Raw genomic sequence first — 142011 nt, 5'->3', positions numbered from 1 at the left:
TTTGTAAATATGGTCTCTAGTAGAATTATTTGGTGGCGCGGTGCTTAAAATTTGATCCGCCGTGCCGGAAAACAGTTATAATTTTTGCAGTATGGATTCCACGTTTGCAACGAGATCAATGAGTCGTAGGATTTTTCTTAATCAATCAATATCAACGAACAAATTGTGATCTTAGAAAGATTTGGTTCTGGCTGTTGTATTTTGATTTAATTTGACCCCATAAATGGAGTTAGAAGAATTATCCTTTTGTGGTGGAACTGAGCATAGGAGTCACACATTGACAGGGATGAAATAGAAAGAGTCCCCCAAACATTGGCATTGAACTCAAGTGGAAGCTGGTACAGACATGTAGTAAATATTTTTTAGTTGATTACTTGAGTGTATTACAGTAATAAAGAAAAAGTTAGTTAGGCCACCGTATGAAGAATTGGATTAGATCCTGAACAAGTGAATATAAAAAAGAAGGGTGAAATAGAAATAGTGGGAGGGTAGAAGTGGTGGGGGACCCAGGACCCAGGACCCAGGACCCAGGACCCAGGACCCAGGACCCAGGGAGCAGTGAGTGTAGAGATGGCGTGGAGTGTCGACCCGAAAAAGACAGAGCCGGTAATATAACAGTCAATGATTTTAGCAAAACGGGGTGGGGGCTGTGACGTGAGCAATGACAGAATGAGGTCGGGAGTGGGTCACTGAGACTCGTCCCTCCACTGAGGTTCGGCCACGTGCTGGCTGCGGTCACCTTTTGTGAGCCTAGGAGGTCGTGAGACTTCAGTGCCCACTGCCCACATACCACCTTCCTCCACCGGGCCACGTGTCCAAATCGCCCTATAAAGCCTAACCTAAACCCTCTCTCCCCAACTTCCAACTTTCAACTTTCAAGTCGCAAGCAAACCGAACGAATGCAAGGTGAATTGCAGTTACCACCCGGCTTCAGATTCCACCCCACCGATGATGAGCTCGTCCATCACTACTTGTGCAGGAAGTGTGCTGCACAACCCATTGCTGTGCCCATCATCAAAGAAATTGATTTGTACAAGTTTGATCCATGGCACCTTCCAGGTACCTTAAATTATTTCTTTTCTTTTTTTAAATAAAAGAAACTCATAAAGGAAAAGGACTATCACTCAATGCTTAAAATATATTATGTACAGAAATGGCTCTTTACGGTGAGAAGGAGTGGTACTTTTTCTCTCCAAGGGACAGAAAATACCCAAACGGCTCACGACCCAACCGGGCTGCCGGAACCGGATACTGGAAAGCCACCGGAGCCGACAAACCCATCGGAAAACCCAAAGCCCTTGGAATCAAGAAGGCCCTTGTCTTCTACGCGGGCAAAGCCCCTAAAGGAGTCAAAACCAATTGGATCATGCACGAATATCGCTTAGCCAACGTCGACAGATCCGCATCCAAGAAAAACAACAACAACAACAACAACTTAAGGGTAGGCGATAATAATTAATTAAATTCCAAACTTTGGTTAAGTACCAAATAGTAATATGTCATGTCATTTTTGGTCTTTTAATTGTTGTGTGTTTATTGAAATGGCAGCTTGACGATTGGGTGCTGTGCCGAATTTACAACAAGAAAGGGAAGATCGAGAGGTACAATGGCGTTGCGGTGGTGGATCAGAAAGTAGAAAAATTTTCAGATGAAGAGGTTCAGTTCCACCACGAGACCAAGCCTGAGATTAACCATGATTTCAGGAGCCACCAATTGTACACGGACACGTCGGATTCGGTGCCCCGCTTGCACACGGACTCCAGCTGCTCCGAGCACGTGGTTTCGCCGGATGCCACGTGCGACAAGGAGGTGCAGAGCGAGCCCAAGTGGAACGACCTCTTCTTGGGCCCCGACCCAGTTTCGGCCTTCGATTTTCAGTTCAATTTCATGGACCTCTCGTCGGATGACCCTTTTGCCCCGCAGGCCCAGTACCAAATGAACCACCTCTCGCCGTGGCCGGAGATGTTCTCGTACCTACCCAAGACATTCTGATTTATAGGGTGGGACCCAAGGGTCTCTCATATTTATTTTTAAAATTCGTTCTAAGACAAAAAAAGAAAATCACATTATTCTAGCGCACGTACCTAACTAGTGCCGGAAAAATGGGATCACGTGTAACTAAAAATAAGAAAAAAGATCTCGACATGTGAAGAAAATTCTTGTTCCAGTTGTAGGGATTTTTTTGTATGTCTGTTATATATATTATTATATTTATTTATTTTTCAAAGTAAGCAGTTAGCAATTGAAATGTAAGGTTTCATGTTCGTGAAACGAGGCTTTTGTCTGCTTTTTTGAATTGGACTTCACTTTATCAACTTCTCACGTGTATTTTGGAACCATGCCTAGGAGTAGTCTCGTCTTCATGTTTGGTACCTTCAAGTATGAAAATTACTTGTGAACGAACCAAATGACATTGTTAGATGTTGAAAGAAAATAACTAACCATGAAAACGCTCAAAACACAAAACAGGTGCTGCTAACTTATATTGTATTGCACCCACAACAAAATACATGGATGTTATAAAGCAGCGGTTCTTATTCTTATTTTATGAGGCAGGGCAACTTTTCTTTATAAACAAAGCTTTTGGAATTGTTATATTATTTTTTGTTCCCGTTTTTATGGCGTGGGGATTTGTATCTTTAGGAAACCTGAGATATAGCAACAACCAGTTTATGCAAAAGGGCTTTGATTTCCATGAAGTGAGTTGCTCACTTTTGAAGATAAAGTAAATAAATTCCATTAACAACGAGAAAGTTAACGATGAATATTACATGTACATGCAAATGTTAAAATATCAACAGTTGATTTTTGTTATTCACCATTGAAATTGGGTGATGACTTTTTTGACACCCAAACAAAAATTGGAACACACCATTGACACTCTTAATTTGTGTCAATCTCTCTCTTTTAGTTATATATGTCATCATTCATACTAATCACTTATCTTTTATCTCTTTTTATTTCTCTAAGTGTAGACATCTATTGTGTGTTTGAAAAAAATTCCATTAAAATAACTTATTTCAGTAAAGTCAAAATCCTTAATGTTCTATTTAATAGGGCAAAAGAAGAGTAGAGAAAAAAAAATCACACAAGTTGTATTTTACTTTACAATTTGGTGAGTTAAAAATGATTTGAAAGTGTACAAAATTCGATGTTCCAAAAATATGAAAAATGAAACATTATAATCAATTATGTTTTTTGTTTTTTTTTTAACTTTTGCACGTTCAAAAGCAACATAATCATTTATGTTGTGTTTTTTTTCTTCAAACTACATAATCCCTGATAGATTAGTGTCTATCACCTTCAATATTAGTACTCTTTGTTAGAATACTTAGTCTATGATGTACATAGCTTTTTTTTTTTTTTTTTTTTTTTGTTGTAAGTAGCATAGGTGCATGCTCTTACTATAGAGTCTAATACTGCTTTTATTTTTTCTTGTTTTAATTCTGTTAGAATTCGATTGTATCTGAACTATGTAATCTTTTGTATAAATACTTGTTATCAAGTATTATATATTCATATCAGAAGTATATCAGCTTCTTTTTAAAGTTTTCTCTTTCTTTCTCTTTATTTTCTGATATTCTTGATGGCGTTCTTCAATTAATTAGAATGGAAACTCCACCTCCATAATCTATATATACTAATCTCTAATTTAAACTTTTATTATGCAAAATACTCGAGTGAAATTTCATTTTGAATTAGACAACAGTGCTAAAATCACCAAAAAAAAAAAACTTCATCTTACTTATCTCTTTTTCTGCAGTCAAACTTGGATAGCTCTGAGATCATTGAAAACTAAAAAGAAAGATGCATGATATATGCCAGCTAATACAGAATAATTGAAGTATATCCATACTGCCTCAACTTGTCAAACTAATGCTAATATAACTAATTACTTCGGTAATCTGAATGTAGCACATACAATTAATCAATTATACAACACTGAATATTCTCATCATGATGATAGACTTTATACCCTGCTCCAATGTACTGATATAATATACACAAGGCTATATTCACAAATCACAATCAAACATACATTTGTATTTAGTAGTAGTAGCAGTAGTGCAATCACCCTGCTGTATAAACTTCAGGACTACATCATTCTCTAATGATACCATCCCTATGCATGCCTTTATGATCAAATACTGAAATCTCTCGATTTTGGAACACGGCTGCAATCTGCAGCTCCCCAACCAATCAACTGCTTCTCATTTTCGAATACCATCACTTTGTCTTGCATGGATATGTCTGCATAAGCAATAATGTGAAGAATTGTAATAAAAGTGATAATATCTATTATCCAAAACAGAGGAACCAGAATAAAAAAAAGGAGATTGTAACAGCTCAACAAAGTTCCTACCTCCAATTAGGTTTAGTTCCTCCAACCCTACTTCAGAGCCATTTAGAATTCCCAGACAAACATTTCCCAAGTTCTGGCAGAACAATGTTAGCATTCACACATGAAATGCATCAATTACTTGTGATAGTAGTATTTTTTTTTATCAACAGGAATTGAACTCAGTACTAAAAGGCTACAAAAACTCACGTACGCAGCTCAACCGAGTTAACCTTCTTCGTATTTATGATAACATGTAAAAAAAACATAGAAGTTAATGATAGGGTAGAATTCAGAACTCACTGATATTATCAGATAGGCTTCAGGAGGGATCTCAAATTGAGCTTTGACTCTTCCACCATTGGTGAAACTAAGTGCCACAGGCTTGAAGTATCTTCTGACATCACGTATGCTTTTGAAAGGTCTTTTACCGTGCCAGCAGAGAGGTAAAGTCTGATCATCAGGTGCTGCTTTTATGGGCTTTCCACTTAATTCCTTCTTCAGCTACATTTGGAAATTGGAACATCTTAAGTAACCAACCATCATTTTCTCGCACAGAAGTATAAAAATATAATAAATGTTTTCTTTTCTGATAAAAACTTTTCACTTTTTTGTTGCTTAAAATCAGCCTTAAGGGCTTATGTTAACAAAACCGTTACTTAAAGTACTTTATTTATTTATTTTTTCTTCATACAATTTGAATCTTCATGATGAAATTAAATAAGGACAGACAGAGAAAGGGGAACACTCGAAACAAGATTTTTACTTGATTTGGCTCACTGTGAAAAATGAACTATACATAAGAATTTATACTACAGAGGACCTGTTGATACATGAGATACAATGAGCCATGACTCCTGAAAAATTTATCTTCTTGAATCTAAGATACAAGCATAAGAAAACTGAAAAATACTATGAAAATTGAATATTCATGAATAAGAATGAAATAAGTTTATTATATAATCGCTCCATTTTCCAACAAAACCTGTATGATCTTATAGAAGAAATTCCTCAAGCTTATTGAAATACTTCAATTTGGGAAACATTGCAAAAAATGTTTTAACTCACCCAAGCATCTAGTGCTTGGTAAGCATGAGAATTGAAGTAAGTGTAAGAACTCCCAGTGTCAAAAACAGCAGACAGACTTCCAACCCCAGTTTTCCTTCCTCCTAAAACAAGTTCAGCTGGCCCTGCTGCATAATGTTTGCTAATGCAAAGCACACAGAGGATTCAAATCAGAACATAGAATTATGAATCATTAAGAACATGTGGAAAATGTAAAATGAGGACCTGACTTCTGAAGGTTTACTTACGAATCTATAGATGAAATTGGAGTCCAACTCACTCGAGCAGAATCATATACATTTCCAAAGAAAATATATCCTCCTCCTTGTGAACTTAAACAGTGTCCAATCACATTTCTCACCAAGCCCTGACTATTCAGCTGGGATATCAAGCTGGCCTTTCCCCTTCCAAGGCCTAGTATTCCATCTAAAGGATGATAAGAAGAAGGTGAAAAGACTTGATCATATCCACACCTGTAGAAAGGAATCAGAAAAGAAGTGAATTATATAACTATTAAGAGTTTTTTAACAAAACTACATACAACATAAATTACAATCATCAGGCAATGTCAAGCTGACATGATCAAGTATATTCTGATCATGCAACCATGGAGTGATTTTCCAAATTCTTTTTCCTCAATACTTAAAATGTATTATCAACAGAGAATATATTCAAATTCTCAGGATTTTTGTACTTCATAAGAAATTTGTTAGACAATAAAAAGAAAACAGTTTAAGTCATCCCTGAATGAAAAATATATACTATGAATAAACATAATCGTTTTGATATTAATTAATTCCAATCTCTCAATTGTTAATAAATTGTGTTCTATATAGTATGGAATATGGATAACAAATAACATCCATATTGTACATGTTTGGTTCTGCATTTTAGGAAACAGGAAGTTCAACAGAAGCTACAGTTTGTAGCCTCTGCATCAAATCCTCTTATTTGACATGACTTAGGAAATGGGATGTGCATATGTGATATACATCCAAACATGCTGATTATCCAGCTTCATAGACTTTTGAGTAAGCTGCCACAAGGATCCACTCTAAGGTTCTTCTCACTTTTCAATGCACATGTTCAACCTAATTCACTAGTATAAATCATTCTAGTCTCTATTGGTACTAACTATTGCAGTTAAGATGCACAAACAATTTTGCTGAGTATTGTATCTCAAGGCCTTTTCTAAATGCAAGCTTTCAAAAGAGAACAATCATAGACAAAGAAAGTAAAAACGGTTGTGAGGGGGTGAAACAAACGTTGCAATGTAAACTTACCCAAGTCCCATTCGAACTTTAAGTTGGACTCCATTGGTAAAGTTGAGAAGGTAGACATCGTTGAGTAGCACACCAAAGGTTGAGTACTGATCTGCATAACTAACTTCATAGTCACATTGATCAGGGTGTTCACAATTGTAGTCCTCAGTGGGCTGCAAGGATGCACATAGGGGATCCTTGCATGGTACAAAGTCATTGCTGGGTTTGTACAGTGGATGGGGCGTCTGAAAAATAAGCAACAAATTAAATTCAACCGTACAAACATCACATTACACGTATCTACCTACATCTATAAGCAAGGCTGAGCTTTTCATTTTTCAACTCAAGATTTTGCACTTCACATTGGCCTATTAAGATTCACAAGGGAAATAATTGTTGAGGGGTTTTCTTTTCATATAGGTAGTGTAACAATACCTCAGAGCAATGAGTACAAGGGGCATCACATTGGAGCCATGTGAGGTCACTACCCGTGTCCACATCAAGAAAATAAGGCCTTGGTGGCTGACCGATATTGAGAGTAACATTATAGAACCTGAAAACATTGAAATCAAGGGTGAATCATATCAGAGTATCAATTTCCTTCTCACCATCAATATCAAAAGATGTTTCATTTCAATTAAAATATAAATGTCCACAAAAGTCTACTTACTTTTGTTGGGAAAAAACAACTAAAGTTTTTGTTCTGCTATATTCTTATGGAAATGTTTTGAAGGAGAAAACAATGTCAAGTTAAGTCCAAAACATAAAACATTAGGAACCATAAAGAAGACTTGTTATGAAGCTACCTACCCAACAGGGTAAACATTGCCATGAAGGGGGAACACAACAGAGGAGCCAGAAGGATTGAATAGCCTTGGCCATGATGACGTGGCTTCACCTGGGAGAATTGAGTTCCTTCCACTTTTGTGTTTGTTACCAAACCAAGCTGAACAAGAAGACAAGTTGAACAACACCATAAGTGCAAGCACCATCACCACTTTTCCCATTTTCATCTTCTCTCTCTCTATCCAACCAAGAACTTGTTTCTTATTATTTTATTTTTAAAATGTATGGATGAAATAAGTTGAATATTGGCGGTGGGGCTGAGTTTAAATCAAAATTCTTGATTCTTGTTGAAAGAATTGATTTTGTCCCTGTCCATGAAGGATGGGACTCATGGGTATTGGCTTTGCTTCAATTGTTGGATTTAGTTAGTGGGAATATAAGTGACAACCTTGGATGGGGTTTAGGAAGGAGGAGAGGACAGAACAACCTCGGCATTGGAAGTGGGATTGCTTCTCATCATGCTTTAGCTTCTAGTTCCTTCCTTCCTCATAAAGCATTAATCAACAATCTGCAAGATTATCACAACCCTCGTGGAAGAAAAATTGGGAAGGGATACGAAGGAAGAGTGGAAGTGGAAGCACTCAACAAGTGTTCAGTTTTTGAGACACTTCCTCAGTTTCTTGGAAACTTCTTCCTTGTCTCCATTCAATGCTACTGCAACAACATTTTTATTAAAAAAATGTACATTTTATTTTTTACACGTTTTTCTTGGATCGCAAGTTGTTCTTTCTTTATTATTTTTATTTACTTATCATATTATATTATATGTACCATATATCCATATATATATATATATATATCTGATCTGTCCATCTCAAATTTATGTTGTTTCATAGTCACTGAATAAAATAGTACGTTACAAGAAAAAAGGACTGTAAATTTGGAGGCCCAAAATTGAGTCAAGCGATGAGGTTGGGCTAGAGACAAGATAGGAATTAGAGTATATTTAGGCCAGCTTTTTTTTTTTTTTTTTTTTTTTTTTTTTTTTTTAAAGTAACTTTTGAGTTAATGTTAAAAATTAACATTTTAAAAGATTAAGTAAAAATTATTTATTAAATTTTATTTTTTTAACTTAAAATTTTTTTAAGCTGTAATTTATTTAATTTTTTTAAAATAAATTCTACATTATTTTAATATAATAATTAAAAATATTGAAAAAAATAATTAAAAATATTAATTTAAAAATTAATTAAGTAATAAAGATGTTAATGATGATTTACAAAAGAACATTTAAGTCATATATTTCAAATATTTTGAATTTAAATATAAGGAAATATTTCAAAATTATAATATAAGAACATTTAAATTTAAATTATAAATGACAAAATATTTAAGTGATATATTTTTCATCAATATTTTTAAATAAAAAATATTTAAGGAAAATTCAGTAATATTAAATTATATTAAAAGTATTATATATGTTGAAACAATCAATAAAATAATTAACGTCAATATGTTAACATATATTATCTTTTCCGAAAAAAGAAATCTAATTAACAATCAAAAGAAGTGGGAAAAAAATTGTAAAAGGAAAAATAGCTAAGGAGAGATTTTAGAGAACATGAGTTTCAGCAAAATAAAATAGAGAGTAAGAGAAACTCACATCAAATTAAAAAATAATAATAATAATAATAATAATAAAGAGCAAAAATAACCCACAATAAAATAAAATAAAATAGAGAAAAAAATATCACAATAAAATAAAATATCTGCAAATAGTAACTGTTTGAACTCAAAATGAAATACTAATAGAGTACCACTTAAGCTTTACTTAAGAGTTAACTTTTTGCAAAAAAAAAAATTGTTATTTTTTCATAAGTTTTAAAACTTAGTTTTTTTAAGAACTTTTATATAAATAATTTTGGTCCGTCTTTGAATTATAAACAAAAATTTAAGTTATAAATAATCAAAGTAAAAATACTCTTAAAACAATTTTTAGTAGTTAATTTTGATTTGATTGATCTTCCTTTTAGAATAATGACTCGTCACTTATGATTAACTTAATTTTCTTTAAGTGGAGTAGAATACATAATTTTATGTTCAAATTATGGTTCCGTCATTATAACTAGTTTAAAAAATAAAATAAAAAACTTTCTTTTAAATTTATTCTTCTTATCTCTTATCTTTGACTAGCTTCGATATTTTAAACTCTTATAATTATTCTTTTGTTGATGGCTTGTGTGAGCATCCAGACCCTTTATTTTAGAACATACTAACAAATAATCACCATAAAAAATTAGGGATCGAAGGTCCTACCTCCATTGTATAAAAAATAAATAAATAATTTTAGTTTAGCCTGTATTTATTGGATAATTAATATTATGAGTCATGTTCGTAGATTGAAAAAATTATTTTTTTAATTTTTTAAATAGTATCATTAAATATAATTACCACCTACACTATTTAATTTTATTCTTACTCATAAAAAAAAAAAAAAAAAAAGAACTTACACTATTTAATTTTATAAGTATTTTTCAAATTAAAATTTTAAATTATATTATTAATTACAATTAATTAATTTAATTATTTTTATTGGACTTAAAAAATTAAATATCTGTTTTATATATAAGAAGGTAAGATGTGAGGAATTAGTATATTCCTTACTTACTACAGTTTTTTTTAAGACAGTTGACATTGAGTTTTTTTATTATTAAAATAATAAATTAAAAAAAGAAAAACATTTTCGTAATCAGACCAAAAATCAATAATAAAATTAAGTGTTATTGTTCATTTTTTGCACAAATATTCAAATATAAAAAATAATTAATTATTTCTTGATAGACATTAATTAGTTTTATATCAACAGAAAATCGAAGTACCATAACAAATGAGTTGATCTCATGAGGTTTTCTTATTCATAATATTTTATTTATTTATTTCTTATGTGATTTTGTTTAATATGTGAGAATTAAACACAACATGGAAAATATTTATAACAACTTATAGACAATACTTAATCAACCGAGGTAGTAGACCGTAGTCATGTTTCCGTACCTTAAGAACAAAGACACTAAAAATATAAATGATTGCAACAACCTTAATTTCTATATCTTTTTCTGTGATGACCAATCAGTTTTCACTTATAATATTACAACAACAACAACAAAATCTTCCAAAAATTCATTTTCTAGTTAGCAACTCTCTCTTGTCTCTACTTTATAGTTTATGATAATGTTAGTATATTAAAAAATTGATAATACAAAACGACTTAGAATTCGGTTTTCTTTTAATTTCACCGTTTTTTTAATGTAAATTAAAAAAAATTATCCATCACACACGTGCTTTTATTGAGGATTTATAAATTCACTTAATTATAAATCGTTGTCTTTAATAAAAATTACTGTTAAAAGGGGAAAATTTTACTAAAGATGTCTAATTAATTTTTTTATAGATATTAATTATCAATAAAATTAATAAATATTTTATATTAATAACATTATAAAAAAAAAATTTGACAATAAAAATAACTAATTTTGGCCTTTTTTTTCTGAAGCCCCTTAACTTATTATAATAGTATTGTTTGATTTATGTGACTAATCTAATTTTATAAAAAGATTACGTTGATCCATATTATACTTAATTTTCTTTTTCTTGTAAGTTTTATATTTGAATTTTATAGTTCAAATAAGAATAGAAAATAATAACTTACTAAATCAGATTTTTTAACAATATAAAGTACTTTATATCAATAAAATAGTAAAAAAGAAATTTCATAAAGCTTATGGTATCATTTACTTGAAAAAAATGTTGTTTTAAAATATTATTTATTTTCAATAAATTATTCTTATATTAGTATAAACTATTACATCCGTCTCTAATTATAAAATCTTTTTAACTAAGTTACATTCTTTAAAAAATTAATTAATTTAGTTTAACATATTATATTTGTCAATAATTTAAAATATTTTTTTAAAATTATCTTTATTATATCTCAAATTAACATTTTATCTTTCTATTTAATTATTTTTCACCTAATTAATTAATTAAGAGAAAGAGAGAGTATTTATCCAATTAATTTGAAGTATTTATTATTTTTATCTAAAAAATTGTTAACTAAATAAAGATATTTTAGAGAATATATAATTAATACATCCAATAATTAGAAGAGAACTTTATAATAAGGGATAACAAAAAAAAATGGAAAGGGTCTTATATGTAAAGACAAAAATAGTATATTTTTTCTAATTTTTAGGAATTGTACTAACAACATGATTTAAACTTAGGATCATGTGCATACTAGAATCAAAGCGATAAAGAAATACTTATAAATTAAAGATGTTAAATTGACATATACTAAATTGAATATTTTATATTTAGGCTTAAAATAGATCAAGTAGGTTAGATTAGTCTAATAAAATATGGCTCAAAAAGCATCAAACTCATTTGACTTAATTTTTTCTGTTTTTGGGTAAAATAATGCAACTCTCATATTTAGTGAATATGTAGGTTAGACAGTTGATCTGATCGAAAATAACAAGAGATTCTATAACTGCGCATATTTCTTTCTGTCTTAGAAAAAGAAAACGGAATGTAATGCTGCTCTCACGAGATTTCTTTACAACTGCTACGAGTAAGTTGAATTAATTAGATGACAATTTATTAGTTTATAAAAATTGAATTTGAATCAATTTATATATGCCTAGCTCTGTGTGCATAGTTGCATTGCTATTATGATCTTGGATATGCATTTGATTTCGTATCATGTTAGGGTATAAAATAACCAAGAATCAAAAAGGTGAAAAGTATCCAAAATTATTTTTTGGTAAAGATTCGCCAACTTACTTTTAACAGTGATCTTTGATATGATTACCAAAATAAAACTTCAATGTTAATAGAAGAATAACAAAAAAAAAAAAACTGTTACAGTTATGTTATGTTCAAACATAACTCCATATCAATAATAGTTTCAACTAAAAATTGGAAATAATTATCCCATGAAGCATATTCATAGTTGTCACATTAATTTTCTATACAGAAAATTTGGTTAAATAATTCAACACTTATATTTTTTAACTAAATATTGAGTTCAAAATAAATAAATAGTAATAATAATAATAAAAGCACTGCGTTTCTATCAAGCATCGAAATTTCATCCTTGAAATCCCATTTAATGATTTAGAGCGGAACAGCAATCAAAAGAACAAATTCATGTGATTGAAAACCAATGGGGAAAATTAATAATTAAATTTTGACACTTTGATCAAAGTGTAAGCCACAAGTTACTGCCCTAGCACATTGTTTTAGTACTTTCTAACTCGAGATCATTTAAAAAAAAATACCATATCATGCTTAAGACCATCCAAAAAGAGTAAGAATTATTTGAACAATATTGCCACTAATTAAGGCCTTCAATAATTTTTCCTTCTGAGGTGTATACGGAGGGTACCTTACGGATGAATCTGCATCAAAACTTCTGTAGAGAACTGCCTTCTTGTGGCTGAAACTATCAAAAGAGAATTTTCCATGGTAACAACCCATTCCACTCTCTTCAACTCCTCCAAAAGGCAAACCACGAGTAGCAACCTGCATTCATAGATAAGTGTTTACATATTAACACATTTATGTGCATGTATAAACTAGCTTAAATTTTTCAAGTCTTCATTTCACTTGACGAATATATGTGCTCTGGATTTTCAGGTTTCACTTCATTGCATGCTCATGCAAAATTTAGGTTGAAAAAGTCTTAAGCATCTAAAGATATAGGTTTATTTTCATCTAGTGCTTAATTATTTCCTCATTTTTTTTAGAACAAAAACATGTTGATGATCAATCTAAAAGTACAAAACATGCAGACAAACATGAAGTTCAAAGGTGAATTATTGCCTTTGATGAAATTAAGGGATTATTTGTATTTTGTGCTAGTAGAATAAGAAAATAAATGTCTTTCCTCAATTATTGATTAAAGTCAACTCATATCAGCTAACCACCAGAAATTCTCTCCAGCTAAGTTGAATCATTTAATGTATGCCACTGCCAGTGAAAGATGCCAAATAAAGAGAACATAACTTTTCTTTTTTCCTTCTAGAGATGGAAACTATTATGAAAAAAATGATTTATGAAAATATGGTCATAATTAAAGAAAATTATGTTAGCATACAACAATTTTTCATGTTTAAGATTTAGGAAGAGAATAACTACATGGATGACAGCGTCATTGATGAGCATCCCTCCAGAAGATATCTTTTCCACATAATCCTTCTTCAGCTGCTCATTGTTTGTGAAGAGATATGCAGCAAGAGGTTTTGGCTTTGATTTGATTATACTGTAGCAGTCTTCTATGTTATCTACCTGCAAAAATAAGGGAGAAATATAACAACTTTAGGTTAAATATGAAGAAACATATCAAGTACTTCTCAAGATAATTTCTGTAAGAGTTAAATTGGCTGGAAAATGGAAATAACTAGGAGATGCAAAAGGGAGTAAGGAAGATAGACAGTACATGGTAACAAATTGGTTTTATATTTGAAGGGTAAAATCTTTCTGGACAAAACAATTGAAGCCTTGAAGTTAGAAATTATCTTTTTAATATGCTCTCATTCACAAATACAACAAGAAAAGAGAGGCGAGTTTCAGAACTAGTGTTTTGGAGTCTGTGTCAGTTATAACAGGGAATAGGAAACTGGTCAATAAGAACCGAATGTGGTTTTAAAAGGTTTTTTTTTTTTTTTTGTAATCATAGTATTGGTAAGAAATATCCACAGATGGAATGAGTGACTAATCTCGTCGGACACTATGAACGCACACAAGGTGAATGTATTTTCCTTTTAATATAGTTTATTCCATACTCAAAACTAGGATTTGAATCCTAGACAATTTGGTTAACGAATACAAGTCTCTACCATTTGTGTCAACCAATGTTGATTGTTTTAAAGGAGTTGGAACCAAGGAATGGCCACTAGCAGATGGAAAACAAAATTAATGTCATAAGTGAGACAAGAACAGAGTTATTTTGTTGACAAAACCATACTCCTCGCCAAAAATTCTTTTGTTGTGGTGTAGTACTCACAGTGATGATTGGCAATATTGGCCCAAATATCTCTTCCTGCATTACCATAGCATCTTCAGGAACATCCAATACGATAGTTGGGGCAATCCTTCTGCAATACAAAGGAAGAATAGATGTTATGGTATTGTATAAGTAATATTTCCAATCTTAAAGATTGAAAGGGAATGCAACTCACAATTTCTTCTCATCCCTCTGACCTCCTAACACAATTTTGTCAGACACCTTATCCTCATCCAAGAGATTCACAAGCCGTGCAAACTGGTTTGGAGACACAATTCGTGACATGTCTTTTGACTCCATAGGATCTTTCCCAAAAAATTGTTCCAGTTCTTCTTTCAAGGCACTTATCTGTCGAGTGAGAATTTATCGAGAGCAATATATTTTAATAGCACACTGAATTCTGTATTATTGAGACAACCTTACCAGCTTTGGAGCAAATTCTTTTCTTGTGATGATATAATCAACAGAAATGCATGCTTGTCCACTATTGGATGCCCACTTGCCAGCTATAATCCTCCTAGCAGTAACCTGAAAAAATTCAATGATTATTACATAAACATGAAAATATTTTACTCAATGTGTAAATAAGGTGCTCCATAATAGATGATGTTACTTGTAAGTTGACATCTGATTCAACAACAGCTGGGCACTTTCCTCCAAGTTCCAGAATCACTGGTGTAAGATGCTTTGCAGCAGCAGCCATGACAATGCGACCTACTCTAGCACTACCTGCAAAAAGCTGGTCTATTATGCATGGAACCTTGCAATGAAATTAGCATGAAAAATACATGTGACTTTTTATTATAAAGTGAAAGCTTCTACAGTGTTTACTCAAATTTCAAGATGCAACTTGTGATAAATTAGCCAATTTCCACCTTAGAAAGAAATAAGGCTATACAACAATTTGACCATACCATTGACACCAATGTTTTGCTATGAACATTTCATACAGTCTTTGAAACTGATGATTCAGTTTCATAATAATATAATCTTGTAGGATAGTGATACAACATAAGAAGGCAATTACCTGTGTAAAGTATCTTATCCCACTTCTGGTCCAGGAGTGCAGTTGTTTCAGGAATAGCCCCTTCAACAACTCTTATGGCAGAGCTGTCTAGATATTGTTCAATCAAATTTGCAAGCAGTGATGATGTTGCTGGAGCAATTTCTGATGGTTTTAGGACCACTGCATTACCCGCAGAAATGGCTCCAATGACTGGATCCATTGATAACACTGAAGATAGGAGGTAAGAACTAATCAATGGAAAGGAAAGGACATGAAGAAGATGCAAAGTCAACATTAGAAAGTGTAAGCAAGTGACCACAAAACTTTAGCCAAATTCATACACAGAGAACAGAAAGAATTTTAGAGCTTGAAATAACCGGTGAAATTTGAATTTTGACAAAAAAGAAAAAAGAAACAGTGCAATAAAGGGCTTGCAAGGTTTTACAAAACGTTTTGTGTTAAGATTTTGAGAGTTTTTGCAACTGCAATGTGACCACAATTTGGTCACATGATCTGTATTCACATGCAATTTCTCACAATGTCAAGAAATGTTACAAAACCACCATTGGGACCAGGGTTTAAGACGTTTTACAGGGTGTGAAAGTGTTGTAAACCCTCTTGATATCCAGTTTGATTCTTATGGATAAAAAAAAAAGTTGAAGACTTGTATTTACAGAGCAAATATATTCCACCACAAGACCTCCACAGATACAGTGATGAAAACGATTGAGATGAAGAGAAGCTGTTCTCCATTATAACCAAATGCAGTTTAGAAATGTGAATTGAGTGAAAAGGGAACATCTTCTACGTACAGAAAGGAAAGTTCCATGTTGAGATGACCAACACAACCCCCAGTGGTTCTGGCACAATCTCGGCAGATGATGGAAATGTTGTGATTGAAGTATTCACCTACAAGGGAAAAGGACAAAGTTGGATGTTAATTAATTAAATAAAGTCAAGTTGAAAGTTGTTGCTTTTGTTGAAAAAAAATTTCACCTTTTCAGGCTTCATCCAGTGCTTCAGCTCTTGAAGTGCTTCACTACATGCGGATTTTACCTGGGCAACCTGCATATAAGACACACGTGAATCAAATCTGATGTGACCATGATGATGGTGAAGCTGAGGAGATTACTGGACAAATGGAAACATCCAATGTCTTCATGAAAGGGTAAAAAGGAAGAATTCTATAAAGTAATGGCTAACAGAAACATATGAAGCATAAAAACAAAAGCCGCAAATTGAAGACCTCGGCTATAAATGCTTCAAATTGAGGTTTAGAAAGGTCCTCATAAAGAGCTTCAGTAATTTCCTTCTCTTTCTCTTCTAACATCCTAGCTATGGCCTCCAACTGGGAAACCCTCCATTCATAGCTCTTTGTCCTGCCTGAATCAAAGCTCTTTCTGAGCTCTCTAACGAGCAAATTAGCCTCCTCACCATCAAATACTTGCTTCTCTTCTACTTCTGGCACCACTGATAGAGTTGCAGAACATCTTCACAAGATAAACCATATATATATACATGCCAGCAAACCACATAAAAAAAAAATCTTATTCAAGCCAATACAATTAAAACACCCTCATGAACATGTTTAAATACAAGCTTAAATGAGTTTTCCAGAGTTCCTCAACCAAAAAATATATATATTTATTTTTGCTTGAGAAACTCTGAAAAACTCTTTTAAACTTATATCTAATCACAGCTCAATGACCAAAAAGTGGAGAGAGACAGAGAGACAGCAGGATTTACGAGTATGAAGAGAAAACAACACAACTTGATCGGAAGTGAAGTTGGTTTTGAAAGCACTTTCTGGTTAAATGACCTCCAAATGCTCTTCTATCAACCGGAGCACTGTTATTATGAAGAACTGGAGTTAGAGGCACACCAATTACAATGAAATTGTAGTTGTTATTAAATTTTCAACATGCTTTAGGCAATTCTATTATTCTTTTGGGTGTTTATGGTTTGCATAGAGTTGCATTGGTCATCTTTATTTTGATATCACAGAATGAAAAAATATATGAACAATCATTGGCTTAGTGATTCATAAAGTAGAAGGAAAGCAGGTGAAAAATTTGGAGACATGTACCTAGCAGCAAGGAACGGCCCAAGACAGAGGCTTTTCATGGTGGTGATGTCTGAAATTAGAAATCTAAAAACTGCATTGATTATTAACTTGCGTTTATATATAAGCAGAAGTGGAGTGACTTCTCACTTCTCAGCCATGAAAAACACGGAGATAATGTTGTACACGTTTGCTCACTTGGCATTCATCATGGTATTTGAAAAATGATAGATCCTCCAAAATTTGTCCGAATATATAAAATAATAATTTAAATTCTAAAATATTAAATTAAATAATTATTTTATAATAAATTTATTAAAAAAATGAAAGAAAAATATTATATGAGATTTTATGCGGTACGCGAACCCACGTGGGTCTCTTAAATCCTAACCCTTCATGCATGTACCTCTCCTATGTCACAGCCCTTGGATCAAACCCAGTAAAATGATTGATGGAGATAAAGATTAAAGAACACATCATGCATATAATTTATACTTAATCGTGACTTTATCTCTGAATCAAAATATCAAATTTCGATCATTATTGATTAATTTTAAAGTTTAAATGTTATTTTTTTTAATGCAACTTATGTATTTTTGTTGTAATATTTATAGTAAAAAAATATTTCATTTTACTCTTTATGGTAAAAAAAAAATAGTATTTATGATTAATAATTTTTTAATAGTTAAAAACATGCATGTGTTATTAATAAAAGGTAAAGTTTATAACATTATATTGTTTTAGTTATTATTTCCTTTTTAATTTTTAAAAGTAATTAAATATTGCCCATAATATACCCAAAAAAGTATTGCCAGTCATTACTTTTTTATCATGAAAGGTGAAAAAAAAATGATATTATCAACATTAAATATTTTTAAAATTAAGAATTAAATTAATTTTTTAATAATAAAGATCAAATTAAATAATTAAAAAAATAGGGGGGGAATAATTGAACTTAAAAATATCTCTGTACTCAGTAGTCAGTACTGTGTTGGTTGAAGACAAAAGTGCACGAAAGTGACAGTCACGAAACAGCAGAGTGTTTTGTCAACGACACGATGTATGTGAAAATTGGTCCCATTGCAACGCATCATTCAAATTCAATCAAATCGGAGCTGTGTAATTATTATTTTTAGTTAATTATTTATATATTATTTTTTATATTTACAACCAATCATATATTTTTAATAATATTATATTATTTATTTATTTAATTAAATAAAAATAAAATAAAATAATTTAAAAAATATGATTAATTTTTAGTATAAAATTTTTTATATTAATAATATATGAATGATTAACTCTTATTTTTTATCTGTTTTATAATGGGAATGGAGGTACTTTTTATCTTTATTAAAAATAAAATTAAGTAAAAAAATATATCATTTTAATTGATATTGTAGTTTGTCTTTACGCTTTAAAATTTTAAATTTAAATATTGAATTTAATAAAAAATATTAATTTTTAAATTTTTCTATTAATAAAATGATATAATAATCTATTAAATATAAAGATTAAGATAATTATTAAAAAAAATCCTCTTTATAAATTAATATAAATGCTTACATCTTAAAATTCATAATTAAAGATTGATTTTAACTAGTAAAATATATTTTTATTGGTTAAAAAATATTTAAATAAAAAAATTAAATTTAAAAATGCGAAGTGGATCTTCCGTCTAATATATACAGAGGATAAGAAGTTTGGTTATAATTGAATAAAATTGAGTAAAGGTTCCACTTTAGTTAATTGTTGTTGTTGATAAATCTGCCACTTATTTCACATCCATAAAGGACAACATAAATTCCGATCCCACTAAATCATTCACATTCACACAACACAATATTTCTAGAAGACAAGAACATAAATGATATCAAGCCCATTAACTTGTAAATCTACTGTTTCAACTTTCGTAATACACTTTTGTATTAATAATTTAATTTATCACTGTTAATTTGAATCACACACTTCTCATATGATATTTTCGTAAGGAATGTAAGTATTACAATATTCAATTTATATATATTAAAATATTAATTAAATTACACTTTTATCTTTTAGAGATATAAATGTTGTACTATTACTTTTTTATCATTTTTTTAATATTTTTTTATCATATTAATTTAGAATATTTAACTTAATATCATTAAAGAATAATAATTATGAGATCTGAAAATATACTGTCAATTTAATTATTCATAAAAAATTATATTTTTAATTTAATTATTCATAAAAATATACTTTTAATTAATTAAAAAATTAATTATTCATATATATTTTAACTTATTTTTAGTTCATTTTCATTCATTTAATTCATTAAAAAATTGTAAAATATATAATTATATTTAAATTAGTTTATTAAAATAATAAATAAATAGATGTTATAAAGTAAATAATATATATGTATACTTTTTATATACGAGGAGAGATCCATTTAGACTTACTCCGTTCAATAACTCATATTTTATATCAAATTTCAACAACCCAGCTGTTAAATTTAAAGTTCTTAATACATAAATCAAATCTACAAATTTTAGAAAAAATAAAAATTATTTGATATTTCGTTTCATTAATTCAAATCAATGTATAAATTGATTTTATGATTATCTGTCAATTTGAATTAATGAAATGAAGTATCAAATAATTTTTAAAGTTTTTTAAAATTTACAGATTTGATCTATGTATTGAGAATTTTAAATTCAACGGTTGGATCGTTAAAATTTGATGTAGAACATGAGTTATTGAATGAAATAAATCTAGATAGACTTACTCCTTGAATAAACAGATCCCTTCTCATATATATATATATATATATATATATATATATATATATATATATATATGAGGAGGGTTCAAACGACACCAGTGTAACTTTTACTAAGTGTTACACCGCTCAATAACTTTATATTAAATGTGAATTTTAAAAATCTAACCGTTAGATAGAAAGTTCATATCTCTTAGATCATATATGTCAAATTTTGTTAAAATTTATCAACAACCTGAAGGTAATCAAAGTGTTCATATTTTAGTATATTATTTATCTATATATATACATTATTTTGTTATATAAATTTAAAAATATTTTTTAAGATATATGATAAATTTTAACAAAATTCATAATAACTTTTAAAATAATAATTAAATATATAAATCTAGAGATAAACTATCAAAGTGTAACATAATTAAATTTGTTAAGGAAGAAAATATTTATTTGAATACAAGAAGAGAGTGGTGTAATATTTACATCTTAAAGAGGATATTAGTATAAAAAATATTTTGATAATAAGCCTTTTTATAATGAAAGTCAATGATAAATTAAAAAAAAATAGATAAAGTGTCATGTATTAGAATCTATTTTAGGAGAGGATTGTAATTTTTAATATAAGAGAAAAAATAATGTAATATTCATATATTTTAAAGGAGGAAAGTGTAATTTAGTAAAAAAATTATAATGAGAGGACTGAGTTTAAATTACTATTTTTTTAAGTTAATGTAAATATATTATTTTAAATTATATAATTAAATTAATTAAGAAATATACATAATTAAGGTAATTAATAAGTATAGTAGTTCAGTATCCTAAACTTGCATGTTATGAAAACAATTTATATAACAAAAATTTTACGTTTAATTTTTGCCATGAGTAACAAACCTTCTAGGCAACAATGATCACATTATCACTGACTTGATTAGTTTTTTACCTAATAGGTTAGGACAAACTTATGAAAGGGCAAAAAAAAAAATCCGAATTATCCACGGTTATAAATTATGGACCAAGTTATTTAATTATATTTAATATTTTTTAAACACATTAATTATATTTAATATTAATTATGATAACTTACACGTTTGAATAAAAAAGTATAAATCTCATTTATTGGATTAATAAATAAAACATAATTTATTTACTTTAATGCCAAAATTCATAACGCAAAAAATAAGATTGGAAACTTTTTTTTAATAGACATAATCTATGCACTATTTCGCTAACAATTAAATACTAATATTCATTCTCGTGATATAACTATGTTAATCAAGAATTATTTTAATACTAACAAAAATTATTATGAGAAGTCGATCCAATGTCTCATGTATACTTGCTCTGTACCTATATATATAAGTAAATAAAACAAATTTCACATATATTAAAAAGTTTATTAAATGTGTTTAATTTTTATAATTTTAAATAAAATATATATATTTAATCATATTCATGGTATATAGTGCTCTCATTTATTATCATAGGAGTATTTTTGGATTAAGAACATTAAATAAAATTGATTTCAATAAAATTTTCTTATATTTTAGTCCAAATTTTTTTATCTATTTTTATTTATAAATAAGTCCAGAAAGAATACAAGATTGCAATTAAAGTAATTCATTATATATTAAATATATATCACAAAAATAATTTGAGTAATTACAATAATTTATTAGGAATTAAATGTAATTGTTAAATATTTATCAAAATTCTATTTTAGTTTTAAAAATACACGATTTTACTACTTTAATTACAACCGATGAATAATTTGGTATGAATTAATTAAGGTAATGAAAATTAATTTAATAATATTAATATATAGTACATAATAATTAAGTTAATGAAAAATAATTTAATAAAGTAATTAAAAATTACAAAGAAAAAATTGATATACATTATAATAATTAAAGATGGTGAAAGTTACTTAAATGAAGGTGATAAATCTCAAAATAAAAATTATACCGATGTTATTATAACACTCTTCATAATATAAATAAATGTGAATATAATATCATTCATACCAAATTGTTCAAAAGGAAAATAACTGCCTTGTAATTTATTTACATATTTTGGTCAAGGGAGTATCTGCCTAAACTAGACCTTGGGAGCCTTGTGTATCAAATATCATCCAATGCCATCAAAACTATCACTCTCTAATTGGTGAGAGCAGTGTTTAAAAACCCGGATCGAACCGGCTGGTCAGACTGGTTGGATCAGGAACTGGTGGTCTAGCCGGTCCGAATCTCAAGTTGGATCGGTTATGCAGTCAACTCATTTCAAACCGGATTAAACCAATCAATTTTCCGGTTCAACCGGTGAACCGATGAGTCAAACCGATTCAACCATTTTTTTTCTTATTTTTTAAAAAAAATTTAAGGGACCATAAACTACAAAAATAATTATGAAAATTGAATATCTTAATGAAAGAACAAAGATTCTTATTAAATATAAAAATGACTACTTGTTCTAATGTATTTATTTATAATATATACAACTTAAATAACTTTTATAGTATATTATTAATTTTAAATTATATATTTAATAATATAATATCTATGTAGATATTACATATATTATTTTGTGATATCAATTGCAAGCATATTATATATGTACATATTATTTATATTTTTAATTTGTATTAACATACAGTTTAACATGTAACTTTTTATATATTTTTTAGAAAATAAAAATAAAAATAATTTTAAATAAGATAGAAAATTTGAAATTTAAAATAAGATATGAATTTATTAAAATTTATAAGTATAAAATATATTTAATATGAATAATTTTTAATAAAAATTGAGTCATGCAGTTCAACTAGTGATCTACTAACCCAGTACCTTAACCAGTTCGATGACCAGTCCGATTTTTAAAATTATAGGTGAAAGTACCTGACACTCACAGCAATATCATTACGACTTTATTTTTTTAATTATCCAACATAATTTATATAATTTCTCAAAACTAAGAATTAAGAACTAATTTATATTTATAAGATATGAATTATACTAACCAAATATTATTTTAATTATGTGAAAGTCAATCTTAAAAACATTAAATCCATTTTTTATGTTACAAAACAGAACTCACAATTATTAGATTAAGACACTTAGTGCATGTTTGTTTTATCATTTGAAAAAGTCAAACGTACGTTCAACTCAACCCAACCACACTCATGCTTTTCCGTGCATGGAAATATGTGTGGATGAGTATTCAAACCCTTAGTCTTGGTTTGTCTGCCCCTGTTACATATGGAGCCCACATACGTGCGTACACGTGTTGTGCGTATTTAAAATCTGAAAACAACCGGCATTCAGCAATCTATCTTGAAAACATCATGATTGTTATTTTACATTTAACACTTAACAGATATGAGAATCGACCAAATAGACTTATAAGTCGTATTCTATTCAAAATTCAAGATGGCAAGGAAATGAAACACCTCAAGAAGAGATGGGAAGAGAACTTCTGTTTTTGTCCAAGAGGGATTGGAGAAAAAACTTAACAAAATCTATAGAGCTGTACTAAGGGATCATGTTGTATGGGCACCATGGGTCCTTGAAGCCCATATTCCAAAGACAAGAAACCAGAAAACAAACAATATTGCCCAATAACGTGCAGGTCCATACTTGATTCTCGTAAGCACGAACTGCAAAAACCACAAGTATACAAAAGAAACAATTAGACACTGATTGGCATCAGGCTTTAGATAAGACGTTGTTATGTACATGCCACTAAGATCAAGCATCTTCTGAATTTTTTCTTAGTTCCAGCCATCATAATTTTGGAAATAATTCATTAAAGGTTTTATTATCCATTTTATCTCTATATTTTCATTAACTTTACCTTTTAGTCTCTATAACTAAAAATATTTCATTTTAGTTTCTATACATAGTGTTTTTATTCCATTTTAGTCTTTATAATTTCATAAATTTTTACTTTTTAATTCTTATAAAAATAGATGACAGACTAAAGAGATAAAAATGGTATGTATAAAAATTAAAATTGAGCATTTTTAACTAAAAAACTACAAGATAAAGGTGATGAAACTATAGCATCCAAAACATAATTAAACCTTTCAATTATTCAAATTCCCATGCTAATCGAGAACAAATCAATTAATACAGGCAGGGTCTTCTTTCACATTTCAATTATTTTTAAAAGCATAGTCTAAGTTTTAATCCTGCCAAACATAATCTGAATAAAATTTCTTTCACAAAATACACCGAAGGGGAGCAAAGGAACACCAGATACTTACAAAGCGGAAGAAAACCACCACGGCTAAAGCACAAACACCTCCTAGTAAGATATGAAGACCACTTTTAGCAGTTTTCTGGACAACAAACATAAGCTGTATTATGCATATGCTTCTAACCACAATCAATGGGTAATAAGCAAGAGAGAGAGAGAGAGAGAGAGAGATAACACACACAAACACCCATAAGGAAGTGTAACAAAAGGCAAGAATGCAGTAATGCTGTTTAATCACTTTACCCATCCAAAATAGTTCCTCTCCTGAAGTAGCCATGAGTAGACCACCAAATCAAGTTTTAGGGCCAGAAGCACCCTTGAAAATACAAGCATTATGTTTTAATCACACAAACTGAAGGATAGTTAAAAAAGGACCACATTAGATTTTAGTCTCTATGCTTTTACAAGAGTTTTTATAGTTAACAAGACATACTTTATAGTTCACCATCAAAAACTGTTTTAGCCTGCCAACAGCCCGAAAAAATTGTTTAAAAGGAAAATAACCACCTTGTAATGCAAAAATAGGTGAAATTTTTTCTTAGGGTTTCTTAGGTTCTGTTTAGGTAACTTCTTCGAAAGCATTTTTAAGAGAAAAAATTAGGGAGAAAAAATGAAATAAGCATCTCCATAAACCAAAATTAGTTTATGCATAAGTTAATTTGTAAAACCTCTCCCTTATTAGTTTCTCCAAAATCTTATCTTTAACTTATGCATGAGCTAAATTTCAATTTTTCTTCCTATTTTTTTCCTTCTATAAGTATTTCTGGAGAGATTTATTCAAACAGACCCTTAGCTAAGTGTACACACATCACACATATCGAGAGAAAGTGGGACGGGAGGCCTATGAAATGGCAACAAGTGATTTGTATTAATCCTGTTTAAGCACCATCAACCAAACAAAAGACTTGAATTGCAGGAAGCTTTAGGCTTCCAAATAGGTTAGTTGAGGCTCAAAAGGAATCTTGAAAACTTAAAGTATGTCTTAGAAACAGAAATGAAGATATGAGAGAGAACTCTCTAGAAATTCAAACAACTACTTTCCTATCATAAGTAGCTGAGAGACGTACAAAAAATCAAGCAGGAACAGAAATGATTGTAGTTCACAAGTTTCACTGTCATTTAAATCTACACAAATATGTGAGTCCCAATATAGAGAATGACCCTGAATAGATTAAAAGCAACTAATGGTGAGTTGAGAAAACTAGAGTGATGAAACTGGAACGGAAAGGCCTCTAAAGTAGAAACATTCTCCACCTAAATGTTCTCTTAAAGTTTGATCCAGTACCATCAAGCAAACTGAAAGAAACAAGTTGTCAAAATAAAAGTAATATATCGAAATAAACTTTTAAGAACTAAAGTAAGTTAAAATGATTGCTAGTATGTCATTCCTTCCATTCTAATATAAATTGTACTCGCTAGTTACAATATAAAATAGAAACTTAGGCCCATTTAACTAGATATCATACGGACTGAATACGATTGAATATATTATAGTAGCGACCATAAAAATGAACACACTTCGCAGTATACACCACAAACAGAGTCTGACCATTCACATTTAGCATAACAAACAATTTCTTCTTTCTATTTCTATTGCCTCAAATTGCAGTTTACCTATTATTACTGTTTGCAAACATATATGAGATTCTCAATAATAAATTTCAAGGGTGTGTTTAAATGGAGGAAAAGGTTTTGAGTAAACCTAGCCCTTGTTTGGGAGTTTACTGAAACGGGTAGAAAAATGAAGGATTATCATGTAAGCCCCAAAACTCAACTTGGATTTTGGAGGACTATAATCATCCAAATAAGGGAGAGGAAGATAGGAAACTTATGACTTGCCTCCCATTCTTTTTCCCTCCCTTCCCCTTTATTTTCTTTTTGATTCTTGCCCCTCCTTTCTCCTCCCAACTGCCAAATATAACCAAGAAATCTTCAAAACTTCCCATGAAAACAGACTAATGTCAACCAAATGACTTATGGAGCAGACCACAAAGTTTTCCATCATCTAGAGGTTTCAGCTTCTGGCATATATATTAAACATTGACTATATGTTTGGCGCTCAAAACCAAGACATTTTCCTTTACCACATCTTAGTAGCAGAAAAGTGGTGGCATTAGACCCATGTAGGTCATCATTATACAAAATGTCACACTAAATTTCAACACAGTGGTTAAACTAAAGTCCATTATTAATCTCGTGTGCCATATAATACCCATCATTCTTTCTAGTTATTGACTCTTCACCAAGTATCTTTAAGTAATATCAGTATGTGGTCTAGCAGATGCAGAAACAGGTGACAAAAATGGTGGAATTTATAGATTATGCAGAGCAATGAATTGGTGGAGAGCCAAACTAGTATATGTGCTCCATGCATAAGTAACACATTAAGACTGACTCCATGCATGCATCACATCATAACCTCAAAATTTAAGCCTACAATTTTGTAAATTCACTAGTTAAAGGTAAATTAAAATGGTTATAAAGAAACATGGTATGGATCCATTTATGTATATACACACATTCAGGCAAAGAAAGGACATCTAAGCAAGAACTTCCACATAAACATAGGTACTAATCATCATTGATATTCAATTTTATTTACCTTTCCAACACGAGGAGCTATAAGCCATGCAAGGGTGATGGTAAGCAAACCCGTAGCAAGCAGGATCCCCGTACCCTCTACAGCCCACTTAGTTGCAGGATTCTGTATGGGGCCAGCATCTTCAGTAACAATACTCAAAGGCTGGTCAGCAACAACCTGTGAAACTGTGTCCACATTGCTATTGTTGTTATTGTTACTGATATTATTATGAGGACAAAACCATAGTGCAATCTCACTTAGCCTTTGCCTCCGGATAGCAGCCACAGCATCAGGATCCACAGCAGCACTTGCCTGAACTTGTGCAGGACCAGGATCCCCACTCGCAGTTCTTTCCCTCAATACTTCATACTCCTTCAAAGCACCAACAACCTTATTGAAGTCAGAGATTCTGATATTATTTGCTATATGTCCACATATTTCACAAATGGTAGATCCATGGTTGACAAACCACTTGAGTGCACATGCATAATGTACTAAAGCAAGGTCATTTTTACAACAACATCCAAGTTCAACTAATTTATCTTGATGAGACAAACCAAGTTCCAAATCGCTTTTACAAATGAAAACCTCCCCATCAGGGCTTACAAACTCCACCATCCCAGTATTTTTTTCAACATTTCTGTTAAGAGACACATTTTTGGGGATTCCATTTCCATCAGACCCTACTTCCCCTTTGCTTTTACACATTTCTGAATCTGGAGTGATGCCCAAAAATTCTAGTGCAGCATCTGCCCTTTTATCTGATTCAGTACATTGGCACACACGACAACCTCCCAAACCCGTCTCCTTGTCCAAACTAAGTCGAGCATGAGATTCTAAATCCCCATTCGCAACACTCGAGGAACTATCATCACTGACTTGTTCCTTTGCCATTGGTGATGCATTTTCTCGGCCCATCTGACGAGTTCAGTCTTCAGATTCAAAGACACACTTCGAGCTTTCAGATTAATGGACCATTCTACTTCAATAACATTAACTTAATTGAGTTCATAAAACTTTCTTCTGCATTGAGAATCACTGCCAAGAAAAAGACTAAACACCAGCATTCCAACAAATAAAAAAAAATAAAAAACAACCAAACACAGAAAATATACTTTTGCTTCAATTTTAAACCAGAGGCCCTTGGCCTAAGAGCAAGTCTTCATCTGGGACTATATGTCCTCCGGAAGAATATAAAATTTTCAATGCTGCAGATCCAGTTCTTGTATAACCTGAAGCACGTGTATGTATGTTAATCGCAATTTAGTGTAATCCCTTGTTGAATGATCAAAGCAATAAATGAATATTAAGAGAGGAGAGGTCTAAAATTCCAAGAAAAATTCAAAATTCAATTCTTATGCAGTCACCCAAAGGCCAAGAAGAGTGAATGAGAATGTCAGTTGAGGGGGCAATTAAAAGGATAAAAATTGAGAATTATGAAAAACAAATAGTTTGGTTTTAGAGAGGCAAAGGGAAAAGCCCATAATGATAGGAGAAGAATTATGAAATGAAATGAAGTTACTTACAGAGAGAGTGTGGAATTGGTTTGAGTTATTGTTAGAGAAGTGAGTCTGATTTACTTATGAATTGCAACTGTTGAGATAAGTGTTTGCTTAATACATTTCATCTCTCTTTCTCTGCAACTGCACACAAACGTATTAATCGGTACCCATTTTATCCTTTTTCCTTACCAACATAAACATACATTTCCTCCTTCTTACCATTTTCGCTGGATTCCTCAAATCGCACGTCATTTTTTTTATATATTTATAATAATTCATTTTAAATTTAAATAAATACTTTAATCTTCCAATTTTAGAAAATAAGTTAATTTATACCCTCTCAAACTTAATATTAATCTTTTTGGCTTATGTATAATTTTAAAATTATTTGATTTTAAATAAAAATAATTAAAACCATAAAAATTTTAATATTTGATGGACTAAAATATTTTAATTAAAACTTTGGAATTAAAATTAAACAATTATAATGTTACATGGATAAAAAACATAATTAAGTCATATGTGCATGTGAGATTTTAACATGTAAATATTGTGCGATAGGTTTCTTAATGACATATAATCAAATAGACTTATTTTTTTTTCTTCAAATTTTATGACTAAAATTATTAAATTTAAATGTGAAGGATCAAAAATAAATTCCTCTCATATTTAGGAAACTAAAAAAATATTTAAACATTTAATTTTTATCTACATTTTTGCATTTGACTAATTAATTTTTTTTGTTAAGTATAATTGTTAAAGTAATTAATTTAGAGGTATAAGCGGGTTGATTTGATCCACAAATTCAATTAACTTAATTAAATCCAACTATATTTCAACAAATTAGGTTGAGGTTAACTTTTTTTTAATGGACTAGATATAATTAAGTTAGGTATTTGCTTAAAATTTTTTTAATATGATGAATCTGACTCAATTCAATCTTAATATAATATTAATAATAAAATAATAAGAAAAAAAAATATATATATATATACTTTCCAATTTTAATAAATACACTTCTCTTCTTTCTGTTTTTATAAAAAATATTCCTTAAATACCTTTTCAATTGATTTTTAAAAAAATCTATTTTATAAAAAAAAAATCATTTTCATTCATCTCCTCTTCCTCTATTACTTTATCACTTTCTAATTGTAACACTATTATATGTATATTTCATGTTTAAGATGTAAGTGTAGTGTTGGATTAGCTCAATAAGAATATATAAGTTTTCTTAAAATTAGAACTTCATAAATTCCAATTTTAAAAAACTTAGAGAGAGGAGTTAGAGAGAGTTTCTTTGAATGTGAGGTGATCTCCTCTTCCCTTTTTTCACTAAGATCATTTTTATCTTTTTGCTTGTAGCTGATCAAGCTTAATTGAGTGGAGTTTTGAGGTTACGAGACTAAGAATCTAAGTCAACGTCGTACGAAGCTATTTTCTCTTGACCTCTTCTTGGTTTGGCACAACGAGAGATGAGGGAAGTTGCAATTTCAAATCCTCATGTGCATTGTGTGGTTTTGTTGTTGAAATTAGTTGATTGTTATGAAAAATTGAATGATCAAAATGATTAATTGGAAAGGGTTTTAGAATTTTGAAGTTGAGTACGAGGAAAAATGTTGCTTCTTGATTGATTTTAGTTGCATGTGGTGTTTCAAGCTGTTATCAAGTTATACATGATGTTAATGTGTTGTATATAATGTTGCGTGTTAGTTTTGGACTAGATTTTAGGTAAATTAGACAAAAATCAATTTCTACTTAAGTGCAAAAATTATATCGGGTTAGACGCACTTTTAAGGCACCAAGCATGACTCTAAAGAGGAGTCTATATCTTAATCACGTCGGTTGCAAGATCAGTGGCATCGAGCGTGAGAAGAGAAAATCATCTCAGGTTGAAATCATGTGCAAGCATGGGTTGAATTGCATCGGGTGTAAAGAAAGAGACTTATCTATGTCTAGATTCGCATCGGGCGCTAATGTGTGTAACATCGAACGTGAGTCAGGCAGAGGCCATTTGCCTAATTGGGACCAAACTTGGGTTTTGCCACACTAGACACAAGAGAATGAGAGACTCTCTACCTCAACCATGTCATGTGCAAGTATTTTGGTGCCACGTGTGAGTGAGATGGGAAGCCTCTATCTCAATGGCGTTGAACATCCTATGAGTGACATCGGGCACAAGTTGAATGATGAAAGTAGTTGTTTTAAGTGGTTTGAATAGTTGAATGATGATGAATAAATTATATGGATGATAATGTATAATGAGAATCTATATGTTGTAAGTTGATAGATAATTGATGATTCATGTTGTAATGTTAGGAGTTGATAGATGATTGAGTTGTAAGGTTGCATGTTGTTAAGTTGTTCAAATTGTTAAGTTATTAAGCTATTAGGCAGGAGATACATATCCTATTTAAGATACATAAAAATTAGAGAAGAGTAAATGATGACTTTGAAAACTAAATATCTCATTGTGTGAATATGAGATGTGATGTTCTTAGAGCACAAGTGTTAAAAAAATCATCAATATGTTAGTTGACTATTGAATGGTGAGTTGCATGTTGTCTCCTCTAGAATTTATGTGGAATTCGTATTTGGCTAATGTCGAAACATATACGTATAAAACAACCAACTAAGTAAAGTTCAAAGTTGGAGACTTAGTCCCTAACCGAGTATTTGAGAGACATAATACTTGGAGAGTAGTCGATGGGTTGATCTCACAGATGACTTAATGATGCAAGTTAATGTTGTGATAGACTCATACCCAAACTATTGTACCCTAACAGTAGTATTAGACTTTCTAATTTAAGTGACGGACGTAAGAAATCAAATTAAGTTGTTAGTTGACTTAGTTAAGATAGATCACATGTTGTGATTTGGTACGATCTAATTACTTAAACTGTTCAACCTTGTTGTAAGAGATCTCCTTAGTCAATATGTGTGACGATGCATTAATAGTTTAAAGTTGTTTGTGTTGATATTGTTGTGACGTTGTAAGTTGTGGTGTTATGATGTAGTGGTGTTATTAATGAATTGTTTGTTGATTATGTTGTATAGTTGAAATGTGCTTAGTTTTGATTTTATGATGATTTCTTTTCACAAACTTGTATTTTTCTTATAGTTGAAAATATAATGATCATACTTAGTATAGAAACAGAATAAGATTAGTAGGTTAACTCATCTAGTTGTTGAAGGTCATGTTGGAAATGACCAATTCTCTTTTGTGGTAGCTGCTCTAATGCAATTTTGATTTTGTATAGACACCTACCAATGCTTACGTTATCTTGCACATGTCCTATATTTTGTATATAACACATATGTACAAGAACTATCATGGTTCTTTTTATTTCTCATATATAACTGTATACATGAATTTATTACTTATTACATGATAATCCTAAGTCAAATGTATGCTGTTTAATTTTTCATTGTGTAGTAGTTGAACTATAATAAATATAATAAATTATCAAATTGTTATTCTAATCATTTTTATTAATTTCTTTTATTTTTTTCTTTTTAGTTATCATCTTTAACAGTTAACACTTACACTTATCTTTATTATTCTTTAAAATTATTTTTTCACTCTCAACTTCATTATACTTTAAACCAATTTTTTCACTCCATTTTCATTATTTCCTACATTGAATATAATATCTGAATTTAATGTGTGAAATCACATTTTCTGTCAATAATTTTTGTAATATATTTAATACTCTCTACTCTCTACAATCACCACATAAGACATATGATATCCGTCATCTCCGCTAAATCTTACTTGACACACGGACTTGTGTTTATCAGATTATGGACACGTCATAGTTTCATACAATACATTAATTTGTCGGAGAGAAAGAGAGGACTATTTTGAAAGATACTTTCTGTAGATAAATAAACAGGAATATTTTGAAATTATCATAAAATAATTTAATTTTAAAAATAAATTTATGAATGAATAATCTATTCATAAAAATAATTTAATAATAACTTATTTTATGTGCAAAATCAAAATTTAAATGCTGAACAATTCAATTAAAAGATATAACTCATTATCATTTGTGTTAATCATCATTGTTCATGTATTTGAAAGTTAATCAATTAGCCCTTGTTTTCTTCACTTGAAGAAGACCTTTTAGTTTTGTTTTTCTAAAGTTGTGAATACATAGAAATGATCTGATTTGATATAATTCCTGCCTAGAAAAATATATCCTATTCATGTTATATTTTTCTTCAACATGTTCTGAATTATTACAGAAATATAAAATTCAAGGCTTCACTTTGATTGATTCCAGTCCAAGTGATGCTATCTTCAACTTGATGAACCATGGGTTTTAGTCTCACCAAAACCAAGATTACCCTTTCTGGCATCCATCTTCTTGCCCCACTCATGTAGCCTCAGGTGCAACTCTGCAGCAGCAATCAAGAAGTGAATGGCCTGTTTTGGAGCCAAAACACAAACAATTGCCTTCAGTGTTCTCAACCTCAGCTCGTCAGCTTTCTGCAGGATCATCTCCAAACCTTCCTCCTTTGGCACCAAAGCTGACTCAACCCTGTCCTCAATTTCCTTCTTCTCATCAACCTCTCCTGTTTCATTGGCTCTGATCATCTCAGAAACCACATGAGACAACTCCACCATTGAGGCATCAGCCACTGACTCCTGGTGCCTTGCCATCAAATCACTGATCTCCCTCTCCTCCAAGATGGTCCTCCTTTGCATCTCATCAAACTGAGCAAGTTGTGATGCTGATAAGTCTCCCAAATCATGTGTTCTTAGACCCTGGATCAGTTCACCAAGCCTGGCCTCAAATTGCAAACCAGACTTGGAATATAGTAGGTGAAAGGCCATGCTTGGTCTCCATCCACCAATCCAAAGAAAAGCCTCCTCCAAGGAACTTGTCCATGTTGGGGACAACATGCTCAACACATCTTGCTTTGCACTCCTTGACTTGGCCTTGTAGTAGCACTCATAATGCTCCATCACCCTATCATTCACTGCCTCAAGTTGCTCATCTGTTAGCTGAGTTGATTCAGCAGTTAAAAGTTCCTTCAGATGTTGGTTTTGCTCAAAAATCCAGCACTCAAAAAACTTGTGAAAGCTTTCACCTTCACCCTCAGAGGTATGTTTTTCAGTGGTGTGGCTACAATTGCAAGGAACCACGGACATAGCTGAGAAGTGAGTAGAAGAATGCACTAGCACAACAAAAGTGCACAATTGCAATGTGGTTTTTATAGGGAGAGACATGTTACATGTATGCACTTGCAAGTGGGGGTATGGAGGCTTTCAGTTTCAGGGGACTATAATGCCATTGGATGATGGGATTGGCATTAGATTCTCCGTATCTATCTCATCTGGGAAAAGTGAAAGGAAACAATGGTTTGACAGAGGTGGTGTGAATAAAATAAAATTGAATTGAATGCTGCTACGTAATGTAGTGAAGATATTTGATTATATGTGTGTGCAATGCGTGTGTGAAGGTCATTTGAGGAAACGTAGATGAATGATATTATATGATATAATAATAGTGGATGAGATCATGCATGTGACTGAAAAATAAAATAAATGGCAGAACTAGGAGCTGCCAGTTGAAGGGTGCCATGCTTCCCGGAAGGAAAACAACAAAAAGCTTGTTTGTAGTTTTGCATGGCAGGCTACGGTTATATATTTCATGATATCTCAACTGATTATATGTACTGCATATTTAATGCGTTCCACTTGAGAGTTTCTTGCAAGCTAAGTCTGTCCGAATATAAATTATTATTTACCAAATTTTGTCGACATAAGATTTTTTAATAATCTAAATAAGTATTTTGAAGGTAAATTATTCAGAGTTTTATAAAAGAAAATACTAAGTAGGGATAGCAATTACAAATGTTTGGGTACGGTATTGTATTAATCTTCATACCTACCTTTTAAAAAATGCTCTTTTTTTTTACTCAACTGCATACATATTAAAAAATAATTATTATTATATTGTTTATCACCGTATTACATGTGAATAACCGAAATCATTTAAGATTGAATGATTGGAATAAAAATAGATGCACGAAAACTTGATTCGATTTTCCTTATTGTTAATTTGTCATCGTAATATTTTCTATTTGTCGAAGGAAATATCTGCATAACCAACATAAATATTTGGATCTTTATTTATATATTTATAATTACTAATCATTGTAAGATGTTTTCATATACATTTACGTAGTTTTGTTTCCGCACTTCAATTAAAACAATTTAATAACTTAATCTTTATTGTATCTTTGAATAACTTTAATATTTAAGAGACAAAGTAATGACATTTTTAGTTGTTTATGAACGAGTAGAGAGCTTCTCGCCATTGATATAAAATACTTGACACTGGCTAAAAATGACAGTTTCAAAAGTATGTTCAGATAATTGTCCCAATTGCTGTTTTTCATACACGCCTCCGAACAAAGTATACTTCTTACTCGCAGTTCAATCATTACATACATAGAAAATGCTGCCCGTAAGTGATCACAGAAAAAATAGTCGAGGCAATCTGATTCCGGTGATCACAGAAAAATTCAAAACGGAAATTACCCAAGGCAAGTGCCATTCGAAGTTTGAACTATCTTCCAATTATGTGAGACAATATTCTACAAATACAAAATAGTAATGTAAAGATTTAATCATGAAAAGTTCCATCATGAAAATATAAAGCATGTGTAACATTTGGTTTACTAACAGTGATCTTGCCTAAAAGCTGAGAAAATACAATAGAATTGCAGAGTGACAATCATGATATACATTTGCGTAGTTGTTTAACCCTTTCATACGTTTATTCCTTTCCATGGCTTCATTGTTAGATTTAGCATTTTAGCATCAGAATTCCAGTGAATGCGCCCAATCTTTGATTGCAATGATGCGAGGTCTACAAGTATTGAAGGCAAACTCTGTCCAAAAATGTCCCGCATGAGTTTGATACTGAAGTATCGACCCCAAATCTATCTTCACTTTGTCTCTCTTCCAGCAGAAACCTAGCCATGAGACAGTGTATTACATCTCACTAACAATTTGCAAGTAAATTTTTTAGTATTGCAACAAGTGAAACAATGTTGGCTGGAATTATTAAAAGAAATGAATAATATGTAGAGGTTAATGCTTGCCACAAACTGCAAAACATGTCGCTAGTAAAGAGATGGATCAAGTGACATTTCACTTTGAGATTCCCATATAATTTTCAAGAACCTTAGCACCGGAATCAAATTTCAAGCTAAATTTAAATTTTCTTCATTACCTTATAATCGTCTCGACTTCTGTTGTGCAGGGTATCCTGGCATCCCCATTTGATCTTTCCTTCTCAACTGTTCAACATTGTAAATTTCAATATCACTTCAAAAGAAAAAATACAGCAAAAAAAACAGAAAAGAAAGTTTAACCCCTGCCCCTCTTTCCTAATTCCTATGAAACACTAAACCTGTTGCGGTTGATGGGCCTGTGGAACACCTCGTTGCTTTGAGATACCCCCAGGATTCATTCCATCTCCCATGGCTGCCTGAGATGTGAGATTATAAGCTGCCATTGCCTGAGGTGGCATTCTTTGCATTCCAACAACATTCATTGGCCGAGGGACAGATCTATTTGACCCGTGAGCACCAGGCATGCCAGAAACTGCAGTTACCTGAATCAGAAATAAAAATTTACACAAATAAAAACTCTGGCGTAAAGCATGTTTACACAAATATGCTTGTGCACAAGCTAGTATAAAACCATATTTTACCATGAATCAGTATTTTTTAAAACCAAGCAACTTAAATTTCAATAAGGAACAATGATATCAATGCACAAATTCCACTCAGCATATTATTCACACACACACACATACACACACACATATATATATATATAGGATGACCCACAGCACAAGGCTCCCACCTAGTGATATCTGAGGAGGGCAAATGTATGCAGTCTTACCCCCCACAAATCTTACCCATAGCATAAACAAAAAGAATCTTTCCAGGATTTCAACCTCTTGGTCACAATGCTACCGTATCATTGCACCAAGGCTCGCTTCATATTATTCACACTCACACACGCATATATATTACAGTTCAGCAAGGAACCAGACAAACAAATGCACAAAAGGCACTTATCATATATTATTAATAAATAGTTAAGTAATTATATCCGGCTTTTAAATATACTAGAACAATAATACGTGTCCAATTTTACAAAACTAGTGCAACTTCGGACTTTATGATTAACCTATTACCCTACCATCTATGAATTTTGTAAAATGGTTTTGTTGATTAACCAAGTCTTACAAAATCAAAATTAAATTAAAAAAGTTATATACATGAAAAACAAAAGCTTAATTTTATTTTATCACAAGTCGTGTCCATAATATACGTCTCTCAAGTTATTTGTTAAAATAAATAACAAGTTTTTAAATTGAAAGAAATCTAAATAAAAAGTTACAAAATCATATGTGGCATATACAACCTACATAATTTTTAAGTCAGTCACATATGTCATATATGCGTTGCATAATTTCTAAAATTATGTAGAGTGCGTTTGGTAAAACTAGCTTGTAAGTTAATCAAAAGCTTTTAAGTTGGCTAAAGCTTATAAATCATAAGCTAAGAGCTGAAAAAATTATAAGTTATGGTTGAATTGAAGTGATTGATAAGATTAGCTAATAAGCTAGCTGATAAATGTAAAATGACATAAAAGGGCATATTTAGTTATTTGAGGTAAAATGAGATTTCAAATAAATTAGTAAGGATAAACAAGGTAGTCAAACTTGAAATTCTATTCAGACGGGAAAAGGACAAGAAATCATAAATCATGAAACTGTAACATGAAGCCTAAGATTCTACAGGATTTATAAAATTCATATATATGTGCCTATAAATTCTTAAATATGCATATAACATAGCATAAATAAGAGAGAGAAAAAACATTATAACACAACGTCATAATCATAAGAAACTTAGAAACTAAGGTTGGGTTTGACATCTTCAATCGGACAATAACAGAAACAGGGAAACTGCGAAAAGAGAACCAGAATCAGAAAAATAACCTGCAGCAGCAGTAGCACTGAACCAGAATAAATGAAAAATAGACCGAAGAAGTGAGAAAACAGAGCAAGAGAACCGGTGAACCACAAACAGAGCCGCATAGGCAAAGGAACAAAACAGACAGTAGGGTCAGAGATGACCTAAGATGAGGCAGAGAAGAGCTCCAGGCACGAAAGAGGAGAGCTCTGGTTGCAGTGTTCATGCAGCAGTTTTGGGGGAGGTTGAAGAAGACACAGCAATGCCAACAAAGGTGTTTTTTTAATTCTTGTGCTAGGTTATAGTAAACTTGGTTTTGGGGCTTGGATTTTACAGGATTAAGTTTACAAAAGCCAAAACAAATAAATAAAAAAAAGTGAAACCTGACTCATAACATGAAAGTTGATGCATAAAAAAAACTGGCACAGCAAATGAAAAATAAAAAATTGACAATTCCATCTTATTGTGATCCTGTGAAGTGAGTTAACAATTTTGCTTATTCTAACCATAGCACTCACCCAGGCATGGCAGAAGCGTAGAGTCATGTGATACAAGTCAACAAATAACTCTGACTACCATGAGAACAAAAATGAAAAAACAAAAAAGCTAATAGCTCATAAGCTAGCATATTTTCATTAACTAGTTGAAGTAGCTTAATAAGTTAGAAGCTACTAAAATAAGCTCGTATATCAAACAAACTTAAAAGTTAAAATTTGTGGCATAGATGACACAACTTCCATAGTGTTGTAATATTTTTAAATTTAAGGGAAAAGTGTTTTATCTCCCCAAAATCATTGAATTATTACTCTAGTTGCACTTTTCATACTCAATTTAACAGAAAATTTTTTAACAGTCAAATGTTCATGCCATTCACATGCTGTTTAAGCAAAAAATCTTTAAGACAAAAAAAGAAACCATGTTACTAAATCTTCACTGTCCAATGCAGAAAAATCTGCACCGTCATCTTTTAGACATTTTTCTTTCCAAATATTATACGCACTTGTGCATTTGATTCTGCTAAAATTAACGGCCAAGTTTGATGGAAAGGGGAAGGGTAGATTGCAGGAAATTGTGTTTAAGATGTATTATTCTTAATTTGATGAGGTTTAAAAATGCAATTAGAGTAATAATTCAAAGGGTTAAAGTGTTTTATACTCTTAAATTTATGATAGAGTTTTGTTGAATGAATGTTAAATCTGTTTAATAAAAAAATCATTTTATATTTTATAGGCCCTAAAAATATAATCACTTGAGTAAAATGTCAAATTAGTTCCTAAAAATGTAGGCACAAGTCAATTTAGTTCTTGATATTAAAAAACTGAAAATTTAGTCCTTATTTTTTAAAATTGTCATTCGATTTGGTCCCTGAAATTGACACCATCAGTCATTTTGCTTCCTAGCAATACATAATCAATCAATTTTATCAATATATTTAACAACTATTGTTAATTTGGTCCCTAAATTTGGAACTCATCAGTCAATTTGGTCCCTGATATTAGAGACCAAATTGATAGATCCATAACAAATATTCACTAATGCACATCAAATTAGAAGCAAAAGGACTATAGTTGTCAAAATCAAGGATCAAGGCAACAGATTCTTAATATTGGGCTAAAATGACCGATGGATATTAATTTAAAGAACTATAATTTCTTGATATTAAAAAACTGAAAATTTAGTCCTTATTTTTTAAAATTGTCATTCGATTTGGTCCCTGAAATTGACACCATCAGTCATTTTGCTTCCTAGCAATACATAATCAATCAATTTTATCAATATATTTAACAACTATTGTTAATTTGGTCCCTAAATTTGGAACTCATCAGTCAATTTGGTCCCTGATATTAGAGACCAAATTGATAGATCCATAACAAATATTCACTAATGCACATCAAATTAGAAGCAAAAGGACTATAGTTGTCAAAATCAAGGATCAAGGCAACAGATTCTTAATATTGGGCTAAAATGACCGATGGATATTAATTTAAAGAACTATAATTTCTTTTTCATTATTTCAAGCACTATAATGACTGATGATTGAAATTTCAAGGACTAAGTTAATGATTTCTCAATCATTTGAATATAAATAATTATTTGACTTTACTTTAAATTTAAAATGTTACAACCACAATTTGAAAATAAAGTTATTAAGTTTACATGATGAGCTTGATTAGGTTTATAAATCGCCTCATTGTGGAACATAAGCAAGCTAATCATGTAAACTCATGAACTTTATTTTCAAATTCAGATTGTAAACATTAAATTTTCAAATAAAAACCTTGAGCTTGTTAAAATTATTATATATTTAGGGTTTACAAGTCTTGCATAACTTTAAATTAAGAAACATGTATGTTGTATATGTCCTATATGACTTGCATAGTTGTCAATTAAAAATTATGTTAGTCATCTTATGACATACAATTTACATAACTTTTGGTTTAAATATTTTTTTAAATTTAAAAAACTTACAATCTAATTAAATAAATAATCTAGGTTATCATTTTTCGTGTATATACCTTTAGTAAAATAATATCTAAAAATTTCAAGTACGACTTGAATAAAATGTATTTTTCACAATAGTCATTAATACCAACCATGACTTGCCATTACCATTGATAGGAAGGACTTGTTCTAATTTGATAATATATCCAACAGTTGCACTAGTCTGATAAATTGAAACCGAACTGTACCAATATGGTAAGAAAAAGCCAACTATGTTCTATTAGACATAGCAAAATCATTGATGTTAATTATCACCTACATTTTCTCCAAGCAGTTCCATTATCTGAAAGAAATATAAAACTAGCAAGTTAATGCATCGGTACTTTTAAATTTTACTTCAATTTAAAATATAGATAATATATATATATATATATATTGGAGAAAATATATCAATATTGTTAAACAATGGTAAAATAACATATCTCAAAAATAAAGTATAGGAGATTTATTCATTGCAAATGATAAGAACTATATTTTATTTGATAGGAATAAATTCAACGGATAATTTTCTTAAAATATAATAGTATGTGTTAGCTTATTGATTTTCAGCTTCTGTTGTAAACAGTTTAATAATGTGTTAGCTTCTTCTGTAAGTTTTTGGTTAGACACCAACAGCTGTCAGTTTGTTATGACAGCTGTTTAATTCTCTTGCAGACAGTTACTAAACTGCTTCTCTCTCTTGTACTGTATATATATCTGATCTCTGTGTTTTGGAGATCAAGAAGATCCATAAGACAAATTTTCTTCTTATAAATTCTCAGATTATCTGTATTATTCACGGTAACTCGGCTTTCATGAACATGGCAAACAATATTTTTCCTACTCCACCATTTTCATTGTCGCAACCACTGCTACGATCAGATCGCATCACGGCCACAGCCACACAATTCTTCGTTTCCAGAAAACAATTCTCCTCTTCCGATGCCAGTGCCAATGAGTTAGTTTCCTACATTTACCTTATCACATTATTGAGAAGATTAATGATCAAAATTACCTAGTTTGGATTCAATAGGTTGTACCTGTTCTCCAGGCACATCGTCTTCATTGATTTTATGTTTTGCCTCAAATCCCAAATCCGTACCTCTCAAATGCTAATCATATTTAGAGTTGAATTTAAAATTAAAGAGGTCTTAGAATGTGAGTTTAGATCTAATTAAACCCTCCAAAACCAACTTGTAAGGTGGGGATTGTACTCCACTTATATACACTACTTTGGTTTGATCAGTAGTCAATATCAGATCTTCAACACATTCTTTTGATGCCAAGGACTTAACCCCTAGTGCCTCATCGTGCGCTCTTCTCAATCCTGTGTTTCTAGGACTGCAGAAAGCTAAAAAGATGTGGTTTCAGCAGAATGAAGATGTGGTTTCTATAAAAAAAAAAATTGTATCTCATTGGATGTAACATCATTTGCAACCACTTTTGAAGATGATGTTGCTGGCTTCACAGGTGTGCATGACTCATGCACACCTGTTAAGCCAGCGGCATCAACTCCAGAGGAGGTTGCAAATGATGTCACATCCAATGAGATACAATCTTTTATAGAAATCACATCTTCCACATTTTGCTGCCGACTATGATCTGTAGTTCCTTTAGGGACAAATTGAGTTTTCTGAAATTCCCTGCTAAGATACATTATCAACAAAATCAGTGTTTAAAACCAAGTGCAGCCCCATAAACCCAAGATTGAGAGGAGCTCATGAGATGAGGCAACAGGGTTCTTCCCAACAACCAGTTTGTGTATACCATCCTTCCAAGAAATGAGAACAAGCCAGTTTTGTGGGTGAGTTAGATCCAAAACCACATTCTAAGATGGTATTAAAACTTATCCTAGTGATAGTTGTTGGGCCTATCAAACCACTTGCTATTGAGTTATCAGACCCGCAGATGTTCGTTTCTGCAAACTTATAAGGTGAGGATTATCCCTCACTTATTTATATACACTATTTTAACTTTATCACTAGTCGATGGAAATTCTCTAACTAAAGGAAATTATTAAAAAAAATTAATCAAAACACGTTATCTTTATATCTGTTAATTTGATATGGTGCTAAAATTCAAAATTAGTAAACCAAATTTAAATAGAAATTAAATGAATTTAAGCAATAATATTTAAGAATATATAATATTTTTAAAAAATGGGAGATAATGTAAGAGAAGTCATATGGCTTGCTGAGAAAGAAAGTGAGTCCTAAAAGTTCTCTTGTTCAATAGTAAGTACTAAGATTTATAATTGGATGGACTCCATCAGAATCGGGTTAGCCAAGGTAAATACAATCAATTCTCTTATTTTATACTACCTCCAATCCTTTTTTATAAGAAACAAGTTATAGTGTAAAATGGTAGTATATTATAGATATATTGACAAAGGTTCATTTTTTTTGCAATCAAATTTGGATACAAAAGGAAAAGCAAAAAAATAAGGTTATTTCCTTGGAAGGTTATAGGGAAGATTTTATAAGAGTGGAAAGAGGAAGAGTTTGTTCAAAATAGATATTCTAGTTAACATTCTTTGGCTGAAGCTTCGTGCGGTCATCATTTAAATTTCAAAAAAAAAAATCTTCTACAGATATCATGAATTTATTTAAACAATTGTTTATTTCTGCTCCCTTCCTCCCTCCCCTTTTTTTCTCTAGTCCTTGCATATTCCTCCATATATAATGCCATTTGCAAGGTCTCATTTCCTTAACATCTTAAAGTATTTTTCCATTGACAAATTAAAAAACAATTTATCATTATATAATATGATTCATTATCATCCTATAACTCTGATTAACCCTAAATTTTTAACACAATAAAAACTCCATAACCCATAGGCTACCGACAGCGTTAACAATCCATTTATATTCTATTCACCAAACTGCATGCAAATATTGTTTAGTAGAATGTGGCAACAAAAAGGAATTGATTAAATCACCCACCCACCACAACGCTGAACCCAAACATGTAACATAAATTGCAATCCTTCATTTCACTAAATAAGCAAAAGTCTTACAATTTAAAGTACTGCCTTACCCATAGATAAAAATGAGCATACTTAATTTCTCTAGTATTTATTGCTCCTAGTAAATATAAGTCTAAGATTTCATTTAAAGATGATTTAAGGACAATGAATCATATCCTTCACTATTTTGACATGGCCTGCTCCATGAAAACTTTAAATCCATAATGAGACTTTACCAAGATTGAGATAGGCCAATGATATATTAAGTATGCACAATTAAAGTTTATAATGATTTAGTATCAACAAATTTTCAATCATCATTGCATACCGTTTGTGAAGGTGGCATATTGGTTGTCCCCTCAAGATCAGTTGTGGTGTCCACTGGCCGAGTGGGATAATTGACAATTTTCTCTCCAAGTTGACAGGGTACAAGTGCACTGAGCATGATTTTAGAGAAATGTTCAGTTAAAGAAAATAAACATTGGTGAAATACGTGTTTCATGAGGGCTACTTTTTTTTTATTGAACACAATAACTGCATGAATATTTTTGTTTGAAAGCAATCAAGAATGATAGGAACAAGTTTTATCCATTAAATTTAAGAATAAAGGCTGACCCAAAATAACCAAAAGTGGGAAGAAAGAATCTCACTTCCGTCCAGGTAATGGTTCAATTTTGAAATACCTGGCAAACAGAGCATAAGGATGTTTGTCAGATAACAGCTGCATTACAATAAGGACTAATATAACCAAAAGTCACAATGCAAAGTCCTTAACTATATTGATACAACTGGAAACCACATCATTTTCAGTGCACCATAGATCATATCAAGAAATAGGACATACAAGGGGGTAAAGGTAGAATTAAGCAAAGATTTTGGTAAAGAAGGTAAAACCAATAACTTAAATGTAAAATCATACTTTTCAAGGTTGGATACACATAATACCCACAAGAACAAATAAGGAGAAGAAAAGAAGTCCTACTCATGCTCCAAAGCTTGTGCTGCTGTTATACGCTTACGAGGATCATATCTGCACATATATACACAATCCATTATAAATGCAAAATCATTAATGTGACTTAATGGTAAAGTTTAGGCTTTTGGGTTTATGACATGATATTAGAGCTTGCATGATCAAGTAGTCTAGAGTCTAGAGTTCAATCATAGCCACCTCTATCCTTACAAGTGAAAAAGTGGAAATAAGCATAAGGTAAGTGGGCTTGTGCATTACCCTCACTTCAAATCCAAAGCACTCGTGTTGGGAATTGTTAAATATAAAAATACTCATGTGACCGCACTCAAAACTTAAGCTTTGGGGATAGTTGGTTTATGACATCCCTATCATTTTAAAAAGAAAAGGAGAAGCAAGTAAAAGGGAATTTTGGATTGAAATTATAAGGTTTTAGGCGGAGAGAGGAAAATGAGATAAAACGATATTGAATATGCTAAAATTGATACTGACTTGATATGTTATGATGAGTTGTGTATGGTACTAAAGCAACAATGCATTTTCAAGCTGATAATGATATAGGTACAAGTAAAAGTGTAAAACTAATAAAAATTTCAAGCCCATTTTTAAGCCAGAAGTTAACAGGGGTAATAGCTGAGAGTTATAAGGTGTCCTAGGTGGTATGGGAGCTGGAGTGATAAGGAAGGAATGGGTTTGAATCCTCCCAGCTAACACATAATTTACTAACATTTGCCGGTTTAAAAAAAAAAATTCAACCCCATTTTTTACATATCAACACCTGGACAAGGAAAGGAAATGGTGTGACCATTTATTTATCCACCATCACAATTTGGGCGGAAGTGTCACTAGAAACCGCAAGTGTATCGAAGTGATTGTACTCCACCTTGTGTTCAATTTTGTATTACTTAAATGGAAAATGAAATGCATCATTTTTCATTTTCTGCATAGGCATAGCAAAAATTACAAATTACAAATCTAAGAAGGAAAAAACTTACTCGAGCATCTTTGATAAAAGGTCATATGCAGGACTTTTTGGAGATAGGTGCACAACATTATAGAGACCAGTGTTGTCACTTTACACAGAAGAAAGAGAAAAAGCTTTAATTTCACATCAAATTAATTTTAAAAGTTAAAGAATAATAGGTATGTAAAGGAGGAAGCAAAGAAGGAATACATAATAAAGGAAAAGATCATTCCTACATCTAATTCTATAATCACATTAATAATGAAAATTGATAGCATCACCTAAAATAATGTCAAAAGATCTTACTATTTGTGTCCTTGTATATGTTGCACATCTTGTTGCCAATGTGGAAGACTTGTTAAGGAAGGCCACTTTTCTATTGTGGGATGGCCTGGCACAGTAACAATGTCCTGTGATATAGTTCTAGAATATTCATCAACAGAATGAATGTTCACCAGCAGGGAAAAAGAAAACAGTAAGCAGGTAAATTACCTAAAACCTTAAATATCTTGTCGAGCTGGTCAAGCTGCACAGGTGGAAAAACAATTATACAAAATCCAAAAGGCCAAGCTAACACTAATATAAAAATTACTTCAACACCAACCTAAAGAAAACTAAATCAATAGACAGTGTTCAACTACAGAATCAGAAAGCTAAAATTTATTACATATGTACCTGAAAGGGATTTGATGTGGCTTTGACTTCTGCCCCTTGAAATAGTGGCTTCAAGGTCAACAACTCAGCAAAAATGCATCCCACAGCCCACATATCTAAATGTATATTTAAGGAAAAATGACTGGAATACTGGAGTCTGGACTACTTTTAGAATAAGAATCTAAAGACATATTCAGTTACTATAAACTATAGATAAGTTTAACTATGGATTGTGAACCATACTGGAAAGTTCCCCCCAATATCCACATGGATAAATTAAAATGTAAAATATGATGTCAATCTTGTGGACATTCAATACTTTGACATCTCCAATTCAGTGAAATCATAACTCATTGAAACAGTTCTCTCAAGTCAAATTAAGGATAATAACAGAACCACAAAACATGCAACTCTGAAGATGACTATGCAACAGCACAGCTATTCCTTGACTGGAAAATATGAACAAAAAAAACACAGAGTAAAACTTCAATAAAAGGATACCGACAGCACTGGTATAATGTTTTGCACCAAGAAGCAACTCAGGTGCACGATACCAAATGGTTACAACAACCTGCATGTTAGTATCTCTTATGTTCAGGAAACCAAACAATCAAAACAAATGACAAGCTGAAAAGTGCACAAGTACATAAATAATTGCAGACTACAGATGAGAACAGAAAATCCATGTTTATGCAAACCATGTGTGGGGAATCAAAACACTAGAGTGCTAGCAGACTAGGTAGATCAAGAAGCTAAATTTGAAACCATCATATGCTTGGCTAGACTTAGACTTTGGTTTCTTAAATCCTATGAATACCACGTCTCTGTGTGTGTGTGTGTGTACGTCACATGCAGATGAAGATTTCATGAATATACCAATGAAATGATAGATGATATATATAATACATTCGAATGAAAAAAGGAAAAATGCCTCATGTGGTCATACCAGATGAGGCCTTTAGGCCAAAAAGGCCAGCAGTTGTCAATCATTTAAGGGCCCAAAAATATACATGTGTTTGCATAGATATAGATATAGATATAAAAAAAAATATTTACTTTTAAATTAAATTATTAGGGATAAGAGCAATAGATCACACATCCACTCAAAGATTTTTTTCATATTGGTTATTTTATATACATATTAAATTTATTTATTTATTCTATTGAGAGCCAATTTGAACAATATACTTTTTTTAATTCGAGTCACAAACATTTTAAATTTTGGATGAGGATATTATAGTGGAAAAGGACTAAAGTAAACGACATTTTATAAAGTCAGGAACTAAAGTAGGTTGGCGGTGCTTGTAAAATCAGGGACTATTGTGATCAACGTTTATGGTGCTTTTCTAGATGCATGCACTGCATATAAAATATTACTGATAATATCCATAAATTTTGTTAGTGCTAAAAGAAATCTTGCAAAATTAAAATTGATTAAATCCTATCCGAGATCAACTATGTCACAAAATGGGTTAAATGGATCTAACCATATTATAGCTCAAAAAGCTAGAAATATCAAATAAAAATTTACAAATTATATTAAACTAGCCCTCAAATATAAATTTCATACACCATTCTCAGATAACGGCTTCAGAGGAGCTTGGTATATCCTTGCAAGTCCGAAGTCAGCAATCTTCACAACCCCATGTTCCTCTCCTTCACCCATAACCTGGTCAAAGAAAGTTCGTTAAACGAAAAAAGCAAGTGCGCTAATCAAAACTCGAGAAATAAAGTTGAAAATTCAAAATACAAATGACTACAAACAGCAACTAATCAATGTATACTTGGCCAAAATCATACCAGTATATTCGACGGCTTCAAATCTCGATGTATCATCCAATTACTACAGGAAGAAAACAATGCAACATATTATTAAGTCTATATACAAAAGAAACACAAACATACACACACGCACTGATGTTCAAATTCAGTCATTTACACCTGTGCAAATAGCTTAATCCATTGAGCAGCTGCCAGAGCAAGGACTTAACAGTGTACTGATTAATGGAATGGTTGAGTTTGTCTCTATGGTGCCTAATAATTTCCTGCCACATTGAACACCACGATTTATCATTTACTATTTCACACTCAACAAAAAGGTTAAAAAAAAAAAAAATGCGCCATGGAAAGAACGAAACACCGACATAGAGATCGTGCTCGGCGTAATCGAAAGCGAGGTAGAGCGACATGTCAGCGTGGTTGATATGGACATTGACGAGCTTCACGACGTTCTCGTGCGCTATCTCCCTCAACAACTGCAATAAAAGAAAGAGTGAGGAAAAATTGACACCGAAAGGAAACGCAACGGAAGAGGTTAGGTTAGGTTCGGTTACCATGATTTCGCGGATGGCGGTAGGGGAAACGCCGTCGCCGTCCTTGGATTGCTTGAACTTTTTGATGGCAATGGATTTGGAGGGAGAAGGAGATTTGGTTCTGGCGAGGAAGACGAGGCCGTACGTGCCTTCCCCGATCTTGCCGAGGAGATCGTACTGTTGCACCCACTCCGCCCTGTTCCCCCGGCTCCCACTTCCGTCGCCCATGACTCTCTCTCTCTGTACGATCGTGAAGCACACTTGCAAAGGGGATAGACGATTGTCAAAGTTGAAATGGTTTTTTTTTAGAAGAGTATTTATTGCGTGGATAAAAAATTATTTAATGTCTATTAATTAATATTTTTTGTGATTCAAAATATTTAATCAAATGTATTTAATATCTTTAATTTTTTAGTTTAATAATTTTAAGGCATGAGTAATTATCATGAGATTACTTTTGTGATTTTATTAGTTTTTGAGTTTGATTTTAATATATTCACGTGATGGGGTGAATATGATTTTCAAAATAATTATTATGAAAATTAATATAAAAAAATTATATATTGTTATCAAATTTGGTATTTTACGGATTGAGTTGGAATAAAAAAAAATCAATGATTTTATTATTAATAACAATTTATGATTGTGTTAAAAAGTTTATATATATATATATATATATATATATATATATATATATATGTTTGGAATTCTTGAAATATGAATACACACTATTTTGACATCAAACAAATTTTAATCATTTATTAAAAAAAAGTCTCATGTCAAAATAGTGTGTATTCATATTTCAAGAATTCCAAACATATATATATATATATATATTAGAGAATTTTTAGCGTTATATCTTATTTTGATTGTTTAAATATAGGATGCATTAATTAACAAAAATTATCATTGAAACATAATACGATATTTTTTTAAACAAATATTATTATTTTTAATAGATTATATTTTTTTTTTTGAAGAATGTAATTTTGTTCAAATCAATAAGATAATTATAAATGACAAAAAAATTTCTTTAAATATTTAATACAACTGTGTATATCTATAACTTAAACTAAAAATTAAGTTGAAACAAGTTTTTATTAGTTAATTTATGTGTTTATCGACGACATTATTGTTTATCGATAAATAATCATTAAAAATATGAGTAGCTCGTTAAATTAAGAATAATTGAATAAAAAAATAGATAAAATATTTAAGAACATTTATTTTAAAAAAATTTCTAAAAAAGTGTTTATTAAAAACACTTTTAAAATTTTAAACAAACTAACCCTTGGCATGTTGGATCTATTTACTTAAGCAACTCAATGATATTTATCACATAAACTTTAATTATGTACTTTTGTAAACGAGTTAATGAATACAATGCTTTGACGGAAATATATTTTTATCTTTCAAACAAACAAAGTTAAATGTGATACATAAAAATTATAAATAAAAAATTGCACTATCCTCATATAAAAGTATAGTTATAATTCAATTTATTTTAACTTAAAAAAAAAGTCAACATTTTTTTAGATAATTAGTATTATTGATAATAGGTTTTAAATATCATTATTGACTTAAAACTTTGAAAATTAAATGAAAATTAAGTGAATTTTTTTTTTCTATAAAAAAGATAACAATAATGGTGAGAATCAACCTAAGTTATCATATGTCTACTCTACTCCAACTACTTAGTTAATTATGTTTCTTAGATTAATGTTTTAAAATCAATACAATATTTAAAATAAGTGAATATAGAGATTGAAGAGAAAGAAAAAAAATTCATTAAAAATTAATTAATAATTAATCTTTAATGAATAGAGTGATGGATATTTTCTTTCAACAAAAGAAGAAAATACATTATTTTAATTATAAAAAACAATTTTACATTCTTATTAAGTTAACATTTAAATGGCAACATATTTTAATATTTTATTAAAAAATATCAACATGTGTCCAAATATAGAAAATCATTTTATAAATATAAAATTTTTATATTTTAATTTAAAAATGATATATGGAAATTGACACCTAAATCAATTTAACGTAAATAAAAATGATATAGATAATTTAGAAAGAACTATATTTATAAACTCCAAATTTTAAACCCTAAATCTTAAATTTGGTTTCATTGGATACTCAGCCATATCCACCAACAGGGACGGAGCCAGGATTTCAATACTGGGGGGCCGAGAATTGGAATGATCAAATGAGGCGCTACATTTTTTTAAAAAAAAAAAATTCCAAAGTGATACCACATAGCAGGCCGTACCAGAAGTCCAAAAGTTGAATAAAAAAATAAATTTGGGTTATTCATTTAATTATACATATGAGTTTATATTAAAAATAGGGGGTGCCATATAGTAATATATATGTATATAAAAAAAAATTAAAATTGTTGGGAGGGCCGTGGCACCCGTAGGTCCCCCTTGACTCCGTCCTTGTCCACCAACATACATGCAAAACCCATGACAATCTACCAAGGCCTTGTTATTGCTTGAGAGAGAGGATACAAAAGTGTACGTTTTACACTAATTTCATGCAACCAATTCACACCTTTAAGCAATAACTACCACTGACTCATATATTTAAAATTTTAAAAACAAAAAAAAATTTTTAATAAAATAAATATTAATTACTTGTAAAAATATATACAAATATATAGTTTGATCAGACACATGTTCAAATACAAGTAATAATTAACTCATTAAATAAGATGCAAGTACGAGACAAATATACATCCATTAAGTCCTAAACCTGTATTTATATTTACTTAAAATTTATAAATATTTAATTTATTTAAAAAAATACTTAAAATTTATGTAATTTTTTATTCTATTTTTTAATTTATATTGAATAAAATTTAATTAATACAATTATGTAATTATTAATTTTTATATTTTTTTAAAAAATATTATTTAATTAATTTTTAAATTAATACAGAACAAATCTCAACGAATATGAAAATAGGAACGTAAGTTTTTATTCATCATTAAATTTAGAAAGAAGGCTAAAACCCTATTTTAGTCCTTTATAATAATTGTTTGTTTCAATTTAGTCCCACTTTTATTTTTTGTCTCAATTTGGTTCCTAATAAATTAATTAGTTTCAATGTTGGACTTTCGTCTAAATTATTTAAACAGAGTTAACTGTTGGTCACGTAAATGCCACGTAGATGCATAGGTGGATGCCACGTGGATGCCAAATTTAATGAAAACACCTGGGACCAGAACGGGCCGGTGCACTATTGGTGTGTTAATTTTGCATCTGAAATAGGCCGTTCTAGATGCAAAATTAACACACCAGTAGTACATCAGAACGGTCCGTTCTGAATCAAGAACGGCGCGTTCTGAAACCAGAACAGACCGTTCTGGGTTTCAGAACAAGCCGTTATGGATTCAGAACGACACGTTCTGGATTTAGAATAGCCCGTTCCAGAACGCCAGTTAAGTGAATATTCTATATTAATTTTATTAAAAAATATAATAATTTTGAAAAATATTTTTTTATAGCAAAAATTTTAAAATTATTTATTTTTATAAAATACAATTGTCTTATAAATAGAGTGATAACTTTTCGTTTTTCTCTTTCTGTCTGAAGAAATATTTAAGTGTCACTTTATAATTTTTTGCAACTTTTTTAAAATTAGAGGAATAAAATGATAAAAATTAATAGGATAAACATAATAAAATTATTATTATGTTTTCTTTTAGTGTCCTCTAAATTTGTATACTCATTTAAAACAAAAATATTGTATATGTTAATTTGAATTAATTTAATGAAGTATCATATGGTTTTTAATTTTTTAAATTTTTTTATAAATTTGATCTATACATGAAAAGCTTTTTAATTTAACAATTAAATTTTTAAAAATTTGATATAGAACATTAATTATTAAGTAGAATAAATCTATCAAGACTCACTCTTGAAGTAAGTAAATTTTTTCTTCATTAAAAATGAAGATAATTTTACCACAAAATAAAAAACAATTAAACAATAAAATAAAATATAAAAAATACTAATGTATTTATTATATTAAATATAACAACATAATTAAAATATAATTAATAATATATATTTTATAAAATGATTAATATTTTATATATAAAAAAAAGAATGAAAAAAATTTTAGTGGGACAAGTGCTCCCACTATGATTAACTTAGATCCGTCCCTGCATATGGTTGTGTGGTGAAATGAAATAAAATCTACTACCATTATTTTTAGTGATACACTGCATTATCCTTAATGATACACTGTATAGCCCAACTATTTAACAATTGAAGTTATCAATTTCTATTGACAATATTATCAAATTCAGTGTTTGAAATGTTTTGTACCAAATCCACGTGGATGCTGATTTTTTTAAAACACCTAGAACCAGAACGGCCCGTTCTGAAACCAGAGCAGCCCGTTCTGGTTGCACTCCTAGTGTGTTAATTTTGCACCTGGAACAGGCCATTCCGGATGCAAAATTAACACACTAAAAGTGCACCAAGAACGGACCATTCTCGTTCTAGGTGTTTTAAAAAAAATGGACATCTACGTGACATCCACCTGTGCATCTACACGTGGCCAATAGTTAACTCTGTTTAAATAATTTAGACGGAAGTCCAACATTACAACTAATTAATTTATTAAGGACCAAACTGAGACAAAAAAATAAAAATAAGACTAAATTAAAACAAATAATTATTAGTATAAGGGACTAAAATACTATTTTAGCCCGGAAAGAAAGATGAATATACGACAGAAACTGGACACGACTCTTTATTTGCTGTGTTTAAATAAATAATACTACTACCTAGTCAGTGAAAGTGAAAATTAGCCTCTAGTTGTGCACATATATGAAAAAAAATAAAATTCACCCCCTTTTTTAATTTTCATTGATATAAATGGACTTGTCTGAAGAGATGATGAGAGGAAGTACAGAAAAGCGTGGAAGCAGAACAGCCGCAAAGCTCGCAACTAACGCTTGCCTAACTTCTTCTCTCTTTTGTTTGTTTCCGACGCGCTCTTTCTCCTTCTTCCTTCTTTGGCCATGACCCCAACTCAATTTCACTGACTCCATTTGAATTTCCTTCTATCTGCTTTTCGCTTCTCAGATTACAATGTCGCACATTGCTTTAGCCTCTCCCTCCGTCATCGCTTTTCACCGTATGTTCTCTTCTTCTTCCTCTACCACTTATCATATTTGGAATCTGACAAAAGTGAGGGAATACTATTTATTTATTTATTTCTGCATACTCTTAATAATCATTATCAATTTGATACTATATTACTTCGACATTCTCTTTGCGGTTTCAGGCGGAGCGAAGCAATGGAGCGCGCTATTTCCCAGTTTCCGGAGAACTACGGGAACCGCTTCGTCTTTGTTCGCAAGTTCTCTCAGGAAACGGTTGCAATTGCGGTTTTCCGCTTCGGCGGAAACTGGCGGCAGTGGAGGTGTTGCGGAGGAAATATCTGAGGCCGAAAAAGAGCCTACGAATTTCGCGTGGCCCGATTACAAGGTTATGAAGCGTTATTTTTTTTAATATTTTTTTTTGTATATCGTATTTGTTTGCATGTGTGATTGGCCTGGGAACTTGTGTTTATGATTGAATTAAACAGATAAAAGAATTATCTGCCTGCAGAAACCTAGAGTGTGCATACTAGGAGGTGGATTTGGTGGCTTATACACTGCTTTGAGGTTGGAATCGTTGGAATGGCCAGACGATAAAAAACCACAGGTTTGTCATTCAAAATCACTCTCTCTTGTGAAGTTCCACGTCGTGTCGTTCGGGTTTCTAAGATTGCTAATGTCTCTTGGTTTAATTGGCATTAAAACATTTTGTGACTGCTTGTGGTCATATTGTCAATTTGTCGGTGTCTGTATTTGTTTAATGGAATGCATAGAAAAATGCATGTTACCACTTTTTTTTTTTTATTCTTTTTATTCACCTTTTGCATATTCGTTTCCTATTCAAGTCATTTGTTGAAGATATTGCTTGATCCTTCGTATGAGAATTAACATAATGTGCAAACAAAATGCAGTATCCACATTTGAATGGATGGAGCCTTTTCGGGTTACAATATTAAACTACAATCAATGTAAATGTAGTTAGTCTTGATGTGCTTACATGTCAAGGAATATGACTTAAATACTTAATAAAATTAAGGTTTGCTGTGATGAATATTAACCCCGTATTCTACTTATAAGCCTTTGTTTGAAGGTATTATTACATTCTTACGAATAGTAATTCCTGGCTAAATTCAAAAAACATGTGGTTAGAATTTAGTATTTTTGGGAACATTTTTTAAAATTCAAATGGTAATAGAAAAAGTGGAAATGGAATGTGTCTCACTCATAGCTTTCCTTGTCTCATTTTTAGCATTTTGATACCCTGTCCAATTCTCAGCATTATTGCATCCATGTAAGGGAGATATTCATGTTTTCATGTTATTTATGAACCCAACCTTATCAAAATTGTCTACATTGATTCATGTCAGCATGCAGTCCTACCTGTGACAATTGTCTAGTCATCCACCTATGTTCCCTCAGTTTTTGCTTACATTTTTCTGTTTGACATCTTCTAATCACTCACTACAGTTATACCATAAACAACCGATGGGGGATGGAATGGAAGAGGGGATATACTAACCTGTAAAGTTTTTCCATCTGCCTTTCAATATTTACAAATATTAAACAGCGGATTTTTGCGGGGGGGGGGGGGGGGGGGGGGAATACTCTAACCTGTATAATTACCTTGCTTGTTCAGTCTCGCTGTCATAATCATTTTAAAATTCCAACATGCTTCTAAAGAATCTAAACTTCATTAACCAATGACAGCGCTAAAAGATATGTCCACTTTAGCCTACTGTTATTTTGACTTAATAAATAACATTTATTCTCCTATTCTCAAACTAAAGCTACCTCCCCTATGTTCAGTTATAGTCTTCCTTAACCTAAAGCTGCTAAGTTCTGGTGCTTGCATTTACATTCTTTAGCTTAGGTTAATTCTCCTATTCAATTTGTTCAGTTGTATGACAGTTGGTACAAAAGCCACTATAGAAGGAACTTAGGATCCTCTTTTTGAATGAAACTCTGTCTCTGTACATTTACCAATGGAACAAAAGGGAAAAAAATCAAAGCAGTATCTTTTGACATTTTCAAATGACTGTATGATCAGAAATTATTTTCTTCTCTTATAACTATGATTATGATGTCTTGTATTCATGCCTGGTGATTTAATTGTTAGGCTTTTCTGTACCCTTCTTGTTTACTTGTAGATGCTTTAATAAAATAAATTCTTTATTGAATATGGAGCAGATTGTTCTTGTTGATCAGTCTGAACGTTTTGTTTTCAAGCCAATGTTGTATGAGCTTCTATCTGGAGGTATGCATTATTAAACCTAAGCAACAATTGCAGTTTTCTTCTTTATTACAAATGATTCGACAGTTACACTGACATGCAGAAGTGGACGAATGGGAAATAGCTCCTCGTTTCTCAGATTTGCTGGCAAACACCAGTGTGCAGTTTTTCAAAGACAGAGTAAAACTTTTGCTTCCCTCTGATCACTGGGGAATGAATGGATCCAAATCTACTCACGGAGGAACTGTTCATCTTGAAAGTGGCCTTCTTATAGAATATGACTGGTACAATCTGCACTTTTAAGTGCCTCACTGTTTCCCAACAGCAATTCTGTTTTATACACTGCTTAAGATGATATATTTTTCTCTGGATTTGTGTTCCGCATATTGACCTGGTTTCTTCAATTTGAAATCAATGGGTTGCCTATTACATGTGTAATTTTCTGATATTTTCTTGTGATCATGCTCAAGTTTTATGCTTCTCGATGTTGATTAGGATGTTTGGGCAGGATCACTTTGATGTAGTTTGCTGAAATGTTCCTTTGTGTACCTAAATCATCTTCAAAACAAAAATGAATTTTTTATTGTTTAATGGAATAGAAATGCATTCATAGTGTGATGCCAAATAGAGTTGCATCATTCTGTTGATTTGAGTTTTTCATTTCTTCACACTGGACAGCCAGGCTGGTTCTTGCATTGGGAGCTGAAGCTAAACTGGATGTTGTGCCAGGGGCAGCTGAATTTGCAATTCCTTTCTCAACATTAGAGGATGCACGTGTGAGTGCATGATAGAGTGGATTGATTATTTAATATCTCAAGACTAACATGAATTTGCAATTCTTGATTTTAGATGCTGGTTTCTTGTTGCAGAAAGTCAATGCTAAATTAACAACATTAGAGAGAAAGAACTTTGGCAAGGACATCCAAATTAGTGTGGCTGTTGTTGGTTGTGGTTACTCTGGAGTTGAATTGGCTGCAACACTAGCAGAGCGATTACAAAATAGAGGAATTGTGAGAGCAATTAATGTCGAAACAATGATTTGCCCAAATGCCCCACCTGGCAACAGGGAAGCTGCACTAAAAGTAAGATGTTTAAATTTTATATTCGTTAAATTAATTTGTAGGTCCCTAAACTATTTAGGGATTTTTAATTAGGTCCCTAAATTAAAAATTGTAATTGGTTCCCTAAACTAAAAAGTAGATCCCTAAAGTTAGTTTTTGGCATCTCAAAATGGCTAAAAAATGATAATTTATAGCAGTTTTAAACTCTAGGGACCCGATTACAAGATCAAAGACCCAATTACTATTTTCCTTTTCAGTTAGGAGACTTAGTTAAAAATTTTCGTAAAGTTTAGGGTCTGTCGTGTACAACTCAGAAAATCATATGCAATTAGGTGACAGTCCACTAGGATGTTGACTTTGTATTTTCTTCTATGGAAAGACAGTGAGATACACTGCTTTCTTCAAGTAATTATCTTTCCTTATTTCATGTTAATAAAAGTTAACGGAGTGAAGCTGGATATTTAGAGCTTTATATTGAAGATGTTAACTATACTTTAAATTGTCTAGTAACTTGGTATATATACACTAATTAAAATGTGATCATTTGTTGTTTGTGTTGAAGAATGTAAACCAATTATATATGGAGGCAAGATGATCTGATGATCCTTGCTTAAATGTGACCCTGACTATATAAGGGCATAAGGCAAGATGTTCCTTCTTAAATTAGGTGTTGCTTCCATGTTTAGTTGGACATAGACAGCTAAGATTGAAACTAATATCTTCGTATGATTCATGATGCTTATGTAAAGATGTTTAGTACTTTAGTCCTTTTATATGAACTTGATAATTTGTTTGATTAATCATTTGGTTAGGGCTCTATTTTATTTGGTTAGGTCTCTATAATTTTTTTCTTTTGAATTTTGTAGGTGAAAATCTTTATAAATTTTAAATTTTCACTTAATTTTTTTATGCTATAAGTATTCTATTACAAATTTTAAATTATAGTCTTATTTGAATTTTCTCAAATACATACAGAAAGCTACATAGTAATATGATTGTTTGCCTGAAATATTCTGCAGAAATTCTTAGCAGTTTGAAATTATAAAATTTCCTTTCATGTAACTTCACTCCTATTCTATAGTTTACACCCATTTTAAATAGATTTCTTGAAACCAAATAAGAATTAGCCAATAGCCATAATTTAATACTACATGGGTGCCACACGATGATATTAAAAAACTGAATGTTTCTCAAACCATCTACTTGAAGTCCTGCATTCGATGTTGAAGCTTCTCCAGCATGCAACTAACCTGTTTCCGCAACTCTGGTTGCTTTAGTTTTATCATGCTATTCAATTGTATTCCTCTAGCCTAGGTCCATTAGCAATGTTATTGCAAGTAATGCTTAAGATTTCTAAAAGAAAACATTGTGCTGTGGATGTTAGGTTCTTTCATCAAGGAAAGTTGAACTTTTATTGGGTTATTTTGTCCGCTGTATTCGGAGGCTTAGTGAATTGGAGTATGCAGATACGCTGACAGGGGTAGATGAAAATACTATTGAAACTGTGCCTGATTTTGAGAAATATATACTGGAGCTACAACCTGCTGAAAGGGGAATGCAAAGCAAAGTCATTGAAGCAGATCTGGTGTTGTGGACTGTTGGAACCAAACCTCCTCTTCCTCAGCTGGAACCTTCAGATGTACCATTTGTAATTCCACTTAATGCCCGAGGACAAGCTGAAACAGATGAAACTCTTCGTGTTAAGGGTCACCCTCGGATATTTGCCCTTGGCGACTCTTCTGCATTAAGGGATTCAAATGGAAGGGTCCTTCCAGCCACTGCACAGGTGTAACTGGTGCTTGATGTTCCATGGGATGTTTTACTACGGCATGTATATAAATTTTGACGATGTGATCATCTTTATTTTCTGATTGTTTTCTTTTACCTTGTACTTGCAGGTTGCATTTCAGCAAGCAGATTTCACTGGTTGGAATCTGTGGGCTGCAATCAACGGGCGTCCACTTTTGCCATTTAGGTTTTATTGCATTTAGTTTGTTTAATTATTCTGTAATCTACATACACGCTTCTAACGCTATATTTGTTCCTAATGGGGGTGCCAGGTTTCAGAATCTAGGTGAGATGATGACCCTGGGAAGAAATGATGGTGTCATTTCTCCGAGTTTTGTTGATGGTCTGGTCTTAGAAGGTTCTATTGGTCATACTGGTAAGTTGGCCCCATGCGCCATTCTTCATTATGTTAATTACTTAAAAAACAAAATAAAGAAGAAAAACAAGTTTGAGCTTTTCTATTTTTGCAGCGAGGAAGATAGCTTATTTGATCAGGTTACCAACGGATGAACATAGGCTTAAAGTGGGGATTAGCTGGCTTACAAAATCTGCTATTGATTCCGTGTCATCCCTACAAAGTACCTTGTACAAGGTCCTTTCGGGCTCTTAGCTGCAGATTGATATGTATATAGCTATTGCTAAGCGTTTTTATTTAGGCTGCAGAATTTAACAGCCGTGGTTTTGTTCCTTGTATCACAAAGGATTGTTTGTAAGTGTGAATCGTAGATCTCTAAAATACAAGGTCGAGGACAGCGATTATTACTGATAATAAAGTGAAATTGTCAGAAATGGAAGGAATTGGTGTCATTCTATTTTAACACTCTATATACTAAATATTGTTAATTCAAATTGTTCGACATTTGTATTTCTTAATCAAAGACTAAGGTTTGATTTTTGTTTTAAATATGAAGTTACGATTAAAAGTATTGTTTTATTTTTATAAAGCTTGATTCAGTGAAAAAAAGTTATACCTCCTTATTAAATAAAAAATAATAATCATCTAATTTTCAAGCAATTTGAGTTGGATTTTGCTACATAATAACATTAGACTTTCTAAATTAAAACATGGAGCCCTGTAATTTCTCAACATGGCAGGGAAGTTAAGGTCCTGAACAAAAAACATAGCAAGATGATAATGAATTAGTATTTGGAAAACTTATCAACACATGTTGAATGAACTTTTTATACTTTTCGATGTAAAAAAGTTAAAGTATGTGTTAATTTTTAATTATGTAACAATACAAACATATCCTTAATAGTTTCAGCTAATTGTTATTAGTGACTTTAATAAGGTTACTTCTTTTTCTTTGTTTTTCCTTGAAGTTTTACTTTTATCAAATGACCTTTTTTCTAGAGATAAAAGCAAGGATGGACTAGTTTACCAAATAGTATATGGTGCACCACTTTTATTTATCATTAGATGCATTCAATACTATTAATATATTATACGTTCTGCCACACAAGATCTAATTCCTCCACTATTACCTCACTCTTTCCCTCTTCCCAACCCCTATTCTTTTGTTTTCGATCTTAAGTGAAACATAGTCATCACCTTAGTATTAGAAACTCAATATTTATCTATTTATGTCAATAACCATGACCTATCCAATGTGATTTACACGGTCAATATGTTTTTCACATTGTAGTCAAATTTGACTCGACTTGATCCACCTAAGACTTGTTTAACTCGAAACCCACATAACTTGAAATAATGTTCAGACAAAAATGTGCCTAAATTTATAACTTGTGGGTTAGTTTGAATTAGGTATTTTGGATCTGAGCTTCATGCCTAATCCTAATCCATACTATAAAGACTTGAGATTTTTAATGTCCCATATGATTGTTGATGCTTCTAATGCTTTGATAGTCAACAATTATCTAGTTTTAGATTTTTAAACCTGTTGCACAATAAATAAATAGATTAAACTCATCTCTAATTAATTTTTACTTATTTTATCATTTGTTTCTTATAAAAAGGAATAGAGATAATAGTAAAAACATCCTTTTTTATCTTATAATGACCATAATTTAAGATTTTTACATAAATTAAGACAAAAATAAATGTATTATTTTTTGATACAATTTTACTAAAATAATTTACCTTCTCATCAAATACATATTTTTAATTACAGTAATTGAATAATTTATAAAGCGTAAATTATAAAAAGTATTATTAATTACATTAAAATTTGTGAGATAAAAATGTGTAAGATTTACATAAATGTTACATTTTGTCATTAATATGCTGCTTTAAACGATATTGAATTGAACTGGTCTTAAAGTTGATGTTATTAAATGCTATGAAAGCATTAATTGATGTTATTAATATTTTCCTTGGTTTCATTTTGTTTGATATTAAAGGTTCTAGAATTTTTTTGAACCCATAAAAGAAAGGTTTTAGACTTCTAGTACAAATATTGAGAAATTCCATTAACATCTTGTATTTCATAGCAATTATTATATATTTTCTTAAAGGGAAAATAGATAATATACTGATAGTATAAAATTATTTATATTGTTTATATATTTTTTACTTATATATTATAAAAGTCAATCAACTTGTTATAAATAGTAATTTGTAATTGAATAAAAATATAAAATTATTTTATATTATAAATGCATCATTGTTAAACTTTATATATATATATATATATATATATATATATATTATATTTCATATTAGTTAGATTCTCAACTATAATTCTTATATATTTTTCTCATTTCACAATAAATAATTAAGAATATAATGGAAAAATACATCTAAAAATTTTTACTCGTTAGTTTTCCAATTAAAGCATCTGTTTCAATCTCTTCTTTCAATATGCAAATCATTTAATTGAAAAACATTAGTTTAGTTGGATATATTTCAAATTGAAGCTGAGAAATTATGCGAACATTTTCATTAAATAATTTATTTAAGAGATAAAAGTGATTTTTTTAATTATATTTTGCTTTAATCATTTATTATATAAATATTATTTTCTCCCCTTTCAATTATGATAATTATAGAGTAAGTTTTCATAAGAATTTATGCACAAAACTTTCTTTACAAATTTGAAATTAAGAAGAATCCAACCATTTGGATAATTAGTTTTATTGGCTTGATGGAAAGGTTCTGTCTTTTTGAGAAAATCCTCGTGAAGTTAAAGTTAAAGTCATCCTGAACTAGCCTCATATTGTCATGAAGGGTCGCAAAATTAGTTGGCACAAACCACATGCTTACCAATCCAGAAAGATCTAAATTAGTGCAATTCATTTCCTATCTACTTGTTTTCAATTAAAAAGGACATTAAATAAAGTCATGAAAAGTACGAACACAAATTTAAGAAAATGTAACGAGTTGTTCTACATTAATTAATAATTTTGATTTTGAATATTGAGTATTTAAATTTATTAAATATTAAAAAAAATTATCATTCATAATAATTCTATATAATTTCAATATGACCGTCTCAAGAAAACAAAAAATAAAATTGTGATTTAGAAAAAGAATGAAGTAATAATGTAATAAGTTGCTTCTGAAACAAGATAAGGCTCTCAAGAAGTTTCAATATCTTCTTGCTTGTTATGTGGTGAAGAGTAATTTATCCACATCTTTTTCATCTACCAAAGTTGTCAAAGTTTCGTGTCTTGCACTTATAATTATTGTCTAAAATATTAAGTGTGAGAGCTAAGTCTTCCATGTTCATTTTATTAATTCCAATTTCCAAATCACAAGTTATCATCATTATTTTTTTCTTTCCCTTTGCTATCTGGTCCCTTGATAATTTCCTCCATGTTTTTCATTTTCCCTCAATTGTTTTTTTTTAAATTTATTTTTACCAGAAAAAAGAGCAACTCTGTAATCATTATGAAGCATAAATATTGACATAATATAATTTCTTTCTTAGCTCTTGAGTGTGTAGGAGTTTAATTTTATTTTTCTTTCAAATTTAAGGACATTCATTTAAACTCCTTAGCATTTTTTGTGCACGACCATCATAAGACAATGCATGTGAGGAGAGAGTTCAAGACAACCATTAAATGGCCGAAATTTTGGATCATAATCCATGGATGGGTTTCCTGATTTTCTCGTTAGTGTTTAGTAAATTAATTTACAAATTAGTAAAGAATTTATAAACTATAAGTTTCAATATGAAAAACTACAAAATTTATAAATTAATTAATTAAATTAAAAGTATTTAATAAAATTAATTAAATATTTTTTTAATAAATTTAAAATAACATAAAAAGTCATATTTAATTATTTGAGATAAAAAAAATATTTTAAATAAATCAATAAAAATAAAATAATAATTAGAAGAAAAAATGTTAATAACTTATAAGCTACTCAAAGTAACTAATAAAAACAAGTTAAATTACTAAAATCAACTCACACATGCATTAAACAAATTTATTTTAATCAAACTAATTTATAATGCTCTTTGAATGCATTATCAAACACACTGAAAATGAAATACAAAAAGAAAAGTATTAGTGTAGATTGAAATTACACAAACTTGATAAACTAGTTATCCATGGACAAATTAATACATAACATCTAACTTAAGGAAATTATTCAATATATACAGAGTGATAATATTCTTATTTTGATTTAATTTAGGAAATTTAAATTAGGTTTATTACTTTCTTAGTTTCTTGCAAGAAGCTACTATGATGTTAATTCAGAACAACTCATTGTGTGTTGATGTATTTTTAAGTTGCATTGGATTGAAGTAATTTATTAATAATTTGTTAACCTAATATAGTTTTTCGCAGGCTAATTCACCGTATCATTTTTATTTATTTAGAGAAATTACTTATATGTTCTTCCATATATTTACATACATGAGTTTAACCTGATTATATACTTAACTTACATGATTATCCGTCATATGATTATATATATAAAATAAAATAATCTGAATGAGTGTTCTTATGATTTTTTTTTTAATGAAAGAATTTTTTGAGAAGTTTTTTAAAAAAATAAAATTTTAAAGATTTTTAATTATCTTATCCTTTGAATTCATATTTTTCATCTATTTTTAAATTAAATTTTAATATTTTAGAAAACATCAATAATTAAAATAAGTTTAAATTATAATGTTTATCATAAATCCAAAATATAATGTATGCATTTAAAAATATTTTTTATTTTAAATTTAATTATAATATATTTATATATTTAAAATATGTATTTATTATAAAATTAATTATATTAAATAAATATTTATTATGTAAATCATACCAACTAAAATACTTGTGTGTATAGATAAATAAGTCATTAATGTGGGCTTATAAAATATGAGCTTAACTTATTTAAATTATCAAATCTGATTTTAAGAGTAATATATTTTTTTAATTAAACAAACAAATTTAATTGAAGAATCAACCAGTTGGGTTTTACAAATATCGCAACTCATTTGCATTTGACAAATCCCACGGCTCGTGGGTCAAATCCCTTCCATGTTATAGGCATATTCGCATATAGAGTTGATGTATTTTGTGTATTTATTAAAAATAAAATAAAAAATAAGATTAAAGAATAAAAATATGTTGATTTAATTAATGATTTCTTTTCCAGTTTTAAGATTTTGATTTTAAGTTTAAAATTTGTTAAAAATATTATTTTTTAATTTTAATAATAAAAAATTATAATATAAGAGCATAGATTAACAATAATATTAAAGCAAGTTTGATTTTTTTTTTCTTTAGAGACATGAGGAGGAAAAATAAAATTTTATAATCCATGGTAATGTTGTATTTTTGTTTTATAAAGTTTTAGAAATGTGATCTTTTTATTTTACGAGAAAATAAATAATCTCTTGATGATATAAAATATTTTATATTATTATGTAATTATGAATTATCATTTAAGGTAAGTCGTTAACTTTTGTAACATGTAAATAAAAAGTCATACTAATGATGGTATATGATTGATTGATAGTTAAAATTATTTTTTAATTATCAGTATATAACCTTAAATTTTATTTCATTTACTAACAAAATGTGACATAATTGATAAATAACTTTATCTCTTAAACATATGATTAGGAGGTTTGATCCTTTGTTAATGTGTATAAAAAATATTTTATTAAAAGAGGTCAACTTCTTAAATGATCTAAGTATTAGAGGATTAAATTTTAGCTATCAACTAAGAGATGTTTGACTTTAAAAAAAATTATTTCATTTATCAACTCAACGGACTGAAAACAAAAATCACAAGTAGATAAAATATTTATATTGATTATTTAGACAATTTAAGAATTAATTATCATATTATTATTTAAATAATCGATATTCTATAGCTTATAGAATTTTTTATCGTTTGAAGTAGAAATTTTTTTTAGGTTATAGACGTTTTCAGGCATTTTCTTGCTTTTATCATCTAAAAAAAAAATAGCATTATGCGTAAAATCAATAAATAATTTTATAAAAAAACTAAGCTGTACCTATACTCTTTGCCAAGTGCTTATGACTCATCCCCATAAAGAGAGCTTCCATTGATGCAATTATAACGGAACATGTTATATAATGTACAAAATCAATAACTTTCCTAATTTATTCATAGTCAACATCAAAGTTTTAAAATATGGAAAGATATTTTGGAAGGAAGTTAACATCAACACTTTGCATTATATTGGACCACTCATTGCCGCTCAACCATTACAATGACTTATTATCTTATTTTGCCGATCTAAAAGTTAGAGACGAATTTTAGTGGGTGAATTATAAAGTAACAGTGGGTAAAAATAATTCACTCAGATGAGATTATTTTAACTGCTTTAAATATAATTAATCATATATAATATGTAAAATATGAATGATTATCTTAGATGATGTAACATTGTCAATTTTATAACTCGTGTTGGTGAATTGGTAGACGTCGTTGAAAGTTCTGAGGCTAGGAGATTTAATGAGTAAGTTGATTACTGGATAGTTAGATAAAAGGAGTCAGCTCAAGAAGATATAAAAGAAAACTTATTCAAAGAGAGACTCATAAATCAAGTTTTCAAAAACTATAGAAAGAAGTTAGAGAAAGATTCTTTCATCCTTCTTCCTTCTTTCTCACCAATAATCTTTTCTTTTCTTCGTTTCTCAGTTGATTCGTAGTAATGATAGTGAAGAATCCAAGCTTCCGAGGTTGGAACTTTGAGCTAAAGTTGTGCGAAGTCATCTTTTTTCCCTTCTCCTCTTGCAATTTGATTCTCCAAGAGGTAATGGAAGCTTGTATTGATTTTATTTGAATTTCAAATTGTGGAATGGTTGTGATCTCATGTTTAGTGGTTGTTTGATTGTACTTAAGGTGGCTTGCGAAAATGGTGATTTTCTCTCAAAGTTGTTCATGAGTTGAAATATGATGATTCTTAGTTGTGTTGGATGCATGTTGCTTTTGATGGCATCAATATGTTGTATATGTTATATAGATAAGTATTGCATGTTGGAAAAGTACTTGATTTTCAAGTGGAATGGGCAAAATCATTTTATGCATGAGTGCAAAAACTAATATGGCACCGGGTATGCCTTCAGGACACTGGGTGTGAGTCTAAAGAGATGGCTCTGTCTCACTCACACCAAGTGTAAGATCGATGACGTTGAACATTGTGAGATTGAATGATGCTGGGTGTGAGTCAAGTAAAGAGCTCTCTACCTAGTTGGTGCCGAGTGAGGTGTTGTTATGCCAAGCATGAGAGAGTAAACTCTTTGCCTTAATCATGCACGCGAGTGGTGCGATACCAAGCATGGACAAGACTAAGTGCTCTTTGTCTTAATGGCGTCGAGCGTACATTGAGTGGTGTTGGGCAAAAGTTGTTTGATGAAAAACATGTTTAAGTTTTCCTACAATTAATGCACGAGGAATTAGTAGTATAAGTGATGTTGTAAGATGATACATATATATTGATACATTTCAAGTTGAACATGTTGTAAAGTTGTATGTTGTTTTAAGTTGCTTAAGCCAGTTGCAGTTGTTGATTTGTGAAAGTTGTTAATGATGCAAATATGTATGTTGTTTAAGTTGTTCAAAGTGATAAGTTGTATGTTAAAAGTTGATAAAGTTGTTAAGGTAATAGGCTATAGATATGTGGGTTAGATACATGTCTTAGTAACAATACGTAAAAACTAGAAGGGGGTAAGATGTTTTTAAAATTAGAATATCCCATTGTGTAGATATGTGTTGCAGTGCTCTGAGAGCCCGGTTGAAACGCTTTAGTAGGTAAGTTGGCCTCTGAATGGGTACGTTATTTTTCAATTGTCCCCTCTAGGTTTTATGTGATATCTAATTGTGGATAAGGTCGAGGCACACATGTATAAAGTGACAAACTAAGTAAAGTACCAGGTCAAAGACTTAATTACTAACCTAGTATTAGAAAGGCGTAGTACTTGGAGGGTAGTTGATGGACTAATCTCATAAGTGGCTTTGTGATGCAAACTAATGTCGTGGTAGGCTCATACTTTGTTGAAATAGGTCATGCGTTGTGGTTCGATAAAATCTAGCTACTTAAAATGCTCACCCTATATTACAAAAGATCTTCATAGCTGATATGCATGATGAAACATCATATGTAGTGATAATATGTGATAATATGTGTTGATGTGTTGAATGTACTATAGGTTGATTAGTTTGTTGCGCTAATAATGTTGTGTTGTTGTAAGTTGTTATATTTTTCTATAATGATGTTGTTTATGTCAAATTCTTTTCACAAGCTTACCCTATGTTTTCCTTGTGGTTGGAATTATAATGATTATGCTTGATATGAAAGTATGAAAGGATCGAGTAAGATGACTTGTATAGTTAGAGGATAGTCACTTTAGAGGTGACTAAGTTTTTGTTGATGACTACTACTATGTATTTGGATTTTGTATAAATGTCAACCAACACTTAGGTTTATTTTGACTTTATATTATATTTTGTATATAGCATACCTAATGTTAGTTACTTGTATTATAAACTCTCATTCTGGTGTACGTTGTTTAGTTTTCTGCTATGAAGTAATTAATCAGTAGTAAGTGTACTGACCTGCCCGATTGTGAATGTTTTTGTGGATTTTTTTATGAGATAATTTTTAGAAATTTTTTAATATTTAATTTATTTTTATTTATCATAATTTTTTATGAATTAAATTTAAATATTTTAAAATAAATATCAATAAATAAATAAAAATCTTGTACTAAAATATGAATTATTGATCATAAATCTAAAATATTATTTATATAAATTTTAAATATAATTTATATATTTAAGTATAATATTTATTTTTATATATATCTTATTTTTAATTTACTTATATATCATAAACATTTAACTTGTGTATTGCATAAATTAATATGTTCGTTAAAATAAATAAATGATCACAACATGTAATGTTAAATTTTAATCATTAATTTATTTTAATAATATATTAAACAGTTAAACATCTTACAAGTAAGGTTTTATTTTTATCATTTCACCTTATAATTCTTCATTAAACAGTTAAAATTACAAATGAGGTATTATTTTATTTTTATCCCTTCCCCTTATAATTCACCATTTACTAATAAATCAATATTTAAAAATCATTCTAGTTTGGGGTGTACACGCATGCGAGTATGTGTTGGCGAATTTATTAGGAACAAAATGAGGTAATATATTTTTTATCACTGTTTTATAATATATAGTTTTATCACTTATAAATATTATATTAGTAGGGATAAATCAAGGAGTGATCGAGTACTCTTTGGATCCTTATCAAAGACTACTTAGACGAATACTTTAAGGATACGATAAAATCATGTATCAAAAGGTAATTAGATGGTTAATGTGTTTAACATTCAAGATTAAGTCCAAAGTTTAGTATAAATAATAGCGTATTAAGATAAAAAGATATTTTTAAATCATATTTATTACAACTTAATTGCATTATTTTGATTGAGACGGATTGCGGGTACACTTTTTCCCCACTTTGAATAGGTGTGGCTGAATACTTCAATCTTATTAAGATAAATAAGACCTAAAATATTTACTCTCTTGGATATAGATAAGATCAAAAATAATAAAATGATATATTAAAGGGCCAAAGACTTGAAGAACAAAGACTAAAAACTTTAGGGAGAAAGATGAAATTATCATCGTACCCCCTATGTAGATAAAAATATAATATAGTGGACTGTGTGGTCAGTTATAATCATGATTCATGTAACTACAAGAAAAAAGAATAAAAATAATATAAAGAACGAACTAGATGGGTGTAGAGAGTAGAGAGCTAGAAGTAACGAGCTAGGAATAGTTTAACATTTTGAGCATGCAGACAAAAACACATTTTGAATCTAAATATATAGGTAATAGCATGATGAAGACAATGTTCAGTTTACTCTTAGTTTTTCTCATACAAACTCAATTGTGTTCATGAAAATGACTTGTTTTCTAGTTGTCAATAAAGATATGCAACTAAAAGGAGATTGAATTAATGTCTTGTACGTCTTGCTATCTCCGCCTATGCTTCTCATAATATGCAATAAATACACTTTGTTTATAACTGCATGCTCTCTCCATTTTCTCTCCATCTTCCGAACAAGTAACTTATACTAATGGGTTTGTTCAAAAGTAAGGGTGTGGTTTACAGGCCCGTGAAAGATGTCAATTTAGGTGCTGATAGCACTGAATTCTATCTCCAAGCCAATGTCAAAGGTTCATAATCCATTGCCTTTTATTGCCATGTCTTGCTGCTTGATCTTTTTATCTTGATTTTTGTATGACATGAAATGATGAAAGTGTTTCCATTTCTTGGAATGGGTTTTTCTTTCATATAGTTTGTTATTGTGATATTTAAAACTCTGCGTGTAAGCTGACAATGAAATATTTCCGGGTTTTGAATTGGTTTATCTAGTTTAGAATTTAATACTTGTGTCAGAATCTTTGCTTGTTATTAAGTCTTGATAAATCTTAAAAGTTGGTAATCGTCATTATTTCAATCATTATAGCTCCCCGTATGACTGGAATCTTGGTCAAGATTTTCACTTGGTTCTTGGAGTCTCCAGTATTTGGAGCCTTGCTATTGTATATATTGAAGGGAAACAATCTTATTCATAAGGTATGCCCTTGGTCCATGGTCAATTCATTCCATTTTCATGAAATCTTGTTCCAATCGAAGCAGAATTTCATCCTCTGTCTACTAGTAACACTTAAATAGCAATATTCTTTTCCCAATTCTTTTTTTTTTTTTTTGCAGCTTATTACAAATGCAGAGTTAGAAGAGTCACCCCTCTTTGTTCCCTCACATAATTTTGAAGGTTTGTTATTTTCCAGGTTCTTTCCACCCGATAATGTACAAAAGTGAGAGATTAGCTGCATGATGGTGTGAACATGGATATTATTTTGATTGCAGACTTGCAGTTATCATAAATCACATTGTGCACTTTTTGTCTTAGACGTGTATTCATCTCAAATTACAAAATTTTCTCATGATATTCTTAAATAGAAAGGGGATATCTCTGATTTCAGTTTATTCTAGCAGACCACAAAGAACAAGAAGTCAAATGCTTAGATTCTGCTTTAACTCCACAAGAGCAAGTTCAACTTGCAATAGAATGCTTACCTACATCTTCAGAAAAAGCACATAATGAAACAGTGCCTTCGTTCTGTCGCTGGACCGTAATGGACTATTCTAGAGCCTACAACTCGGGAGATATAACACCACTCATGGTATTTCATCACCAAGATGCTAATATTCTTTTAACGTGTCCTCGTTCTATCATTACTGCGTTAACTCATCAACATAATATTGCACAAAGTTTATTGTTCAAAATTTTACATTGAATAAATATGCTTATGCAAGGTTATTTTGATCTTAGTAATCTGAGAGAGGATTGCTGCCACATGCCCTTCATATTTGTAGTTGCTCTTAATTCTTGTGTACTTTTGCATTCACTATCTTTCTTATTTTATTTACAAAGGTTGCAGAACGATTTATAGCTGCTGTTCAAGAATCTTCAAAACCTGCACTCCAAATGGGATTCTTTATTAACTACAATGCTGACGATATACTTAAACAAGCGAATGAATCAACTCTTCGGTATCAGAAAGGTACTTTATAACAATTTCAAGTGTCAATCAAGATGGTAGCAATTATCTTTAAAACCCGTTGATCTCTACCTGATGCAATCTGATATTGTTATAAAAAGTTGAAATTCTTAAATCTGAATATGGTTTTCATGTGCTATATTAAATCAGAAGTTAGACGTATGCAACTTACCTTTTTTCGACTCAAAGTTCTGACTTATATATTGATGTGTGTTCAACCCTCTTCAGATACTAATTTGGTGCATGTTGTTTTTGCAGGGTCACCTATCTCTGTGCTAGATGGAGTTCCTGTTGCTATCAAGGATGAAATAGATTGTTCGCCATATCCAACTACAGGTAATGGAGTGTGTTGTGTATTTAAAATTTCAGATGTGCTAGCAGGAATTTTCACTTGACTATCTAAAAATTGAGTTCTCTAGGAGGTACAAAGTGGTTGCACAAAGAAAGACCTTGTATAGATGATGCTTACTGTGTCAAAAGACTAAGATTATGTGGTGCCATACTTGTTGGGAAGACTAATATGCATGAACTTGGGGCTGGAACTAGTGGTATCAATCCACATTATGGGTAAGAAACCATTAGTTATATACAATACAACTTGGATATTATTCACATTATGTTACATCATTTGTGACTTCTGATGTATACATTAATGAATTTGCACTAAATTAGTTTGTATGTGTGTTTATTTACTTCCGTAGGCCCGCTAGAAACCCGTATGATACCAATAAGATTGCAGGAGGTTCTTCTAGTGGATCTGCTGCTGTGGTGTCTGCAGGGTTGTGCCCTGTTGCCCTTGGTGTTGACGGGGGAGGTATTTTATTAATATTATGAAAAATCAAAGGAATCATTATTCACTATTGCTTATATGCATTTCACATATTTATGTTTTAGCCAAAGTGACTTGAATTTACCAGATAAATCCATATCAGTAGGTATATAAAATTTTAGTCTACAATCTACTTATAGTTATAGACAAGACAGCAAAGGCTGGCGAATTAATATTTTAATTAGCATACTTGTTCAGGTTCTGTGAGGATGCCTGCATCTCTTTGTGGTGTAGTTGGTCTAAAACCAACTTTTGGTCGTGTACCTCATGCTGGGTGGGTATGCAAATTTGTTTTGTCATGTTTAAATAATATGAGAGAAATCTAATGATTTGAAAGAATGATCTTGCACTACATTCAGAGTCCTTCCTATGAACTGGACAGTTGGAATGATTGGAATACTAGCAGGAACTGTTGAGGATGCATTGATCACGTTAGTAATCCTTTTTATGATTTTTTTTTTCTGCTAGGAAACTTAAGATTCGTATTACATCTTCTAATGTTTCATTTTTGCAGTTATGCAGCTATTAGTGGAGAAATTCCATCCCATCAGCCCTCTAGTATAGTTGTAAGAACTTGATTTTTCCTTAAATTCCAAATGATTTTGATCACTTTTCAAACGAGTCCTCTCTATGTTTCAAATTTTGACGTTGCTAATGAAGTTCAACAAACTGGCCTGAATTTGACCTGCTACTAATCAAATTGAACTTCTCAAAATATTTTGTGCAATGCCTTAGACTAAGATAAATCTTCCACTGCTGCGCTTGACAAAGTCCATATGTGACATCAAGTTGGCAAAATATGGGAAGGTCAGAAACATGTTTCCTTGTCTTGAATATAGATTATTCATTCCCATATAGTGAAAAATTATGTTGTTATAACATCATGTGCTCCCGCTAACCACTAATTCCATCAATTAGTGGTTTGATGATTGCAGTGATGATGTCAGATTATGCTGCTCCCTTGCTTTGAGCATGCTTCAGGATCATTACGGTTGGAAGGTAATGTGGAATTTAACCCAAATAAAGAAAAAGTTTTAAATGCTGACTTTGTTATTATGCTTAACAAATTTTAGGAATTTAGCTCCTATTCATTTTCTTCTTGTTCAACATTTCTCTCAATTCCACACTCTATTCTGTGCCTTTAACCACCTTACCTCTGTTGTCTCAGCAACCTTGTTTAGTTGCATACGTGCAATTTTAAAAGCTAAATGCAGTTTTTATAAATAGAAATCAAACACATCCTTAACTGACCTTTCAACCTTATTTTAAACATACAAGACGATAGATGTGACTATACCAGACATAGAAGCAATGCGACTGGCACATTACATAACAATTGGATCAGAGTGTTCCACTTGGGTTGATTCTTTTGGAGACAAGTATGTCATCCTAAACCCTTCACTTTTTTCATTATTTCCCTCAAATTGAGGCGGGTATGATTGCAGACATTACTGAATTATTAGTTTATTACCAAAGACATTTTGCAGAATCAGGATGGGACGCAAGGGTAGCACTTAATATCTATGGTGCTTTCAGTAGCAAGGAGTACATTAAAGCTCAGAAAATGAGGTAAGTTATGACTTATGACATGGCTTTCTTTATAAGTTATATGAAAAACTAGGCTGAGAAATTCAGTTAATGAAAGTTTAAGTTTAAGCTCAATAAAATGAAACCACATTAATAGAAAGCATAGACAACATTTTGTCATATGTATTCCTCTCTGTACTAAATATTGTTTATGTAATCTAATTGTTGTCTCTGGTCACAATTCCTAATATTTGTAGAATTTTAAGGTGATGCATGGTTGTTAATTAATGGTCAGGAACCGCCAGTTGCAGTTTCACAAGAAAATATTTGCTGAGGCAGATGTCATTGTGTCACCAACAACAGGGTTTGTCCTGTTTTCTCATAATGTCTTTCTTTTGGACGAGTCACATTTTTTTCTTAGGTAACACATTGCCTAGTATTTGTAACAGTGTGACTGCATACTCAATTCAAGATGATGCACTAAAGACTGGTGAACTTGACTATGTAAATGGAGGTATAAATTAAATTCATATTTGTAGAGACACTTAGTTGTTGATAGCATAAATACCAAAAGGACTGCACTACAGTAATTAATATGTTCCATTTGCCACAATTTCAGCTGCACTTGTTCGGTATTCCATATCAGGAAACTTCCTTGGACTTCCTGCTGTGACTGTTGCGGTATGATTATGTTCTCCTATTATATAGTTACTCCATTAATGTTAGTTACACTTACACCCCAATTTTTAGGTTGTGTTTGGTCTACTAATTAAATGCTACTACTACATTATTTTTCAAGAGGTAAGATTCAGTGATAGCTTTATCATCCTTTCATCACAGGTTGGATACGATAAATTGGGTTTGCCTATTGGGCTTCAGTTTATAGGAAGACCTTGGGCCGAAGCAACACTGATCCACTTGGCATTTGCAATGCAGGTAATTAAATTTCCTTGTTTTCTTTTAGCCATAGGAATCAGACTTGGTAGCAGAAGTATTAAATTTCCTTGTTTATTGTTTATGACTCATAAACAAGGAAATTTAATACCTCTTCTTAGAGAAGTCAAATGGATATAACGTTGAGCCAAATAGGTCTAATACCTTTTAGACCTATTTTTTACCGGCCCATTAACCTGTCTGGACTGAGACAAATTAGTTCACTCTATTTTGAAAAGAAAAGAAAATCTGACCAGACGAAGCAAGGAGTGAATCTGATGGGCCGGATGGGACCAATTTTAAAAGCTGCGTTTTGTATTATGACTGAAAGTGGAGCCACTATTACATAAATATATGGCATGTGTGACAAATGATTTTTCTTCTGACCCGAGTAGTGGTCCAAATTTAAGTACTAACATGATGGTGGTGTTATGATATCAGGCCATCTGCTTGTCAGAATACAGAAAGCCAAAGATTTATTATGATCTGCTAAGAAAAGATTGAATGGAGTTAGGCATCCTGTAGCAGTGGCATGTCTTTTCCAGCAAAAGCAGAGAGCCATGTTATCTTTGATTAATAGTTTTAATTAACACAGTTCATCCACATGATGGAAAGTTTCGGTTTTTTGGCATGTCATCAAAATCTTAGTCCCCTAGTAGGGGTGGCTAGATATAAATCACTGGATTAATAAAATCTAGACACAGAATTATTATTTTTGTCCCAATCCAACTGTGTCTAACCTATTGACCAGTGCTGGGCCAGGTCAACCTATTGAAATTAAATTTGAAGAAAAAAAAATTTATGTATAATTATGGTTGATGAGGAAGAATAATAAGAATGAAGATGATAAGCTACAATGTTTTATGTAACAAGATCCTATGATAATGCGCAACATCATTTGCTTTTATGTTCTTATATGTAACACGATGAATTATTATACTATGATTTAATTTTTATGTATAAATATTTATTGTCATAAAATATTTCAATAACGTGGACATTAAATAAAGCCTTATCTCATCGCCACATCATATTAATAAATAGGATGGTGTGTTAAAAGAATCAAATTGTGTCAAGTGTTTTATACAAATAGTGTATATAATTAACACTAATGTTATTTTGTAATAAGCTTATAAATTCTTTTTATTATATTGATCTTTTTTTTTTAAGAACTTCATCAAATGATAAGTGGTGGATGTATTATATATTAATATTAATTTAAAGTATCACAGTATTGTTAATTTACACTGTTATCATTAGACATTATTAGAATAATTTAATGTGACAGGAAAATTATTATGCTTCATAAATATTTTATATATAACAAAATTTATATTATGTCATTTATGTTATTAGAAAAAATAAGAAGTAATTTAAATATAAAAAATAGGATTCCTCGACTGTTTTACCCGCAATCCATAATGAAATAAGATGAATTATATACTTTATAGTTATATATCGTGGATTAACACTAATTATTTTTCTAAACAAAAAACGAACAAATTGTTAATAGGGATGATATATATATATATATATATATATATATATATATATATATATATATATATATATAATTTATAACAAATAATAACTGGATACTCATAAATAATTTAAATGGATATATTCATACATATTAATAAGTGGAGACGAGATGAATATTAGAATACCCATCTCACGAATGTTTATTATTATAAAATCATTAAATATTATTATTTATATATATGACATGTATTAAGTAAAAATGTGATATTACTTAAATAAAATGTCTGTTTTTATTTTTTTTTGTATTAAGGTGGATAAAGTCTAAAAAGTTATACAATGATACTGTTTCATATAGAAATTCATTACATCCTTGATTAGAAAAGGAACACGGCATCTTGGAGGAGCTTCTAAGACATGAATACTTATATTATTTATATATGAGAGATTGAGATATTGTAACTTTTTTAACTTTTATTTTGAAATTGTGAAATTGAATTATTTTAATTTATTGAATTTGTTAAACTTATATTATTAAAATACTTTAATAATTAAATTTAGTTTTTAAATTAAAAAATCTTGATTAAAAAAATTGTGTTTTATATTAAAACAATTTAAGTTATAATTTTTATTTTTAAAGTAATTATTATAATAAATAAAAAATTATTATTAAAAATTTTAATAAAATACTTTAATAATTAATTTTTCTTTTAAATTAAAGAATCTTAATTAATAAAATTGTGTATTATATTTGAATAAATTAAGTTATAATTTTTATTTTTAAAGTAATTATTAGAATAAATAAAAAAATATTTTTTAAAATTTTTAATAAATATATTTACAGATATTGAAAAAACAAAAAGGTCCTACCGGGAGTCGAACCCAGGTCGCTGGATTCAAAGTCCAGAGTGCTAACCACTACACCATAGAACCGCTGTTGACATTTTCCTGTTACATTTATTATTTAACTTAATTTTAATTTTTTTGCTCTGTGTAACTCTCTTGTCAATCACGGTTGATTTGCGTATATTTTAACAACTGCAAGAAAAAAGAAATTGACTACAAAACATTTAAAATGCTAAACAAAAGAGTTATCAAATAACTGTTCTCTATTGAGATTTTTTGAATCACTTATCCAGTAGTAGTATAGTTATAGAAGGCAATAATGGGAGAATAAAAACAAATGGTCATTTGCCTAAGCACCTAGGTTCAACTTTTAAGCAACCAGAAATTATTGAGAGGCTTATAGTCTAATAATTAACATAAACAAGAACCTAGTAACCTACAATTTAAATGCATGATGTTTATAAGTGTTTAGTATATTTTATTTCGAACGTAAAAATCCTTCACTTGCATTTTAAATTCCAAGGATATAGTCCTAAAGAGTGTCCACCAGAGCTATGCAATTGATACTCACCTGTGTGGGGTATGACTTATGAGTAGGAGCTACTACCATCATCTTCTTTATTTCCTTTTCACTTCTGTTTTTGATGTTACATAACCTAATCAACTCTTTTTTCTTTCCATGATTCAATGCAAATAATTTGTGAATCTCATTTACTCGTTTCAACTCAACCAACAAAATACATATTTTTTTGATCCCGATACTCGTCTTAGATTGGATAATGAAAGGTACAACTTAACTATTTCCTAATCGAATATTAGATTGCATATTCATAAGTCTAATTAATCTAACCACGAATTAACTATTTTAACTTCTTTTCTCCTCTCTTTCTTCTCGTTATTTTAATTTTATTGTAAAAATCTTTAAAGAATAATAAAATATATAAGTATATATATGATTAAAAAAAATCTATTTTTAATGTTATTTTAATATTTTATATGTTCTTCTTTTGAAAAATAAAATTAGAAGTATATCAACCCAATCTAAGAGTTTTACTATGTTGATTCGAATTGGATTAGTTAAATAACTTTAACCAACTGATTCAATCCAACTTGATTGGTTATATTTGGTTATACATTTAAATATTATAATCTCAATTAAATTATCTCAAACGTTACACTTACATGTTTGACAATTTTCTTCTATTGTAAGTAAACATCATTTAAATAAAAACTAAGAAGAGTGTTGCTTTTCTTTTATACTTAAGTTTGAAAAGTTAAGTTCAACTTAACTTAATTTTTTAATTGTAATCCAAACACACACGTATTTGATTTTCTTTTCAAACTTAGTTATATTAAGAGCCTTTTTTTTTAACGAAAAATCACTTTATTTTGAAAAAAATAATCAGTATCTAAAAGAAACTATACTTATGATTATTTTAAAAAAGCTGTCTTGAATATCTTCTAAAAAAAATCTAAAATTGTAAATAACTTTCAAAATAAAAAAGACTTTTTATAATTGCAACCTCCATTACTTTTTCTTAAAATCTCCAAAAGAAAAACCATACAATTCCGTATTTATTTTTTTTATGAAACTTTCAACGAACAAACTCTTAATCTGATTATCGTAATCACTTACATTTACTTATAAAGGAGAATGTAATGGTTAACAACATGGGGTGGTGGCGCAGTTGGCTAGCGCGTAGGTCTCATAGCTTTAGAGAAATCCTGAGGTCGAGAGTTCGAGCCTCTCTCACCCCACGTCCTTTTAAATTTTTGCTTGTAACATTTTATTTATTTATTTATTATTCGTTCACAACTGATTAAGAGACAATGATTTGAGATTTTGCTTATAACATTATTTTTATTTACTTATTTATTATTCTTTCAATCTGATTAAGAGACAATGATTTGAGAGGTTAAGTTGTTGTCAATTATTCAATTTCCATAAATGATCAATTGTAATGATTTATCTCAGCGTTATTAGCGCTGAAAGGTACAAATAATTTATTTTGTACCTTGAACATTGGGGCTACCAGCTGTCTTATTGTCGAGTAGCAAGAGGCACAAGTCAACAATAGCTAGAGACCTAGAACAGAACGTATTAAATTTTGGACTTTATGTATTGTATTGCTATTTTTGCTTTGAACATTTTTACTTCTTCAAGCATTACTATATATGTAATGTAAATAAGTAACGTTGGATTCATACACGTTGAATCCATGAAATAAAAATGAATAACCCAAATTTACAACTCAACTTTATATTAATTTTCTCCACTTTCCTTTCAATGAGCTCCTCTCCTGCTTACACTCTTACTTCTAGGGATGAACTTACTCAAGCCATTACTGCTTTTCTCATTGGTGATTGATGACTTTAACGAAATGGGTGACCCAGAATCTTTTTTGGGCATGCGCAAATCACTATGATGTAGTTTCAATTGTTCACCACCATTTTGAGGATCTTTCCTGACTTCACCAGTTGAAGGGTTGTCTGAGTCAAGTAGAAAGTCTTCCAAAGTTGCAAGGGACTTTAACTGCTGTCCAAGAGATGCAATGGTCTTTTGGCACTCAGCAAATCTAGTAGCAGCCAATGCAAGTTCCTTCTCCTGCAGAGAAGATGCAAAACTCTTCATAAGAAAAAAAGTATAAATTGGTTGATGCATGATTTTCTAGTCAACAACTATCACTTGTATTTTTGTCTACTTAGGCATCAAATGCATTTCCAACAAATCTTCTAGAGTGACACAACATTTTGACTGAAATTTAGCTTCAATACTCACTATATGATATGTAATTACATTTGATATAAACTGCAACACAAAAGGAACTGAGAGCACTACAAGTATGGTCTTGCAAATCATGTTACTATTAGTAATTTGGACTCCGGAAGCAGAGAAGTTTCTTGACTGGCAAGTCAATAACGAGAGATTGACAAATTTCATCATAAAAAAACAATGCCAGAAGGTTACCTAGCATGTTTCTGCAATATATGAAATACATTAAAGAAGGTTTAAAATGCAAAGTTCCATAGTAAGTGTTAGCAAACTGACCTGTTTTAACTTCAAATCATGATTAACAACTTCCCTATGCTTGATCACGGTGTCTTGCTGAACTTGAGCTTTGTGCGTCATTTTCAAAAGCTCGTCCTCCAACTTTACATATTTGATTGAATTCTCAGCAGACAAAGCTCGCTCCTTCTGAATCTCTTCCTCCAAAGAACGGATTTTTGAAATCAATTCTTCAACCTCAGTTTGAGTACGTTTGAGTGTAGACTCAACTATCTCCTTCTTTGCTATGTTTGCCTTTAATTCTTCACGTGCTTCTTGATTTGATTTGTTCGCAAGAGCTAACTGAGTTTGAACCTCTGTTACCTTCAACTCTGCTTCCCTTATCTGGCTCTCTGATGTCTCAAGCTGCAAATGGTACTTGGTTAAAACCATGTCTACCTCAAGTTTACCTGCCTCCATTTTCTCCAGCTTCTTCTCCAAATCAGCATTCTTTTGAATCATAGCTTTCATTTTAGCTTCCATTGTCCCCAGCTTCTTCTCCAATTCAGTATTCTTTTGAATCATAGCTTCAACTTCAGCTCCCATTGTAGCCTGACCAACATTAGATTGATCTGATGCTATTCCTCCCCTAACAAAATTGCTCCCACTTTTAGTCTCTGGCAATGCAGCAAGCCTTTCCATCTCAAGGAAATCATCCATGAGATTGATATCAGTTGAAGGAACCATATGATTTTTTCCATTAGCCTTTTCATTCTTAAATTGATCAAGTTCCATAACTAAAGAAGATGAGCAAGAATCAAAACGGCTTGGCTCACATTCATTCATCTCCCAGCCACCTAATTTATGCATATCAGTTTCAACTGCAAGTAGCCTCTCTCCACTATCCGACATGCTATCTGTGAAGGACTCAACATAAACTGAAGAAGCAGTCACGGACCTGTGATCATTAACAGAAAATGTTTTGCGAGTCATGGATTTCAGTCTACGGCACTCGGCCTCAAGCTTGGCAACCTTCTTGACAGTCTCTAAATGCTGCTTGCTAGCTGTCTCAGCTGCTTGAGAACTCAAATCCCTCTCAACTATCCTGAATTCTAGTTCCTCTAGTCGAGATTGCAGCTCATGTTTAAGGCTCAAATTCTCTTTCTGCACAGCCTCTAATCTGTGGTGAAGATCAAAACGAATTGATGCAGCAGCATCTGCTTTAGCTGTTTGAAGTTGAGCCTCAAGTTCAGCAACTTTCCCCTCAAGTTCAGATTTTTTGGATTCCCAGTCATGAGAACTATTCACAACAGCTTCAACAATCTTTTGCTCTTGAACTTCTCTAGCTTGTCGAAGCTGTCTCATACACTCTTTGAGTGCCCCATCAAGATGACCAACTCGGTCTTCGAGAATTGAGTTCTTCTGCCTTGAAGCATCAAGCTGTTGTTTTAAAGATGACACTTCATTTTCAGCCTTCTCCCAGCCTAAATAAAATGAAAAGTCAATCAATATCTTTTAGTCAATTAACAGATTTTCTGGCAGGTTAAAAAAAAATTCAAATGATTTTGGTTAAACTTCCCAATAGCCCATTAGACCAGAAGATTATGATAGTCATCACAAGGTAAGAAAAATGCAGCATGGACAAGCAGGTAAAGCACAATTTACAAGATGAGCATAAACCATGGATCATGGACAGACAAATTTAGCTTTAGTTTGACATTTTTCCTTCAAAAGCTAAAAAAAGTCAGATTTTTAAGAAATGCAGAATAACAAAGTCAATCACAGCTGCAAAGGATAGATAGCTTTCTCATTTTGATAAACCTCTACAAAATAAAGATGGACATTGATGAATAAAATCTTTAAGACAGAAACTAATAAGTGTACCATATGAAGAATCAATGAATTTAAATATTGTCCATAAAAAAAATTTGCCCAAATCATTATTTAAGAAAGTTGAGAATTCTTCAAGAATTTTCCTTAGTGATCTCCTAAAAGTATCACTTTTGAGGGTTGAATGCGCCTCACATTTCCTGGTGACAATAAATATTTGACGTAGCAGCACTACTTCCAGTGACATGCATGGAAAGGGCAAAACAATAAATACCTGAGACAGCTTCTTCTGCAACCTTAGCATGCTGTTTTACCAAGTCTTCTTTGGCACTAATATTCAGCAGAGCAGCAGCTAATTTGTCTGTAAGAATCTTCACATCCGCAACTTCTTCTTTACTTTTTTTGGGGGTACTAACTTCTTCATTTGATTCAGCCTTAGACGTGACTTCAGGAGATAAAGCAGCTTGAGTTGAATATACCTTTACAACATGGTGAAAAGAATCAGATTCATCGTCTTACTTTTCCAAACTTTACAATAATCTGAAGAGGCAGAATTCTCACTTAAAATGGGGATAAATTTACAATAAAGTCCTTTATGCTTAGAAAAGGAACAAGACCATTCAAAACCTGCAGACCAAGCAATAACCATTGTTTTCATCTTGGCTACACATTACAAGCTATCTCAAGCTACAGTAGGAACAATTAGAGATATTATCCCTCCCTCAGAATGGTACAGTTTTTCTTATTAATCTAGCCTTGAAGTCATATCCCTCCCTCTAAATTCTTCATCTCCTTCAACATATTCAAAGATAAGATAGAAAGAAGTAGGAAGTTTAAAAAAAAGGTCTCCCCAAACATATAAAGGCTTTTGAGATCTCTATTATCACAATTGTGATCATATTTGACCACAATTTTCAATAATATCAAGGATCGGAATGAAATCGCAGCTGCAACTACGATTTAAAACCTTGAAAGGGATAAGACCGTGTGACAGTAAGCCTATAAAGCACTTAACAAAATGTGCAATCAAAATGGTAAAACATGGTCAATTTAAACACACTGATACCACTTCCATTCCAATGCTCACCTGATCATCAGAGTATCTTTCTGAAAGAGATGACACTGAACCAGAACTCTCCGTTTCACCTGGACTTTTCTCAGATGACTTCCTACGCCAAAGCCAACTCCTTCGGTCCATCTACAGTGGTTTTATAAGCAAAAGCAACTAGAACCACCTCCCTTACACAATGACTTCACCTACAACACACAAAACACTCAAAACTTGATCCGGGAAACAAGCCTCAATTGGTGCGACAATGACACCAATCAGAGAGCCAACAAAATCTGCATTCTGCAAGCAAAACCCCCACCACAAGGGAAAGATGGGAGAGTGAAGTTTGAAATAGAACAGAAGAAAGTGGTTAGTTATGAGCTTTGCTTAGAATTCACTTTCCACCCAAACCCATCTACCTCCATTCTCAACTTTTATTGAAGCTTCCCATAAAAGGATAGTGCTTTGAATGGAAGCTTGAAAGGGATCACTCCCAACCCCAAACGTCAAAACTAAATAAAAATGAAAGATTTCAAATTTCAATATTTTCACTTCATGGGTGTTACTCAAAACTGGAAATTGTAATAACTCCTCTGACAATCACCTACCTAGCAAGGACTACTCAAATTGACGGCATTGAATCCAACATTGAGAATGAAAATATCTGGCAAAGATGGATGAAGTGATTGAGTCACTTCACGAGATTGCTTAACAAGAATTGAAAGGGACAAGAATGGGATATAGTACCTTCCAGCGTGTGGAAAGACAAGCTATGGAGATCGGAGAGGAATGTCAGAGGAATTTTTCAGAGTGGAAGGAACATCATGGGAAGATTCAGAAATATTATCCAACACGTTTCTTTGTCACAAACAAAAACCAAAAATAATAACAATAATGATGAAAGAGAGAGAGAGAGAGAGAGAGAGAGAGGAGGGTAGGGAAGACCATGTGAGAGGAGAGAGAGAGAGAGAAGTGTTGTGCAAAGCAATGTTAGTTTTATCTTTTTGTTTCGTTGTTACTTTGCGCGGAGATTTGGTGGTAATTATTACATGTCATGGAGGTGTGCGTGTTTTATGGTTTTTTTTCAAATGAGGGGCGCGTTATTCCCGCTCATTGGTCCTTCATTCTCACTACAATATCTGATTCCATTTTTGTTACTGTTCCTGTTTTTGTCCTCTCATACTATATACTATGTTACTCCCTGTACTTCCAGATGACATCACCGTCTTACATTTGTAATTTTTCTGTTCCCATTGTTGAACACACAAGATCACTATATATTTTCACATATTTTCGTATTGATAACATATTATGTATTTTGATCCAATCTTCACCATTTTTTTTTTGGATACCATTCACTTGCGGAAGAACAACATTGTTCAAAGCTGCAGAAATCATATTCCCGTCTATTAATTCTAACTTCTAAGTGAGTTCCACAAAAACGAGCTAAGAACTTGGGATTTTTTTTTTTTTATTTCTCAACCTTCATTATAGCCGAGATTCACTCAATACAATAATGCTACATGTAGACTGCTAATTTTTTTTAAATAAATAAAACGTTGTTTGTAAATATAAATTAAAATTTTAATGTTATTTTTTTTTAAATGTATTATTTCAAAGTTAACTTTACCTAAACAATACAAATATAATTTTTAATGTCACCTTTAATATTTGATTGACAAACTTCATATCATTTATTTAAATGATGAGAACTAATTTATATATACATTGTTATACATATATATATATATATATATATATATATATATATTATTTTTTATTTTATTTTTTTTCATTCAATAATATTGACAACAGAATATTTTTCATTGAATGTCTACATATATTTTTTTTTTATAAATAACAATACATATAACTTAAACCTAAATAATAAGGCTATAACTCGTTTATTTAATGAGCTTCGTTTGCAAATTTTGTATTTTTAATTATTAATAAAAATATATATATTCACTGTCATGTATATATATATATATATATATATATATATATATATATATATATATATTAAAATGTGTTAAAATAAAAGAATATTGTTAATTTTATATTATAAAGTCAAATTACGGATGATTTGTTTCTAGGAATCTCAGGAGCTGAAGACCGAGGCAATGATATTGATAGGCATGCCTAACTTGTTTGGCTTTGGGGTTGTATTGTCCAATCAAGTTAAATTTTTTAATTTCATTAATGTTGTCATTTAAATTTATGTTGATATGTCATCGACTTGTTGTATTACGTTAATGCGATATTACGATGCCCAATTTATTAAATAATAAATGAAAATATTATTGAAAATAACTATAATGTTTATTATTAATGATGTATTAAAATTTAATAATTATTATGTTTTTTTTACACCGACAGAATAGTTATATGTTGTTAGTATGTTACTCAACACGTAGTCGTGGCATTTATATAAAAGTAGTATTTTAGAGGTAAATATTTACTATAATATATATATATATATATATATATATATATGTTTTATATAATTAAAATTATAATAAATTATCTATATATTATATTTAAATATATAAATTATATTTAAATTTGTATAAATATATATTTCTATTAGTTTGTTCGTTTTTTTCATATATCTATTTGAGCTTCTTATTTGTCAATACTATTGAGAGAGAAAAACAAGTTTCACAAAGAAAAAATTAAAAAAAAAAACGAAAGAAATTGGTACGAATCAATATTTTCTTCAAATTACATACTGCACAGTAAAAAAAAAGTAAAAATATGAATTTTAGTCTCTTTTTTTTTCAGTTTAAACACTTTCATTGATCTCATTATCATTAATAAAAATGAGCTTTTTATTATTTCTTTATTTCCAATATTTCATGTTCTTATTCTTTAAAATGTCATGTAATTCATTTTTTATTGATTATTGTTATGTGAAATCGTCCTCAAAAGTTCTTAATTAGTAATTGTTAAAGTAAATTTAAGTGATAAAAGAAAAGAGTGATGAGACTATATAAAAAAAAATCTAAAAAGTCAAATTGAGTGAAATACAAGTGACTAAAATAATTTAAGTGTGTACACGTGAAAAAATGTTTGTACGAGGATTTTTTTCTTTAACTTAATTTGTGCAACAATTTTTTTAGTTACACATGAAGAAGAAGGAGAATAAAAGATTGATCTCAAATTATTCATGAAGCATTTTCGAACGTAATTCTAAGTCCTATAGGCAAGATTTTATAATCTTTAATCTGCAACTATATCTAGAATTCTAATCCAATACAAATATAAATGTTTAAATGGATATTATAAAAAGGAAAAAATGAGGTGAATTGAGAAGAGACAATCCTTCGAAAAATATTATTAAGAAGACAATCCCATCATTCCAAAGTAAAAATAATATTGAATTAATGAGAGAGAAAAAAAATAAACAAACATATATTTAACTTTCATTGATTTCTTGAAGGAAGAAAAGGTTAAAATAGCAATTGTTAGGTAGGATCAATTAGTGAGTAGTAGTTTAAATCAAATCAAGGGAGAAAATGTTTATTTGTGCATGAGAATAGATGAAAAGTTGTGAAGAAAATTTGTACCAAGTCATAAGAATTTGCATGGAATATGATGCATTGTGAAAATAGTAGTTTAAATCTTATATAGTATATACCTTTATACTATATAAAAAAAATTGTATAGTTTTGCAATTAATTCACTTTTAAATTATCATCTTCATTTGCAATATTAAGGAGTTTAAATGAAAATATTTGGATCAAGAATCTAAGGATGAAATTAGATCATGTACTCTAATTTTATGTTGTTTGTGTTCTGATGTTGCTTATAAATTTATAATATTCTAAATTGAAACTCTATCTGTACGAGTTGTTTTGAATTCTGAATTTAGTATTTATTTTATTCTTATTAAACTTTCATGTTTAAAAAAAATGCATATTTTATAATTTATATGAAAAGCAATTGTAAAAATCAAATCAATGCACAATCAATAGTTATACTTAGAGCATCTCCAATGGGAGTTGCTTATAAGCAACTCCCAACCACTTTAAATGGGTCCCATTGTGCCACGTCACTCATAAGCAACTCATACTATATTTTTACAATTTTTGCTCCAATGACAATTGTTTATAAGCACTCCTACTTTTTTACAACTCATACTACACTTTTTGACAACTCACATTATACTTTATGATAAATTTTTAAAAAATTAATTATTATAGATAATATATAAATATGAATAAAAAACAAAAGAAATTACATAATAAAAAAATTACAACAATAAAAAAATTTACATAATAAAAAGAATTACAAAATAAATTGATAAAAATTTATTAAAAAAAATAATATCTAAAATATTACAAATTTCTAAAATAATTTTTTAAATTTTTACTTATTCGATTTATTTGAAATTTAAATTATTTTTTCAACACTTTTCAATTTATTAAAAAACATGAAATGTTTTTATTTTTTAAAAATATGAATCAATAATCGTGTGCTTTTAATATAAAAATAAGCATGTAAAAAATATTATCAGCATGTTATGGTTTTTTTTTATCATATACAAGCCGCATAAAATTTTTACCATGTTAAATTTCAATAAAATTAATGTACATTTAAATTAATTTTTTTAATTATTACATATGAAGTAAAATTTTATTTAATTTTAAAAAATAATATTCTAAATATGTAATAATTTTTTAATTTAAAATAATAAATTTATTATTATTATTATTCTTATTTACGTTTTCTTCTTCTCACCAACGGCTCTTTCATCATTTTTTTTTTCTTCTTCTTCTCTCTTCTCTCTTCTTCTCTCCTCTTCTCTCTTCTTCTTCTTCTCTCCACTGCCACGTCTTGGGGGGTTTGGTCGCACGGAGCCGCACGCGCCGGGGGGTCTGGTCAGACGGATCTGCGCGCCAGAGGGGGTTCCGGTCGGAGCCGCGCGCGCAGGGGGAGAGGGTCTGGTCGGAGTTGCGCGCAGGGGGAGGGGGTCCGGTCGGAGCCGCGCGCGCAGGGAGAGGGGGTCTGGTCGGAGCTGCGCGCAGGGGGAGGGGGTCCGGTCAAGAGCTGCACGCGGGGAAGGGGTTCGCGGGGGGAGGGGGTTCTGGCGCGGGGGCTGTCGGGACTGGCTGTTTGGAGGTTTCACGTAGATCCGATTCAACCAATCAAATGCCTCTCCTCAGTGCCAAGCACCGTTGCTTGGAGAAGCAACAAAGAAATTTTTTTAAGCAACTGGGTTCCCACGTGAGATCACTCCAACGGGAATTTCTTCTAAGCACCGTTGCTTGTCAGTAAGCAACGCTCTAAGAACTTGCCGCTGGAGGTGCTCTTACTAGTTACTAGTTTTAAAATAAATCCAAAGTTCCACACGTGTCTATTTGATTTTTTTTAAAGTGCCTATTTGAATTAACTAATAAAAACAAAATTTATTTTCTTAGAATATTATAAGATAATTAAAAGCATTATTTTAAAAATAACATTCCCTAACCATTTAAAGAAAAAAAAACTATATACAAAATGTTACTCACCGCAAAAATTTCAACTTGAACATGTGTATGTGTTATTTTATTGTTATTTATTTTTTAAATGAAGAGTCACATAATGTGACGTGGAGAGAGATGTTTTGTGGATCCTACCGTGACTCTCTTCCACGCAAAGAAAGTTGTAGTCTGTCACAATATGTTAATTTTGCTTTTAAAATTGTGTATATAGTGAAATCAAAGTAACTCGTGTCTTTATATATTATTTTAAAAGTAGTTAAAGAATATAAATAGAAAAATAAGTAGTTATTAAAAGAGGATAATAATTATTTAAAAAAAATTTTAAAATTTTTTTAATAAAAGAATGTATAATGGTTTATTAAATGTGGAGATTAAAGATAGTTACTAAAAAGAATATTATTAAAAGTGTAAACGGGTAAATTTAGGTCAGATTTTGATGAATATGTTATCTGATCTAATTAAATTTCAATGAAATGAGTTAAATTGGGTCAATCAAGTTGACATAATTATTTTTTTTGTAAAAATTTAGATATTTCAAAATAAATGTAAATCAGTTGATATTTTATTATAAATACAATGTTATCGGCATATAAAGAAAAAAATGATATATACAAACTAAATTTTAAAATAAATTTATTGATTTGCTATGTTATAATCAGCTCAATAACCAACATTAATTAATATAAAATAAAATTTAAAATAAATATTTGAAATTGTTACAATACTTAAAAAAACATGAAATTCATTATCGAGTAAAAATAACCATAATTATTATCTTGAGTAAGTGATCATCCAGATATTATTATTATTATTATTATTATTATTATTATTATTATTATTATTATATGACTGGGTCGGTTAGATTATATGTCAAAAATATAAAATTTATTACTTAACTCATAAAAGTGTTAATTTTGATTGAGTTGAATTAAGTCTGACCCAAATATTAAAAAATTTCAATATAAACTCATTAATTCTGATTGGATCAATTTGAGTTCATGAATCACTTCTACATATTTGCACTTCTAAGTATTCTCTTTGTATATTAATATAAATATATGCAATAATAATTAATGATAATGCATACTTTGAAAAACATAAAACAATTCAACAATATTTCACCTTCTAAACACTTGATTTTTATAACGTGTAGAAAAGAAAATAAAAACTTGTGAATTAATGGTAACGCATACGCTCAACGTATTAAATGATTATGTGGAACATTAAGAAAATTGTGGCGGTGTGATACTCTGCATCTCGATCACATTTCATCTCAAATCTAAATTTCCAAGAACCAAAAATCCAAAACTAGTGTATATAGTATATGCCAAGACTTGATCTCATTGTCTCAATTCAAAAAATGGAAGTATAAATAGATGCATGCATGGGTTGAATATGCTCTCTTGTCTCTCTTATTTAATTTATTTAGGTTTCTGTATGTCTCCTGGTTTAGATTTGACCAAAAGTTTTATTCTGTGTCGTGGCTATGCATTAGGGGAATCTCAATTATTCGCATAATGCGCATAGCCATATTGAAAAACATGCATATAGGTTTATCATAAAGTTCTGGTGGTTGATTAATTTGTTTATTATGTTATAGCTATGTCTCCCATATAAAATCAGTCAGTTAAGCTAACTACCTGTGCTACTGATATATTTTGAGAAATCTTAGTTATAATATATTTTATATGTTATTATTATTGTTATATTATTTTTGTACGCATGTTTGGGACTAGTTATCCCATTTTTTGAGGTGCTTTCAATGTAGCGAGAAGATTAGTCATTGTTATCGACCGTGAATACTTCAAAAACGAAAAAAAAAAATCTTGTACGCATGTATTACAAATTTACAATGGATAAAATATTGAAATTGATTTTTTTTTCTTCTTTTTATACATATCTTTCGTTACCATATTTCATCGCTTTATAATTATTGTGTATTTGAATATAATTTGCATTAAAAATTATAAATCGTATCAATATATATAGTTTTTTCTTTAGTTCAAAGCTTAAAGACATGCAGATGTTAATTAAATAAATCAGAATAATAAAAAATTAACTTATTTTTAATAAATTAAGCATCATAACAATTTAATTTAATTTAAAAAAACAAATTAGCTTATAACAATTGATTCTATGCCATGCAATTGTTAATTGTTCTCTTAATTAGCGTGTTTTTTCTAGGGGCTAATATTTTGGTACATCCATGTCAAATCTTGATATGACTGGGATAGAATGCAACTGTTTATTCATTAATTCTTAGATATTAAGAATTTCTGTTTAAGCATGACAAAGAACCAATATTTATCTAAATTATTCATGATACAGCATGATATGAATGATCATTGAGTCGGGTGGAGATTGTTGTGAAAATAATTTAAATTTTTAATTTTAAATTTTTGAAATATTATTTAAATTTTAAAAGATATTAATTTTTTAGAATAATATTTAAAATTAGAATGAGAATAAACATTCGATATATAGAAAGAATTATCACCTTAAATGTGAAAGGAAGTCATACGAAGGAGAGCTTCAAAGTTTTGCCATAAAATTTGTGAATAGGAATTAACAGAATAAAGACAAGACAGTATAATAAGAGATGAATAATTCACTGCATTTCTCTCTTTGTTTTTGTTACAAGGAATAAAGAAGGCCTATATATAAGACAATGTGCTACCTAGGCTGGCCTTATAGAATTTGTACTACCCCAATAGAAATAAGACAGCTGTACAAAGAATCAGAGATAGTGGAAAAATAAGAAAAATGGCAGTCGGGTGTTGAAAGGACGACAAAAGCAAATAACAGAATTGCAGAAAAGGAAATAACAAAGTTATAGAATTGGTGATTTGTCAGCTTCCTTCTAGAAGTCTATTGTCTTTATCCTTTGATAGGAATTTTCAAGTTTTGTTAAAAAACTTATGATTTTTTTTTTAATTTTACCCATAAAACTTTGTGAGAGATGAATTTTTAAGTTTCACTCACAAAATTTAAAAAATAAATAAATAAATATATATATATATAAAATATATTTTAAGATGGATAATCAACATCTTTACTTAAATGCTAAACTCAACACAAACATTCCCCATATTCAATTGACGTTGTGAATAAAAAATATAAATTAGATGCTTTGTGTTGTCTCTATTTATCCTCTGTCAGACAACGTATGTTAGAAAAGCAATAAATCTTTCAGATAACATATGTTACTGTTGAGTGTCTTTTATGTATGATTTACACTCAACTTTTGGTACTCTTTTTGGTAATTGTAGATATTATATATGTTATTTTACCCCCCTTTATTTAAAGAATCAAGTTATACTAAAAGAGTAGAGGAGTAGTAGCAAAATCTTAAGGAATTTTCTCATTTTTTGCAGGTTTTTTAGGAAGGCAGAGATCCACAGCCATAGCTGTGGATCTGGAGCTCGAGCTGTGGAAATCTGGGGAGAAATTGTGAAGGTCAGAAACTTGCAGCTATAGCTGTGGTTCTGCAGCTATAGCTGTGGAAATCTGGAATGCTCATTTTTGGTTCCAGAGACTTGAAGCTATAGCTGTGGATCTGGAGCTTGAGCTGTGGAAGTCTGGGAAGAATATAGAGGTCCAGAAAGTTGGAGCTATAGCTGTGGATCTGCAGCTATAGCTGTGGAAATCTGAAATGTACTTTGAAGCTCCAAAGAGTTGAAGCTAAAGCTGTGGACTCACAGCTAAAGCCGTGGAAGCACCCAGGACCCAATAAAAACTCCAGAGACTCACAGCCATAGCTGTGGCTTCACCGCTTGAGCGTTGGAAGTTCCTTAAGATTGAAGGAGTTGTCACAGCTATAGCTGTGAACCCACAGCTGCAGCCTTGGAGGTTTCTTCACCCTGAAGGACTCTCCACAGCTATAGCCGTGGATCTGCAGCTGTAGCCGTGGAAATAAAAGTTACTTTTTGGCCTTGTTTTAAAGCTGATATAAAAGGGAACATGGGGGATGATACAGATCACGAATTTAACAGAGAAAAACAGGGGAAAAGCTTGGAAAGAAGGAAGAACGAAGGAAGAACAGAGACTTGGAAGCTGGATCCTTTGGGAACGAAGATCAACTCCATTTCTTCATCCTTTGCTTTGTAATTTCTTCTTTTCACTCTTTGATTCTGTAATGGCCATGGGTGGCTAAACTTCTTAAGGATTGGTTAGATGTAACTACTAACTCCTCTTCTTCTTAAATATATGCATTTTGATCTCATTATTTGTGTAATGATTCTTCGCTTAACGCTTATATCGGCTTGATCAACCGTTGTATGATTTTTGGCTTTTGAATCCAGTTGGAAAACGCTTTCGAAAACCCGAACTGAATCTTGCACCTAATCACCTCTTGTTCTAGGAATAGACTTGATTTGGTTAGTCACATTGTTCAAGTTATTGTTCTTAATGCAAAGTGTTAGACTCAAAACATTGAGGAATCATGTTTTGAGCTTAATGACTTTAGGATTCAACCTTGAGGAATCTTGTTGGATTATTTCATGAACGTGGAAATAATGAAATTAGAATTGCATTTATGCTAAGAAGATCTATGAGTTAGCAAGTGCATCTGAGCCAATCCTTGTTTCTTAATCATTGTCTTTACTACATTTGCCTTATTGTGTTGTTTGAATTTGTTTTCACTCAATTGAATTTTTAAACTCATTCTCTTTTAAATCATTTGAGCGAGAGTTACTAAACACGCAAATCCCTGAAGACGATCTTTAAATACTATTTCGAAACTTGGTTCACTTGCCAAGTGATAGGTTTGCGAAAATCTTCATCAAGTTTCTGGCGCCGTTGCCGGGGATTTGGTGCTATTTAGTAATTCTTAATCTTGTGATTTTGTAATTGTGTAGATAATTCATTTTGTGAATATTTATAATATATAGATATTTGTCTTGTTGTGTTTTGTGGACTTACCTTGCTGTGCAGACTTCTTTAAAAGTGTATGCGAGGAAAAATTCCAGCCGAAGAATTGCATTTTGATCCCGAAATTGAAAGAACGGCAAGGAGGAACAACAGTAGAACAAGAAGGCTGAGACAGTTAGAGAGAATCCAAAAACAACAGCAAGATCTTCTGAGTTCTTCTACTTCATCAAATCAACCACACTTCGAAACATAAATGGCTGAAGAGGGAACAGGTGGACCAGGTAGGCAGCCAAGAAGAACCCTAGGCGATTATGCACAACAACATGGTCCTAGGCATTTTTCTAGTATTGCAGCTCCAAATACTTCTAGGGCAATGGAGATGAAGCCTGCCTTCCTTACCTTGGTTAGCTCACAACAATTTGCTGGCCTTGATCATGAAGACCCATACTCACACCTTTCAAATTTCTATGAGTTATGTGGAACTATGGGAATTCCTGAAGGCGATGAGGAAGTTGTATATTTGAGGTTGTTTCCCTTCTCTTTAACAGGAAAAGCTAAAGTTTGGTTACAATCTCACCCAAATCAGAGTTTGACAAGCTGGGGTGATGTGGAAAACAAGTTTGTGAACAGATTCTATCCATCATCCAAGTATATTAAGGCCAAGTCAGAAATTACTACTTTCAGGCAAGGTGCGGATGAACCATTTTGTGAAGCCTGGGAAAGATTTAAGTCATTGCTTAGAAAATGTCCTAACCACGGGTTTGAAGATATAGCTCAACTCAATTTCTTTGTGAATGGAATCAAGCCTGAGGTGAAGATGTTATTGGATGCTGCAGCTGGTGGCACTATGATGACTGTGAGTCCAGAGGAAGCCACTCAAATCATAGAATCTCTGGCATCTTCTGATCACCAAGCAGAGCATGGGAGACACCAATCTCATAAAAGAGGAGTTCTTGATCTTAGCACTAATGATGCAATCCTTGCTCAGAATAAATTGTTGTCCCAACAGATTGAAGTATTGACTAAGCAGATGGCCAAGATTCCACAACAGCTTCATGCTATTGCTTCTTCTTCAAATCAACCAAATCCTTCTCTAAAATGTGATTTTTGTGGAGGAGATCATTCCAATGGTCACTGTGCAGAAGTTCCAAATGAAGAAGAGGTCAACTATGTGGGGAACCAACAGAAAGGAAGTAATTTTAATTCCCGTAATTATAATACTAATAATTATATGCAGGGAAAGCAAGGTTGGAGAAACAACAACAACAACCAAGGATATGGATGGAGGAATGAAGCTGGGCCATCCAATATGTCACCACAACAATCACAACAACATCAGCCTGTTTATCCTTCTGTGCATGAAAGAACCAGCAAATTGGAGGATACTCTGAACCAGTTTATGCAGATATCTATGAACAACCAGAAGAATACAGAGGCATCCATCAAGAACTTGGAGGTGCAAGTGGGTCAGCTAGCTAAACAATTAGCTGACATGTCTAAAGGCCCATTTTCAGCCAACACCGAGACCAACCCTAAGGAGTATTGCCAAGCCATAACAACAAGAAGTGGGAAGGTGGTAGGTAGTGATGTTGGGGTAACTGAGAAAAATGAAAAGAAAGAAAATAGTAAACTGAAGGCGGTTGAGGAGGAGATTGAGAAGAATGAGGGAGAAAGCAATAAAAATGAGGGTGTAGATAGTGAGAAAATAAAAGAGAAGAATGAAGTTGAAAAGGAGAAGAATAAAAAGAAGGGCAAGGAAGTCATTTCCACTGTTCCCATTAAAGACTTACCTTACCCTCATGCTCCTTCCAAGAAAGAAAAAGAAAGACAGTTCTTGAGATTTCTGGATATCATAAAGAAGCTCCAGATTAATATTCCTTTCACTGAAGCCATGGAGCAAATGCCCACATACGCTAGGTTCATGAAGGAATTGTTAACTAAGAAAAGGAGAATTCTTAAAGAAGAGACTGTGGAGCTTGAAGCAGGATGCAGTGCCATTATACAGAAGTCTCTACCTCAGAAGTCCAGAGATCCAGGCAGTTTCACTCTCCCTGTATCAATTGGTAATCTGTCAGTGGGTAAGGCACTCTTAGATCTTGGAGCCAGTATTAATTTGATGCCCTTATCCATGTTGAAAAAGATAGGAGAAGTAGAAGTGAGACCTACAAGAATGACTTTACAGTTGGCAAACAGATCAATTAAGCTTCCACATGGCATAGTGGAAGATATGATCGTGAAGGTTGACAAGTTCATGTTCCCAGTTGATTTTGTAGTGATGGACATGGAGGAAGATTTGGAAGTTCCATTGATTCTGGGCAGACCTTTCATGAAGACAGCTAGAGTTATCATAGACATGGATGATGGAAAGCTGAAGGTGAGAGTTCAAGACGAGGAAGTGAGTTTCAAGGTATTTGAAACAACGAAGTTTCCAAAAGGCAACAAAGATTGCTTTAGAATTGATGTATTAGATGATGTGCACATGGAAACTCAAAATGATTTCAAGAGCTCATCGCCACTAGAGAAGGCTTTGTCTATCTCTAACGAAGAATTGGAAAAGGTCATTGGTAAAGCTTGTCATCTGTCAGTGGGATTGGAACATAAAGCATTTTGGGCTTTGAAGGCCTTAAATTATGATTTGAAGGCAGCAAGGGAGAAAAGAAAGCGTCAATTGCATGAATGGGAAGAAAGGAGATTGAAAACTTATGAGTCCTCTAAGTCTTACAAGCACAAAGCCAAGATATACCATGACAAGAAGATTCTGAACAGGAACTTCCAACCTGGCCAGCAAGTACTACTGTTCAACTCCATGTTGAAGCTTTTCCCTAAGAAGCTCAAATCCAAGTGGTCAGGTCCTTTTTCAATTAAATCTGTCAGATCCTATGGAGCCATTGAACTTGAAGACCCTGCTTCTGGAAGGACTTGGTTGGTTAATGGTCAGAGGCTCAAGCATTATCTGGGTGGTGAAGTTGAAAGACTCACTACCATCACTCATTGGAAAGAGCCATGATCAAGCAAAGATTGTCAAGCTAAAGACATTAAATTAGCATGTTCTGTTTAATTTCTGGTTTTTTATGAGTTTTGTGTGGAATGAGTGTGTAGTAAGAGTTTTGTTCATAGATATGCTTAATTTTATAACATTAATGCATGTTGATTGGTGTTTTTAATGTTATGTAATGTGTTAAAACTATTGATCACATTGGTTACTGTCTTGTGCTTGTTGTGTCAGTAGGTAGGAAATTATTTTGATGTGTTATCTTTGGTTGTGCAGTATTTTGAGCTCTATGTCTGGGGTCATTTTGATGCTTTATAATATGCAGTAGAATGTGTTTTGTGATGTGTAGTGGAATGTGTTGGTGGTTATAATACTTTGTAATGTTTTGAGTTTCATGGTCATGTTGGCTGCATACTTATTTTGTAAAGCTTTGGTCTGTGAGATGTTATCTTTGGGTGAATTATAGTTGCTTGGGTAGCTTTGAGTATTATGTTGTCATAAGAAATTTGATCATTAGTTGGTTTTCTATATATGTGTTTGGTAAGTGAATCCCTTGAGGATGTGTTCTTTTGAGTGGTATGTTCATAGTCAATGCTAATTATCTTCGAAAAATGATAGAAATTATTGTGAACTGGTTTCGAGTGTTGAAATTCAAACTCTAAGTCTCACCGCTCAAGCGCCAGCTTCTGCAGCTATGGCGCCACTTCTCTGCCAAGGTTTTTAGACTTTCACATGCCACAGCTACAGCGCCAGGCTTCACAGCCATAGCGCCAAGTCTCTGGAGATCACCCTTGATCTCAAAATTCCACAGCTTCAGCGCTAGCTTCTACAGCTAAGGCGCCAATTCTCGGGTTGATCAAATTGTATAACCAGTTCCAACGCTCAAGTGCCACAATCTGCAGCTAAAGCGCTAAGTCTCTGCCAAGCTCTTTATGTGATTTAAATTCCCAGCGCTGGAGCGCCAGTTTCCACGGCCTTAGCGCCAACTTTCTGGTTGAATGTTGACTTTCCAGCGCTCAAGCGCCCAATTCCAGCGCTATAGCGCCACCTCTCTGGATTCCTTGAGCTTAAAAACTTCACAGCTGGAGCGCCAAGCTCACAGCCATGGCGCTAACTCTCTGGTAGCATATGCAATCCCCAGCGCTCAAGCGCCAAAACCACAGCCTTAGCGCCAATTTTCTGGCGCCAATTTAAGACCAGGGAACTCCACCATTTGGGTCAGTTTTAAAACTGAACCCCTCTATCCACTCCTTTGTTTCTCTTCCTCTCCCACTCACGAAACTCATTAACCTCCTCACGTTTCATCTCTTCTCTTCATAATCTCCATAAATCCTTTGTTCTTCATCATCCATTTTGCACATAAACACGAAAGGATACATTTTTATTAGCATTACAAGGTACAATCTTCATCTTTCTAACTTCCGTGTGTAATGCATGAAACCTTTGCTTGCTCACTTCAACTTTTTGGAACCTTAAGCATGATTTTGTTATCTTTTTGAGTTCTTTAAAGCATGATGATGGCATCAGTTGTGATGTAGTTCACTTGTGGAATGCAATGCTTGAATTTGGGTGTTTGATTCTTCAATATTGCACATGCATGATCCTTCTCATTTTCTGCCTATTTTGTGTTTGAAGAATTTCCTGAATGAGAAAAGTATTTGATTTGAAACAATGAAAGCTTTGAAAAAGGTGATCACTGAAATGTTTCATTTTTGTGAAGAAATGTAAACCTTGCATGGCAAGAATTCACGTGCATTTTGCTTTTCTTTCTCATGTACACCACGTGTTTGGTTAAATGCTTGAGTGAATTTGTGTTGTTTATTTAAAGTGTAAAATCATTGTGGTTGGTTGATCATGGGAGCTAGTAGGAAATATTTGCTTGTTCATTGGTGGCTTTGAAATAACTTTAGTGTTTCACATGTTAGAATGTTTATTGATCATTCCTTATGCCCCATGAAGAATTGTGTTTTGTTTGATCAACTTGTAGACTAACTTGGTTGCAAGAATTGGTTGTAAAATTTTCAGATAGTTGTTCAAGAGGTGGCGGTTCAAGCGGAAGCTCTAACGCCACTCATAAAATCCCAGATGCACCAACCTCACCCCCACCATCTGAAGTGGCCTGGGGACAGTCCTATATTTTCTGGAGGGGGTGGAGATCAAGGAGATCAAGGTGAACAACTTTATGGTGGGGAGCAAGAGCATGAGCAAGCAATGATGAAAAGGATAGAATGGAGGGTCATTGTCACCCTCGTTTTGAGGAAGAGAAGTTACACTTTAATTTTATGCCATTTTAAATTCCAGTCATTTTAAATTCTAGTTGTTTTAGGTTCTGTTTTGTTAATTGTTTGAACTATGTGGTAGTTTATATACTCTTTGTGAAAAAAAAAATGTTTTGGGAAAAATTGAAAATCATTCTTGAAAGGTAGGAAATGAGGTGGCTTTTAGATCAACAAATAGTGAAAACACATCTTTTGATTCACCTTAAAATGGTTTGTTTTGAGACTTGTTTTGAGGTTGCACTCATCCAACTTTGTTTGATCATGAAATTGTGAGTTATTTGATTAGCATGGCATGAAAGATCAATAAATGAACATTTAGCCAAGCTGGTGAGTGAGAGAGACCAAACAGTGCATATATCATATATTTCCACTTTTGAGAGCCATCATCATAATATATGTGTTTGCATTGGTTGAATCTTGAATGATTGTTCTTGTGAGAAAGTTTTGGACAGGATCAAGGCATTCCCTTGTAAATAACTGAAATCTTTGTAAGCCTAGAGCCAAACAGCTAGCCATAACTGAATTCATCATTTAAAACCCGTTGAGCCTTAACCTTCAAATCACCTTAAACCTTTCCCAAATACCAACTCATCACTCTGACCAAATTCTTGAGAGTAAATGAAAATGAATTGGGGATTAAGTTGGGGTAGTTGGTAAGAATTGCCAAGTGGAAAGAAAATGGGGAAAGTAAGCCAATGCAAGTTGAAGGGAAGAGTCACCCCTCCATCATTTTTCTCTGTTCACATTCAAGTGTGCTTGTTATTTTCATTCTGTCATTATTTTGATCTCAAAAAAAAAAAAAAATCAAAAAAAAAAATCAAAAAAAAAAATCAAAAAAATCAAAAAAATCAAAAAATCAAAAAATCAAAAAATCAAAAAAATCAAATCAAATCAAGAGCAAAATAAGCAAGCACCTGTACAAAGAGTCTTAAAAGAGAGAGGGACCTCTTGAAATCTAGGCAAAGAACCTTAAGGAAAGAGGGTGTGTAATTAGAGGAAGATTTTGGGCTGAGAGATCTGGTTGGAGTTGAATATTTAGAGTGAGCAAAGTGGAGTGTTTGGTTCATGTTCATTTTACTCTCTTGAGTTTAAACCCTGTTAATCTGAAAAACCACATTCCTTTGTTAACCAAGCCTCAGTCAACCCTCAACTTTCCAAAAAAGTCCTTGTGATCCTTAATTTCTCTCAAAGAGTAGTACTGAAGAGATGATATCAATGCTTATGTTCATAGAAATGATGAATGGACTTGAGAGAAACACTCACCCTGGAGAGCCATTGTTGAGAGAGTATGTTCAGATATTGGTTTGTAATGTTCATGCTATGATTTGCCTTGCAATTTTTGTGTTTGGGCATGGTTGTTGTTGTGGGCACCTCAGTGAGTAGAAATTGGTTTTTGATGGTGAATTGATTGAGTGTTTACCTATTGTTGATATAGAAGAAATCTTATGGTAGGAAGTAACCTTTTTGGTTTTTGATTGGTATCTTGTTGGGGACCAACAAGAGATTAAGTTGGGGTAGTTGTTGAGTGTCTTTTATGTATGATTTACACTCAACTTTTGGTACTCTTTTTGGTAATTGTAGATATTATATATGTTATTTTACCCCCCTTTATTTAAAGAATCAAGTTATACTAAAAGAGTAGAGGAGTAGTAGCAAAATCTTAAGGAATTTTCTCATTTTTTGCAGGTTTTTTAGGAAGGCAGAGATCCACAGCCATAGCTGTGGATCTGGAGCTCGAGCTGTGGAAATCTGGGGAGAAATTGTGAAGGTCAGAAACTTGCAGCTATAGCTGTGGTTCTGCAGCTATAGCTGTGGAAATCTGGAATGCTCATTTTTGGTTCCAGAGACTTGAAGCTATAGCTGTGGATCTGGAGCTCGAGCTGTAGAAGTCTGGGAAGAATATAGAGGTCCAGAAAGTTGGAGCTATAGCTGTGGATCTGCAGCTATAGCTGTGGAAATATGAAATGTACTTTGAAGCTCCAGAGAGTTGAAGCTAAAGCTGTGGACTCACAGCTAAAGCCGTGGAAGCACCCAGGACCCAATAAAAACTCCAGAGACTCACAGCCATAGCTGTGGCTTCACCGCTTGAGCGTTGGAAGTTCCTTAAGATTGAAGGAGTTGTCACAGCTATAGCTGTGAACCCACAGCTGCAGCCTTGGAGGTTTCTTCACCCTGAAGGACTCTCCACAGCTATAGCCGTGGATCTGCAGCTGTAGCCGTGGAAATAAAAGTTACTTTTTGGCCTTGTTTTAAAGCTGATATAAAAGGGAACATGGGGGATGATACGGATCACGAATTTAACAGAGAAAAACAGGGGAAAAGCTTGGGAAGAAGGAAGAACGAAGGAAGAACAGAGACTTGGAAGCTGGATCCTTTGGGAACGAAGATCAACTCCATTTCTTCATCCTTTGCTTTGTAATTTCTTCTTTTCACTCTTTGATTCTGTAATGGCCATGGGTGGCTAAACTTCTTAAGGATTGGTTAGATGTAACTACTAACTCCTCTTCTTCTTAAATATATGCATTTTGATCTCATTATTTGTGTAATGATTCTTCGCTTAACGCTTATATCGGCTTGATCAACCGTTGTATGATTTTTGGCTTTTGAATCCAGTTGGAAAACGCTTTCGAAAACCCGAACTGAATCTTGCACCTAATCACCTCTTGTTCTAGGAATAGACTTGATTTGGTTAGTCACATTGTTCAAGTTATTGTTCTTAATGCAAAGTGTTAGACTCAAAACATTGAGGAATCATGTTTTGAGCTTAATGACTTTAGGATTCAACCTTGAGGAATCTTGTTGGATTATTTAATGAACGTGGAAATAATGAAATTAGAATTGCATTTATGCTAAGAAGATCTATGAGTTAGCAAGTGCATCTGAGCCAATCCTTGTTTCTTAATCATTGTCTTTACTACATTTGCCTTATTGTGTTGTTTGAATTTGTTTTCACTCAATTGAATTTTTAAACTCATTCTCTTTTAAATCATTTGAGCGAGAGTTACTAAACACGCAAATCCCTGAAGACGATCTTTAAATACTATTTCGAAACTTGGTTCACTTGCCAAGTGATAGGTTTGCGAAAATCTTCATCAGTTACAAGAGTAAGAAATTGGTGATAAATATAACGGAGATGGAAACAAAGAAGACGAGTGAAAATAAGTGATAAATAAAATAAAAATAAATGCATTGTTTAGATGAAATAAAAAAAAATCATATAAAGAGATTGGTTGAATAAAAAATATATACTTAACGACTTGATTGGTCATTATATTTATTATGATTTAACTATTACACAACAAAAAACTAAACAATAAATATAAGACTTAAGATTTATCATGTAATTAGAGGTTAATACTATGTTCACAGTTATATGTAGTAAATAGACAACATAATAATAATTATTGTACATACATACTATACTCAAAGTATACGATTAAGCGCAAAATAAATTTAACCGTTGGTCGACATTTATATAAGGTCTGATTATATCAAAGTAGCCATCAACAAAACCTAGCCATTCAGGTAGAGAACTTTTTGTCTGACTCACGCCCGGTGCCACACACTAGTGTCTTGCGTGAATTCAAATAAAGACGAGTCTCTATCCTCATGTCTAACGTCATTCAATTCACGCTCAACATTATCCCAACTTGAGACGAATCTCTTTACTCACATCCAACACCACTGGTCATGCTACCATTGTGAGTAAAACAAAGACCTCTTTTTGAAGTCATGCCCGATACCCTAACAACGTGCCCAACACAATATCAATTTTCACACTTATGTAGAAATTGATTATGGCCATTCCACCTGAAATTTAGAAATCCTAACAACGTGTAGGGTTATAAACAACATATATACAACATGATGTCATCATCCAAAAATGCAACCCTAAATTACCAAGAAGTCACCAAATCATCACAAGGCACCACCAAGAACCAAAAGCTCAATAATTCACCATTCATCATGATTCTACTTAATCCACAGTAAGATATTAACATCAATAACTGAACATTCAACTTACAAATATGAAACTTAACAACCACAAAACTTTCATTACCTCTTAGGGAATCAAAACTCATAAGAGAAAAAGATAAGGAACTTTGTACGACTTCGACTTGAAGTCTTTTGTCTCCACAAGCTCAAATTCTATTTTATAACTTCAAATTTCAACTAAAAAAAGTAGGAAAGGAAGGTTTTTCAGAAGGATTTTGGAGAATAGGAGAATTCTCACCAACTAACTTCTCTTTAAAGATTTAGAAAAAATGATTTATGAGTTATTTATCAATTTTTTTATATATACTTTTCTAAGATAACTACTCTTGCCTTTGGTTTATCCATCCAAAAATCAACATATTCTTAGAGTTCCTTGTCTTCAAATGTCTTGACAACGTCTACCAGTTAAACAACAAAAACTTATAAAATTAGCAATGTTATAATATGTACTAATATTATAACTTTTTTATATTATTGTTAAATTATATCTGTTACATGCGATAAGATTGGTGCATTTTATAATATCTATCTTAATATTTTGTCAAAAATAAATTTTGTTAACTATGAGTTTGAATAAATGGTTAAGGATTCATTACAATTTTTTATGTTCGTGTGAGTCCAAATTACATTAATCTTATTTTCTCAGCTTGTTTGATAATTCTCATTAGGATGGTTCATATTACATCGACAAATACATGCATATTAAAGTTTTTTCTTAACTAAAATTAAAATTTAATTTATTTGTTATTATTTATAAATTTAAATATATAACTTGAAAAGTGAAATCTCATTTTCTCAACTCTTGATCTGGACACTCTCAATATTTTTTTTGAGATACATTTTATTTTTCACACTATTCCTGCAATTAACAATTTTTTTTCTTCCATTTCTATAATCACAAAATATCCCTCATTTACTTTATCATTAGTTGTATACTTATCTTCCTAATCACTTATTAATTTTAATTTATTTCTAAATATTTTTTAAAATTACCAATAATCAAAAGCAAATAATATCATAATTTAAATTATTCATTATAAATTAAAAATATAATTTATTTGAATACTATATATAAACTATTAATGAATTTAAATTAATTACAATTTACATATTAAAAATATTTATTATAAATTTTAATCATTTAAACATATACTAACAAACACCGATCAACATTAAAACTTAAACCAGTTAAAAAATGCATTTTCCAGGAAAAGACCATTTTCCTTAAAAAAAAATAAAATTAAATCAACATCCTAAGTCGGGGCTCATGTCCCTGACAAGTGGACGCACACAAACCACAACCCCAAACCAAACTTTGTTCTATTTTTACAGTAAAAACAAAATCGAAATCATGTCCGTTTATTCACTTCTAGCTTTTTTATTTCTAAAAAAAAAACAGAAAATTGGTGCGAAAGTTGAATGTCTGACTCTGAGCGAGCGATGGAAAAGAAAAGACGCACATATAAAAAAAAGACAGATATTAATTTTAAACCAAGGAAGAGGAAAGGTTGGTTCCATTGCAGAGACATAGACAGAGACCGAAGCAATTCATTCGGGGGTGGTGCGGTGGTGACAGAGGAAGAAGAAGAACCCTAATCTAACTATCCTCTGTCCCCGAAAATGAGCGGTCACATAACAAGGAGGAACAGTGCCCCTCATAGACGCCCTCCCTCCTTGTCCAAGAAGATCGATAACGGAAGCCTTAGCGAACCTCCCAGCAAGGCTTCTTCTCCGCCACCTCAAGAGTACCTTCTTCTTCTTCTTCTATCTCTTATTCTATCGCTTCACCATTTTTTTTTTTACAAACACGAACCGATCCGTATAAATCCAATTAAACCGTTTACGTTTAATTTTGAGATTTAGTTTTTGTTACCTGCTGTTATTATTGTTAATTAGGTTGGTAATTAGCTTAATTGTTTTAATTTGTGGTTACCGTTAGCACGTGGTTTTTTTCCCCCCCTTACGCAGTGACCTGGAAAAGTTTTACCACTGGTTGTGAGTCTAGTTGATTGAATTGAAGCGTGTTAATGGATATGGTTGGTGGGTTATTGTAGCGGTGTTTTGGTTTGATTTTGCTTGTTGATTAAATTATTTAGGTTTGATGGGGGAGAAAGGACAGTCAGGAAGCTCAGGTTATCCAAGGCCCTTACTATATCTGAGGGGACCACGGTTTCTGAAGCTTGCCGCCGAATGGCAGCTCGCCGTGTTGATGCTGTCTTGTTGACTGATTCAAATGCATTGCTCTCTGGAATCATGACTGACAAGGTTTGTGCGCGCTCGTGTGTTTTTGTGTGTATTTGGAGTGTGTGCATGTGAAATGTTACAAGCCTGTGTCTGTTTTTTGTTCAGGACATTGCTACTAGAGTTATAGCTGAGGGTTTAAGGCCAGAGCAGACGATGGTGTCAAAAGTAATGACTCGGAATCCTATATTTGTGACATCTGATTCGATGGCCCTAGAAGCTCTTCAGAAGATGGTCCAAGGTTAGCTTCATTCCTACTGTTAATGGCGTTGTTATTGTTTGATTTTAGGTATTGCTGTGCTTGGGACCTTGGGTGATTGAGTTCATTTCTTAAGAGAATGGATAATACCACGGAAATTATTTCTGCTGATACTAATTAATTTTATTACGTTTTGTGGAACACTTTTACTATGGCTGTCTTGTATGTAAGAAGAGGTCTCGTTAGACTGGAGCAAGGATGCACTCGATGCATGTGTTTTTGGACATTGGTGCTCATGCTTCATTATGATCACCAGAGTTCTAATATGACAAGGCACTGGAGTATTCACCCTAGATATAAACTAAACAAGATTGATATTCCCTTGCAATAATGAATCAGTCGTTTGTATTTATATTGCAAATACTATGGTATTGAACACAAAGTGAAGAATGATGTGTGATAAAAGGGTTTGTGACTTGTGACAATGATCACAAACAAATATAAGTAGACATAGTGATTTCCTTATGAGCTTATGCTATTGAGAGAAGTTGTTTGGTAAATTATATTAGAGATATTAGTATATCATCTTGATATTATTAGTTAGCCTGTCAGTTACAAGCTGTAATTGACCTGTCCATTAAGTTGGTTGGGTTATTTGTTACATGATGGGTTGCACCAGAATGTGATACCACAAGTAACCAGTAGCCATTGTGAAGATGACTGTTAAAGATGTTAGAACTGGCAACGTAGGCCTAAGGTAGCTTATGAAAGTTTGAGTTATGATTGACTTGAGAAGAATTTGAAGTGTGGGATAGAGAAAGGGGCATGGAGCTCATGTTAATTGACTGACCCATTGAGAGGAACCAACTTTGTTTCTAGTGGACCACTAAGAAGGTCTTAACCATGTTGGTGGTGCATTCCAACCACCATGTGATGGTTTTGGCCATGGGTTGGGCCAAGGCCAAGTAATTTGATGAAGATTTGCATTTATGTCATAATAGAAACTGGCATTGTGCCCGCTTTTGTGGTAGTTTTGACATTGAACTGAGGTACGACTGCTGGCCATTCTGACATCTGCAAGAATCACGAGAGCATTGAGGATCATAGGCCTGTTCTTGTGCTTGATCTTGTGCATACTGATCTTGATTGGGGGGGATTTGTGCAACATTAATTGAATGAGGTTCAACAAGAAAGGCCTTATTGAGTGTTTTGGTTCATTCAAAAGAAGCTTGTATTCAACTTCAATAGTATCACACGCTTTTGCATGATACTAAATGATGTAGCAAGAGAACTATACACTTTTAAAAGGTCTTCAAGATGGTCAAAATTTGACACTGGATCACCAATTAAAAGGAGCACATCAATGGTTGATTGGATGTGAGCTAGATAATCCCTTTGGTATGATCACCCTTGGTGATAGATTTCAGCTCAGAATGAAGTTGCCTAGATTCAACATTTATTTTGTGTGTGAAAGAATTTATGAATTTCTTCCCACACTTGCATGAATGAACTTGGTGAAATACTCTAGGAAGAACAACATTAGATAGAGTCGGTATTAAACAAGGGAAGAGCGATGAATCTTCTCGTTTGCAATCTGAATACACTTGGTTGACAACATTTAGATCCCTAATTTGCTCAATATGACAGTGAAGATGAATTATAGGGTTTACGAGAAAGTGATGAAGGTTGTAACCACATATAACTCCTTCAATTTGTTGTTTCTAGTAGTGATTTTTTTGTGTCAATCTTGAGGCTGATCTGGTGCGTGAAAGCAATGGAAGGATGAGTTTTAGGATTAAGAATTGCGTCGTATGGGGAAGCCATGGTTGGATGACAGTTAGAAGCTCGTGATACTATAATAGAAAGTGAGTTGATAGCTGACTCAGCAATCTTTAGAGACAAGTATAATGGACAAATCAGTTACAAATTGTAATTGAGAGGCTGTTAAACTTTTGGCAAGTGTATCAATTGTCGCAAGTTGTAAAATGAACAGGAGTCCAAGTATTGAATCTACATAGACTTGCACTGTAATCTAATTAAATGCTAATTAGGGAAATTTAGAAAATATTTATATGAAGAAAGCATAAAAAGTGAGGAACGTATTTTGGGGGTTTCAATATCGGAAAGCAGATTAAAGGGATTGTGAAATTAATAATAAAAGATTTCAGGGTTTGATTTCATTGACCTTCCTCACACCTATCCTTCTCAATTATTATTCAATTTCAGTAATTGTTATGTTAATTCAACAATCAAAGAAAGTATTTTAAACCTAATTCTTTAGATGAGAAATTTTAGGTTCCTTTATAAAAATCCCAATTCCTTGGTGAAGTTAATTAGGCAACTCACATTAAGATCAGAGGTCTAAAACGTTAACTAATAATTCTTATTCTATTCCTAGTAATAAGTGTTATTAGTGTTCTTGTCTCGATCTTAGTTTTAAAAGGGTTTTCCAACCTCAGATAAATCTATGGGATCATGCAGTGGGTGATCAAAGCAAAAAAAGCATTAAGAGTAGAAGAAAAACAATTAACTGAATAAAAAAAAGAAGAATTACATAGGACTGAGTAGCTACGTCAATCCCAACAATGGGTGAATCTCTCAATTCCCTCTAAAATGTAAAAAAATGTCAATTGTCTTTCTCTTTCTCTGTGTGTTGAAGTCTCTTTTATAAAATTTTGCATGAGTTTTTTCTCATCTTGACTTGCTTAAGCAACCCAAATGACTTGCTTAAGCAAGCTTGTTGATTTAACGTCTCCTTATGTTGTTAACTCGTTTAGGCGGCTAAAGTGGCTTGCTTTGAGAAAGAAGATGATTGCTTTGGACAGTCCTACATTTTGGCTTTGAGTGACAAGTTCTAATATGTTGATTAGCCTCTGTCTTGTCTCGTTCAAGCGACCAAAATGGCTCACTTAAGTGAGAGTTGATCGGTTCAATTCCCTTGCTCTAAGTCTTTAACTAATCCCCTCTTCTTCCTTGCTTTTCCTTACACTAAAAAAACATCAAAAATACCTAAAACTTAAAGAATTTTATTAAATAAGAAAAACCAATTTATAATATTTATTTTTGACAAGAACATGGCTCAGAAGCATAGAATATGCTTGATAATTGCGAAAATTGATTGAAAGATATGGAGAATATCACAGGCCAACTAATAATATCAATAGAATATACTAATATCTTTAATAGTTTAGATGTTTCAAAAGGTTTGCACTTCTTTAGTGTGTTTATCTTCGTACAGAACATATCCTAGGAAAGACTCTTTGTTGTGAGGTCATGTTTGTTCTTTTTTCGAGAAAACCCTCAGTTTGGTTTTCTGAAGTTTATTTATATCACCTCATTACTGTCATTAGGCCTCTAAAAAGTTTAGTCACCAAATTCGTCCCTCAAGATTCTTTTTGTCACCACTTTACTTCATTATAAGGACAAATATAGTGACATCTAATACCTTTTAGGGACTAATTTGGTGAAAAATTAAATCTGAGGGACTCATTTGGTGAAAAAATCTTTTGAGGAATAATATGGTGACAATTAAATCTTTGAGGGACTAATTTGGTGACTAACAAGGTGATTCTGTAACTTTGGGGGGACCACCTTGAGGGTTTTCTCTTGTTTTTTAGGTCACTTCTTGTAGGAGCCATGTCTTCTGTTAGCTATAATAATGTCTAGTGCATTCCAACTTTCCAGGTTTATTCTTTTGGAATAAAGAGCACAACATTATAATAGTGGAATAAAGAACATTATAATCATTTGTTTTTTCAGAGACATGTTTTAGGGAGAGATCTTCTATTATTAATGACATGTTATTGAACTATTGGTGACTTAAGCTCAATACCATGATCTTAGGAATACACCTTTCTTCTTTTACCTTCACAGTGGCATATCTCAGGGCCATAGAATTTGGTGATAAGTGATAATCTTATCACCTTGAACTATAAATAATTTACACTATTCAATTAGATGGATTAAAAGCTAATTAGTTGTTCATTTTCTGATTATCTATTCTTCCCTCAACTTTCTTGGCTCTAAATCCATGGTCTTAGTCTTTGTGATTTTCTTGGATTGCCTTGGTGATTTTATTTCATTCTTAACTCTTTGGATTGCCTCTCTCTCTCTCTCTCTCTCTCTATATATATATATATATATATATATATATATATATATATATCTATATTGATAGATAAAGGAAATACTTCTTCCCATAACCATTTTTCGTCTACACAATTGTGGACGATTATACCCTTAATTTTTAAGGGAATTTTTTCTTAGTAACTGTTATTAATCAACTTTAAATAACTGCTCACACTATTATATTTTATTGTTTATTTTACTTTTAAAAATATTTAGAAGCACGAAGTGCCTCTTTCTCCCTAGTATATATATATATACATATATCATTTTTTTCCCCCGTTATGTTATCTTCCCCCAAACCAAACAAATGGTGTCTGATTTGCAACAAAACCTTTACAACTTTTTTCCTTTTGACTATTACGACCATATTATGTTTCTCCTTTTTTCCTCCATTGCTATTTCTGTATCTTTGTCTGGTTGATACATGATGATACAAGACTAGGTTCTGTTTGTTTACATTTTGTATTTGTATTTGTATTAATTGAGGTATAGTCTATAAAGCAATCCATTATATGAGAAATGATTTATTTATTTTAACTGATAGGTAAATTCAGGCACCTCCCTGTTGTGGAAAATGGTGAAGTCATTGCTATACTGGATATCACCAGATGTCTTTATGATGCCATAACTAGGATGGAGAAGGCTGCGGAGCAGGGCAATGCCATTGCTGCTGCAGTTGAAGGGGTGGAACGCCACCGGCGTAGCAATGTATCTGGTAAGTTAACAGTTATCTTCACATACACTTCCATGCATATCTTTTTGATGTTAACAGTTATCTTCACATACACTTCCATGCATGTCTTTTAATCTTTATACCGTAGTTACTAAAACTGGCTTGACATCTGGTCCATAACAACTTAATCACTGGCTATTGTCAGAACCAGTCTTGATCTGCTAAAACTGGTGGAAACCAGTGAGTCAAATGGATCAGCCAGTTTGATGACGAAATTTTAACTGATTAGAGAATTCAACACAGTCACTTTTGCTTAGGTTGAAAATAGCTGTGTGATTTTATAGGATGAGAATGACACTACCATGCAATGTACTAGGCAGCAATGTGGGACTCCAGACTCATACTTGCCTATTTAATAAACTTAAATCAGAGGCAGCAGTGTAATAGGTGTTTTGTTTATTGTTATTATTGTATATTACCGATGTGGGACTAATGTGAGAGTGAGGCTAAGAACTTGTTTATACATATGTGGAACTAACTGTACAATGTCTTACTAAGGGAACTCATGGAAGTATGCAACTAATGTGAGAGTAATATTATCGATGTGGGACTTTTGTTTTATAAAAAATCATGTACCAAAATATATAATTGTTAGACATAAATCATTCATTTTCTTTCAGCTAAATAACTAAAACTTTTGATATAATTGGATCATTGTGACTTTAACGTTTATTAGTTTAAATAATCTATATATATTTTAAAATTATTTAAAATAAAAGAAAGTATGCTTGTTAGCCTTAGGATGAATGGATGTGAATGACTAATGTAATGGCTATATAAGCCAAACTCTAAAACCCATCATGATTATTGACCAAAAATCCTTAATGAATACTATGACTGATTTTTTTTTTTTTTACTAGTATTTATTATTATTTTTTATTCTAAATGTGAACTTATTATTGCTAATAGACATTATGATATTATGTTTCTTTCATATTATTTGTATGTACTATCTAATTATTACTATTTTATTAATATCGGTTCGATCATATCTTCAAACTAGTGACTTTAATTAATACCGATTGAATGATTGGTCCGATTTAAAAACCTTGGTTAGCTTCCATTGTTGAATTCAGAAGTTTTGTTTTTCTTTTAAATATGAAATCTATCATTTGGCATACTCATTAACTGACATGACTAATTCTGCTGACAAAATTGTAGGTTTTATTTATCTTTGTGGCTAAAGTTAGACACAAAGGATTTGATAGATAATAGAAAAAGAAAGATAAGGTGAAGAGAATTACCAAATGAGTGAATAAGTGCTTTATGTTGCCATTATTTGTTCAATTTATTATCTTTTATTTTTGTGTGTGTGTGTGTGTGATGTAAGTTTAAGTAAACTTACTTTTAGAATAATGTGTGTTACTGAGTGATGCAAGTTTAAGTAAACTTACTTTTAGAATAAGTGGTCTCTACTCTCTCTCTCTCACTCACACACGTATATATACACACACTTGGATGTTGGATGACATTACTTCAGAGGCCAACTTTTAAGGTTATCTTGTGAATGTTAAGCTAAGTGGATGAGTGGAGAACCAAATACTGTTAAATATGGAAGTGCATAAAAAACTCTGCTAGTTGGGCCATTAAATGTCTCTTTCAAAATATACAGTTTTAGTTTCTTCAAAATTGATGTGTGTGATTGCCATGTATTTTGAGTTCTCTTTTGTCGGTTGTGCTTCTCTAAATTTTTAGTGATTGAAATGGCATTTTTATTTTCATTTTTTAATGATTCTAATTTTCTGTTTCAATTACTACCATATTTTTTTCAGCTAATGCTTTGATAGAAACATTGAGGGAGCACATGTTCAAGCCTTCCCTGTCAACTCTAATGGGGGAAAATACAAAGTAATTTCCACATCATATTTTCTCGTGGTTTTATGTATTGCTGCAGGATGCTTTGTATAATCAGAAATAATTGTTTTACAAAGTTCTGTAGCTTTATGTTTCTAGGGTTGCTATTGCATCACCTGCGGATCCTGTCTATGTAGCTGCAAAGAAGATGCGGGACTTGCGTGTTAATTCAGTTGTTATTGTGTCCGTATCGGGAACCAAGATTCAGGGGATACTCACGTAAGATCTTTTATTAGAGACTTTATTCTCTTTCGGAAGTGGAGTATATAGAATAATATACATAATTGCATGTTTTCTTATAGAAGAATGCTCAGGTTTTGGGGTATAAAATATTGTTCTCTGGTAGGAACCTGACATTTTATTAAAGAAACTAGGGATAACAGAGGATACAACATATCAGAACTTCAAGGGTCTGCAAACCTCTCTTCCCAAAGGCCCCAAAACCTTTCTCAGTTCATGCCTACCTTACTCTGTCTCCCCCCCTTTCATTGTTTCACTTTCCCTCATAACCTTCAAATAATCCTCTTCCTGATCTCTCTCCCAACCTGCCGCATGGACAGGAGGTAACAGTGTTGTCCCATGCTGATTTTCCCAACCGCCTACTTCCCAAGTTATCCACTCCAATCCTTTGTTACTCATCCCATCCTGCCTAATTTGGACCTTAATCATTGTAAGATGCTTAACATTCTTTATGTTTCTCATGCAGTTCAAAGGACATACTAATGCGTGTTGTGGCTCAAAATCTTTCACCTGAGTTGACTCTAGTGGAAAAGGTTGTTATTTCATTTTATTATCTGTTTTTTGGAAGTGACATAAGTGGAAAGATTGTTATTGTGAGAGGCCTTTTCTTTTGTTTGGTTCTGATTTTTGCTAGATATTCAGAACTGAGTTGATTTTATTCTTGATTCTTCACTTCCTCACTTAGGTAATGACTCCAAATCCAGATTGTGCATCAGTAGATACAACAATACTGGATGCGCTGCATATGATGCATGATGGAAAATACTTGCATCTTCCTGTGGTAGACAAAGGTGACCTTTTCTTTTCCAATTTTGTAGACAGTCTCTTATTTTACCTTATTGTGCTGAGTGCCGACTATTGTTTCTGCAGATGGATGTATAGCTGCTTGCATGGATGTTTTGCAGATAACTCATGCTGCAATTTCAACGGTAAATTTCATGTTTGAGATAGATGTAAATTATAACTATATAATAGAGGAAGCAATTTTATTATATAGGTTCTATTTGGATAAATTTCTCATTTAGCACCTACATGAGAAGAAAATAAGAAGGTAAAACAAATTATGTTTCTCCCTTATCTTAAAATTAGCTTATGTGTAAAGATTGAAATGTTGAGGGATCTGATTATTCTGCCGTGAGGTGTTCATATGTACGGGTTTGTATGTGTATAGGTGATAGCTGTGTATTGCGTAAGGATCAAGCATCAGTTTCAGTGTCTGGAATTTACTTATCATAACTTTTTTTGAACACAAGGCATTTCAGTCTTTAATTAACCCCTGGGGATATCTAAGAATCTTTAATTTGTTACACTGTTTTTATTTCATTTTTTAAATGGAAAATGTCAATGTGCATATCTACAGCCAACTATTCTGTCTTGGTAAACATTCAAGTTGGGCAAAGGAGCATTGCCTTTTAGCTTATAGTATAGTAGTATTGATATTTTTCCATCTGTTTGGAAGATTTCCATGCATGTTGGATCATATTTGATTGTTATCTCCCTAAATAATCGGAATGTTGTACCTGGTTAGTTTTGTAGATTTAGTGGATTAGTTCTGTCGTCTTGCTTTCGCTACCACCTCACGTCCCAATCATTTATATCTGGTGGGGTGTGCACCTTTAATAACATTTAAGTCTGTTATCTTTTGTAGTAAAACTCATGTACCTCTTTCTTAACAGTTAATTACAGATACCAATTTCTGATTACTAAAATGTACTTTGTAGGTTGAGAGTAGCGCTGGAGCTGTTAATGATGTGGCAAATACAATTATGCAAAAATTTTGGGACTCAGCTTTTAATGTAGAGCCACCAGAAGATTCTGATACTCATAGGTACTCTGGTTTTGCATATGTTTAAACATAGATTTGTTTTTGTTCTAGTCCTTAAATTGGCCGATATGATGTTCTATTGCAGTGAAATTTCTGGGCTAATGACATCAGATGGGGCAGAGACATCAAAATCTGCGTATCAATCTGCAGGTTTTGGAAATTCATTTGCCTTCAAACTTCAGGATCTCAGTGGTCGTGTGCATCGATTCAACTGTGGTGAGTGACTGTCTTGGGTAAAGCATTGTGAGGATTTAACAGTCCTTTTTTATTCCCCGTCTTCTTGGATGTTAAGCCACAAACACAATGCACATTGATATGTGAACCTGGTTCATGTAATTTTTATCATCTTCCCTACCCCCTTTGATTCTTATAAGAACTTACCAGTATTGTATTGCTTTTTTTTGTAGGTACTGAACATCTAGATGAGCTAGTTTCTTCAGTCATGCAGAGAGTTGATGTTAATGGTGGAGAACGCCCTACAATTTTGGTGTGTTTCATACTACTTCATTTTCTTCTGGCTTTTGAGTATTGTATGGCTTTATTATCATGCTGACTTTTCCCTCCTTTATAGTATGTGGATGATGAAGGTGATAAAATTGTTCTTGCAACTGATAGTGATCTTGTTACTGCTGTCAGCTATGCTAGGTCTGCAGGGTTGAAGGTGAAGATATTTTCTCCACCAGATTTTTCACAACATTTCAATTTGCACCATACATTATAATATAAAGCATCTTTGTATTTCAGGTTTTGAAGTTGCATTTGGATTGTAGCAGTTCAACCAAAGCAACCACTCCAAAATCTTGTACAGCCACCAGACGGAAAACTAGTGCTTTGTCTATGCGCTCTAGTATTTTTGCAAGTGCACTTGTTGTAACAAGCATTGGCATGATGGTCTACTTAAAGCGCTCCAGACAATGATTTGCTAATTTGGGGAGACTAAAAGCAATAATGGCTCTGTAAAAGTTCTAGAGCACTATTGCCTTTTTAAAGGCTCATTACACTCAAGGAAGATATGTGAGGTTCTTAAACTCGAGTCTTTTTGTTTTGGGGTTAATTCTTTTTCCCCATGGTCACTCCAAGGTGAGTAGTTAAGATAGCCACTTATATTTTTTGTCTCTGATGTAATTGCAATCAGTAATCCCTCGTCCTTGTAGTGGGACTATGTATAGATAATGTCTTGGCATAAATATATTCAGATAATGTCTTGAGGCATAATATATTCAGAAATGACAAGGCGTTATTCATTTTTGCTCGAACTCGGGTACTTGCAATGTTGTCACGAAAATTCAGATAAAACTTGCTATTAACTTCCACTTTTCATCATCACCATAATGTTTAAATTCAGCTTTACCCTGTTAGTCACACAATATGTTTGTAAATTTTGTTGCTAAATTCTGTTGCTCTTGTGCTCTACTGGAAATCCCTTGAATGATAGCATCTTTTAGGTAGTACAGGATTTTTTTTTTGTTTGTTAAAGATACAGGAATCATCTTTAAATATGTTTTGCAACATAATTTTTTGTCTAAATCATATAATTATGATAAGTACGCATGTTTAATTTATTTTTTTGTAGTTATTTTAATATAAATAATAATGTTAGACGATTCAATGGATTGATTTAATAAATGAATAAATTTAGGGATGCAGACTTGAGTGTGCGTACGAAAAATGCTTTAAGACGAGGGTTAATTTAACTAATTTGGTCAGTCTCACCAATTTCTACATTATCCACCCAGACTTCCTCTGGGATTTATATCCTTCTATCAGACAATAGTTGCAGACTTTATTTATTTTTAATCATCCTTTTTGGGTAATGTTATATAGAATTAAAATGATTTCCTTTTTTGCGATCTGTTATTATAAAGCGATCCAGTGAACAAAATTTTACGTGGTTTGTTATTTTCCAATTAATTAAATAAATAGTATCCATTTACCAATATGTCTTATTTGGAGAGTAATAGGAATTATTAATCCTATAACAAAAATTGATAGTAATTTCATTTTTTGCAAGGCATAAGAAGTGATTGGAAACAAAAAAAAAAACTGCGAGCAAATTAAAACGCTCAAATATACAAACGGTGCACCAAATTCTTAAGAGTTCAGATTCTCTGCTGCCCGCCTCGGCAGCAATATTAAATGATTATATTTTGTTTTGTTGCCTTGTATTGTTACCGTTACAATGCAAGGTGATGATGGGCCCATGCCATGCCATCTGTCTCTGAAGCACTTTTTGTTCTCTTCCACTGTTATATTTATAAAAACACACACACACACACTCCCTCTCTCTCATCACACAAACAATGGTCGCCTACGGTGATGACATGCTCAAGGGATCATCATCGTGCGGATGCCAACAGCTTCAGCTCTCATCCTTTGTCATCAGAGATGTAAACTACAGGTAAGTGAGTCTAACTCCTCTATCTCTCACACACACCCCATAGGGTGTACATGTGTGTGTGTGTGACTAAACTAAACTTTATGTTTTTGCGTTGCATGTCACGTAGCTGTGGTTCGTGTGGTTATGAGCTGAACTTGAACTCGAGCAACCGCAACACTTCCCTCATGGACTCAAAGTCCATAAAGAGAGGCATCATTTCCTTCTTCTCCGTGGATGAGAGCAGGTTCACTCAGATCCAACAACTTCCATGGTCTTCTTGGATACCCTTTTTCAACTCCAAGCGCCAGAGAACCAAACTCCTTTGCCGCGGCTGTGGTAACCACCTTGGCTATGCTTACTCTTTGCCCTCTCAATCATGGGATGGCATCTCTGACGATTCTAGAATCTATGATATCAAACTAACCGCTTTGTTACCTTCCTCTTGTGAGGAACCAAGTCAAGGGTTAGAGGATATTGCCAAGTTTGAGAGTGCATCTTCTGCTGTGGTGTTCTAATCCTGAAAGGAAAGGGAAGATATACATTTTTTTTTTGTTTAATTTAAAAGTGTAAGGTCGGGGTTGTATGAATGTGAATTGTGAATTAATGTATTCTACTTTTTAACAATATTATGAAGATATTTTGTCTATTTTATGTGCTTAGTTGATAATATAGCTCTTGTGTACTCTGTCTAGCTTTATTGTATATTGTACCATCTGGTTATTTACAATTTTGAAATCGGATCGGTCTCAACGGATAGACTCCTCAAAGTGCAGCAGCAATGAACTTTCGCCTTCACCCCTTTTTCTGATTATTGCAATAATCTTCATTTCCCTTTATTTTCTCTCCTGCCCTTGAATTGATCAGTCTGTCCTATAATCATTTTGAATTGAGCATCATGGTAAATTAACTTAATTTGCCGGTATATATCATATGAGAGAACAGCAGAATACAAAAAAATTCCCTTGCTATATAAAAGAAAGAACAAAAGAAGAAATATTTCATTCTATGCCAATAAAAAATTTAGCTCCCAGTGGAATGTTACTGTTGACAAGTATTTCCCTCGAGCCAATTTGAACATAAGGAAACCCAAAAGCAACCAAGAATCATGTGTTACTGTAAGCACAACCAATATTGTTTTTACTCAACCCAATTTATGTCCAACTGTTTTAGTTCTGTATGCCATTTTTGTGTATCTTGAGAAACATTGGGTCTAGATGGAGTATTGATCTGAGTATTTACATCAGGTGATGCTACATCATCAACTTTCTTATCCTTGGCAAGGTTTCCCTGTCTATCTCGTTGTCTCCTCACCTTGAGGGAGAGAAGGCGAGAAACCTGATGAAGTCCACCCCACTTTTCCAGTGCACGTGCTATATCAAAGCGCCCTGTGGGAAAATTCCATTATACCAAGTTCAAAATGAAAGTGGGAATAAAGTTACAGCAATGTTATGTTATAAATTTCATCCATCTTTCTTTGCTAGACTTGAAACTTGAAAGTGAGCAAATTGTTGTTGTAAACAATAAAATCAAAATTGAGGAGAGTAGCTCCACCTACCTGCACGTTCAAATGACTTTCTACTAGGCATATATGAAGGGTCCATTCCCCAGCTCCTTTGAAATCTACTTATCTGCATGAACAAATGAATTATATTCTGATTGAAGATGTGAACAATGTTATGCTTATGCATGTTCCTATCATGAAATAACTTTTCATAGATGCATAACATTTATCCTTCATCATGTCATTGTTATTTAACTTTCTAGCTTGTAACTCTGGTTAAGTGAATAAGTGGTGAATAGATTTGTAACTTTTGCACCACACCTCATCATGCAAATTTTCAAGATTGTCCCAGTAACCCTTTGGTTTGCGGTGTTTGTAAGCCAGAGAGAGGTTCATTATAACTGCAATCTTTCTGAAACCACCCATGCGATTTATAGCCTTCTCAATATCCACTCTTCCATACAAACGAAGTTGCTTCCTCATTGGCATAAATCCTTCCTGTCCGTGTTCTGCAATGAATTTCAGGATTTCAGATTTTAGGACTTCAATATCCCTTTGTAAGCCTGGAACTCTCGGTCTTTGTTGAGATGAGCTTTGAGCATTGCAATCAGACAAGTCTTCAGCTGAACAATAGCTTTCCTCCTCATCTGCAAAGCCAGATGGCACAGTTTGTTGCCCTGAATTTGTGTTCTGCTTACATGCTTCCAAAATATTTGATGCTGAAATGTTCTCAATATAGTCTCTTATTGCACACAAGTTTGATGGGAGATCTTCATAAATGACCTGAAACAATGTTGTTAAAAGAAATAAATAACATTTCAGGCTATATCTGTGTGTATTGTTTGGAGTGACAGACAAGTGGATCAATTTCCTTCATAAGGTTGTATAGCTAATACAAATGTAAAACAATTCTCTCTCTCTTCTAAATAAAAAAGAGGCATGGATAAATGAATGCATCTTGCTTCCACTTGTATAGGTCAAACATACCGAGTAACTGTCTAGTTTAGATGACTGAGCTCCTTTCCATTTTCTATCAAGGTTATCTTAAGTGGACTATAATGAATAGAAGCACATTAACATTATCGAAATTATCAAGGTAAATATTAAAAGCAGTACGAAATGGATATATATCAACCAAATCAAATTAACTGACAAACACCTCTTCCATGATAGCTTCAGAAAGGAAAGTGTCTTTGCGCATTTTTGATTCCACTGAATACTTTAGCAATGTGTGATGATTTCCTAGTTGCTCAAAAGTCCATTTTCCGTGGAATGAATCAAAGTCCCCTTCAACCTGTTCAAAACTGATCTCCTCTTCTATATATTCACACAAGTCTAGCACAACTCGAGCATGAAGCACCATATAAAGCAGGCCCTTGCACCCTTCCTGTATATTGATTAAACTAGGAAATTGCATCAATCACATACTTTATGGATGAAATTGTATCACAATTTCATGCTTGTATTAGTCACTGTGCTAAGGTGATACTTTTGTATTTTGATGACAGTGGGTGTAGGTAAAGTAATGGCTGGTACATAATACAGTGACCAGCAAACAAACTTAGATATAAACAGCTATGACTGATATCGCACTATACCTGGAGAATGCGGACTTTATTGTTATCTCGTGATAAAATCTTACTGATCGCTAAATTTGGAACTATCCTGCAAGAAGTGATTGTTTTTCAAATTAGGAAAATGAGACAAGACAACTATTAGATTTCATCTTAAAACCAATTGATATTAAATAAAGTTGTCCAATAAATATATAAGTTGCATTTCAAGAATTGAGGCAGATGACATAGTGTTAAGATATAAACAAGGTCCTACGTCAATAAAATAAAAAAAGAAATAACAACTTCTAAAATACATACATATTTCAATGATTGAGACCTTTTGAATGATAACTAAAAGCAAAACGGTGAGAGCTATGTGATATACAAAGATAGATTCCGGCCGCATAAAAGATTAGGTCCCTTGTTTAAGAGGAGGATGATTGTTGGGATATAAATAAGGTCTCACATCGATAATATAAGAAGAGAAATAACAACTTATAAAACATACACACTTCAATGATGAAGAGGCCATTTTGGTGATAACCAAAAGCAAAATGGACAATATCTTATTATTATAGAGTTGTGTGTGAAATAACCTTATAAAACCAACCAAGTTATAACCTTTATAAAATATCTCCTCACACAAATACCATAAAATAATAAGCCCATCACGTAGAACCTTCCAACAATAACATCTAGAGAAATCTTCTACAGTATGTTTTTCAATATATCTTAAGAAGAAGCAGACACTACTTACTCAGGAAGAGACTCATAGGAAGACAGGACATTCCATACATCGCGAACAGGAGCTTTAACAGTTATGCTTGCAAAAACGCAGCGATGAACACCTCCATTTTCCTTTACATGAAAATCATTTTATAGGTAACTTTGAACACAAATTTAGCTCATTATCATAATTAAGGTCACCAAATAACTATCTAGTACAGGTAAGTTACCAAAAGTCCATCAAATCTACGGAGGTGAATTTCATCCACCACACAAGGCCTGTCGAGTCTGCAAGTTTTTCCAAACACACCCCAATTATTGATGTTCACCTCGCTAGAAGACGTGGACAAGGAACCAGAAATTGAGCTGGCCAAATCTTCTTTGTTTTCTCCAGGTGACAACTTTTTATTTTCACTCAAAGAATCATTTATCTTTTTGGATGATGATCTATAAGTATCACTAGAAGTTGTATGCAAATGATTTTCTGGCACGGAAAGTTTCTGATTTCCTGAAATATTCCTTTCAACTCTATATGCCAAGGCTCGGAGGTTCACAGGAAGATCTGATCTGATAATCCTTTCCAACAAAATAGCTGGGAAATTGAATCTTGGTATAACATTAACTTCATAAGATAAATTAGTTGATGAAGATCTGCAAGAAACATAATAAAAGGATAAACTACGTACAAATATTGAAGTCACTAACAAATGAATATAGTTTACCTTTAAAATTCCTACTTGAACCAAGACACTAAAGTGACAAGACAATGAACAGAATGAAGCTTTCCTTTCCTTATTTGCTTTAGTAACCATACACTCGTTGTGCTACCAAGTGCATAATGCATTAATACATAATTTGGGGGGGGGGGGGGGGGGGACGGGTTTAAGTTCAAAACTCAAATGATGCTATTCAACTGAATCATGTATGAACTTCGATTTAAAGGCCAAAAATGAAGCCTCTTCAGTCATCAGAACTTCATCCAGGATTCCAAACTTTGAGTGTGTTGCCATTATGTTATCTTGATGTACTATACTACAGATAAACAAAGCGGTTTTTATTGAAGCAAACTAAAGGTGTCCAATGAATTCAGAAGTAAAACAAAATACAGTCTCTATATTATGCAGGGCTGCTAACAAGTATTGGCTATCAGGGGTATAGGTTATACCTTATTCCAGATTTTACGGACCATTTGCCCTCAAACTTCTTAAAGTCTCCATCAACCATGGAAAAGTGGAGTTCTCGATCCCATGCCTGAACCATTGAAAATAATCTGTATCAAATATGCAATGCAACCCCTCCATGGAAGAATTCTTGAGGAAGTTTTCCATTAATCAAGTAATGGCTGTATTGCTGTGATGCAATTTTAAGTCTCTGCCTCAATTCTATTATTTTACCACAAACAATTATTCTATAGTACTAAACTCCTGTTAAGTGACTCTTCAGCTGGGTCATATCAAAGTATAGCATGTTCCATCTTAGTAATAAAATTTTTCTTTTCTTAGCATCATGTACTTGGTTGAATACTGATATGCAGTAACTGAATCACAGATGAATTAAAAAAATAACTCCCGGTGTTTATGGATGAAATGCTTACAGAATTGATAGATTCTTGAAGATCCAACACAACACGAGCTTCTATGTGCCAATACATTGACCTTTGAAATCCTCTTTGCTCTAACCATATCCGTCCAGGATATGGGCAAGGAATTCTCCCACTGCCAAACAAACAAACAAAAATGCTCATAGTCATAATCTCATACAAAACTTACTTGAAATACTATAAATAGTATCAGTACTTTCCAACCAAAATTGGCATTTCGTCTCGGCAATCACTGCCAAATTTAGTTATGAAGAAAAAACAATTACTGTGTGATGAAATGGAAACATTGATTAGAGGAAATACATCACACTACTTATAATACTCTACATATAAAACATCATTTTTCCTTTTTATACTAACCAAAATTTCTGATTATATAATTTTTTTATGATGACCGTAGTCGACTAGAAATTAAACTCTTATGATATTTATACACTACCTCCAGACAAGATTTGGAATGAAATCAGCGAGATGCTCATAATCAGTGAGAGCGTTCCAAATGGATTCAATGTCAGCATTGACAGAAATTTCGGCCTTAACTCTCCTTTCCCTCCAAGAAACTACTTGAACCTCACACAGCACCTCACGTTCACCCTCCTCTTTCTCTTCATCTACCCCATCATTAATATTACCATTTCCTACTTCTTTGTGACACCGGATTCTTGGTTTGCACTGAGTTGAGGAAACCGCAATGCTCTTGAGAGGAGAGTGAGAGGGGAAGAAGAGGGTGAGAGATAGAAAAGCTGGTTTGGATAGGAAGCGCAGAGAAAGAGGTTGAGGCCCTCCAAAGTTGGTGGTTGAAGAAGTTCTGCATGCGGTGATCATGTCATGAAAGAATGAGAGAGCACAGTGAATGTGTGTGAGTGGTGGAGAAGCTGAGAAATGGTGTTATCGTAAATGTCATGCCATCGTGTGCACTGTGCAGTGCATGCATGCATAATAGCCACTAGTTTTTTTTTTTCTTCTTTCGTATTTTCTTGCTGTTTGCACTTTTCATACGAGTTGGTGGTTCTCGCTGCACACACGTGCTGCCATTTCATTCTATCCACAATTTTCTAGTGGCTTAATGTTTTGTATGACACATGCTAATTTCAAGTTCCTGGTTGGACGACAATGATGGATAAATTTGAAGTGGGAACAACGCGCCATAAAAGAAATTTTTTTCCTATGTTTGCTCATGTACATAACATGAAAATTAATTAAAAATATAAAAATATTTAATAGTTAAGGTAATTTAAAGAATTTAGCCCTAATTGTAATTTTGTTTATCATGTTTCCCAATTTTATGAATTTTGTAACTCACCTTTCATGCTTCTTTATTATTAATTGGTCGTTAATGTAACACATTGATTATTAATTAATGTGTATTTATTTATTATTAGTAAAAATATCTTTAATTTATATTAACAATTAATGTGTTATATTACTAATTAACGTGTTATGTAAGGTATCAACTTGTTATACTATTGATTAAGTAATTAATAATCAATTGACAACGTAATAAAATGTCTGAAGATTTGAAAGTTATTGAATGATATAATTTCGTGATAAAATTTGGGTGATAGATGATTAAAAAAAGTACAATTAAGGTGCATAATAGGCAACTCTCATTTTTAAAAAAAAAATAATTTTAGAATAATTTTAAGTAAAAAAAAAGTTAGGCAAAACATATATATACATTACAGTAATTTTAATAAAAATATTTTTTAAGTTATTAACTAATACTTTTCTTAATTAGCATTACTCAAATTGAAATTAATTTTAAAATCCGACATAATCAATAACATGTAGCTTACTGATTATAAGTCACTACAAAAATTTTAGTGTTCAAGGATTAATTTTTAAGCAAAAATTTAAAAATTCATCGTGATGAATTCGTTTTTTTTCCAGTTTTATAGCAGCGATTCCAAAATTCTTTTATCTACCAAAGCACTCAAACATCAAACCATAGTACATGAGTTCACTCACAAATTCGTGAAGTGATTAATTGCCCCTACTGAGAGAGAAAATATTTTTTCTTGCCCCACCCAAAACATACAAGGAACATAAGTACACATCCTCCAAATGTACCACCGGTTGTTGCCCAAAATTGACGAGGTTCACCATCGAAGAGTTTGTTTTGAATATTCATGCCAAACAATCCTACAACCACAATTCCTGCACTAAGTATCATGTTTAGGGTGTTGAAAATTATTGATGCCTGCAGAAGCTGATTTTGCTTATCATCCAACATTATGTTGATGTAGTCCTCCGTGTTATCCACGTACTCACTCAACTTAACCAAGTCACAAACACATTCATAAGTGAGTATTCCAAAAATGTTTCTCTTATTATGAAAAAGACACAAGAATCTTTTAAGAATACAATAGTTCAAGAGATATATACTTACACTAGACAATCTTTGCAAGATTCCATTTGTCTGTGCAAAATATGCTTCTAGAAGCATCTCCAATTCCTCAACGTCAGGTTTAAGGCCAGAGAATTTGTCAAACTTTTCCGAATTTGATTCATTACTACTGACAAAATTAAGCAACCATTCTGAGTGTGACTTATGTAATTACTAATCACAACTTTAGTCTTATTTGTCAAAATACACACACATATATATATATATATATATATATATATATATATATATTGTTAAATAGACAAATATTTATGGTATTTACCTTTGATCGCCATCTTCACATTCAGAACTGAATTCTTCTTGTAATGAAGCCTGAAGCTTTTGTGTCAAGTACATTTCAGCCATGTCATTATCATCGTCTAGTAAATGTTCTAGTTCATCTGCTACCTATAAAATGCAAGACTTAGATTAGTCCTTTTTTTATTTAATTTTTGCAACAACAACATAGCTTTATTAAAACAATTAACAAAATATGTCCCTAGACATATACTAGATCTCGGTGCGAAAATATGCTCATAAGTAAATCCGAACTAAAGGAACCTACAAATCTAATCATTTTGCTTCTTTTTGGTATTTCACATTTTCAGGTTAATATAGACTCTATGCTCCTACCCGGAATTTCCTACAATATAAAAGCACCCAAATAATTATGCATAAGTCCAACCTAAAGTGGAGAATTTATGTGGCTAAATTGAATTAAGAACAAAACAGAGCAATGAAAGTAGAACACTATTGCTCACAAGAGCGGTTGCAAAATGCAACACAAAACAACCAGCATTTGCAGAAAGTTGCACTGTAAGCCACGGTGAAACACAAAATGGCACAGATCCTTTAAGATTGAACAACTTCAAGACTTGGTTAGAGCTATAGTACGTGTTGGCATCCATGAAATAAGAAGAATGACATACTATTGTTAGTTGCTAATACTTAAATCCAATTAATATTATATACCTTTTGCACACGACCGGAAAGTGCAACCAAACGACTCTTAATCTGTCTTACACGTTCAAGATTGAGAGTGCTAAGTTGAGAAGTCAATTCATCTAAAGCTGGGTAAGCCTCATCCTCCAATGTTGAAGTCTAACAATATAGACACAATACAAGTCATAGAGCTTAAAGGCATATATATATATAAAAAAGAAAGGAGAGCAATGTACATATATATGTATATCCACACATTATATAGAACAACATTAGTACAAACCTCAGATTCAAGGCACCTGCAAGCAGATTCAATACATGTCTCAAGTGCAAGGAACTCAAAAGGTAACTGTTTAGGAGCTAGTGTTCCTGTTAACATCTCTGCATTGATCTTAGGGTTAGGGCTATCCACTCTTGCTTGAACTGCATCAGATTCCTCAGATACTCCCACAGGCAAACCGTTTTGGGAATCTTCACCACCGCGCAACGTAGCTGATCCCATCTCTCGAGGTTTTGCTTCACTATCCATGTCATTGCTCATCTGTGTAATATGAAGTTTATAGTATAAAAATTCACTACCACCATAAACATATATTCTCATGCATGATCACGTACATGTGTTTAAGTCAATCTTATAAAACTGAGGTATAAAATGTAAGAAATTTTCTGTATTTATATAGTATGTTTTGATAATATAAGTTGTGTTAAGGGAATAAGTATGTAGGTACGTACCGGAGAGGGAGTTTGATGAGAAAGACGAGAGAGAAGATGTTGAAGGAAGTGAAGAAAGAGAGGGTTGGAGGAGTTGATCATGAGAACCTCGGAGGCAGTGATGATGCCTTTGACGTGTTCCAAGTTGAGAACGATGGCTCTTTCACGTCCCATGATGGAAGAAGGGTGAGACAGCATGGGATCGAGGACCCTAAGGTCACGCGCCGGCAACCCAGTTCGGCGCATAATGGAGTGCTTCCCAACACACTCCAACCGTCTCTGCCCTGTCTCCGTCACCACCATCCAATTCCTCACTCCCGTCAGTCCCGCCGCACCCTTTCGTTTCATCATTCTCACTTTTACTTTCTCTTCCACTTCTTCCATCCTACGTATAAATCACAAAACCAAAACCTATCTGCTCCTAGTTACCAACTCTCTCGCCAAAAATCTACACACTAACAACTATTTTTATTCTTCTCTTCGATTTCATGATATATATACAATATTTCTTTACCCATTTTGAATTTTCTCTAATTTATCTTTTTATGTGGAAAACATAAATTATTTCATCTTACAAATCTTTAATCACTTTTTTAATTCCTATTCATCATAAAGTGCTAACACCCATAATAAACTGTATACATTAGATTTTAACTTTTCAAAGTCCTTTCAAAGGTAGCATATATGTTATAATTTATAATCACTTTATTGTTGCGCCAATAAAATATTATACACATATTTAACCTATCATATCTTATTGATTTAGTGTATTTTTTTTTATTATGAAGGAAAATTAGATTAAGAAGCACTAATATAAGATAAATTGTTTACAAATATTTCCTTTACAAACTGTTTGTGCAATAATAATTTGTTTTAAATATACTTTAAATTTTACTTTCAACATTATTATAATTATATATTATATATAAGATAAAATGTTGAATGAAAAATTTGTTATGTATATAAAAGTAGTATTGTAGCATATACAATACACAAGATAATTATTCATTTTGTATAATCAAAATTTATAATAAATAAATATTTTTGTTTATATGTAACATGTTATATTTAAAATTCATAACAAATAAATAGTTTTGAACATATTATATTTTATATTTGTGAAAAATATTTTATATTATAATATAAAATTATATTTAACTATAATAACATTATCATTTTTTGAATATATAGTAATTTTGTTATTTGAACAATTTATATTATATTTTATTGTATATTAAATAGTGGGCATAATATATATATATATATATATATATATATATATATATATATATATGAATGTAGGTGATGTCTATGATGGAGAAGTTGGACAAGTGGTCCATGGATGGTGCATTTAAAATCACCATAGATATAATATTAAAAACAATGAATGGTTGAGATTGTGATTTAGTGAGAAAATATATTGTACACCTTCACACACTGGATAAAATTTCTGAATTTTTGACTGAATTTTTTTTTTAAATTACCTATAAAAAAAAACACGTATTACGATGACTGACGCAGCAGCTGTCACTTTCAGAACGGGCCGTTCTGAAACCAGAACGGGCCGTTCTGAAACCAGAACGGCCCATTCTAGATGAAAAAATAACACAAGAATAATGCACCAGAACGGGCCGTTCTAGAAGAAAAAAAAACACGTGATAAACTACACCAGAACGGGCCGTTCTGAAATCTGAATGGCCCGTTCCAGATTTAAAAATAACATATGATTACTTAAACCAGAACGGGCCGTTCTGAATTCAGAACGGGCTGTTCTGAATTCAGAACGGCCCGTTCTGGCTACATATTTGTTTTTTTTTTTCATTCTACTAAATCACATTTAAAATTTAAGTATAGTTTTTCAATTGAGCGAGATATGAAGCCCCTTCCTCAATGACATCAAACATCTTATGAATAAAGGCCAAAACTAGGCCTAATAAACTTAAAACCCAAAAAGTCTTATACTAAGGCCCATAATACAAGACCAAACAATATAAACTCCTATACTACCAAATATATGAGAAAGGTGGTCATCTATGTAAAGTCCAAGTAAAGAGAACCTTATGCCCATCAAACCCATTAGGCTCACTAAGATCAAAAGCAATCAAAAGTCTAAAGGCCCATGAAGCCCAAAGCTAGGCCCAACAAGCTTAAAACCCAAAAAGTCTTATACTTAGGTCCATAATACAAGACCAAACAATATAAACTCCTATACTAAAGACCAAGTAAAGAGAACCTTAGGCCCACCAAACTCATTGGGCTCACTAAGCTCAGAAGCAGTCAAAAGCTCAAAGGCCCATGAAGCCCAAAACTAGGTCCCATAAGCTTAAAACCCAAAAAGTCATATACAAAGGCCCATAATACAAGACCAAGCAATATAAACTCCTATACTACCAAATATATGAGAAAGGTGGTCATCTATGTAAAGCCCAAGTAAAGAGAACCTTAGGCCCATCAAACCCATTGGGCTCATTAAGCTCAAAAGCAATCAAAAGTCCAAAGGCCCATGAAGCCCAAAACTAGGCCCAATAAGCTTAAAATCCAAAAAGTCTTATACTAAGGCCCATAATACAAGACCAAACAATATAAACTCCTATACTACCAAATATATGAGAAAGGTGGTCATCTATGTAAAGTCCAAGTAAAGAGAACCTTATGCCCATCAAACCCATTAGGCTCACTAAGCTCAAAAGCAATCAAAAGTCTAAAGGCCCATGAAGCCCAAAGCTAGGCCCAACAAGCTTAAAACCCAAAAAGTCTTATACTTAGGTCCATAATACAAGACCAAACAATATAAACTCCTATACTAAAGACCAAGTAAAGAGAACCTTAGGCCCACCAAACTCATTGGGCTCACTAAGCTCAGAAGCAGTCAAAAGCTCAAAGGCCCATGAAGCCCAAAACTAGGTCCAATAAGCTTAAAACCCAAAAAGTCATATACTAAGGCCCATAATACAAGACCAAGCAATATAAACTCCTATACTACCAAATATATGAGAAAGGTGGTCATCTATGTAAAATCCAAGTAAAGAGAACTTTAGGCCCATCAAACCCATTGGGCTCACTAAGCTCAAAAGCAATTAAAAGTCCAAAGGCCCATAAAGCCCAAAACTAGGCCCAATAAGCTTAAAACCCAAAAAGTCTTATACTAAGGCCCATAATACAAGACCAAACAATATAAACTCCTATACTACCAAATATATGAGAAAGGTGGTTATCTATGTAAAGCCCAAGTAAAGAGAACCTTAGGCCCATCAAACCCATTGGGCTCATTAAGCTCAAAAGCAATCAAAAGTCCAAAGGCCCATGAAGCCCAAAACTAGGCCCAATAAGCTTAAAATCCAAAAAGTCTTATACTAAGGCTCATAATACAAGACCAAACAATATAAACTCCTATACTACCAAATATATGAGAAAGGTGGTCATCTATGTAAAACCCAAGTAAAGAGAACCTTAGGCCCACCAAACCCATTGGGCTCACTAAGCTCAAAAGCAATCAAAAGTCCAAAGGCCCATGAAGCCCAAAACTAGGCCCAATAAGCATAAAACTCAAAAAGTCTTATACTAAGGCCCATAATACAAGACCAAACAATATAAACTCGTATACTGCCAAATATATGAGAAAGGTGGTCATCTATGAAAAGCCCAAGTAAAGAGAACCTTTGGCCCACCAAACCCATTGGGCTCACTAACCTAGTTTTGTACTTCATGGACCTTTGGGCTTTTGTTTTGGTCTTGTATTATGGGCCTTAGTATAAGACTTTTTGGGTTTTAAGCTTATTGGGCCTAGTTTTGGGCTTCATGGGCCTTTGGACTTTTGATTACTTCTGAGCTTAGTGAGCCTAATGGATTTGGTGGGCCTAAGGTTCTCTTTACTTGGGCTTTATATAGATGACCACCTTTCTCATATATTTGGTAGTATAGGAATTTATATTGTTTGGTCTTGTATTATGGGTCTTAGTATAAGACTTTTTGGATTTTAAGCTTATTGGGCCTAGTTTTGGGCTTTATGGGCCTTTGGGCTTTTGTTTACTTTTGAGCTTAGTGAGCCCAATGAGTTTGGTGGGCCTAAGGTTCTCTTTACTTGGGCTTTACATGGATGACCACCTTTCTCATATATTTGGTAGTATAGGAGTTTATAATATTTGGTCTTGTATTATGGGCCTTAGTATAAGACTTTTTGGGTTTTAAGCTTATTGGGCCTAGTTTTGGGCTTCATGGGCCTTTGAGCTTTTGACTGCTTTTGAGCTTAGTGAGCCCAATGAGTTTGGTGGGCCTAAGGTTCTCTTTACTTGGTCTTTACATGGATGACCACCTTTCTCATATATTTGGTAGTATAGGAGTTTATAATGTTTGGTCTTGTATTATGGACCTTAGTATAAGACTTTTTGAGTTTTAAGCTTATTGGGCCTAGTTTTGGGCTTTGTGGGCCTTTGGGCTTTTGTTTACTTCTGAGCTTAGTGAGCCCAATGGGTTTGGTGGGCCTAAGGTTCTCTTTACTTGGACTTTACATGGATGACCGCCTTTCTCATATATTTGGTAGTATAAGAGTTTATAATGTTTGGTCTTGTATTATGAGCCTTAGTGGATGACCACTTTTCTTATATATTTGGTAGTACAAGAGTTTATATTGTTTGGTCTTGTATTATGGACCTTAGTATAAGATTTTTTGGGTTTAGGGTTTAGGGTGTAGATGTAATTTAGTAGAATGGAAAAAAAATATATTATTTTGCTTTAAAAAATTTGTGTGACAAATTTGTAGTTAGAACGGGCCGTTCCGTTTTCAGAACGGCCCGTTCTGATTTAATTATTGATGTGTCATTTTTTAATTCGGAACGGGCCGTTCTGATGTTGGAACGGGCCGTTCCGTTCCATTCGTCATGTGTTTTTTTGTCATCTGGAACGGCCCGTTCTGGTCCAATATTTATGTGTTATTTGTTCATTTGGAACGACCCGTTCTGATTTCAGAACGGCCCGTTCCGAGTGTCAGTAGCAGCTGCGTCTGTTGCCATGTGTTTTTTGTTTTTTGGGTAATTTAAAAAAAAATCAGTAAAAAAATCGAAAATTTAGATCCAGTGTGGTAAGGTGTATTATGGTCTACTAGTTTAGATGCATCTAAGGGTGAAAACTGATGATGCACCCATGGACCACTTGTGAAAGTGGTCTTTCAGAGAATTCACCATGAATGTATGAATGTATGTAATCTAATTTGTACTCTTAATATACATTGAATATTGGATAGATTGAATTTTATCATATTCTACTTTTATCTTATTGTAATGACCCGTTAAGTCACCACATTTAATATAAGACATTGATAATGTAATGAAAAACCTAAAGAATTTATTGTCTAGGATTATCATGCAATAGTACTTGAATATCCATGCAACAAATATATGTATAGGGTGCATAAAATATATACTACCAACATCAACATATAGACCATACCATAAAAGTTTTTCAACTTAAACAATACATCAATACCACAACTTACAACACAACAAACTACTTATCAACACATCTTGTGCACAACACAACACTTTAAGCAATAATACCATATATCAACTTCACAACTTATCAATACAACAACATAATGTGTCATCACGTATTTTAACTAAGAGATCTCTTACTACACGAGTGAGTAGTCTAAGTGGCTAGCTTGACCCTACTAATTAAATTAACTTAGCAACGCAATTTTTTTGGACTTATTAGATCAACAATATATTTGGATAAAAATTCACAACACGACATGATTTATCAGATTTTGTCACTTAAACAAAAAAAGTTCAATATTCTAGTCAGGGTTAAGACAACTTAGGTGTGAACTTACCACAACTTTAACATGCATAACTAAACCTATTATGGAATTAGCCAACTAACTATCCTCTAAATATTCCACCTCTTCCAATACTTTAGTATGAATTTTGGCCCTTAACCTTATATCTTGCTCGATTTTTGGTCACTTTATACATGTATGGCTCGACCTTGCACCCATAAGAACCTACATTTTGTCACTTTATAATCAGTATATGGCTCAACCTAACTTTCATACTATATCAACTAAGGACCTACAAGAGATTCAACACTCCACTTCAAGAGTCAACTTTTCATGAAGAATTTTCAACAACTAGGTGAAAAACATCATAACACCATATTCTCACAACACGAGATATTCATATATTAAAACAACATCTCTCCTATAGTCTTAATTCAATCAACACAGCTTAAACTCGTGCCTTAAGCATTATCAACATAACTACTATCTACACTACACAACATGCAACTCCATTACAATTCAACTCTCAACAACTTACTACTTTAAGCAACTTAATTATTAATATACCTCATCCTAGATCAAGATATAAAGAACTAGAATCATACCACAACATACAACATGTGAGTATTCCAACTTAAAACATATATGTTCAATACTTAGTTAAAAGAAAACAACACATTTTTCATTCAGCAACTTACATCGGACGTCATTCTCCCAATGTCTAGTGTCATTAAGGCAGAGAGTCTCTAACTCACTCAAGTTTGGTGCCAATCTACCTATGTCTGGCGTGAATGAGGCAGATAGTCCATGTGTCAATCATGCTTGACGTGGCTAAACTCACGTCTGACCTCATCCAAGCAAGAGTCTTTGTCTAACTCATGCTTGACACCATAACACTAGCATCCGACGTTGTCCAGACATAGAGTTATTGTCTTGATTACACTTAATGCCACTCAATTGGGTCCGACATCACCAAGTCAAAGAGCTTCGAGGACATTCACGCCCGTGACCCTTTAACCCATGCCTGACACCTCTTAACCCATATTCGACATGATCAAGTCAAAGAACTCTTATCTAATTCACGTTCAGAGCTACCAATCATGTGTTTAACATCATTGAGGTAGAGAGCCTCTAGCATGCCCATGGATGAGAATATGTTAGATCTTAAACAGAAGCTTATGACTTGACCTTTTTAAAGTTTAGTCCGACATAACTTAATAAAAAAGTCAGGTTTAAACTTTTTAAAAATTCTATTTATTTTATAAAAAAAACTGAGCTTAAACTTTTTAAAAAAGTTTGTTAGGCTTAATAAGTTAGCCTATATATGTATAATATGATAAAAAAAAATAATATACATATATTATCAACAATATAAATAAATAAATTTATAAAACAAAAAAATTATCAACAATTATTATCTCCACTTGAACGTTTTACGTATCCTATTGATACAAAATCAAGAAATCACAAATGGAAACCCTAGCAACTGCATCTATTATATATCATTGTACATGAGTGTATGTCACTGTACATGAATTGTCCCTTTAATAAGAAGTGATTTCTTCTATTCCCTTTTTGTGATATTGTATGAATGTAGGTCAACATATATGGGTGTGCACAAATTATTTCTCTAACAAAAAGTATTCATTTTTCTCTCTCTTTGTGGCATTGAGTATTTTTCTTTTTAAATTTAAATTTTAATAATATTGAGTAAATTATTTTTTTATCACGCAAATTAAAAAAAATTCACAATGACATTTAAAAATAGATTTGTTGGTTTTTTTAAAAATTATGTTTATTGACCTAATTAACATCATTAATATAACATATGATTTTAAACAGGTTAATAGATCAGATCAAACCTATAAAAAATTTATTATAGATAATAGATCAGACTTATGCTTTAATTTTGTAAAATAGGTTTGATCTATATATTTAAAACCTGACCTAATCTATTTCCACTCCTAATTCATGTCTTGCACTATGGAATTGTGTCTGATGTGATGGTGAAATCTAAACTTGGCAGATTCATGTTTTTGGCTCAATTCATCTAAAACTTAAAAAATCTCAACATGCAATGCACCAAATAATATTCATACATCATAATCAATTCAATTATAGTCAGATGAACAATATGCAACTACAATCAAATACTATAATTGTCACTTTCTTTTGAGAAATGCAAAACATGCAAAACTCAACAACTCAAAATTTCTTTCATGATTCAATTCAATCAATAATTCATAAGAGGAAAACTACACAAAATCAGCACCAACAACCCAACATCTAGCAATCATAAGTTTCCCTTACCTCCACATGACTAATCTACGTCTTTGATTCTTAGCTCGGTAAGCTTTGAATCACAACGAAGTTGTTACCAATTTCGGGAAAGGTATCCTAACACTCTCTTGAGGTCTTAGAAGAAGGAAATTCTAATTCCATAACTTCTCTCTCTAATTCCTCTCTAGCTTTCTTTAAGAAATAAACTTATAAAGTTCAAATTCTAAGGAAAACTTTATATATTTTTTCCTAATTAATCAACTTGACTCCAAGTCATAACAATTCTTAAACAACATAACTCATTAAGATTCTTAAATCCTTAGAGTTTTATAACTAATGAACTACTAATCGCAATATAAAACAATTAATAAAAATACCAATTATTAATTAAAAAAAATACAATATTACAATTTTTGAATTAAATATTAAAATTTTAAATAAATTATCAATAAATAAAATAATATTATGATATGATTAAATTATTTTTTTATAAATTTAAAAATATAATCTATATGATTAAAAATATTTATTTATATAAATTTAAATATAATTTATATATTCATCATAATATATATATATATATCAGATTCTACATTTTTAAAACACTACTTTAAATTGTAAGGTTCTTCGTATGAATAAAAACATGTGTATAGAAGGTGCGCATGTGCTTGTTCTTCCTTTGATCAGATGGTTGATAGTTTATTGTTTGTGGTTAGTGGTTAGTGGTTGGAACGCCTCGGGAGTTCCTCTTTGTGTACACCTAACTCCAAAAATTAATAAATAAATAAAAATAATGTAATAATTTTACAAAATTTATTTTATTATTATTTTTTATTGAAAATAATTCAATACAAATTATTTTCTAAAAAATTAAAATATCTGTTTAGTTTAAGGTTTAGGATTTAGTTTCTATATTTTTACTTTATTTTTTTTAGTTATTTTAGTTTAAAATAAATATTTTTTATTTATATACTCACATGAAATTATAAAAATTAAAAATATATTTTAACCTTTCTAAAAAAAATTATGAAAGATATAAAAAAAAGTAATTAATATTATATTGAAAAATTAACATAAATCTTATTTTAAAGTTTATTTTTTCTTTAAATCCAATATTTATTATAGAAGAAAAAAAAGAACTATACAAAAAGTCAGAAATTGTAAAAGATATTAAATTAAATAGACTAAAAATATCACAAACAAAATGATAAATTAAATAATTAAATTATATATCACCAAAGTATGACATGATTAGTAGATAATTTTACTCATTGGTAAATAGTAAGTAAATCTTTTAAATGAATTTTAATATTTAGATAAATTAAATTTTAACTTCCAATCGGTCAGAGATATCTCGATTTAAAAGAATAGATATCATATTATATTTTTATTTGAATAAAAATAAAATATATTAGCATTGATTTAGTTTATAATTATATTTAGAATATTGATTTACAAAAATTAAAAATAAAAAATCTCCTGAATAGATTATATATATAATTTTGTTTATTATATTTAATTAAAAAATAATTTTATTTATTATCATTATATAAAAACCATTTATTTAATTTTGATATTCAAAATTTATATTTTTAATAAATGACAATATATTTTCTTTAAAAAAATCTACCATTTTTATCTCGAATTTAATTTTTTTTTAATAATAATTTCCATAGAAATCACTTAATCTATATCAATATATAATAAACTATACAAAAAAAAGGTAAATTGATTTATTTATTTTTCATTTTTGATAGATAATTTTACTTAAAAATATTTAAATGATAAAAATAATATTAAAAGTTGCTTATATTTTAACCACTCAAATTAATTAATTAATTAAAACCACTCAAATCTTTAAATTATTAATCACTCATTCTATTATTTAACTTTTATAATAAAATATAGAGGCACGTGGCTCCACACCGTTAATAATAAAGTCCATGATTATCATTTTCTAACCAATTTATGCGTTCCGAATAAAGGCTACACCTATGTATCTGTCTGCTGCGGAAATACTATTAAATTATCATCCCTTAATTACTTCACTTTTTCATCCTTATTGCTGTTCACACTTTTTTATACAAATATTACTCCTTCAAAAATATTTACCAATATCTTATATTTACTCTTCACAAACAGAAATTCATTTTCCCTATTTTTTTTACCTAATTTTTCATATTTTATTTTTAATATTTGCATTCAGAATTCTGTTAACTAGCGACGGATTTCTCAAATTTTCAACTAATATTATAATAAAAAGTTGGTGTGAAAAATGTAAAATGTTAGTTAAAAAATGTTAAATGTCCATTCAGTGTATAATTGAAATAATTTTTTTTTGTTTTTCAAATCAGATTCTTTTAATAGTTAGCTCGAATAGACAAATAACAACCATTGTCTTTTCTTTTAATCAAGATATAACCACTCACTTATTTTATTTTTCCCATTCAAGTTCTTCACTAAACTTGATTATCATGTCGAATTATCAACTTTCAATTAAAGTTGCATTGAAAATTTGGAACCAATTCGTTTCACACCAACAAATTCGGAAATGAAAGTATCATTAAATATAAAATGAATTGATTCTGTTGAAATCATTTGGTAACATTTTTTACACGATCATCTCATTTTAGTTAAATGACACGAGTTCATTTAGTCATATATCAAATACAAAGTGCTTTTTAACAAAGATAAATAAAATATATATATTTACGTTATCACCATTTTAGGCTGATGAGTTTGCTAAGCGAGGGTTTAGCCATTCCGAAGACTTGCTTATTTATGATTTCCCACCCTTTGCTCTGTGCCTGTGCCCAGATAATTTTTCTGTTAATTTTTTTACTGATTTTTTTTTTAATCCTCTCTTGTATAATAAAAAAAATCCCATCACTAATTTATTCAAAAAAAATTTATCTTAAAAATTAATAATATAAAAAATTTATTTTTTATTTATACTATATATAAAAGGGATATCTCACTTTAGTTTTCACCTTTTTTTTTATTTTATACTATTTTATTATATATCAATTTTTTCCACTATCATATCTCTCAAAGGTAAGGTAGGAAAAAATATACACATGTATAAAAATATTAATTTTTGAATAATAATTATTTACTTATTTTGTAATTATCTTTAATTAGTCTCTATCTTTATTTAAGATTTTTTTATCATTTTTTTTAATTATACATTAGATTTACATGTTTTAACTTTTATAATTTTTATTTTTTAATTTTTGAAACAAAATTTATAGGCCATAATATAAAAACTTGTTGTACAAAAAATACCTATCTATTAAACTCTACGAATAAACAACAAATAGTAAACACTTACTTTAATTTTTACATGTAAAATGTGCTGTCATATTAGTGTAAAATTAGTTCTTAAAATATTAAATAAATCTTTAAATATAAAATTTGCAGTTATCTTAATTCCTAATTATATATTAATATTATCATTGTAGGTTAAGATAGATTAATAGAGTTAAAGACTTAAGTTTTGATCAAACGCTAATTATATTTTATTAAATCGATTAATTTCCCTTAATTGTCTTAATTACATAAAAATTAAATCACCACGTATTACCCTTAATTTAAGTCAAAAATCTGTTTAGATCATAATTCTCTTATTTTTAAAAATCTACAAATAAAATATTTTAATTTATTATGAATAAAAATGAAAATTAATTTATTAAAAAAATTTAATAGATTATTCAATCAAATAATTATTTTTTAAAATATTTAAATTAATATTCAAAATTTTATAATTAACATTAAATATATACATATTAACATTATATTTACTAGTAGGGAAAGAAATACTTACTGTCTCTTAATTTAAAAAAATAATAAAATAATAAAATGGGTAGTTATTGGAATTGTGTGAGAAAGTTACTAATTATGTAAAAAAAAAAAAACTCTTAATTTTGAATATCTCATAAAGAATTAAATGGTGTAATGATATAACTAAAAATTGAGACAAACAATTATTATAAAAGTTTATTATAAAAGGTGTATCTCTTTATATATTTGTAATGATCCGATAAGTTTATATATTTACTATAGTTCAACGACTAAGTAGTATAAAATATAAACATCTACTAACCTAAAATTATCATGCAAACAATACTTGAATATTCATGTAACAATATATATGTATAGGAGTAAATAACTTAAAAATATTGTTATGACAATATGTAAAAGAAAGAGAAGAGAAAGAAGACGACACACAAATTACGTGGTTCAGTCAGTGTTACCTACGTTCACGGGCAGTTCAAGAGTTTCTTATTTATGAATGAATAGAGATATCTGATACAGATGCCTTTTAGCCTTATAACAAGGATAAAATATAACAGCCTCATTACAACCCAAATAATAGTGAAAATAGTAACGGACAAAATTATAAATTCAAGGCATCTCAACAAATATAAATATCCTCTAATGGGATTACAACTTAATTTTGTACACGCACATAATATCCAAGCTATAAAACATAAAAATTCTAAGTTGTTAATTAAGTGACAACTAGTTGCACTAGAACAGTCTCTTCCAAAAAAAATATCATCACCAACATGGCTCAAAATCATGCTCACCCTTGAGCCTATTCTTGCCTCGCTCCCATAATAATATTATTATTACAATCGAACAACATAAAAAGGTAAGGGTAAGCTTGTATGCAAAGAAAACAACATGTATAACATATAAGCCATGTGCTAACTATATAAACTTTACAAGAACCAACACATACATTATCTTCATACTTAACAACCCAAAACAAAACAAGTAATCATTCACTTGATTAATTTCTTTACAACTCAACATTTTAACTTATCAACTTCTTAACATGTTATACAACTCATCAACATAACAACACAACAACTTGACAACACACCATCTGACAATACAACAACACAATATTATACAACTTATCAACATATATCATAATAGTTTACCAACACAACAACTTTATGCATTGTCACACATTTCAATTAAGAGATTTCTTATAATATAGGTGAACAATCTAAATGACTTGACCCTATCGAATCAACACAACATGACCTTGTTGGGCTTGTTAGGTCAACAACAAAGTTGGATATCAATCCATTTTCAGCACAACATGATTTCTCAAATTTTACCACTTACATTAGGAAAGTCAAGTACCATTCGTCAGGTATATTATAACTTGGGTGTGAGCCCACCATGACATTGGTATACATTAACCAAGTCACTTATGGGAATAATTCGTTAATTATCCTCGCAATACCATGTACCTTTTCAGTAATCAGTTAAGGATTTTATCCATCGACTTCATACCTTACTCAATTTGGTCACTTATAAATCGGTATGGTTTGACCTTATTCCCATATGGTGTCAATTAAGGACACAAAGGAGACTTAACACTCCACTTCAAGAGGCAACAAAATCAATAAGGGTTTTTCTACATTTTAGGCTCTCAAAGTACCACAACACATTCACACAATGTGATATTTCAACTTTCAAAATAACACTTCTCCTTTACTCTTAAGTTCACAACATAACTCAACAACATGCATCATCAACATAATTATACAACATAGCTTAACAATGCTTTATTTAATGTAGGCATTTACTAAAGACATTTTAGAAACTACAAGTCTTAAAAGAAACCATCACTTTGAGTGAGCCAAGACAAATACTACACTTGGGAGATGAACCTAGCTCACTTAACCAAGTAAATTACTCACTTTAAGCAAGTGAAATTCACTCAAAATGACCAAATGAGAGCTTTGAGCAAGTCAAGCCAGAGATCCCATAAAAAATTATCGAACAAGCTTGCTTAAGCGAGTCATATTAGCACTTTTAGCGAGCATACACAAACATATACAATATACTTCATACACAACACACTAAAAAACATGATTCATCAACCTAAACAAGTTAACTTTTCTCAACAATTTCAATAATTAATTCACACCAACTCAACATGCAACCTTCAAATCAACATATATATATATATATATATATATATATATATATATATATATATCATAAATAACTTAGATTCAGCAAGATAAACAACATGCAACCACTACATGATCCAAGATCATCAATTTTCCTTTGAAACTTAAGCAACAGGGTTTTTCACTTTTAAATCAAAGACCAAAGTCACCAATGGGAAAACCAATGTAGTAATAAACACATACAAAGCAACAAAGATTAATCTACAATCATTCCTTAGCTCGAATCTTCCAGAAATAAGGAAATGAAGGAAGAATGAGACTTTTCAAACCCTCATTGTACAACAGTCTCAACCTATGGTTCTTAGTTCCTTAGCTTCGAATCTCAACTCAACTACTATAATCTCTGTTATGGGGAGGGATCATGGTACTTCTATGAAGTCAGAAGAAAGGAATGACTCTTTTGACTCCAAAGTTAATCCCTCTAAAATCCCTCTTTATGAATTATAAGAAATAAACTTATGAAGTTAAAATTTTTAAAACACCTTATAATATACCTTTCACTAAACTTGGTCAACCTTAACTTCAATACAAAACAATTTCAAACAACTAAATTTATAAGAATTCTTTAATCCTTGAAATTTTAAAACACGTAAACACCACCTTACCGTAATTTATTTAAAAAATTAAAATTAAATAAATATTAATTCACAACACATTATTATAATATTGGGGTGTGTTGTGAATTATTATATATTTAATTTTAATATATATATATATATATATATATTTTAAATTTTTTTAACTAATACTCAAAATTTTGTAATTAATTAATGTTAAATATAAATACATATATTTAAATCACAATTATTTATTTCTTTAATTAAATTGTTTTTTTAAACTCGGTAATTTAAAATTTTGACTAACAGCATATTTTATATATTAATTTTATATTTTATTTTCAATAAAATATATTTTTAAATATATAATTTTATATATTTTTAAAATTCTTGTAAATATACAATTATATATATATATATATATATATATATATATATATATATATATATATATATATATATAATACAATTTATTCATTTTGGTATTAAGAATCAATAATCAATAATTAGTAAATTACTTATCAGTAATTATATACCACTCACCCCATATTAGTAATTAGTGGTCATTCTCATTCAGTTAGGAATTAGGCACTAAATATGTTAATTTTTTTTTTGGTAAAGTATTGACAAAAAAAAAAACAAAACAAAATTACAATCTGACGATCGGATCTCCAGCTATATCCGCTAACACCTGAGACTCCACCTTAGGTGGAGGGGAAACAAGTTCTTCCACCTCTAGACCTTGCATTTGTCCCAGTCTAGCCAATAGATCAACATACTTATTCCCTTCTCGAAAGGAATGTTCAAATTGAATCGTCCAAGGCCTATGCACCAGCTCCTCAATTGAGTAAAGGATAGGCGCCAATCTATGAGAACTTTGGATATCATGCATAACAAGTTCAACCGCTACAGCCGAGTCCGAAACGCATAATACAGACTGCGTGCGTCTGCTCCAAGCAATCCGCAGTGCGTGAAGAATGACAAGTAATTCTACCTGAATACAATTACTAATCCGTAATTATATACCACTCTCCCCATATTAGTAATTAGTGGTCATTCTCATTCAGTTAGGAATTAGGCACTAAATATGTTAAATTAAATCAATTAATTACAATCAATTATCTTTATTGCATAAAATACAATTATTATTGAATTTTATTTAATCATCAATAATTAGTAAATTACTAATCAGTAATTATATACCACTCTCCCCATATTAGTAATTAGTGGTCATTCTCATTCAGTTAGGAATTAGGCACTAAATATGTTAAATTAAATCAATTAATTACAATTAATTATCTTTATTGCATAAAATACAATTATTATTGAATTTGAATCATCTCATTTATTATTAACATCTACCGAGCGCGTGAATGAACTGTTATATGGTTGTTCTGAATTAGTTTCAAGTTCTAATATCGAATATCAGGATATGTAATTGTTATTAATGAAAGGAAGAACTTCTTATAGTGGTTTAATACATTTCGAATAAGATTATTCTTCGAGTTAGATGGTATATGTGATCTATTTTTTCATACAGACTTTTTTTTAAGACTAATATGAATCAACCAAAAGATAAATAAAGTTTGATTAATGATTATTTTTGTGAAGAACAAAACTCAGATATTTTAACTTAATTAGTGAACTCAAATTCCTGCACTAGGTAATTGACTATGCAATTGAATTATATACGTGAAGGAAAATTTTTATCAAAGTTTTATTTGACTTAAATAGAATTGTAAAATTATATCAATTAGTACACAAAATAATAATTTCAAAATTATTTGCAAACAATTTTTTTAACTTATTTATTTATATATTTTTTTATTTGGTAAACATTTTTTTTGTAAATTTAATCGTGATAATTTTTTTATTGTTATAATTATATATATATATATAGTTTAATTATATGATATAAATAATTTTTAACTTTTTATGATAAATGGTTACAATCACAAAATTTACTCACAATACGAGTTATAATACTAAAAAAATAAATATTCCAAATATATAGAATATATTTTAGATTTATAATAAAAATTATTTTATTTTATTTTATATGATAATTTTTTTTAACAAGGTTATGATAAATATTTTTAATATATAAATTGTACTATAATTAAAATTGTGGTAAATAACTATTTTATTACAAAATTTGTATTTTATACTTATATTTCCTTTCAATTCATATATATACAGAAACATCTAAAAGATTACTTAAATTCATTCAATTTTATTGACTTCATATAAAATTTTAAACTTTATTTCTTAAACTACTCTTAATAATATTTATTGAAAATAGTAATCTCATTTAATTTAAGAGTGTTTTTAGGGCCAATAATATTGGATATGGTCAAGTTAATTCAAATTTGCTAATATATAAGTTTAAAATTTTTAGATATTTTTTTCTTATCTATGAATCTAGGAAGTAATAAATAATTTATATCGTGATATAAAATTAATTTAATTATTGATAATTTCTATAAAAAAATATTACAATTTAATTTAAAACTAAAACAAAATTGATTAAGAAAAGATAATAAGTTGAGAAAAAACCTTATAAAACTAAAACCACTAAAAGGCACTTTACGTTTGCGTGTATTTTATGTAAAAATATAAAAAATAAAATTAAGTAATGTTAAATATGTGTGAGTAGTTAATAAATAGAGAGTGTGAAAAATTGAGTAATTATTTAAAGGATGTGAAATATTTGAAAAATAAATTTATGAAGTAGAGAAAAATAAATAAAATCATATAAAAAAAATGTATGGAGAGAAAAGTGTTTTGTAATAGCTAGAGTAAAATAGTGACTTCTTTTTTTTGGTGTATTTTATGTAAAAAAATAAATAAACAATAAAATGAACTAATGTTGAATATGTATAGGTAATTAAAAATTAGAGGACATAAACATTTTTAAATAGTTATTTAAAAGATGTGAAATATTTAAAAATACAGAAAAAGGAATAAAAAAAAAGAATAAAAAAGAGAGAAATTTTTTGAAATTAAAG

General features: G+C 31.3%; 15 protein-coding genes, 1 long non-coding RNA gene and 2 other non-coding genes across 28 annotated transcripts; 8 read left to right on the top strand and 10 right to left on the bottom strand.

Moving 5' to 3' along the window:
• The first annotated feature begins 704 nt into the window (after positions 1 to 704).
• Positions 705 to 2315, top strand: LOC109789424 (protein ATAF2). The gene is made up of 3 exons (XM_020348377.3): positions 705 to 1059; positions 1152 to 1441; positions 1549 to 2315. The coding sequence occupies exons 1-3, from the start codon at positions 900 to 902 to the stop codon at positions 1990 to 1992; spliced, it is 894 nt and encodes a 297-aa protein (XP_020203966.1). The 5' UTR covers positions 705 to 899; the 3' UTR covers positions 1993 to 2315.
• A 1465-nt stretch (positions 2316 to 3780) lies between these two features.
• LOC109789423 (aspartic proteinase Asp1) lies at positions 3781 to 8153 on the bottom strand. Its single transcript, XM_020348376.2, has 8 exons — positions 7477 to 8153; positions 7102 to 7219; positions 6688 to 6911; positions 5653 to 5877; positions 5408 to 5546; positions 4643 to 4843; positions 4364 to 4436; positions 3781 to 4251 (listed from the first exon to the last, which is right to left on the bottom strand). The coding sequence occupies exons 1-8, from the start codon at positions 7677 to 7679 to the stop codon at positions 4142 to 4144; spliced, it is 1293 nt and encodes a 430-aa protein (XP_020203965.1). The 5' UTR covers positions 7680 to 8153; the 3' UTR covers positions 3781 to 4141.
• Positions 8154 to 12663: 4510 nt separating this feature from the next.
• Positions 12664 to 17781, bottom strand: LOC109789430 (aldehyde dehydrogenase family 3 member H1). Its single transcript, XM_020348385.1, has 12 exons — positions 17611 to 17781; positions 17271 to 17372; positions 16771 to 17014; positions 16521 to 16589; positions 16337 to 16433; positions 15546 to 15752; positions 15132 to 15247; positions 14942 to 15046; positions 14694 to 14866; positions 14519 to 14609; positions 13651 to 13800; positions 12664 to 13035 (listed from the first exon to the last, which is right to left on the bottom strand). Exons 1-12 carry the CDS (start codon positions 17646 to 17648, stop codon positions 12802 to 12804), a joined length of 1626 nt encoding a protein of 541 aa, XP_020203974.1. The 5' UTR covers positions 17649 to 17781; the 3' UTR covers positions 12664 to 12801.
• A 5863-nt stretch (positions 17782 to 23644) lies between these two features.
• On the bottom strand, positions 23645 to 28874 carry LOC109789426 (RING/FYVE/PHD zinc finger superfamily protein). Of its 2 annotated transcripts, XM_020348379.3 has the most exons (5): positions 28706 to 28874; positions 28295 to 28411; positions 27201 to 28217; positions 24606 to 24680; positions 23645 to 23996 (listed from the first exon to the last, which is right to left on the bottom strand). In XM_020348379.3, exons 3-5 carry the CDS (start codon positions 28095 to 28097, stop codon positions 23880 to 23882), a joined length of 1089 nt encoding a protein of 362 aa, XP_020203968.1. In that variant the 5' UTR covers positions 28098 to 28217; positions 28295 to 28411; positions 28706 to 28874; the 3' UTR covers positions 23645 to 23879. The 2 variants fall into 2 exon arrangements, with proteins under 2 accessions (XP_020203968.1, XP_082925317.1); XM_083069191.1 differs by having other exon boundaries at positions 27201 to 28411.
• Positions 28875 to 32702: 3828 nt separating this feature from the next.
• Positions 32703 to 34307, bottom strand: LOC109789431 (protein DOG1-like 4). Its single transcript, XM_020348386.3, has one exon. It carries the CDS (start codon positions 33915 to 33917, stop codon positions 32985 to 32987), a length of 933 nt encoding a protein of 310 aa, XP_020203975.1. The 5' UTR covers positions 33918 to 34307; the 3' UTR covers positions 32703 to 32984.
• Positions 34308 to 35244: 937 nt separating this feature from the next.
• On the bottom strand, positions 35245 to 48333 carry LOC109789420 (cyclin-dependent kinase E-1). Of its 2 annotated transcripts, XM_029269439.2 has the most exons (17): positions 48058 to 48333; positions 47869 to 47979; positions 47666 to 47769; positions 47525 to 47567; positions 47295 to 47393; positions 46226 to 46295; positions 45746 to 45840; positions 45563 to 45596; positions 45377 to 45461; positions 45102 to 45179; positions 44119 to 44166; positions 43787 to 43819; positions 43465 to 43573; positions 40452 to 40475; positions 36112 to 36315; positions 35932 to 35998; positions 35245 to 35671 (listed from the first exon to the last, which is right to left on the bottom strand). In XM_029269439.2, the coding sequence occupies exons 1-16, from the start codon at positions 48262 to 48264 to the stop codon at positions 35933 to 35935; spliced, it is 1410 nt and encodes a 469-aa protein (XP_029125272.1). In that variant the 5' UTR covers positions 48265 to 48333; the 3' UTR covers positions 35245 to 35671; position 35932. The 2 variants fall into 2 exon arrangements, with proteins under 2 accessions (XP_029125272.1, XP_020203957.1); XM_020348368.3 differs by lacking the exon at positions 40452 to 40475 and having other exon boundaries at positions 48058 to 48331.
• Positions 48334 to 52917: 4584 nt separating this feature from the next.
• On the top strand, positions 52918 to 59032 carry NDC1 (NAD(P)H dehydrogenase C1). Of its 3 annotated transcripts, none has more exons than XM_083069189.1 (12): positions 52918 to 53035; positions 53143 to 53247; positions 53345 to 53547; positions 53671 to 53766; positions 55347 to 55413; positions 55493 to 55673; positions 56072 to 56165; positions 56259 to 56471; positions 57835 to 58236; positions 58349 to 58425; positions 58511 to 58614; positions 58709 to 59032. In XM_083069189.1, the coding sequence occupies exons 1-12, from the start codon at positions 52933 to 52935 to the stop codon at positions 58846 to 58848; spliced, it is 1785 nt and encodes a 594-aa protein (XP_082925315.1). In that variant the 5' UTR covers positions 52918 to 52932; the 3' UTR covers positions 58849 to 59032. The 3 variants fall into 3 exon arrangements, with proteins under 3 accessions (XP_082925315.1, XP_020203967.1, XP_082925316.1); XM_020348378.3 differs by having other exon boundaries at positions 52931 to 53035; positions 53143 to 53194; XM_083069190.1 differs by having other exon boundaries at positions 52949 to 53194.
• Positions 59033 to 65257: 6225 nt separating this feature from the next.
• On the top strand, positions 65258 to 74471 carry LOC109789428 (fatty acid amide hydrolase). Of its 3 annotated transcripts, none has more exons than XM_029269441.2 (20): positions 65258 to 65434; positions 69177 to 69286; positions 69425 to 69485; positions 69707 to 69897; positions 70149 to 70278; positions 70534 to 70611; positions 70695 to 70842; positions 70977 to 71089; positions 71303 to 71378; positions 71464 to 71535; positions 71619 to 71670; positions 71840 to 71911; positions 72023 to 72103; positions 72383 to 72483; positions 72581 to 72673; positions 72927 to 72995; positions 73081 to 73145; positions 73251 to 73312; positions 73472 to 73567; positions 74006 to 74471. In XM_029269441.2, exons 2-20 carry the CDS (start codon positions 69185 to 69187, stop codon positions 74066 to 74068), a joined length of 1725 nt encoding a protein of 574 aa, XP_029125274.1. In that variant the 5' UTR covers positions 65258 to 65434; positions 69177 to 69184; the 3' UTR covers positions 74069 to 74471. The 3 variants fall into 3 exon arrangements, with proteins under 3 accessions (XP_029125274.1, XP_020203971.1, XP_020203972.1); XM_020348382.3 differs by lacking the exon at positions 65258 to 65434 and adding an exon at positions 68494 to 68883; XM_020348383.3 differs by lacking the exon at positions 65258 to 65434 and adding an exon at positions 68498 to 68883 and having other exon boundaries at positions 69710 to 69897.
• Positions 74472 to 75904: 1433 nt separating this feature from the next.
• TRNAQ-UUG (transfer RNA glutamine (anticodon UUG)) lies at positions 75905 to 75976 on the bottom strand. Its single transcript has one exon. It is a non-coding gene; the product is annotated as a tRNA-Gln (tRNA).
• A 1586-nt stretch (positions 75977 to 77562) lies between these two features.
• On the top strand, positions 77563 to 77647 carry TRNAM-CAU (transfer RNA methionine (anticodon CAU)). Its single transcript is given in 2 exon segments — positions 77563 to 77600; positions 77612 to 77647. It is a non-coding gene; the product is annotated as a tRNA-Met (tRNA).
• A 324-nt stretch (positions 77648 to 77971) lies between these two features.
• On the bottom strand, positions 77972 to 82768 carry LOC109789421 (filament-like plant protein). Of its 4 annotated transcripts, XM_020348373.3 has the most exons (6): positions 82504 to 82768; positions 82365 to 82420; positions 81793 to 81962; positions 80980 to 81184; positions 78939 to 80359; positions 77972 to 78494 (listed from the first exon to the last, which is right to left on the bottom strand). In XM_020348373.3, exons 3-6 carry the CDS (start codon positions 81901 to 81903, stop codon positions 78174 to 78176), a joined length of 2058 nt encoding a protein of 685 aa, XP_020203962.1. In that variant the 5' UTR covers positions 81904 to 81962; positions 82365 to 82420; positions 82504 to 82768; the 3' UTR covers positions 77972 to 78173. The 4 variants fall into 4 exon arrangements, with proteins under 4 accessions (XP_020203962.1, XP_020203959.1, XP_020203963.1 ...); XM_020348370.3 differs by having other exon boundaries at positions 81793 to 82056; positions 82365 to 82768; XM_020348374.3 differs by lacking the exon at positions 82365 to 82420.
• A 9596-nt stretch (positions 82769 to 92364) lies between these two features.
• On the top strand, positions 92365 to 95118 carry LOC145955208 (uncharacterized). The gene is made up of 2 exons (XM_083069918.1): positions 92365 to 93126; positions 93349 to 95118. Exons 1-2 carry the CDS (start codon positions 92365 to 92367, stop codon positions 95116 to 95118), a joined length of 2532 nt encoding a protein of 843 aa, XP_082926044.1.
• Positions 95119 to 95379: 261 nt separating this feature from the next.
• Positions 95380 to 99916, top strand: LOC145954589 (uncharacterized). Its single transcript, XR_014431830.1, has 2 exons — positions 95380 to 96500; positions 97129 to 99916. It is a non-coding gene; the product is annotated as an uncharacterized LOC145954589 (long non-coding RNA).
• A 2932-nt stretch (positions 99917 to 102848) lies between these two features.
• LOC109808307 (CBS domain-containing protein CBSCBSPB3) lies at positions 102849 to 113854 on the top strand. Its single transcript, XM_020371245.3, has 14 exons — positions 102849 to 103123; positions 103475 to 103643; positions 103728 to 103860; positions 108491 to 108661; positions 110452 to 110527; positions 110633 to 110752; positions 111240 to 111306; positions 111459 to 111564; positions 111644 to 111702; positions 112495 to 112601; positions 112684 to 112814; positions 113006 to 113085; positions 113170 to 113259; positions 113343 to 113854. Exons 1-14 carry the CDS (start codon positions 102999 to 103001, stop codon positions 113514 to 113516), a joined length of 1608 nt encoding a protein of 535 aa, XP_020226834.1. The 5' UTR covers positions 102849 to 102998; the 3' UTR covers positions 113517 to 113854.
• A 150-nt stretch (positions 113855 to 114004) lies between these two features.
• LOC109808829 (uncharacterized protein At4g08330, chloroplastic) lies at positions 114005 to 115725 on the top strand. The gene is made up of 2 exons (XM_020371979.3): positions 114005 to 114996; positions 115103 to 115725. Exons 1-2 carry the CDS (start codon positions 114899 to 114901, stop codon positions 115488 to 115490), a joined length of 486 nt encoding a protein of 161 aa, XP_020227568.1. The 5' UTR covers positions 114005 to 114898; the 3' UTR covers positions 115491 to 115725.
• A 220-nt stretch (positions 115726 to 115945) lies between these two features.
• On the bottom strand, positions 115946 to 121247 carry LOC109808828 (uncharacterized). Its single transcript, XM_020371978.3, has 10 exons — positions 120798 to 121247; positions 120353 to 120473; positions 119924 to 120009; positions 118989 to 119409; positions 118790 to 118890; positions 118075 to 118141; positions 117636 to 117863; positions 116798 to 117259; positions 116531 to 116603; positions 115946 to 116360 (listed from the first exon to the last, which is right to left on the bottom strand). Exons 1-10 carry the CDS (start codon positions 121181 to 121183, stop codon positions 116113 to 116115), a joined length of 2193 nt encoding a protein of 730 aa, XP_020227567.1. The 5' UTR covers positions 121184 to 121247; the 3' UTR covers positions 115946 to 116112.
• An 838-nt stretch (positions 121248 to 122085) lies between these two features.
• LOC109807425 (magnesium transporter MRS2-F) lies at positions 122086 to 125200 on the bottom strand. Of its 2 annotated transcripts, none has more exons than XM_083069187.1 (6): positions 124419 to 125200; positions 123970 to 124227; positions 123717 to 123845; positions 123028 to 123152; positions 122748 to 122871; positions 122086 to 122633 (listed from the first exon to the last, which is right to left on the bottom strand). In XM_083069187.1, the coding sequence occupies exons 1-6, from the start codon at positions 124779 to 124781 to the stop codon at positions 122352 to 122354; spliced, it is 1281 nt and encodes a 426-aa protein (XP_082925313.1). In that variant the 5' UTR covers positions 124782 to 125200; the 3' UTR covers positions 122086 to 122351. The 2 variants fall into 2 exon arrangements, with proteins under 2 accessions (XP_082925313.1, XP_082925312.1); XM_083069186.1 differs by having other exon boundaries at positions 122094 to 122633; positions 122748 to 122874; positions 124419 to 125197.
• A 14452-nt stretch (positions 125201 to 139652) lies between these two features.
• LOC145955207 (uncharacterized) lies at positions 139653 to 140218 on the bottom strand. Its single transcript, XM_083069917.1, has 2 exons — positions 140207 to 140218; positions 139653 to 139997 (listed from the first exon to the last, which is right to left on the bottom strand). Exons 1-2 carry the CDS (start codon positions 140216 to 140218, stop codon positions 139653 to 139655), a joined length of 357 nt encoding a protein of 118 aa, XP_082926043.1.
• Positions 140219 to 142011: the final 1793 nt, after the last annotated feature.

This window comes from Cajanus cajan, chromosome 2 (genome assembly GCF_000230855.2).
Source record: "Cajanus cajan strain Asha chromosome 2, NIPB_CcT2T_4, whole genome shotgun sequence".
Taxonomy (NCBI): domain Eukaryota; kingdom Viridiplantae; phylum Streptophyta; class Magnoliopsida; order Fabales; family Fabaceae; genus Cajanus; species Cajanus cajan.
The sequence above is the reverse complement of the archived record's forward strand: the minus strand, read 5'-3'. Positions and strand labels throughout refer to the sequence as shown.

Excerpts from the sequence above, each read along its gene's own strand:
- LOC109808828 (XM_020371978.3), bottom strand. The coding sequence starts at position 121,183 with ATGATCACCGCATGCAGAACTTCTTCAACCACCAACTTTGGAGGGCCT. Across the intron at positions 120,010-120,352 it reads TTCAAGAATCTATCAATTCT|GCATGGGATCGAGAACTCCA; the intron begins GTAAGCATTTCA and ends TCAATGGTTCAG. Across the intron at positions 117,864-118,074 it reads ATAAAGTCCGCATTCTCCAG|GAAGGGTGCAAGGGCCTGCT; the intron begins GTATAGTGCGAT and ends ATCAATATACAG.
- LOC109808829 (XM_020371979.3), top strand. The coding sequence starts at position 114,899 with ATGGTCGCCTACGGTGATGACATGCTCAAGGGATCATCATCGTGCGGA. Across the intron at positions 114,997-115,102 it reads ATCAGAGATGTAAACTACAG|CTGTGGTTCGTGTGGTTATG; the intron begins GTAAGTGAGTCT and ends CATGTCACGTAG.
- LOC109789421 (XM_083069188.1), bottom strand. The coding sequence starts at position 81,903 with ATGGACCGAAGGAGTTGGCTTTGGCGTAGGAAGTCATCTGAGAAAAGT. Across the intron at positions 80,360-80,979 it reads TGCAGAAGAAGCTGTCTCAG|GCTGGGAGAAGGCTGAAAAT; the intron begins GTATTTATTGTT and ends CATTTTATTTAG. Across the intron at positions 78,495-78,938 it reads ATGATTTGAAGTTAAAACAG|GAGAAGGAACTTGCATTGGC; the intron begins GTCAGTTTGCTA and ends TCTTCTCTGCAG.
- LOC109789430 (XM_020348385.1), bottom strand. The coding sequence starts at position 17,648 with ATGAAAAGCCTCTGTCTTGGGCCGTTCCTTGCTGCTAG. Across the intron at positions 17,373-17,610 it reads GGGCCGTTCCTTGCTGCTAG|TGCTCCGGTTGATAGAAGAG; the intron begins GTACATGTCTCC and ends TCATAATAACAG. Across the intron at positions 13,036-13,650 it reads TCAATGACGCTGTCATCCAT|GTTGCTACTCGTGGTTTGCC; the intron begins GTAGTTATTCTC and ends CTATGAATGCAG.
- LOC109807425 (XM_083069186.1), bottom strand. The coding sequence starts at position 124,781 with ATGGAAGAAGTGGAAGAGAAAGTAAAAGTGAGAATGATGAAACGAAAG. Across the intron at positions 124,228-124,418 it reads CTCATCAAACTCCCTCTCCG|ATGAGCAATGACATGGATAG; the intron begins GTACGTACCTAC and ends CATATTACACAG. Across the intron at positions 122,875-123,027 it reads TGTGAAGATGGCGATCAAAG|TAGTAATGAATCAAATTCGG; the intron begins GTAAATACCATA and ends TAATTTTGTCAG.
- LOC109789428 (XM_020348382.3), top strand. The coding sequence starts at position 68,784 with ATGGGTTTGTTCAAAAGTAAGGGTGTGGTTTACAGGCCCGTGAAAGAT. Across the intron at positions 69,287-69,424 it reads GAAACAATCTTATTCATAAG|CTTATTACAAATGCAGAGTT; the intron begins GTATGCCCTTGG and ends TTTTTTTTGCAG. Across the intron at positions 73,313-73,471 it reads TTCCTGCTGTGACTGTTGCG|GTTGGATACGATAAATTGGG; the intron begins GTATGATTATGT and ends CTTTCATCACAG.
- LOC109789420 (XM_029269439.2), bottom strand. The coding sequence starts at position 48,264 with ATGGGCGACGGAAGTGGGAGCCGGGGGAACAGGGCGGAGTGGGTGCAA. Across the intron at positions 45,841-46,225 it reads ACATTATACCAGTGCTGTCG|ATATGTGGGCTGTGGGATGC; the intron begins GTATCCTTTTAT and ends ATATACATTTAG. Across the intron at positions 45,180-45,376 it reads CATATACAAGGACACAAATA|TGACAACACTGGTCTCTATA; the intron begins GTAAGATCTTTT and ends TTCTGTGTAAAG.
- LOC109789424 (XM_020348377.3), top strand. The coding sequence starts at position 900 with ATGCAAGGTGAATTGCAGTTACCACCCGGCTTCAGATTCCACCCCACC. Across the intron at positions 1,060-1,151 it reads TGATCCATGGCACCTTCCAG|AAATGGCTCTTTACGGTGAG; the intron begins GTACCTTAAATT and ends TATTATGTACAG. Across the intron at positions 1,442-1,548 it reads ACAACAACAACAACTTAAGG|CTTGACGATTGGGTGCTGTG; the intron begins GTAGGCGATAAT and ends TTGAAATGGCAG.
- NDC1 (XM_083069189.1), top strand. The coding sequence starts at position 52,933 with ATGGACTTGTCTGAAGAGATGATGAGAGGAAGTACAGAAAAGCGTGGA. Across the intron at positions 53,248-53,344 it reads ATATTTGGAATCTGACAAAA|GCGGAGCGAAGCAATGGAGC; the intron begins GTGAGGGAATAC and ends TTGCGGTTTCAG. Across the intron at positions 58,615-58,708 it reads AGGTTCTATTGGTCATACTG|CGAGGAAGATAGCTTATTTG; the intron begins GTAAGTTGGCCC and ends CTATTTTTGCAG.
- LOC109789431 (XM_020348386.3), bottom strand. The coding sequence starts at position 33,917 with ATGTCTCTCCCTATAAAAACCACATTGCAATTGTGCACTTTTGTTGTG.
- LOC145955208 (XM_083069918.1), top strand. The coding sequence starts at position 92,365 with ATGGCTGAAGAGGGAACAGGTGGACCAGGTAGGCAGCCAAGAAGAACC. Across the intron at positions 93,127-93,348 it reads TGTTGTCCCAACAGATTGAA|GGAAAGCAAGGTTGGAGAAA; the intron begins GTATTGACTAAG and ends AATTATATGCAG.
- LOC109789423 (XM_020348376.2), bottom strand. The coding sequence starts at position 7,679 with ATGAAAATGGGAAAAGTGGTGATGGTGCTTGCACTTATGGTGTTGTTC. Across the intron at positions 7,220-7,476 it reads GGCAATGTTTACCCTGTTGG|GTTCTATAATGTTACTCTCA; the intron begins GTAGGTAGCTTC and ends CAATGTTTTCAG. Across the intron at positions 4,252-4,363 it reads GGAACTAAACCTAATTGGAG|ACATATCCATGCAAGACAAA; the intron begins GTAGGAACTTTG and ends TTGCTTATGCAG.
- LOC109789426 (XM_083069191.1), bottom strand. The coding sequence starts at position 28,097 with ATGGGCCGAGAAAATGCATCACCAATGGCAAAGGAACAAGTCAGTGAT. Across the intron at positions 24,681-27,200 it reads TAGCTCCTCGTGTTGGAAAG|AAAACTGCTAAAAGTGGTCT; the intron begins GTAAATAAAATT and ends TTTGTTGTCCAG. Across the intron at positions 23,997-24,605 it reads TGGTGGTTTTCTTCCGCTTT|TTCGTGCTTACGAGAATCAA; the intron begins GTAAGTATCTGG and ends TGGTTTTTGCAG.
- LOC109808307 (XM_020371245.3), top strand. The coding sequence starts at position 102,999 with ATGAGCGGTCACATAACAAGGAGGAACAGTGCCCCTCATAGACGCCCT. Across the intron at positions 103,644-103,727 it reads CTGGAATCATGACTGACAAG|GACATTGCTACTAGAGTTAT; the intron begins GTTTGTGCGCGC and ends TTTTTTGTTCAG. Across the intron at positions 111,307-111,458 it reads AGTTGACTCTAGTGGAAAAG|GTAATGACTCCAAATCCAGA; the intron begins GTTGTTATTTCA and ends TTCCTCACTTAG.